The sequence below is a fragment of the Taudactylus pleione genome, unplaced genomic scaffold (assembly GCF_031769625.1).
Source record: "Taudactylus pleione unplaced genomic scaffold, aTauple2 ptg000381l, whole genome shotgun sequence".
Classification (NCBI taxonomy): Eukaryota; Metazoa; Chordata; class Amphibia; order Anura; family Myobatrachidae; genus Taudactylus; species Taudactylus pleione.
The window spans coordinates 9,429,228-9,573,406 of record NW_028284782.1 but is presented as its reverse complement, the minus strand read 5'-3'; the positions used below and the strand labels follow the sequence as shown (position 1 = coordinate 9,573,406).

The 144,179-nt window shown below is 44.6% G+C and overlaps 1 protein-coding gene across 1 annotated transcript; it reads right to left on the bottom strand.

The window, feature by feature from the left end:
- Positions 1-40,866: 40,866 nt before the first annotated feature.
- LOC148507861 (ras-like protein family member 11A-like) lies at positions 40,867-113,768 on the bottom strand. The gene is made up of 4 exons (XM_088445507.1): positions 113,527-113,768; positions 110,960-111,016; positions 105,395-105,477; positions 40,867-44,387 (listed from the first exon to the last, which is right to left on the bottom strand). The coding sequence occupies exons 1-4, from the start codon at positions 113,645-113,647 to the stop codon at positions 43,920-43,922; spliced, it is 729 nt and encodes a 242-aa protein (XP_088301633.1). The 5' UTR covers positions 113,648-113,768; the 3' UTR covers positions 40,867-43,919.
- Positions 113,769-144,179: the final 30,411 nt, after the last annotated feature.

Here is a 144,179-nt window from a genome sequence, read left to right as displayed (position 1 = left end):
TTGGCCAGTGCTTTGCTGCTCTGTAGCCATTTTTTACTTTCAGGTCTCACTTACAGCAGACCGATTGGGGTCTTCAGTGACGTTTTTATACATGCACCAGCATTATTCGGCCGCATCATTGATTGTGCGCTCCTATTGTCCGTCCGTAATTTGAGCAGGAAAATAAAGACTATATATGGCTTGGTGTGACTCGAGTCGAGGTGGCGGGTGATGAATGTTGGAGGTTTGACATAGGAGTTGTTTGTTGGCGGATTTTGGAGTTTGGAGTTTTGGAGTGTGCTCGTTTTTTTGCTTTTCTTACTTATTTTTTTTCCGTACGCTTTATTTTAATTGTTTTGCTGTTGTTTTTGGAGTTTTTGAGTAAGTCTTTTTAAAAACCACCATAAACAATAATAGGAAATAGTTAAAAAATGTTAGTACGTATGTTTTTTTTTTTACAGTCATTTTGGCCTTGCCCCTATTGACGTTTTGGACTTTGGGTTATTTGTCGGTTTTTGGTAAGTGTTTTTAGTTTCATAAACTTACAATTTCGATGTGTTGGTCTTCGCATATGTTTCGCTAAGTATTTTTTTTTTTTTATGACCAATCATGTAATTCCACTAAATATAGCGTACTCTTTTGCGAAATAATGTTTGAGTTGTTTTTCTTGTAAAATGAACGTACTATTTAGCGCACTAATGTCTCGTTATTGAACTGTAAAAGTAGCGTAATATATTGCGAACTCATGTGTCTTGTTTTAACTGTCAAAAATGTGTACTATTTTGCGCACTAATGTCTCATTATTGAACTGTAAAAGTAGCATAATACATTGCGAACTCATGTGTCTTGTTTTAACTGTCAAAAATGCATACTATTTTGCGCACTAATGTGTTTTTATTATTTCAGTGTAAAATAATGTATGCTCCCTTCTCTTTTTTTTAACCCTAAAAAATGTGTTTACAATCCAAGTTTGGGCAATAATAATTAAATATATTTTCTACTTTTGAAATGTAGATTGTTCTACTCATGACAAGACCCCGGCCTGTAAGCATCTTTGGATTTCTAACAAAAGATAAGTATATTTTTCTTTACACATTTGTCTAAAACAATAACTACCTGGCTTACCAGGTCGTATTATCTTGGCCATGGTTCCAGAACCCGACCAACCTCAACTTCGTCCCAGGCGTAGGCCTCATAGGCGTGTAAGGCCCCAGATATATAAAACATGTGTCACCATTTTTGGAATACCAGATGATGAGGTATTAAGATGATACCGTCTTCCTCCACAAATCATCCTAGACACTCTCTCATTAATAGAGAGTGATCTTGAACGGCAAATTAACAGTCGTACAGCAATACCACCACTTACGCAATTAATGTCGGTGTTACATTTCTGTGCCACAGGATCCTTTCAAACCACGGTGGGAATAGTTGCCGGAATCTCCCAATCCTCCTTTTCAAGGATCCTGAGGGCAGTGATGGAGGCCCTTTTTAAACACCTCCATCATTTTATTAAAATGCCAGTGGATATGGGTTCCCTTAGTGTGGCAAAGGCCAATTTTTACCAAAAAGCTGGCTTCCCACACATCGGGGTTGTGGATGGCACTCACATACCACTTCAGCCTCCAGCAAGGCTGGAGGCTATTTTTAGGAACCGCAAACACTTTAATTCACTGAATGTAATGGTGGTATGTGATGCCTCCCTCCAGATCCTGTCCCTGAATGCCAAATTCCCCGGGAGTGCACATGATTCCTTCGTCATCCGGCAATCAGGGATTTGGCACAAATTAGACAACCTACAAGCTGGTGATGCGTGGCTTCTGGGTAAGTTGACACCTTCCGTTGCAACCAGTGCAAAGCTTGTAACACAATGGTCCTGATGTTTGTTTTTGTTTTTTCACAGGAGACAGTGGTTACCCTTGCACGCCCTGGCAGCTCACTCCTTATTTGGCTCCCACACCAGGGCCACAAAGTGAGTATAATTCCGCACTTACAGCCACCAGGCAGGTGGTGGAGCGCTGTATCGGCCTTTTAAAAGGCCGATTCAGATGCCTCCACTGCTCTGGTGGCGAGCTCATGTATTTGCCAGCTATGGTTTCTAAAATTGTGGTCCTGTGTGGGATATTTCACAACATCGCCATAAGGAGTGGTATCCCAATGCAGCCAGAGGATGCCTTGCCTGAGGATGGCCCCCCCGAGGTTGGTCGGAGGCCAGTATGTGGGGGGCCATACGCGATGATGTGGTGGCCAGATTTTTTAGGTAATTATTGTTAAACATTTAGTTAATTGCCACAATGTAGACATGTAAGATTTTAATGGCCAATTTTTTTTTTTTTTTTTTTGTCTTTTATTCCCTCAAATTACCCGAAAAACGATGCCTACTACCTGATCCCAAAAATTGTCTTCATATGGCCACATTGGATATAACTTCTGGACCAATTATTTCTTTGCCACATTTGTGGATTCATGTTGGCCTGCTACTTCTTCAAACAGTTCTTGATTATTGTTGTTGTTTATTTTTTTTATGGGTGTTGGTTGTTTTTTGGAGTGTGCTTTCACTGTGTGAATTGTTTGTCACAATTCACTTTGTGTTTATTATTTGTGTGTATTAAATTTTTGCTTTACGTTAAAAAGACTTTTCCTTGGTAAATTACAAGCAAGTGTAACCTGGTCCAAAAAGGAAAATTTTCTTAATGGCTAATCCTGTAATGTGTTAAATTGTAAAGTATTTTACCATGCTTTGTGGCTAAAAACAAACCCCAAAGGGATCATGGTGAATCAGTATGTTTTATAATCTAGGCCTAAGCAGGTTTGCTTTAATATTTACATTACCCACCCCCAAAAAAAAAAAAAAAAAACCTGGTAATTCTACAAACCTATTGGTATTGTTGGGTGTTTAATGTGCCAGCTTACAAACTTACTTGAGCTTTCTACAATCTAATTTACATTACTTAAAAACTCATGCTCCAATAATCTACTTATGTAAGGTTAAACAATCTAATATTTACAGACAAGGAATGAGACTCTAATAAATCAAAATATTTTTTATTTTAAACAACTTTTTGAGGGGGGAACAAACACAAAAATTAGTGCCGCAGGACCGCCAACATGTGATCCAGGAAAACAAGCATCCCGACGACATGGCCCCTCAATGTGTGCAAGCCTTCCTGCATTGCTTGCAAACGCCTCTGGTCCTCTGTGATTTAAAAAAAAAGTGTGGATTACTAAACTGACACCTTAATTTATATGTTACCAAACAGCTTAAAATTCAGACTATACTTTAAAAAAAAAAAAAGTTTTGAAGAGAAAAAAGTAATGGAAAACACAAAGATTGTATAAATACAAACTAGAAAAATTACACATAAAAAGACAACCAAAAAAGGGCGAAGTACGCAAAAAAACTACATTTGTTGTTACCGTAAACTAGAAAGACACAAGTATGAGTGTTTGGACGTGTTTTTCAAAGATATATCTCCAAAACATTCGAAATACTTTACAAATTGGAAATGCACAGGCAAAAGGACAACATCACCCAAAAACAAAACAAAAAAAAAGTAAGCATAGTTTAAAAGGGAAACATACCGGTCAGATTGATGCCTGGTCCAGGAGCCCCGACATCGTCCTCCTCTGAGGTGGGCCAGTGCTGGTCCAATGGAGGAGGGGATATTTCACTAGGGGTGGAGGGGGAGGAAAAGGGAGGGGTGGGTGGAGGGGAGGGTGATGAAAAGAGAAGGGGGTGGAGGGGAGGGTGAATTTGGAGGGATGGGAATATTCGGAGAGGGAGGGACCTCAGGGACTGGCCGGTCTGGGCTGGAGGGGGAATTTGGGGAAGGTTGGGGAGAGGAGGTTTGGGTGGGAGTGGGGGATAGGGGACGAGGCCGGCGTCTTGCTCGCATTAGACGTCGGAGCCTGCGCTCAGCCCCGAAATGATGGATAAAAAATTTTAACTTTTTTGGGGGGGGTTTAGATAAAAATTTACACCACCAAAAATTTGCCAAAAAAAAAAGGAAAACATGCACACACAGGTATGTCCGAAATAAACAAACAGGGCTAGATGGAAAACATGCACACGCAGGTATGTCCAAAATAAACAAACAGGGCTAGATGGAAAACATGCACACGCAGGTATGTCCAAAATAAAAAACAGGGCTAGGTGGAAAAAATGCACACGCAGGTATGTCCAAAATATACAGACAGGGCTAGATGGAAAACATGCACACGCAGGTATGTCCAAAATAAAAAACAGGGCTAGATGGAAAACATGCACACGCAGGTATGTCCTAAATAAACAAACAGGGCTAGATGGAAAACTTGCACACGCAGGTATGTTTGCATTTTTTTTGATAAAAAAATACACTTACTTTCAGCTATTTGCTGACGCAAATTCGCCAAAAGGCGGGGGGACCTGCGGTGGAGATCCGACCACCGCCTTTCAAGCTGCCCGATATTGCGGCGGAAGCCCATATTACGCAGCCTCCGCACCTCCACATAGGCGAGCCGCTTGCGGAGGTTTGTGATGGGGGCCGGATGATTAGTCATTCTCCGGTCCATCACATCTGTGAGGACCAGGAGTTCGCTTCGTGTAAATGCTGCGGCTCTCATGATGGCAATGATTTTTTCCACAAAAACTGTTTTAATAAAGGACCCTGAAAAAATTTGATTGGCTAATGTACTTAGAAAAATAACAGAACGCATTGTATTGGTTATTGTATGAGTCATGTGACCTACACCCTCACAAATATAATGTGAATTATGATAGGCTTGATGCAGTGACATGCGTAAGCTAATTTAAATAAACAAATTAAAGTACTAAAATATGCCTATAAAAAACAAAGGAAAACAATAGTATCATTCCTAAAAACATTTAAGTTAGAAAAAAAAACCATTGGTGAAACCGTACGTATTCTGCGGTACAAATGACACACACTGACAAGAATAAAGTTTATTGACAATGAAAAAAAAAAAAGATTTAAAACATGTGAATAGCAATTAAGGTAATTAATATATTGATTGCCATGAAATGATGAAAGTATGTTTGAAGAATGAAATAGCAGGCAATCGAAAACTGACAGGGCCACTTCCGGAATTGAATTGTGCGAGCGTTCCCTGCAACGAAAGAGGAGACGGACGGTCGCTATTTAGAACGTTCGCTAGCTAGAGGAGGGGTTAGGAGACTATGGGCCGGTAAATTAGCAACGAGCGAACTTACGAGCGAGCGCTTAAATTTAAATATTTCCGCTCGTACGGCGGATGAGCGAACGGCCACTTGCGTCCGGCTCTGAATCAGGCCCTCTGTCTGTTAGGCCTGGAGTAACTCAGTAGGTGTCTGAGGAGGCAGGGAAAACTACTGGGACAGTGTACAGAGCAGGTACATTGTGGCAGACAGGAGAAACCCGTAGGTTCCCGTGCGTCGGGAATAAGAAAGTTGGCTTTCGTTCGGCCCCTCAGAGTGATCGCAAAATCCATTGATCAGTTAGGTTCTTTGGGCATTCCGAATAGACCACACGGTTGAGTAGACCGTGGTTGTGAAGGGGGGCATGGGGAGTGAAATCACTGGAAAGGGTAAGAGTTATTGGAACAATTACATGCTACCAGTGGAGAGTAACTCAAAAAGGGTGAGCTAGAGTAGTGCTAGGCAGTATTCTGCTCCACGTTGTGCACGCTGTCCATAATAACTAACGGGCCGGTTGTACACAACAGGCTGGACTGCGTACATGTTAGCTCTGAATCGTGTACAAGCGAGCGGTGAAGCTTGGTTGAATTTGCCGCAAGCAGGGTAGATTGCAATAGGCAGGTATTTTGCTCCTCATGGTGCAAGCTGACTGAAACGGCTAGCGAGTCGGCAGGCATAATGGGAGGGAGTGCGTACACGTTGGCTCATAAATTTGTGTACCGGTTGACATTTTCTAAGCGGAGTTTAGCGTTTTCCCAGGTGGGTGCTAGGCAATCGCTTGTCATGGTCGACGATGCTCATGGAAGGACCGACAGGATCGGCAAGGCATATAATGTATACTAAGTATGGTACGCATGCAACTGCATACTGTAATGTATGGGTTAAGATGACCGAGGAATGTTTGAAACCTTTCCTTAAAATCGGCAGTTTCGGTCTTGAGGTGCTAAATAATTTAAAAGATAGAATATGTGTAGTCAAATCCCTGAAAACATGTATAAAGTACAATGACTGTTTAAAATTGTGGCAGCACGAGGGAAACATGTGGCTGAGTGGCGCAAACGTGACGCAAAACAGCGTTGCGCATGCTATGCAAGGGAGCACATACGCGACGCAGAACAGTGTCATGTGCACACCTCATGGGAGCGCACATGCACCGCAAGGTAGCGCTTCCAATAGCAAAGTGAATAGCGCATGCACACCACCACCACCTTATGCGGTGGGTGGTGATGGTGTTGAATCGTGCAACTGAACCTTTAGTACATTCCTGCCTATAAACCTCTAAGATTCACCTGCCTAGAACCTCTAAGACAAAACCTGCCTATACCTCCTAAAACCATAAGGTGTCGCTAATTAGCGCTGTGTTTTAAATATACCATTAATAAGACTCTAAGACAGTGGAATAGTGGTCCAACGCGCTAAAGATTATTATTCAGGTAAAAGTACAGATGTTACCATGCTATGATCTAACAATGAGCGCAAACTAAATTGTACAAACATTAGATCATAAGGTACAGTCAATACATACGCATGCGCTCTGGGACCAGATACCGGCATCAGTAATGAAACCTTCGTCGAAACAGCATAACAGGACCACCGCAGACTGGCATCTCATTTCAGAGCACTCGCATATATACCCGTACTGGGATAAGCAATACAATAGAATACGTTGGCAGGTTCTCATTGGTTCCTCTTCTTGCTTCTTCCATTACGGTACAATTCATAGGTCAGTGCAAAGACTCAAACCAGCCTCTAACAGCCTGATTGTGTTCACCTTCCCGCTGCATAATAAATCTAATCTAACTATGGCATACAACATTTCAAGGAGTTATTCTCTCTATCATTCATATTTCATAGCCGCATGTTCTGATCTCCTCACCGATGCCACCGGAACGCTGTGGGAAAAGAGTAGATCAGTACAGCACCAATCACGGTCCATTTGCCATTTACTAAACCATAGTTACAGAAAACATTCATTTCTTCATATGCTGACATTGCGATTAAACCAAATAATAATCATTCCTTTCATGCTGCGGGACCATTGCTTTTAATTGTGTATGCGGGGAGAAATGACATTAAATTGTGTTGTGCGTTTGAGGGTCTGTGGGGCACTTAGCGACCAGCACTAAGTTGGAAAGGCTTCTGTGTATGTGTGTGAGCATGCCAGTATGGGTTTGGGAAAGGTCACTAAAAAGCTGGCTGTGCGTCTAAATAGCTATTTTGCGTTGTCCTATGTTTAACATGAAGTGCAGGGAAAACACCACTAATTTGCTACTTTTTGCTCAAATATAAGTCTGTGATGATTTTAATGTGTTGGAAAGTTATTTTATGTCTGCTAAATACCATCGGTAGGTGTTTGGGGAAGATTGTGAAAAAGCTGTTCGTGCTACTTTTTAGCAACTTTGCGTTGTGAGTAGCAAAATTGCTACTTTTAGCAATTTTGCACTGTGGATTGTGTACTATGGATTTTTGACAAAATGGCGCTTGTGTAAGCTTTCTTTTCTAAAATGGAGTCTTACTGCCATTCACAAGATGGTGTCTTGAGGCCAGTCGCAAAATGGCGTCGTCGCGATTAAATTTTAAACTGAACTTGTCTCTGCCAATTATTCAGCTTCGACAATGGTACAGTCGATAATGAAAATAATAATAAAAATGTAACAAGTAATATTTTTTTCCCCCTGTGTTAAGGCACTTTAAGGTAAGATTACTGAAGAAGAAAAATGAACCCACTGTAAAATTGGGATGCAATCGGGAAACCGGCTGACGTGATCCCGACAGCCGCCTTCCCGACTGCTTTATCCCGGTGTGGGTTAAATGACAGACGTCTATATCAAGACGCCTGTCATTTTCCAGATGCCGGGAGACAGGCGCCCGGCATCCCGATCATAGGGATGCCGGGCGCCACGAGCGGACAGCCACGGGGGGAGTGTTAGGTTTAGAGCACCTGGGGGGGACTTAGGGTTAGGCACCCCCCCGGGGGACTTGGGTTTAGGCAGCGGGGAAGGGGGTGATTAGGATTAGGCACTTGGGGGGGAGGTTAGGGTTAGGCACCCCTAAAAAGAGTTAGGATTAGGGGGGTTTGGTAAGTTTTTACTTACATCACGACATTCGGGATTTCCAGCGCTGTCAGGCTGCAGCTGTCGGGATCTGTTCAGTTGTCAGGCTGCCGCTGCCGGGAATCGAACCGCCGGCCATGTGGCCGGTGGTATTTCATACTAATTCCAGAAAATCCAGAATAGTTACTATATGCTAATAAGAACAGGTTTTTTCCCTTTAAACTTCTTAGAAGTCTAGACATTAGATTCTATTGTTGTGTTTAAGAGATTTACTTTGATCTAGTATTAACAAAAATTAGGATTCTAAATTACAATAGATAGAATGTTAACTTAAGTTATAAGGTGGCCGTCTCAATAATTATAAACTTATGTTAATTTTTCTCTGTTTTTGAAGAAATGGTAATCAAAGGTATCTTGTATTAACCCTGTCTGTGCTGCCTATATCATATAGGCCACCCAGCAGCATATCTGATGTGAAAATTGGGCATTAAAGTCACACATGTACAATGCTTGTTTTAAAGTACTAGGGGAATTCATAAGTAATGGCAGCCAACGCAGATATGACTAATTTTTATATATTTGAAGCAAATGAATGTAGCTGGAAGTTCATATTTTTAGTGATTATAAAATTATTTTACATACTAGAATGCAATATATTGAAGGATTGTTCCAATATGGGGTGTTCTGAGAATGTCACAAACATTATAATTGGCAAATTTTTAAGATGTTTGTTAGGATTTAGGGGGGTGGTTGATACACAATCTGGGAAAATAGGGATCTGTGTAATACAGGGCATTACTGAAAACACACATGCAACACAGAAGTATTGTGGTTTATTTGTGGTCACAGGATCTTGGTTTTCCGTGAGGGGATTTGTACGTGCAGCGTATGAAAGTTTTTTCTGTGTATAAGTTTACATGTGCTCGTCTGTGTGCAGTTTATATGTACTTCTGAAAATTTCCTTGTAGGTACAGCAGTTTATAGATTTATTGCAGGTTAAGAAATTCGGTTCTGAGTGAGTTATGACATGTGGTGTGTTATATTGTATTATCTATTAGATTGCATGATAACCACATATAATCTTACAGTTATGATTTGAAGGTTTGTGTATATGCATAGAAGTACATTGTTTAAGATGATCAGGTTCCTGGATGTGTCTTGTCAAGGAAATAAGGGCAGGTATGGACCCTGTGGAAGATGATAGGGTTAACTCATAGGAAGCTTTGATTGCTATTAGGGGTGAGCGGGTTCGGATTTCTGAAATCCGAACCCCCCCGAGCCCCCCCGATCCGAGTCCGATCCGAGTCAGGCTCGACTTTTCCCGCCTGACTCGGATCTGAAATCGAGGCAAAACGTCATCATCCCGCCTTCCGAGTCTCGCGGGTTTTGGATCCTATATAAGGTACCCGCGTCGGCGCCATTTTCTCACTCGGCTGTGGACAGTGAAGAGGGAGGGTGGGAGTTAGGGCTGTGTAGTGTAGTGTAGTGTAGTGCTGCTGTTGTCCACTACTTCAAAGTCCATAGGGGCTGGCTGTGTTGTGCTGCTGTTGTTAATAGGGGCTGTGTCCACTACTTCAAAGTCCATAGGGGCTGGCTGGACTGTGTTGTGCAGTCAGTTCTCCATAGGGGCTGTGTCCACTCCAAAGTCCTGTGCAGTGTCCCAGTCCTAAAGGAGTGCTGTAGTGTTGTCCAGGGGGTGCTCTGTCCATCAGGGGTGCTCCCCCCAAGTGCTAAAAAAATAATATATTTTCTGTGTTTGTGAATTGTGTGCGCAGTAGCCGCACGTGCATCAACAAAGTAGTGCCAAGCGTGCGCCTGTGTCATAAGTAAAGGGCCGGCTGGCTTGACCGTTAAAGGGTGCTGTAACCCCCGAAAGTACACTCCAGTCCAAACCAAAAAAAAATTATTTTCTGTGTTTGTGAATTGTGTGCGCAGTAGCCGCACGTGCATCAACAAAGTAGTGCCAAGCGTGCGCCTGTGTCATAAGTAAAGGGCCGGCTGGCTTGACTGTTAAGGGTGCTGTAACCCCCGAAAGTACACTCCAGTCCAAACCAAAAAAAAAATTATTTTCTGTGTTTGTGAATTGTGTGCGCAGTAGCCGCACGTGCATCAACAAAGTAGTGCCAAGCGTGCGCCTGTGTCATAAGTAAAGGGCCGGCTGGCTTGACCGTTAAGGGTGCTGTAACCCCCGAAAGTACACTCCAGTCCAAACCAAAAAAAAAATTATTTTCTGTGTTTGTGAATTGTGTGCGCAGTAGCCGCACGTGCATCAACAAAGTAGTGCCAAGCGTGCACCTGTGTCATAAGTAAAGGGCCGGCTGGCTTGACCGTTAAGGGTGCTGTAACCCCCGAAAGTACACTCCAGTCCAAACCAAAAAAAAAATTATTTTCTGTGTTTGTGAATTGTGTGCGCAGTAGCCGCACGTGCATCAACAAAGTAGTGCCAAGCGTGCGCCTGTGTCATAAATAAAGGGCCGGCTGGCTGGACCGTTAAAGGGTGCTGTAACCCCCGAAAGTACACTCCAGTCCAAACCAAAAAAAAATTATTTTCTGTGTTTGTGAATTGTGTGCGCAGTAGCCGCACGTGCATCAACAAAGTAGTGCCAAGCGTGCGCCTGTGTCATAAGTAAAGGGCCGGCTGGCTTGACCGTTAAGGGTGCTGTAACCCCCGAAAGTACACTCCAGTCCAAACCAAAAAAAAAATTATTTTCTGTGTTTGTGAATTGTGTGCGCAGTAGCCGCACGTGCATCAACAAAGTAGTGCCAAGCGTGCGCCTGTGTCATAAGTAAAGGGCCGGCTGGCTTGACCATTAAAGGGTGCTGTAACCCCCAAAGTACACTCCAGTCCAAACCAAAAAAAAAATAATTTTCTGTGTTTGTGAATTGTGTGCGCAGTAGCCGCACGAGCATCAACAAAGTAGTGCCAAGCGTGCGCCTGTGTCATAAGTAAAGGGCCGGCTGGCTTGACCGTTAAAGGGTGCTGTAACCCCCGAAAGTACACTCCAGTCCAAACCAAAAAAAAATTATTTTCTGTGTTTGTGAATTGTGTGCGCAGTAGCCGCACGTGCATCAACAAAGTAGTGCCAAGCGTGCGCCTGTGTCATAAGTAAAGGGCCGGCTGGCTTGACCGTTAAGGGTGCTGTAACCCCCGAAAGTACACTCCAGTCCAAACCAAAAAAAAAATTATTTTCTGTTTGTGAATTGTGTGCGCAGTAGCCGCACGTGCATCAACAAAGTAGTGCCAAGCGTGCGCCTGTGTCATAAGTAAAGGGCCGGCTGGCTTGACCGTTAAAGGGTGCTGTAACCCCCAAAGTACACTCCAGTCCAAACCAAAAAAAAAAATATTTTCTGTGTTTGTGAATTGTGTGCGCAGTAGCCGCACGTGCATCAACAAAGTAGTGCCAAGCGTGCGCCTGTGTCATAAGTAAAGGGCCGGCTGGCTTGACCGTTAAAGGGTGCTGTAACCCCCGAAAGTACACTCCAGTCCAAACCAAAAAAAAATTATTTTCTGTGTTTGTGAATTGTGTGCGCAGTAGCCGCACGTGCATCAACAAAGTAGTGCCAAGCGTGCGCCTGTGTCATAAGTAAAGGGCCGGCTGGCTTGACCGTTAAAGGGTGCTGTAACCCCCGAAAGTACACTCCAGTCCAAACCAAAAAAAAATTATTTTCTGTGTTTGTGAATTGTGTGCGCAGTAGCCGCACGTGCATCAACAAAGTAGTGCCAAGCGTGCGCCTGTGTCATAAGTAAAGGGCCGGCTGGCTTGACCGTTAAGGGTGCTGTAACCCCCGAAAGTACACTCCAGTCCAAACCAAAAAAAAATTATTTTCTGTGTTTGTGAAATTGTGTGCGCAGTAGCCGCACGTGCATCAACAAAGTAGTGCCAAGCGTGCGCCTGTGTCATAAGTAAAGGGCCGGCTGGCTTGACCGTTAAAGGGTGCTGTAACCCACAAAGTACACTCCAGTCCAAACCAAAAAAAAAATTATTTTCTGTGTTTAGCCGCACGTATATATCAAATCGATATAACATAAATGGAGGACCAAACTTTCTCCGATAAAAATAAAATAGAGAAAGATCAAGAACCACTTCCTCCTAGTGCTGAAGCTGCTGCCACTAGTCATGACATAGACGATAACATGCCATCAACGTCGTCTGCCAAGGCCGATGCCCAATGTCATAGTAGAGGGCACATACAATCCCAAATGGCAAAGTTCAGGAAAATGACCTTGAAAAAGACATTTAAATCAGCTGAAGAGAAACGTAAACTTGCCAATATGCCATTTACGACACGGAGTGGCAAGGAACGGCTAAGGTCGATCCCTAGTATGTTCATGACTAGTGGTTCAGCTTCACATGACGATGGAAGCCCTCCTCCCACTAAAAAAATCAAAAGAGTTAAGCTGGCAAAAGCACAGCGAAGAACTGTGCTTTCTAAGAAGATATCACAAATCCCCAAGGAGAGTCCAAGTGTGGTGGTGGTTGCGATGCCTGACCTTCCCAGCACTGGACGGGAAGAGGTGGCTCTTTCCACCATTTGCACGCCCCCTGCAAGTGCTGAAAGGAGCACCCACAGTCCACTTGCTGATATGCAAATTGAAGATGTCACTGTTGAAGTACAACAGGATGAGGATACTGGTGTAGCTGGCGCTGAGGAGGAAGTTGGCGAGGAGGATTCTGATGGTGATGTGGTTTGTTTAAATCAGGCTCCGGGGGAGACAGTTGTTGTCCGTGGGATGAAAAAGCCCATCACGGTCATGCCTGGGCAGAAGACCAAACATTCCACCTCTTTGGTCTGGCAATATTTCTATCCAAATCCGGACAACAACTGTCTTGCCATATGTACCATATGTAAAGGTGAAATAAGTAGGGGTAGGGACGTCAACCACCTAGGAACATCCTCCCTTATACGGCACCTGCAGCGCGTTCATAAAAAGTTACTGTCAAGTTCAGAAACTTTGGCTAAGACCGTAAGCAGTCCAGGGACACCTAAATCCCGTTGTCCTGTTGTATCCAAGCGCCTGCAAACCACACCGTCAACTCCCTCCTCGTCAATTTCCTCCTTAGTCAGGATCGGAAGTAGTCCTGCAGGCCATGTCACTGGCATGACTGACTCTCCTATCCGGGATTCCTCTGGAGGATCCTGCATTGCTACGCCTACTGCTGCCGCTGCTGCTGTTGCTGCTGCTGGGAGTCGTTCATCATCCCAGAGAGGAAGTAGGAACACCACTACTTTTACTAAACAATTGACCCTCCAACAGTCCTTAGCGAGGAGGATGAAGTACGACAGCAGTCATCTTGAAGCAAAACGTATAACTGAGGCCTTGACTGCTATGTTGGTGTTAGACGTGCGTCCGGTATCCACCATTAGTGCAGTGGGATTTAGACAATTGATGGAGGTAGTGTGTCCCCGGTTCCAAATCCCGTCTAGATTCCACTTCACTAGGCAGGCGATACCGAGACTGTACAGAAACGTCAGAAAAAGTGTCCTCAGTGTCCTGAAAAATGCCGTTGTACACAATGTCCACTTAACCACGGACATGTGGACAAGTGGAACAGGGCAGACTAAGGACTATATGACTGTGACAGCCCACTGGGTAGATGTATCACCTTACGCAGCAACAGCAGCAGCGTCACCAGTAGCAGCATCTCAGAAACGCCAGCTCGTTACAAGGCAGGCTACGCTGTGTATCACCAGTTTCAGTAAGAGGCACACCGCCGACAACCTCTTAGAGAAACTGAGGGAAGTCATCGCCCAGTGGCTTACCCCACTTAGACTCTCCTGGGGATTTGTGATATCTGACAACGCCACCAATATTGTGCGGGCATTACATCTGGGCAAATTCCAGCATGTCCCATGTTTTGCTCACACAATAAACTTGGTGGTGCAGAATTTTCTGAAAAGCGACAGGGGCGTGCAGGAGACGCTTTGGGTGGCCCGAAAAATTTCTGGCCACTTTCGCCATTCAGCGACTGCGTGCCGAAGACTGGAGCGCCAGCAAACACTCTTGAACCTGCCCCGCCATCACCTGAAGCAAGAGGTTGTGACGCGGTGGAACTCAACCCTCTATATGCTTCAGAGGATGGAGGAGCAGCAAAAGGCCATACAAGCCTATACATCCACCTATGACATAGGCAAAGGAGGGGGTATGCACCTGACTCAAGCGCAGTGGAGAATGATTTCCGTGTTGTGCAAGGTTCTCCAGCCCTTCGAACTTGCCACACGTGAAGTCAGTTCAGACACAGCCAGCTTGAGTCAGGTCATTCCCCTCATCAGGCTTTTGCAGAAGCAGCTGGAGAAAGTGAAGGAGGAGCTAAGACGGAGCGATTCCGCTCGGCATGTGGGACTTGTGGATGAAGCCCTTCATTCGCTTTGCCAGGATTCCAGGGTGGTCAATCTGTTGAAATCAGACCACTACATTTTGGCCACCGTGCTTGATCCTAGGTTTAAAGCCTATGTGGTGTCTCTCTTTCTGGCCGACACAAGCCTGCAGAGGTGCAAAGACCTGCTGGTGAACACACTGTCAGCTGAAGCGGAACGTGACACGTCAACGGCTCCTTCTTCATTTTCTCCCGCAACTGGGGCTGCCAGGAAAAAACTTAGGTATCCTAAGCAACCCGCTGGCGGTGATGCAGGGCAGGCAGGACCAAGTTTGGACATCTGGTCCGGACTGAAGGACCTGGCAACAATTTCTGACATGTCTACTGTCACTGCATATGATACTGTCACCATTGACAGAATGGTGGAGGATTACATCGGTGACAGCATCCAAGTAGGCATGTCAGACAGTCCATACCTGTACTGGCAGGAAAAAGAGGCAATTTGGAGGCCCCTGTACAAGCTGGCTCTATTTTACCTGAGTTGCCCCCCCTCCAGTGTGTACTCCGAAAGAGTGTTTAGTGCAGCCGGGAACCTTGTCAGCGAAAGGCGTAGGAGGTTGCTTCCACAGAATGTGGAGAAGATGATGTTCATCAAAATGAATTATCAGCTCTTCCAGGGAGACCAGCCTCCAGAAGGTACAGAGGGACCTGTGGTGGTGGATTCAAGTGGGGACGAGTTAATACTTTGTGAGGATGAGGATGTACACACTGAAGAGGGTGAGGAATTGCTGGATGAGGAGGATGAGGATGACATCTTGCCTCCGTAGAGCCAGTTTGTGCAGGGACACATTAATTGCCAGCTTGTTTTGTGGGGGCCCAAACGAACCAATCATTTCAGCCACAGTTGTGTGGCAGACCCTGGCGCTGAAATGATTGATTTGTTAAAGTGTGCATGTCCTGTTTATACAACATAAGGGTGGGTGGGAGGGCCCAAGGACAATTCCATCTTCCATTTCTTTTTTTTCTTTGCATTATGTACAGTTTGGGGCCTAGTTTTTCTAACTGCCATCCTGTCTGCCACTGCAGTGTCACTCCTAGATGGGTCACGTGTTTGTGCCGCCCACTCGTGTCGCTTAGCATAGTCATCCAGCTACCTCGGTGCAACCTTTTGGACATAAAAACACTATTGTGAGGTGTGAGGTGTTCAGAATAGACTGGAAATGAGTGGAAATTAAGGTTATTGAGGTTAATAATAGCATAGGAGCAGAAACACCTACAAATTCTGTGATTTTAGCTGTTTTTATGCTTTTTTTCAAAAAAATACAGATCCAAAACACAAAACCCAGAACCCAAAACACGGAAGGGTGGTTTTGGCAAAACCAATCCAGATCCAAAACACGAAGAAAGATCCAGATCCAAAACCAAAACACAAAACACGAAAAGTGGCCGGTGCACACCCCTAATTGCTATACACATATAGTGAAGCGAGGATGACCCGGTGTCGGGGGTCTGTAAGTGGTACAGGATAAAAGAAAGCTGTAGAGAAAACTTAGCAATGTTAAGAGATATAAGATGCTTACAAATATCTGAGATGTAGCGGGGAAGCGATTGTTGTTGTTATGTAAGATATTCTGTTGTTTTAACCCTAACCCTTATTTCCTACAGAGACATGCCTTTGATAGTTGACTGCACGGGTAATGCATTTAGCGACGTGGTAAGAATGGAGCATTGGGGGACCACTGGAGGTTTTTTGTAACCCTATGGCCCAGTCTGACCCTGTATACTGGTCATAACTCAGATAGGTACGGATTTTCGTATATTGGTTAAGTAACTCGCAAAGGGAGGTATGTGTTTAACCCATGTATTCAATTCTGTAACAGTTATATAGGTAACACTGGTGTGAAGCTTAGAATCAGGTGATGTATTGCTAAGCAGGGTGTGATTAATTGGATCATATGGCAGGTTTGCAATGAGTCCTGTAATAATCATTCTATATATACTAATAGGCAGAATAGAGTTGAAAAAGACTGAACCGCAGGTCAGCAAAGTCTGTAAATAAGGTAAAAATTGATAATTTAATTAAGATACCACAGAATAATTGCTTTTCTATAGGTAAACAGGTCATGTGGTTAGTATACATATATGACTGCAGGAAATATGATTTGTAAATTGCAATATACGTAATATTATAAGATAGTGGGAAACAATGTGATATGCGTAATGTTGTACATGAGATATTCCTTAGAAGTAGAGATATCATATGAAAAGCAGAGGTAAGAAAATCTAGGTTTGTAATTTCTGCGGTACATAAGGAGACGTCTTTATGTTTTCTGATTACAGGTGATAATGGATTTTACTTTTATGCTTATAACAATGTTTACGGTATATGCCATTGTTCTCAAGACTGTGTACAGGTAAAAGTATAATAATGTATATAGGAGAGAAGGGGATTCCAAAATTGCATAGTGGTGATAAGTAAGTATTGCAACCCCTGACCAAATTCATAGGAATTGGAAGATGGATGTACAAGGTTTGGTTTGTAGGATATTGGAAAGATTAATAACTAAACATAAGGTGTATATCTCATGAAGTACTGTATGTGTTAAATGACACCAAAGCTGTTATAAGTGGTATCAGTTCATACGGAATGGTTTTAGAGATCTCCAGTGATTGTTGGTAGCAGGTACAAACGTGATATCTTTGTGTATGTATATCCCTGTAAAAACTAGTTAAATTGTGATGTAAATATTATGGATAACCAAAGGGTGGAGGTTTCATCCACCAGAACAGGAGGATTGTCATAGATCATAAAAATATGCATATGATTGTGCTGTTTTGAAAGTGTTGTAGTGACAATAACTCACCGGAATGTACGTTTTTCTCAAAAACACCTGTTGTCATTTTGATGTTTTACCTCTTGTGACCAGTAGTGACACTCACATGTCCTAGGAGGAGTAGTAGTAGTGGAAGGGAAAATATACATCCACTTCCCAGCAGAGGTGGTAAGGCCTCCAATTACTAGGGGTTTTCAATGAGAAAAATACATTTAAGATTGTTCCAAAATTGGTCTTCTATTTAAACAGGTTTCACAGGATAATTTTCTGTTATTGCTAAATGAACTGGGTATATCTATTAACAGTTTGTACAGTATGTCTAGAATAGATAAGAATTAGTTACATATTGACATACCTGTATGATGTATACTAACATTTCTTTCTAGTTCCCCGGAACATCAGAATACAGGTCAAAGTGTATTTAGAATTTCCTAGATTAGGGATAATTGTTTGGAGATTTTCATAAAAAGTGAGAAAGGAAAATGCATTGTAAGGTCTTGACTGCCACCTAGTGGAGAAAACAAGGTAAAGTTGAGTCTGTAAACACTCGTCAATGTCAATAACTTGTGTTTTTTGGAAACTCCAATATGGAGCAGACAAAATTCTAAATTGTCACAGTGAGGGGGAGACTACTAACGCTCGAAGAACCTGTTTTTCGTCCGTGTAGGCAAATCAAGTCACCAGCAGGATATCTGAATACTGCAGATGGATCGGGTGGAAGACGTCAGATTCGGTAGGAAAGATGGAGACATTCTAGAGGACTGATATCTCAAATTTCCTATTCTAGATGCTGACAAGGCCCAGCTGCGGACAGATGATATTCCTGGTAGATGAAGATAACCGGACGAGACACAGATTGAAATAATCGGGATCCAGATTGTCCAGAAGCGTCCCCTCACCCCATTGGGCGAAGATAACATAATAAGAACAATCATAAGTTTTTTTTTATTATTAGAACTATGAAAATTATATTGTTATGATTAAATTGAATTCTCTCTCTTTCACCACCTGTATGATCAACCTACATTAACTCATACGCTAATATAGTGAAGGATTGCATTACTACCCGGACATTGAATGTGCCTACAGATAATAAAATGTGAACAGGAAAAGTCATGTATAATAATAATTATTGTAAATGTTCCTTTAAACACCCTAGATAATGTAGTCTCATTTCCCCAGACTTCCTTTATAGGTTCGATGAGATCCCACATCCTACCCATGGTCCCGTATAGATCTGCTGAGTGCGTATAAGGGTTGCTCTACCCTCTTGAAACGCATTATTAACAGTTCAATGACCAACTTGTGTCACACCGTTTAGAACATTGAATAATAAATACTTATGCATGACTGGAAAGGTTAAGATCAGAATATGATAGTTTTATGTTTACTATCAAAGGGTGGGCTGTCGAAGTCAGATAATTGGATATGATTACTTGCAATTATTATCTGACGATTTAGTCATCTATGGTCTGATGACGAATTGCTTGGACGCTACTCTGTGTCAGCGCAATTCTGATATGCACAAATATATATTTATATTACTACAAGGTTTAGTCAGAGTGTGGAAAACAGGTTTAATGTGTATGTCTGTGGGTGTTTGCATATGTTTTGAGAAACTCTGCATATTAATACAATATGCCTGTAACAAATAATTAAAATGTAACACAGATAGTGATATGATCAGAGAAGGGTTCTAAATGCAAAGTTGGGAATCATTGTCAGGAACCTGCAAATCATTAACAATTGTATACCTTTTTGTTTGGTGCTGTTTTGGTTCATAGGAACTGACACCTACACTCTAATTAAGTGGAGAGGGGCCTGTTGCAAGCTACCAGACAAGGTGACAGCAGCAAACAGCTGGGGGTCTCCCCCTGCTTAGAAATAAACTTTTATTTACAACTTAGAATTTGGTTCAGGCAATGTCTAAATATTAAAATATGCCAGAAATGGATAAAAGTTGGGGATATATATATATAATATAATATATATATCCATTATACATACTCTGATGCACATAACACACACACATAAAACATACATGCATACACATAGATGCTCACATGCGTACTCACATACATACATACGAATATTACACGGATGCACATATGCGAATGCATATGTATAAAAAGGTTCCTTCACATTAAACGTGATATTAGAGGTTTTAGTAGCATATAATTATGTTGTGAAATGTATGTATATGGTATTTAAAGTATATAGAACTAATAGACATGTCATGTTTGGTACCATTCTAAATCCCTGTTTATTTGCAGATCTTCGGTTCTATCGGCAAGGAGATTGCAGCATGCGTTCGCAAGATATGAATTATAGGTTAGAATGTATCTCTGTATGTAGTGTTTTTTATTAGTTCTTCGGAGGGAAACCTGCACAAAGAAGCAGTTGGAAAGGTATTCCATACCTCTGATGACACCAAATTAACTAACCAATGAACGGAGTGACCTGAAGCAAGAACCAATGAGCATCTGTTATTCTGTGCCTTTGTTGTCTCTGAAACCTGTACCGAATATAGGCTTGTGAGCTGGGGCAGTAGTCAGTCATTTCTCCATATCCTTGGGTGACGGTGACCGCAGATTCTGGATTGAAATACTGCGTACTGGGCCAGTGCGCACGCGAATGTATCAGTTTGTACCTTTGTATTTACTTGCTTTTTGCGCTAATTGTGTTAGATCTAAGCGTTTAACTTTCTTTTTATTGCAATATAACTTTTTGTGCTTTGGAACCACAAATGGATTGGAAAGCAATTATTTCGTATGCGACTTGTAGCGCTAAATAGCAACATTTTGGGTATATAGATTTAAGGGTATCAATAGGTGCCAGCCAATCAGCTCCCAACTGTCATTTTTCAAACACAGCCTGTGAGATGACAGTTGGGAGCTAATTGGCTGGCACCTTATCACTTTCTTATCACTTTTCACTGTGTCTCCTAACACTGCTTAGTAAATAGACCCCATAATGTTCTACATGCCATGCCCCTTGTTGATAGGCCACGTCCCCAATTTTCAAGCGCACACCTGCTTTCCAGCTTCAGATGTTGAGAGGTATAGTATTATGTTTTCTTTTAACTAAGGGGAATATTTTTGTTAGATAAATCTTTGGAGTTTCTGGAGAAAAATATAAACTGCATTCAGATTAAGATTCTCTAGTATATAAACCACCTAACATATTTAATAGTCCAGTTACCAAACCTTGAACACATGTTCCAGATTTCTGGGGACTGAATCACTGATCTGCGTGTCTGGAAAGTGAAAGAACATAGAGCTGTGTACACTACAAGCATACCTGACATGCAATTTTGCACAGGTGTCTTCTTTCTTCTTGTCAGAATACTCGTTTCATAAACATTATAGAACACCCTGGTTTGCTTCTGAGGAAACATAGAAGTTTCTCTCTATGTTGTAACAGTCAATAATTTGCCGTCAATTAATATATATTCTGTGTTCCAGAATTTAGAAAATATCCTATCTATCTATCCATCCATCCTTCCTGAAAAATATCATCATTGGTCAATACTTGAAAATGTTCACTCCTCTTGGTAAACACTTAGGGCCTTATTCAGACCTGCTCGCAAGCACACATCGCTCGCAAGCGGGTCGATGGTCCCCCAATGCGCATGCGCCGCCTCCGGCGTGCGCATGACCGACACCCGTCACTATGGGTCTCGCTACAAGATGGGGCGGCTGTCGATGTTGATTGACAGCTCGCTCCGTTTTGTAGGCGGGTAGGGGGGGTGGCTGCTCAAACGCAGGCGTTCCCTGTATATATCACTAGTGATGTCAGTAGTGGACTCCCTGCTCTATTAGAGCAGGGAGTCCACTCAGGCTTGCGAGAGCTGAGAACCTACCACAGGGTCTCCTCGCAAGCCGGATGGTCGTGATAATCGCGACAGGCTCCAAGGCGCTCGCAAATGCTGTGGGTGGTCACCCACAGCTTAGCGAGCGACCTGAAGAAAAAAAAAAAAAACACCCATCAGACCTGCGAGCTGTCACCGGCAGTGAGCGGGTCTGAATCAGGCCCTTAGGTATATAACCACCTATTGAAGCTATAACAGCCACTAGTCTAAGTTTCTATTAACTTGGAGACAGAGCAATATTTGCCCATTCCTGTTTTCAAAATTGTTCAAAGTTCGTTTTAGTCAGGGATCAGCAATGAAACCTTATCACCATAGGCGTGCGCAGAAACTAGGCACAGGGGGTGCCGCAGAAGGACTTCCCCCTCCGCTGGGTCATGGACTACCCCATCCCTCCAGAACACAGACTACTCACCTGTGATACTTAGTCATCTCTTTTGACTCAATCACTCTGGACAATCTGTCATCCAGTATAAGGGGGTGTATTTACTAAAGGTCGATTTTGGATTTTTGGTGTATTTATAAGTGATTTTCTGTGCGATTTGCAAATTGGGGTTTTTCTAAAAGCAAAATCAACTATAAAACTGAATCCCAACCAAAATCAACCTTCGACCAAACATCAATACTTTCACATAGACCACTACGGGATTCTCTCATTTACTAACAGTCAGATTGAAAATAGACTTAATTATGATGCCTATAAAAGGAGACACAAGCATGTGGTGCACTGCGGCATGCACATTAGCTCCTGACACCAGTTCCTGCAGCATAATTCCTTTGACCCGTTCCTCATACTCATTATAATTCACCTCCATAGGTGTCCCTCCTCCAGTTCTACGTATGGCGCGCCTTGCCAGGGCCATCTTGGATTTGACACGACATTGGATGTCGGAAAAATGCTTCACACACTGGCGATTTAAATGCACAATAAAATTCACCGCTCCAACTGCTGCCTGCTACAGTACATGACCCGCTTTCTTCTTGCAGATTTACCTTGGGCCCGACGACCAAATAACTCCTCAAAGGTAGACAACAAGGAGTGTACCATTGCATAATTCTCCTCCAAGTTAAACGACATTATGGCCAGATTTAGGGCCTGATTCAGACCCAATCGCTATCTGAGTACACTCGCTGGATGCGTATGCAAATTTGTCAAAGTGATGCCATGGGAAGCGACTGCTCGCCAAGGCATAAGCATGCCCGCCATGTCTTAGTGAGCGGCCACTTTGTATATGCGTACGCCCAATCGCACAGGCAGAGCCGTCCACCAGCACCACGTCATCTCCAGGAAGTGTATTAAAACATTGGTACATCGAGCACCATTGGATGTGAACGCAGTGCTTGAGGTAGCTTTACCCTACCGCAAGCATTGCAAGGAAATCAGTGTAAAAAAAGTGACGTACACTATGACGCTGCCTGTTAATTATGCACGCCTCTAAAACGGCATTGAAACACTCAGGCACGCCTGCGTTCGCATCTCCAACCACCCGTTATTAGTGTCCTGCCCCTGTAACCACCCTCAAACGGCCTCTCCTGTCACTCATTACACTGGGCTGTCTTTGCAGGGCGAGTGAGTGGTATGCGGTTGCAGTGAGTAGTTCATGCACGCGCAAAATGAAGCGCGCGCATACGCAGAACATCGGGCCGCTTGCGAGCGCATGCATATAGTGAACGGGTCTGAATCAGACCCTTAGTATTGCCAGGTTGAGGCTCCTCCCCTGACTTGGATTCCTGGCATCTGACTCCTCCATCACACTATCCTCACCCACTTGGTCCCTCTCCTCCATCTCCCTATCATCTCTTGCACTGCTCCTGGCAGCTTTCATAACAAATCGAAAAATAAATACACAAACTGTTCTTAAAAAACATTACACAACTTACACACACACACTACACAGGCACGCACACAGAAACACTGACAAAGTCTAAATAAAAATATTAGACAAGACAAAAAATAAGACAAACTTCAAGATTACAATAACAATACAGAAACTGACACAACAAAACTCTCAGAAATCACTTTTTAAGCACCTATATGAAATAACCACTGTCCTGCTAAAATACCCTTCCTCTCTCACCACAAAACTCCATTTTAATTTGCTTGGATATGTGCCAGCCTTTTTATAATGAGTTTCTGTGTCTTACAAATTACAATGTATGTGGTATGTTCTGAACAATAGGAGTAGATGATTTTGTAGATGATTTTGTAGATGATTTTGTAGATGATTTTGTAGGTGATTTTGTAGGTGATTTTGTAGGTGATTTTGAAGTGAATATTCCAAATTGACCATTATTACACTCTTGAAAACCGACCCACATTGCATTCGAATTCTAGTAAATGAAAGATTTGGCCAGTGATTTATACAGTCGATTTCATTCGATTAAAATCAACATAGAAATCAACATAGAAATCAACCTGTCAAACCCGAGAGTTTGTTGATTTCAACTACAGGAACTAAGGGTCTGATTCAGACCCGGTCGCAAGCGCTGAGCGCTTGCAACCGGGTCGATGGTGGCCCAGAGCGCATGCGCATGACGGAGACGGCTCCGTCGTGCACATGCCCGAACCCGGATAGCGACGGGCAATCCGTCGCTCCGGATCTCGTACCAAAGGGGGTGCTGTCGATGTTGAGTGACAGCACGCCCCCTTTGGTGGGTGGGCCGGGGGGGTGGCTGCCCAAACGGAGGCGTTCCCATGTGAACGCCTACCGTTTGGGTCCGGCCCCACTGACATCACGAGTGATGTCAGTGGGAGAGATTTCGCCTCTGTTAGAGCCGAAATCTCTCTTGGGATTGCGTCAACGAAACCCTACCACAAGGGTCTCGTCGCAAGCTCGATGGTCACGATGGTCTTAACCATCGCGACCATCTTCCTGGCCACTCGCTATAGCTGTGCGTGGTCCCGGCCCTGATTCAGAGCGAGCCCTAAGGCCCTAAGGGCCGGATTCTGTAAGGACCAGAATTGCAAAGCTGCATGCAGGCAGCTTTGCAATTGCAATCCTTGCATATATGGTAATATATAGAGGCATCACGCCCCCTGTGCATTACTTAACTGAGCTGCGTTGATCAACGCAGCATCAGTTAATCTGCGTACCATCAGCCAGCTGCGGTGACCCATAGGGTCCCGCAGCCGGCTACCGCAGTTTAGAGGAAGAAGCCAGGAAATCTTCGTCACCCGACGGAGATCCTGGCATCTTCCCTCCCCCTCAACGGAGGAGACGCGCTTCCGTTTCGGGTAATGGAGGCTGTCGCTACCCCCTCCCCGCCCCCAAATGGCAGCAGACTGTCAATCACTGACAGTCTGTTGCCAGTTTGCAATCGTGCTCGCAGACACCCAGAACGGGTCTGGCACCTGCGCAGATTCCCAAACATCGGGAATCTCATGTCAGCAGTGCAGTAGCGTGCACTGCTCAATCAGGTCCTAAGACCAGAGGGCTAATGGCAGTGGGAAATATATACGTCCTCTTCATACGTCTCTCCCAGGTGTTGGCGAGACCTACCCCAAGGTGCGGAGTCTAGTCCACCTGATGGTATTCACCAGTGACCCCTCCAAGCGGGATATGGGTTTTGCTGCACCAAGTGAACAGGTCGTGGCCCCTGGAGAAAACACAGTGATATATATGGGAGGACTAAGGCCCTGATTCAGAGCCGGACGCTCTGAACGAGCGCTCGCTCTGAATCAGGGCGTTTTTTTTTTTTTTTGTGCGGCCTCCTGGCCGCTCGTATAGCTGTGGGTGACCACCCACAGCTATAGCGAGCTGCCATGATTATGGTCGCGATGGTCAAGACCATCGCGACCATCGGGCTTGCGACGAGACCCTACGGTAGGGTCTCGTGGCCGCAAGCCCTGGAGTGATTTTGGCTCTATCAGAGCCAAAATCACTCCCACTGACATCACGAGTGATGTCAGTGGCGCAAGCCCCAGAGAGATTTCGGCTCTAACAGAGCCGGAATCTCTCCACTGACATCACTCGTGATGTTAGTGGGGCTGCCCCCAAACGGGAGGCGTTCTCATGGGACTGTCACTCAACATCGACATCTTGCCCCCTTTGTTGCGAGACCCGGAGCGACGGAGTGCCTGTCGCTAGCCGGGTCTCGCGCATGCGCACGACGGAGCCGGCTCCGTCGTGCACATGCGCTCTGGGCCACCATCGACCCGGTTGCGAGCGCTCAGCGCTTGCGACCGGATATGAATCAGGCCCTATATAAGCACTTGATATGAGATCCTCCCTGTACCAGACCACCGCTGCAGCAGCAACCAAAATCACTCCAGGCTTGTGGCCACAAGACCCTACCGCAGGGTCTCATCGCAAGGCCGATGGTCGCGATGGTCTTGACCATCGCAACCATCATCATGGACGCTCGCATAAGCTGTGGGTGGTAACCCACAGCTATGCGAGCGTCCAAGAGGCCGCTCCATTTTTAGGTAGGAGGGCCCTGATTCAGAGCGAGCGCTCTGGTATATATTATATGTATATATTGGCGATTCTTTGCTTACAGATTGGATACGAACAAAAGCCAGACTAGTGGGACTAGCTCCACCAGCTGCAGCAGCAAAGACAGGTCGGAACATAGGCCCTGATTCAGAGCTGAACGCTCTGACCAGAGCTCTCGCTCTGAATCAGGGCCCACCTCCATTAATATGGAGCGTCCTCCTGGACGCTCGTATAGCTGTGGGTCACCACCCACAGCATATACGAGCGTGCAGGATGATGGTCGCGATGGTCTTGACCATCGCGACCATCGAAACTGCGAGCAACAGCCTGCGGTTGAGGCCAGGAGTGATTTTGGGTCTATCAGAGCCAAAATCACTCCCACTGACATCACTAGTGATGCCAGTGGGGCCGGCTTCAGATGGTAGGCGTTCCCTTGGGAACGCCTCCGTCTGGCAGGCACGCCCCCGACACGCCCACCAAAGGGGGCGTGCTGTCAGTCAACATCGACAGCACGCCCCCTTTGATGAGACACTCCGAGCGAAGGAAAGTCCTTCGCTCGGCGTGTCTCGCGCATGCGCACGACGGAGCTCCCTCCATCGTGCGCATGCGCAGTGCGGACCATCGACCCACTTGCGAGCGGACAGCCGCTCGCGAGTGGGTCTGAATGAGGGCCATAGTGTGACGTGCTTAAAGTCCTATGAACATTTGGGTTATTAGCAAGTTCAGTACAGTCATTATTGCAGAATTGATTTCTTGTAGTGTGTAGCTGTGTGAAATAGGGATATTTAATGAGTACTGCATTCAACTGTGAATAATAACTTGAAAGTTGCCTTATATTGTATATTTAACTGCCTAATGCTGGGCATACACTGCCAGATAAAATGTCTGCCATTTTGTGGGCGGCCGCACTGACATCAGCAGTGATGTCAGTGGGGAGCTTCCTGCTCGATTAGAGCAGGAAGCTCCCTGGGGCTTGCGGTTGCCGAGACCCAACCTTAGGGTCTTGTCGCAAGCCCCGATGGTCGCGATGGTCTTGACCATCGCGACCATCACCCTGGTCGGTCGCTGAAGCTGTGCGTGGTAACCCAAAGCTTAGCTAGCGACCAGGAGGCCGCACTAAAAAAAACAAGCGGCCTCAAGCGGGTCGATGTTCCCCACTGCGCATGCGCATGACGGAGGGAGCTCCGTCATGCGCATGCGCGAGACCCGGGGAGCGACGGGCTTTCCATCGCTCCGAGTCTCGCACCAAAGGGGGTGTGCTGTCAATGTAGATTGACAGCATGCCCCCTTTGGTGGGCGTGCCGGAGGCGTGCCTGCCAGACGGAGGCGTTCCCATGGGAACGCCTACCGTCTGAAGCCGGCCTCACTGACATCACTAGTGATGTCAGTGGGAGTGATTTTGGCTCTGATAGAGCCAAAATCACTCCAGGGCTTGTGGCAGGGAGACCCTACCGCAGGGTCTCCATCGCTAGTCCGATGGTCGCGATGGTCAAGACCATCGCGACCATCTTTTTGGCCGCTCGCATATGCTGTGGGTGGTCACCCACAGCTATACGAGCGGCCAGGAGGCCGCTCCATTTTCATGGAGGAGGGCCCTGATTCAGAGCGAGCGCTCTGGTCAGAGCGTTCAGCTCTGACTCAGGCCCTATGTTCTTTGTAATACATGGCAGTCCAGTCTAAATTTGTGTAACAAGACTAAAGAGTTTTTCTGTTACCTAGGCCTAAACCTCTAAACTCCTAGCATCACCAAAGGCTTACAGTATGTTGGTGTTTCTTTGCTTATTTTGCATCTGTTGCCGTATTCCTGAATTGTGTGCACCTGCTGCTGTGTGATTCCAGCACCTCTGATAATAAAAGAAACAAGCTTGGAAATTGCCTGTTTTAATGGCCTCGGGAAGTACAAAATAAATCATAGCATCCTTCAAAGATCTATTATCCTGTCACAAAACTGGGACTTAATCACTCTTACCCTGTCTGTCGGTGCTTCAGTAAGGTGGGCCACTCTGTCCCAGAGCACCGTCACGTCATTCCCGAGAGTAATGGGTGCAGCCATGTTGGCTCTGATCAGGTGAGCACCTGTATACAGTCTCTACCTATCTCCTCGTGCACATGACCATCTCATCCTATCCCTGACAAGAGCGCCCTATTTAAATCTGCACCTTGTTGTAACAATGTGATACTTCACTACCCAGTAATATCACTCACTAGTGAGTTCTACCTCTGATCCACTGCCTTAACGTGTGCTGTTGGATTCTTGCAAGCTGCTGCCTCTGAGTCTGCTTCATCCACTCTGCAGCATTGTGTTATATCCTGCTTCAATCCTGCACCTTCCAGTCTGTGTTTAAGCACTGGTCCTAGTCCGCCCCAGCTACTGTCACCTCCAGTCCCATTCTGGTTCAAGCCTGCGGTCCCACTCCAGTTGGCTGCTATCCTCTCCGGTCCCACTCCGGTTGGCTGCTATCCTAGCCTGGTACAAGCCTGTGGTTTCACTCTGGCTGGCTGCTGTCCTCTCCGGTTCCATTCCGGTTCAAGCTTGTTGTTCCATTCTGGCTCAGTTGCTGTTACCTATGATCCCAGTCTGGCTCAAGTCTACAAATCCAATCCGGTTCCATGTCTGCTACCTCTGGTCCAAATCCGGTTCAAGTAAGGTCCAAGTATGTGATTTATCCCTATTTCCAGGCTGCATAGTAGTCTGAAGTCTCCTGGGCATCCTAAAAACTTTCCTAATGCTTCCAAGTGCCAAGTCTACTGCCTACAGTGATCCTCAATACAAACAAGCCCTCTGAGTACAACTCTTCTGCTCATCACATGTTCAAGTGGACTATCCTTTCGCTCTACTTCAGATTATCTTTCTGCTCTGCAAATACATTGCTTACTTTCAGCATCGCTGCTCCTGATCTACTCTGAGTCCCTCTACTCACTGTACCATTGTTACCTCTATCGATGGTGGTTGCTGTCCTGAGGGTACTCTCTTAGGGCGGGATGTACTAAGGTTGCAGTGACCATTCCGCCAGTCACCGTAACCTTGCTAATCGCCGATGTACTAACATATGCGATCAGTATCGCAAAGGACAGCTCTTGCAATAAGAGCTGCCCTTTGCAAAGCAGCCAACGCCGGGTAAAGTGGTCTCTGTGGGACCCCGCCCCCTCCGAGCCCTGGGAGCTTCCTGCTGGTGACCTGTGCAGGAAGCCCCGGGCTCCTCCTTCTCCCTGCACCCGGAAGAAGATTAGGAGGAGGAGACGGAGGACCCAGCAGGAGCACGGGACGGCAACCATGGAGAGCAGGTGAGTGGGAGCCAGTGCTGGGTGACTGCGAGGCGGTGAAGCATCGGGTGCAGGGTGCGGTAAGAATCCCATAGGCTTCTATAGGGTAATGGCAGGTTTTTCTGGCGTTACCCTTCGCACCGATAATAGGGTGGCCGGGGCTTAGTACATATGTAAATGCGGTAAAAACGAAGAAAACGGGGTTATTACCGCACTTTTCCTTCGGTACATCCTGCCCTTAGAGTGTTAGGGTTCATGCTTAGTTTTTGCTCCAGCGTTCACTCTAGTTGTGGGGACTGGGTGCTGGAAATAGATTCTTATTTTGAGGGTCTAGTTCCAGTCACCCAGCTTTGGTAATCGGTTTAAAGCATCTGTTAGCAGATTCCAGGTGGGCTACTGATAACCTGTATTACATGCTGCTCTGTTCCTTGAGTTCTAGTCCCTTATGCCTATATTTAGGGTAAGGGTTGAGTTCTACTCAATTGGTTCCAGCAACAGACAGGAGCCTTTCAGATGAACACTCAAATATAACTAAGCGCTTAATCGTAATTGGCAATAAATGTTGACCTGGAAAAACTGAAGCTTCCAAAAATGAGGGACTGCTAGGACCCTCAGTAAAACAGTAATAAAAACAAAGATATATAAAGGAATCACTGTTTATACATTTACTACACAATGATTAAAAAAAATTAAAACACTAAAACAAAACCACTTACATGTATATTAAAGCAATGCAAATCCAGTAGCAGACTGATAAAGCCGCTGATGACATACAGAGAGCGCAGAAACACATTACACATGGTTACATATGGTTACTGGATCCGCTGCATTACCAAGACTATCGGGATTCACAGAGTCACATTTACTGCAGATTTTACCTATTTTTCATTGTCAATTGGACTTGTATTCCTCATTTAGAGCTGCATACTAGGGAGAACCGGCAGCAGGGAGGTCAGAGGACTTATTTCAATTTCGCAGCTGTGGAACTGGACTGGAATAGTTAACAAGCACTGAATGGAAGCAGGTGCATAGTTGTGATTATTATGTGGACATATCAACAATCTATTTGGATTTCTACATTCACCACTAACCAATCATTAATACCTCTTTTCCACCAAAAACCCAGGTCCGACCTGGGTTTTTGGACATGGCTCCAACCCTGGTCAGACCCAGGTCAGACCCATTTACACTGCACCTTTGATCTGGGTTACTCCCAGGTCAGCCCTGTTCACACTGAACTCAGGTCTGCCCTGCTAAACCTGTGAGGTCATAAAAAGTGGGAGGTGAATGCTCCACAACCACCAATCAGCTCATTTTAGGCATGACCAAGGTCGGATAACCCGGGTTGCACCGTTTACACTGCACCATTACCTGGGTCCATCCTGGGTCCAACCCTGGTAGCTACCTGGGTTGGATTGCAGGGTCACTTGACCCAGGTTATTTTTCAGGGACCCTTTTACACTGAGCTGCAACCCGGGTAGACCCAGCAAAAACCCAGGTTTTTGCTCTGGTGTAAAAGGGGTATTAGTGAAGTTTGGAGTTTACTTTAACTGTGAATATATGGTTTGTACAAACTAACTGCTTACCTAGTAACCAACTAACAGCTTACTAATAAATGACCCTTGGCTATTTAAGGATTATAGCCATTTTGTGGTACAAATGGACTTGATTACAACTTTGATATGTTATTACGTTAAGGGGTTGAGTTCCACTCAATTAGGTCCAGGGACTGAAAGGGAGACTTCCAGGTGTTACTGACCTCTTTGAAGACACCAGGCATTTACCATATGGGTCTCATCCCATGAGTAGACCTCTGATTCAACCACCGCTATTCCACTACGACCCATCAGCCCAGTCCACGGGTCCTGACTTGGATCTCAAAACCCCAAACATGACATATCCAAAGCTTTGACTCAAATTTTTTCAGTAGGCACAGAACAGTCTAGGGGCCAAATGTAATAGCCCATGATTTGCGGAAACCAGTGCGATTCCGGAGAGATAGTCACTAGATTATATAAATTTATCAGCAAGACCAAACCTGGTTACACCTTTAAACTAATTGCGGCATTAAATCTAGTGACTATCTCATCTGTAAAGTGTTGGCTACCACAAGTCGCAAGTTATTCACATATATATACGAATACATCCCATTCGCATATACAAATACAGTACATACAGGACACAGATTAGTTGCCTGTGGTAAAAACATATAAGGTACACAAGCAGAAACATATGTTTTTAGCATTAGGATAGCATTATTCCTAGCAATATAATGTTTAGTTCAGAGGAATTAAGCCCACATTCTTAAATGATAAATTATTAGTGTAGGTAGCTATCTGAATGAGGTCATCTTGAGTTAATTGTGTTATTGTGGTGGACTTTGCACCTGGTTCAAATTCATTTTAAATAAATTACATTTTGTTTATTTTATTTTATTTTTTGTTTAGCACAGAGGTTAACCTGATGTTCTGAATCTAGCAATAGAAAATGACCAACAGGTCCATTTAGTGTGACACAGAGATTTACTTTGTTACCTTTCTGCAAAGCAACATGAACCACCTGGCGTGATTACTACTTGTGAGGATAACAGTATCAGAAGTAAATTATTGTCAAAATAGGTCTAGAAACACATAACTTAGATATGAAGCAGCATAGAGCTAATATACGAGCATCAAAAATGCCCTCAACAGGCGGGAATGGGGAACAGCGTCCCTTGACTCTTTGAACGCCACATGGGATCTCCTTGATCGGATCTTTCCCTTTAATACACTTAACCCCTTGTATTTCAAGTTTCAACAATACCCTCCTTCCATAGATCTTGTGATATGGGCCCTTGTTTTATCCCTCCCCTTAGGCTCACTAATTCAGTTAATAGGTATACGCTATAACTATGCCTACACATGTAATTATGAGTGTGTGTTATTTTGTTTATTCTTTCTTGAAACTTTGCTATATACAGTGTTGCGAAAATGTATAGCACTGTATAGATAAATGCCAATAAAAATAATAATTATTGAGGCCCTTCAACAATTCAATCAGGAGCTAAAGAGGAGATGGTACAGACTATTTATGAAAGTAATTGTAATATTTCAGCTTTTTCAGTATTATGCATCTGGTGGAGGTTCTGTGCCTCCACCTGAATCAGGTTCTGTATTGATAGACATTGCTAAACGTTGCATTCCAAGAGGTTTGCTCAGGAAACCCCTGCTAAACAGAAAGGAAATACTGGTGATTACACTTGCAAACAGTAGTTAAAACAAGCCCTGTTCTGGAGACCTGATAGGCTAGTATGAGTAATAATCACAGGCCTTTAATGTTCCCGAAATGTTCATCTCATTATCCCAAGAAGTAGAATTGGTAGCAGAAGCAGACATCTGGAACAAGTCAGGACTTCCTGCAGTCAAGTGGAATGGTTCCAGATTACTGAACAGGATCTGGACACCTGGACAGGGTCTGGCCATGATCTGGACTCATAGCTGTACAGAATATTCTGTAGATTGAAAACTTGTGAGCAGGGCCCTATTACCGCTTTCTCTGTCTATTATTACCCAGTCATGTTTTATTACTGTTTTGATCCCAACTGTAAAGCACAAAGAAATATGCTTTACAGTCAGGCTGCGGCCATTCCTGATTAGCTGCCGGTCTGTGAGCTATTATTGTCTTGCAGCCTGTGCCAAATTCAAAATGCCGCAACTCTTCATGACTGGATGGCTGCCAGTCTGCGATTACTTCACGGCCCGGCACCAATCTCCCCACCAAGGTCCAGTCTTCCCTTCCCTGTGCCCCCTCTCTAGTTCAGCATTCCATGCCCTGTGCCCCCCCCCCAGGTCCAGTCTTCCCAGCTCTGTGCCGCCCCACCAAGGTCCAGTCAATCCTGCCCTGTGGCCAGGGGCGGATTGGGGATCGAAAGTTGTCCTGGAAAAAATTCCGAAAATGGCCCTATGCGCGCGGGCTGAAAAAGTGGGTGTGGACTTGCGGAAAGGGGTGTGGATGCATGTTAAATGCTATGCCTGCAAGCTACTCTCCTTATTTTCATCATGCTGATGGATATGCCCCCAGTCCCACTCCCCAGTGAATAATCACAGCATGTGAATAAATATTTTCTTACCTATATGATTTCTCTGCAACAGGGAACCTGGACAGGCAGTGTCTTGAGTCAGTATTCACTATTCATGCTACCTGTTAGCGTAGGAATAAAGCCAATGTCATCAACATGCAACAGAGGTTCTCACCAGTACCAGTGCCATCCTCCTGTCTCTCGACAGCACCATCCCCCTATTACTCTCCAATACCATCCACCTGGGTCTCGCCAATACATCCCACTGTCCAGCTCCTCTTTGACCCCAAGGCCATCTCCTTTTTGCCCCAGCACCATCTCCTCTGTGCCCCCAGAAAAACCCTCTGCCCTCACAGCACTCCTCACAGCGCCCTTCAGCACAGTCTCCCTCATATGACAGCCCCCTTAACATTACAGCTCCTCACAGCACAGCTTCCCACAACTCAGCCGCTCACAACACAGCCCTCCTCAGCACAATCTCCCTCATATGACAGCCCCCTTAACATCACAGCTCCTCACAGCACAGCTTCCCACAACACAGCCGCTCACAACACAGCCCTCCTCAGCACAATCTCCCTCATATGACAGCCCCCTTAACATCACAGCTCCTCACAGCACAGCTTCCCACAACACAGCCGTCCTCAGCTCAATCTCCCTCACATGACAGCCCCTTCACTGCTCAGCTCCTCACAGCACAGCTTCCCTGATACAGATGAGAATGAGAGATATTTAGAGCTCTCTCCAGACTCCATCTCCCTATGATCAGCCCAGCACGACCTATCATGTCACCTGACAGCATGCATGCAGCGCATGGACTCCCAGTCCTCCCAGCAGCCAGCCCAGCCCCATTGGCAATGGCTATTGCCATTGTCCTTCCCCAGCCAAATAAACCCCTGACCTCTGTTGGCTAGCCTAGCTTCCACTGCTACCACCAGTCACCACTGACTGCAGCCAGCCCGATTGCCCCCTCTCCATCCTACCCTCCACAGGCTGTTAACTTCAGACTCAGAGCCTAGCAGGCTGCAGCCTATGAAATTAAACTTAAACTTCACAGCCTGGGGAGGGGAGAGTGTAGAGGAGATGATCGTGCTGAGTGCTGACAGACTGCCTAGGCGGCCCCAGGCCCTGCAACTTACCCCACATCGCCACGCCAGTCGCCACTGTAATCCACAGTCCCACGCATTTTCAATCCCTGCAATAATGTCGATCATTGGCTGGGTGGGGCTTTAATAGGCTGGCCTCTCTTCTCGCGAGAGAGGCTCAGCCGCGGGGAAATGCTGACAGGCAGCCGGGGCCGGTCTGTCTGTGTCATTGCCTGTTAAGGAGCCGGCGGCCCCAGAAGCATTCGGCCCACCAGGATTTTCCCCGCAGTCATTAACGGCCAATCCGCCCCATCTGTGGCCTTCCCTAATCCAGCCTTCCTTGCCCTGTGCCCCCCCCATTAAGGTGCAGCCTTCCTTGCCCTGTGCCCCCCCATTAAGGTCCAGCCTGATTGACAATTAAAAAGAAAAAAAATTGGTTATGCACCAATTGATGCCCTGCCCTCACTGTAGCTCTGCCCACATTATCCACAGCTCTGCCCACCTCTGTCCCCCCCTCCACAGGCGTTTCTGCACCTATTTTTCTACAAAAATAGCACTGTATATGAATAAAACATTACAGCACAATGACATGTGCTATCACCAACCAATCCAACAAATGATAATCTTTACATTCTTAAATCCTTAAAAAGGAACAAAGGGCCTGATTCAGACCCACTCGCAAGCGGCTGTCCGCTCGCAAGTGGGTCGATGGTGTGCACTGCGCATGCGCACGACGGCTGGAGCTCCGTCGTGCGCATGCGCCAGACGCGATGAGCGAAGGACTTTCCTTCGCTCGTTGTGTCTGATCAAAGGGGGCGTGCTGTCGATGTTGATTGACAGCACGCCCCCTTTGGTGGGCGTGCCGGGGGCGTGCCTCCCAGACGGGGGTGTTCCCAGGGGAACGCCTACCGTCAGAAGCCGGCCCACTGACATCACTAGTGATGTCAGCGGGAGTGATTTTGGCTCTGATAGAGCCAAAATCACTCCTGGCCTTGCGGTTGAGAAACTGAACCGCAGGCCCCGGCTCGCAGTGGCGATGGTCGCGATGGTCAAGACCATCGCGGCCATCAACCTGCACGCTCGTATAGGCTGTGGGTGGTGACCCACAGCTATACGAGCGTCCAGGAGGACGCTCCATAATTATGGAGGACGGCCCTCATTCAGAGCGTGCGCTCTGCTCAGAGCGTCCGGCTCTGAATGAGGGCCAAATTTCCATGACTAGATCTAGATAGTTTTTAGGGTTTGGTATGAAATGTTGACATTCAGGATGTCCACATTCAGAATATCTTGTTCTGAATGTCGATATTCACAATATCAACATACTGTCAACATGTCAAATGTCAACAGTAACATAATGTTGGCATTGCCCGAATTGACTTTAGCTAAGTCGATAGTCAACATGTCAACCTTTCAGATTTGCATTGCAATGGTAAGTATGCCTAACACTACAACTAACATAGCCTAACCCTAAAAAAGTTAAAATATCACCTGTCGACAAAACTTAGATGTTTGAAGATGAACAGTCAACATAAACAATGGCTTTGCACTATCTGTATTAGGCAGGTGTTATACCTCTAGCACTTTTCCCTGATCATTTCAAAGCTCTCCATATAATTAATGATGCCTCCCTAGAATTTATCACAGTATATTCTTCATCTACTGGCACCTTATTCTTTCTTGGAACAGGCAGTGAGGGTTTTTGAGTTTCAATTAGGGTCTCTACTGTCTCATTAGATGTTACTTCATGCAGAACTGAACATAGAGAGTTCCTCTTAGGGTACCTTAACCTCCCCTATACAGTGCCCCCAGTAGCAGCCACCCCCCCCTATGCAGTGCCCCCAGTAGCAGCCACCCCCCTATGCAGTGCCCCCAGTAGTGGTCCCCATATATAGTGCCCCCAGTAGTGGTCCCCCTATATATTGCCCCTTTAATCAGTGCCCCCAGAAGTGGTCCCCCCTATACATTGCCCCCAGTAGAAGTCCCCCCTATACAGTGCCCCCAATAGTAGCCCCCCTTATGCAGTGACCTCAGTAGTAGCCCCCACTATGCATTGCCCCTAGAAGTGGCCCCACCCTGTACAGTGCCCCAGTAGTGGCCCCCCCCATACAGTGTCCCCAGTAGCGGGCACCCCTACCTATGCAGTACCCCCACAGTAGCGGCCACCCAAACTATGCAGTGTCCCCACAGTGTCCGCAGTAGCGGCCACTCCCCTATGCAGTGCCCCTTAAAAAAAAAGAAAACACAACTTACCTGACCCACGCTCCTGCCGACGACCACCACTGTCCACTCCTCCTGGCCGCTCTGCACTATGGGAGAGACTTCATGACGTCTCTCCCAACCTGCTGCGGGGTGAGCCAGAAGGTGGTGCTCATGAGTGAGCTCCAGCCATCTCACTCCGTGGACGACGCAGCAGCCACTGAGAGTCTGGCAGACTCTCATCTGCTGCTATAACAAACATACAGCCGGCGCTGGCGGCAGTGTGTTTGTTACTCTGTAGTGTGGACCGCGCTTGCGGTCTGCACTACAGGGCCTGGGGGCTGCTGAAAATCTGGTCACCAGGCAACAAAATCTGGTCGCCATGGCGACCTGGCCCCCGTGTTTTGTCGAGCCCTGACCTAACAGATATATCAGCAGATCGAGTGATACACACTGAACAACCATCATCTTCCATCTGGCCACGGGTCCCGCCGTGACCCCCTCCCCGTGGCTGCCCCCGCAAGTGTATGGGCAGTTGGCTGATTGCCCGTACACACAGCCCGATGGACAGATATATCGCGTCGGCTGTGCAGTACAGCCGACGCGATATGTCTGTGAACGACGTCGTTCACAGACATATCGCTGGTACACACTGGTCAACGGGCATACGATATATTGGCCGATCAACTGATCGGCCAATATATCTGCCAGTGTGTACCCAACATAAGTCTACCAGGTTGAATACAGACAGCAGCATATTCACTACCTTGTACACCACCAGGACTAGTCATATTGGCGGCTTCCATGCCTTTTTTCCCATTCACCAAATTGAACTCGACAAGCTCTTCATTTCCCAGGCTACAGAGGTTCTTTCTGGGAATCTTGTTAATGGCAGTATAATGAACAAACACTTCTTTCTTGGTGTTATCCTGATTTATGAAGCCATAACCATATTGCATGTTAAACCAAACAACTTTGCCCAAAACTTTTCTTGTGCTAATTTGAGGATCAGGGTCTGTAGCTGATGTGACAACCACTTTCATTTGATTCTGGAGTATTGGACTTGGATTTGCACCTTTGCGTTGCCCTTCTTCAGATGAATGATCTATTCTCTCTGGTCTTCCTGAGGATTTGTAATGCTTGTACCTGGCTGCATGCCTTTCCATATGGCCACTTTTTTGCAGTGTCTACAGATAGGTCTTCTTTGGACATCAAAACAATCTGAAGGACGTCTTCTTATACTCCGTGGACTATGCCACCAGAAAACATTTTGCTGTCTTAATTAAATTGAGCGATTGAATGATAACAATATTGTTATCGTTCGATCGTTTGATCATCATTTGAAAATCGTTTAAAAAATATCTAAAATGACCAGCGATCCTCGCTGCCGCTGGTCATTTAGACATCTATCATCATACAAATATGTTGTACAACCTGACGATATCGTCAGGTTCATCATGTTTGCAGATGATTGATGTGCCTTCACTGAACGACTGCTCGTTCAGTGTAGGCACAGCACAGACTGACAAACGACTGCACGATTACAATGTCGTAATCGTGCAGTCTTTTGACTGTTGTCTAGTGGATATGTGCCTTTAAAGTTCTGAAATTGCTGGCACATCTCCCAGCAATTTGCCCTTTTAAAGCACTGAGTCAATCAATTACAAGGGCCTGTACACATCTCCCCTCTTGGACTGACTTCTGGGAGGTGTCTGAATTCCTGATATCCCAACCTCTCAGTGCACATTACGCCTCGGGGCTGGCTGGTCCCTACTACTTTGATGGCATTGCAGTTTAGGCAGGCATAGGTGGGCCTTACCCATGGAAACTCCTCCAACTGATATATTTTCTTTTAAATTAACTTATATTAAAATGACAGTTGCTTAAAACCTTTTCTAAAATGGAAACTATGGGGTATCACATATAGGGCCGTATTCAATTTTAGGCGAAAAGTCTGAATCTCTGGAAAAGTATCGCGGATGACGTAATTTCACCAGGCGAAAACTTATCCCCGTATTCATTTACAAAAACTTTTTGCGTACGCGAAAAATCAATGCAATGTAATCGGCGGAAAAGTTTCGCCTATGAATAGCAGGCGGAAGAAAATGCAGAATTGGGGTTTTGGGGTGCAAACTTCGGAAAACCCCTCTGCACCTTTGGGACAGTACCCCAAAGATAAACTGTGTAAAAATAAAAAAAATAAAAAAGACTTTACAATACCCCAAATAAGTACTTTCATTTTGAGGGTGAAAAAGTGCAAAGTTGGGGGATAAACATAAAAACTAATGAAATAGACTTCTGGGGAGTCCCCTAGTATAGGGCAGGTGTGTTTTTATGATTTGCAGGTGCTTGCGGCAGGTGGATTTTTTACGTCATTTAAAACTCCACTTTAGCAACTTAAAAATATGTTAGCCCCCATTTTCAAGTACCCCAAATTTGCTGGGAGTACTTATTTTCTCAAATATTGCTTAATGCTATTCTTCACCACTTGTGTAAATGCGCTAATTGGCACCAATTGCCACAACTTTAGTACCCCAAATACCTTCATTAGGGTTAATCGGGGGCATCTACAGTGATCCCCAATGTTAGTGCATCTTTTGGGGGGTGTCAGGCTGGGTTCCCCATTTTTGACAGGACTTTTCGCCAGTTTCAGTTTCGCAGGGTGCCGTTTTCGCGTCCTTTCTAATTGAATATGGGGAATAGCGGAAGCGTGTCCTATACTTTTCAGCATGCAAAACACGCGATGTAGGCGAAAAGTCCGGAATGCGAAAAAGTATCGCGGGTGCGAAACTATTTGATTACAGTCCATAGTGTGATGGTGCGTTGTATCCTTTGCTCCAGCTTACTTTATAGCGGTGTCTGCAGGAGTGATTACTACCCAAGACATGTCAATAAGAGACTCTTGATACAAGACCTTTACAGCATCCCACCGGGAGAGACGGTGGAGAGCGCCTCATTGGTAATTACTCCAGCATTGTCTTTATGGGTATGTAATAGCACAAGGACACTAGATTCTTCCTATCCCTGTAGCTGCCTCATCAACACGTCCTATCAGGAATCAATTGACCACTTGGAATTCCCCATTTGCATGCATCTGTACTAGTAACTAAACTTTGGATGCATCCATTCATACTAATAATTGGTCTACAAAAGACAGATTTATAACTGTGCATTAGACCGGCAGCTACCGTATTTATATGATATATTGAGACGCTAGTGTTTCGAGGTTAAGCCGGTTTTTTTAATAATAATCGGTCTATAAAAGACACTTTTAAGACTGTGCATTACAGTGGTAACTATTTATATTATGTATTGAGCAACTACTGTAGTGTTTGAGGTTAAGCCAGTTATTTTTATAATAGGTGTATTGTTCATGTGTAACTACTGTACATGTATTTTTTATCATAAATGTTTTCTTTTTATCTTATGTTGACTGACTCCGATTGTTGAAAATATATATATTTTTTATTATGCATTTGTTTATTCAGTGGTTAAGGCAGCGCTATTTTGCTATTGTCTTTTTTGTGCCCCATATTTGTAAACATAGAGGGTTATATTTACTAAAGTGCTGGTTTTTAGAAGTGGAGATGTTGCCCATAGCAACCAATCAGATTCTAATTAACATTTATCTAGCACCTTCTAGAAGATAATAGCTACTGTAGATTGGTTGCTATGGGTAACATCTCCATTTCTGAAAACCCATACTTTAGTAAATATACCTCACAGAGTTTACAGTAAAAAGCAGCAGCCTAACCACATTTAATTAAATCATTAATTGGTATTAACTGTTTCAAACATATATTGGTTTTTATTAACATTAATTACTTGATCGTCCAAGTTTTTCTTCCTTTTTCCCCCCAAGAAATAGCTCTTAGCGACAATGGGCCTGATTCACTACGGATCGCAATTCTGCTTATATGTACGCAACGCAGTGGCTAATATCAGCGGTGATATGCAAATGTCAGCATTAACATTGCTATCGCAGCCTAACATAAGGACGCCCACTTCCCCTTACTCACATCTGTATACTTTGGCAACATAGCAAAATAATCTGTAACATCGAGTACCATCGGACCCATACGCACAGTTAGGGCAGGTCAGACCTCACTCAGGAATTGTGACTTCGGGTCACGCTATGAGGCCTCAGGCTGCGTATGGTATCACAGTGGATAATTTATGCACTCTCCTGTAAAGCCGTCCCAACACACTGGCACGCCTGTGTTCGCATGATCGCCCCCCTATCACCACCCATAAACGGCACTTCCTGTCAATCACTTTGCCATGAGTCTGCGTAGCCTCTGCAATTGCAGCCCCGATCGCAATAGCTTGTTCACACATGTGCACTGCAATGCATACGCATGCACAGAACACAACAATCGGCCAATTACGTGTGTATAAGCACCTGCGATCCTTGCTGAAGCAGGCCCAATATACACTCTAGCAACTGCCAGAATTGCCATTCCAGGGTCTGCTAGATGCATGAATGTAATAATACAATGTATTTTTGTGTTGAATAAAAAGACAATCAATTAGCGGTTTAAACTATATCTCTGTTTTATTATAAAGGAAGTGGTAATAACCATTTGTAAATAGAAAAATAGTGGCACTACATCATCTTTACTGTCAGCACAAGACAACCGCTGCAGTATGTTACATGTAATGTTTTTAATGTAAGAAATAAAAAGCCCCACCCCATCCCACATACTAACATATTGTCTGGTATTCATCTATGTTTCTAGGCTCCACTGACCTCTTCCAGGAGGTTCACATGTGGATATGTACATACCAGCATTCAAAAATGTAATGTAAAATCAGTGCTAGACCACTTAATGTGCGTCCACCACCTACACACCATGGAGGCAGCCATTTTGGGTGTTGATGGGACTGTAGCTTATAAAGTCATTTGGAACCAGGCAATTCAATCTCAAGTGAATTGACTCTATCTTTATGAATAGTGGTAAAGCCCATAAATTATGTGTTTCTAGATGTGGACACTTTAAAATGAATTCTATGGTTCAATGTGAAAAATAATTTCTATAGAGAAATGTGAATATCACAAAGATGTCAATGTGCCAGGTTCTATGTCGTGCTTGCAACAAAGATGGATTATTGGCTTTATGTACGTTTTATACATTAAACTGAAACTGAATCTTAGAGACTTGGAAGTAGCCATTTTGTAGGCTGAATCATTATCATTGAGAACAGCCTATTAATTCACTTGGAACCAGTGTCACAGGAATGTTTGGTTATAAAGTGCCTCAGTGATGTCATCGGTTCCTAAAGAATTAATAAGCTGCAATATTATGAATACTGTATAACCCACAATATGACTGTTACCACTGTAAGTAGGTGACAGGTGTACTTAAAATATGTAAATAGATATTCCAAGAAAAGTTCTGCAACAATTAACCGCTATACACCATTTTATATTGCATGATATGTATCTTCATGTTGTTGCAGATGCCACTGCTGCTATTGCTGTCTGTAGGAAGATTTTACTTAGCAACAACAACTCTTTAGAGGCAGCAAAGATAATGATGACACATGCATTATATCCAGTTTACTAGAAACAGACAGCTATTGCCTATCGGCCTGATTCATTGTTGTAACAAACCTGATGATTTGTGTACATCTCCGATGGTTACTGATCGGCGCATGCGCAGTATCTGTACTTCTCATGTACCGATCAGTGTCTGTGAGATCGCTCATAGTGCTGCCAAGCCGCATCATGACTGACATGCTGCAGTCCTTTGGGGGTGGTGGCGGCTACGCAGTCCATTTTACAAAATGGGGACGTGCTGCCCCCGTTCTGCAGACGTGCTGAGGCCAGGGTCTGCATCTTTCTAAGCAAATTTCTTGGCCCTGGTAGCGGTATTCCGGGGAAAGTCTGAGTAAGCTTAGGCATACTTAGATGGCCGATGATTGCGACTATCACATATAAATGGTGATCCAATGCTGCATTCTTGGACACAGCACTCAGATCTGCGATGCCGCCAGGAAGCGTGTTTTGTCCTTATAATATGAGCTGTATGGCATTGCCCAGCCTCTGCGTACAAGGACGCTTTTGGCAGTGCAATACTGTACAACTATGTATCATCCCCAATGATAGCTAATCCATACATGTAATGGTTGCTGTCTTCTGAAAACTGCAGCCTCATTAGGCTTTGCAAGTGGTGTAAAATGTCCTGATCTATACTGACCCCGAATGTATCTTGTGAATTAAGGGCCTGATTTAGACATGTACGCTAATCCCGTCGCCACTGCGTCTTTGCACTGACTGCAAAATATGCAAATGTCGCAGCCACCGGGACTTGTATTAAGACTCCTACATGTGGCATCGCAAATCCAAGTAGCTGCGTAGCAAGACTCAGCATCATCCGCAGATCCTTCATTAATCAACCTTCCGAGTAACACTGTGGTCGCGCAGAATGGCCACGTGTACTGTGATGCTGGAGCCATTTTTATTGCATACTGGTTCACAGGTGCATGCTGTAACACGCCTCTAAAAGGTAATGACACGCTTGCATTATTGCCGCCACTCCCCCCGTTATCTCCCACAAAGGTCTCTGACTGTCAATCGCACTGCGGGTAAAAAGTCGCTGCCAATGACAGCGGTAATGTACCTTGACATATATGCGCTGTGCGACTTAGACACATGCGCAGTTTACCAATAATCAGTCAACTGCGTAAATACCAGCTTAGTGTACATCTATGAATCAGGCCCTATAATGGCACAGATCTACTTTTACACCTCCCAGTGCAGCAATACACCTTTATATGGAAAAGTAGTGTTTTAGGTAACGGGGATGTGAAATCTGATACAAACACGACATATAATAAAACTTACTGAGCCTAATATATAGGAGCAAATCCAACTAAAGGGTTCAAATGTGCACCTGTATATCCCATGTTATGGTGCAAACACTAATTTTTGATTGGATTCATGCTGACCGGCGGTGTGACCACATCCCGTGTGCCACGGCCACCCCTCAGTATGGTAAACCATGTCCCCATTGTGCACCAGCCATGCCCCGGGTCTCAATTCCCAATTTACCAATGTTGGGAAGTATGTTTTTGCCAAGGGGTAAAATTGTACCTTCCAACTCTAAATCAGGTCCATTATTGTTGATGGCATTACCATTTATATCCTATACATTACATTCTATTCTGCAATTATTCCTAAATAACATCATGTCATATAGAAACTGTGCATTTGACTTCAGCCATATTGAAAAGCTAGTACACAAATATGGCACCAACCTGCAGTTCTCTTTGGTGTTTATTTCACACATAAGGTCATTTAAAGCAAGGAATATGTCACACAGTGCAGGTAGCCAGTTTGTGGGCTGTACCAATATTACTGATAATTGATGTCACTATTTCCTAACAAACTAAAAAGCTGAATATTTGTTCACAAAATGGCTACCTACACTATATGTAAGGGATAGGTATACCTGCATTATGACACAAAGTTACGTAACTTTTTGCTATTCCAATCTTTAGCAGAAATAATAAAAAGTTTGGCAAATAAACACAATGGCGCAAATTGTTTCCAGCGCAATTTGTGCCAATAAAATCTTTGACAAATAAATGTATATATTTTATGTATATGAGCACATTTGCAGTATGTCCCAAGTCACCCATGCAATCCCAGCAGAGGTCAAAGGGTGGTAGTAGACTTCACTTTGGAAGATAACACCTGCTTAAAGCGTCTTTTCAGGTCTTGCATGTTGGGAGACCTTGGGCGCACAAGATGAAGTCCTCTTCGCTTTTCCCCATTACAGCTGAAGATCATCTTGCCAACCTCCTGGCAAAGCTGGTAGAAAGCGCCATATACACCTTCATAATTTTCTCGGGCTGATACTTCTGCATATGTGCCGGTCAGTTCATTGGCAAGCTGAAGACCTTCATCAGATGACACCTGCCGGGCCCTTAAGAGATCAGCTTTATTTCCAACCAGAAGAAGAGGAATTTTAGTGTTTGGGTGGATTTTTCTTAAGTGCTGGTATAGGGGCCGGATCATGCGGTAACTATTGTAGTCTGTGATTGAGAAAACAAATACAAAACCATCTGCCCAATAAATGGATCGGTTGATTTGCTCCTGGCAGGAAATGCTGTCTGTGTCTTCCTGTGATGAAAAGAAAGAGAGTCAAATTTAGTAGCTCCTACTAAAACATTTTAGCCAACTATTAACATCATTAATGTCATTTATGTCATACAAAATACCATATGCCAAAATTCATCTATATTTACAGGCAAGTTATGCCCATATTTTAGTGCCATGTACATATTAAAATTAAATGTGCATGTTCCAGGCCAAATTATCCATATCATTCCATGCCCTTAACTTCTCCTTTGGATCTTTAAGGTTTGTTGTCCCTGTGACCATCGCCAGGGGTTACGGCGATTCATCAAAGCCCCATGTCATGACTTTACGTAGTCTGTGTGCTCTTTATAAAGTGTGTGTATTATCATAATTCCCTAAAGTATATATTTCAGGAATGGCTGCTTGCCATGAATGGATACAGTATGTCAAAATTGGATTGCATGAACTAATTAGAGCAAATGGCCAAGTGACACCTGGCCTTTGAAGCCAAAGCTTCCTGACTGTAATGTTTGCTCCCACCCTAGAGGGGGCAATGATGCAAGTCCAGTACGCAGTCACACTGGCTGCTAGAAGGGTCATTTGTAACACCTCATACTAGCAGTCTTCCTATCATAAAATACCTTCAAGGTCCAGGGAATTATGAGTGTCAGGTCTGGTAGTTGTGCTAATTTGCATCTACACAGACCCGGGGAGAACAAAGACCAGTATTTTTGAGCCTGAAAAGGGTGGGGGCTGTGGGGGATGAGCAGATCATGGAACTATAATGCTCAGCAGTCTACACTGCTAGTTCACTTCCAGGGAGTAGGCGAGAGCTAAGGAGTGCTCCCCATGTCGGTCTATGGTGGTGTCCCTTCACACAGATTCTCTAAGATCTCAGCATAAGATACCTTAGGATTCTGATACTCTATCCTTTTCTTTTATCTGTAATAATTTTGTGCATTTATTTATATATGTATGTCTTGTTTATTTACCTATTTTTCTTGTAATTTAACCCTGGAGATATTTCTCAATAAATCCTAAAGCTTTATCAGCATTATCTCTGTGCGCTAATGAATTCACGTGCCTGGAGAGGCCCATGCTATATTTGTGTGTAACTGTGAGTTTAAGTGAGATTCAAGTGTCTGGCGAACGTAAGAGCGATATTTCAATACTCTTCGTGGTGGCAGCTTAGGTAAAACCCACGTCACAACCACCTAGCTACGTCAGATTGGTGTATATGAGCGTAGGCTGAGCACGGTGTCACGACAGTCCCCGATTTTACATCACCCTTTTATGCATTTTATGTTATAAATTGTATCAGTCCCTGCTGTCTTTCTTCTTCCCAGTGGTGCACAGCGTGGAGTCTGATTGGTTTGGGTCAGCTGGTTTTCATATTGCGCAGTAAGCATAATTAAAGCCTGGGCTTTCTTGTCAGACATCTCATTCTTGTACTACCAGCAGGCCTGATATGAGCAAGTTATGCTTTTTTGTACATTTCTCAATGTCAGGATGTATAGTATCAGTATACTGTCATCCAGTCAATGCTTTAAGTGTTTGTGTAATGTCAATGCGGTAGGGTGAGGGTTTCAGTCATACTTCCCAATAACACTTCCAAAGTAGGATGCGGTCCTGGCCACGCCCTTTTCTTTTTTCAGAAAAAATTTAATTTGTTTAATGCCGCACTCCATGGAGGCAGGTCATGCGGCAGATGAACTCCTCCCAGCAGGGCCGCCATCAGGGGGGGACTGTGGGGACTCCAGTCCCGGGCCCAGAGAGAGAGGGGGCCCGGGTAGCGGAGATGTGAAATGCAGTGATGTGCGATACCGCACATCACTGCTGGAATGCACCGGGGGCAGCCAAAGAACTAAAGAGACTTGATGGCATTTAATAAATGGAGCCGGCCGCAAGCCAATCACAGCAGCTCGCGGAACGGCAGCCAGCCAATCAGCAGCGGCCGCTGCTGATTGGCTACAGTTCCGCGAGCCAATCACAGCTCGTGGAACAGCATCCAGCCAATCAGCAGCGGCCGCTGCTGATTGGCCGGCTGCCGTTCAGCGAGCTGTGATTGGCTTGCGACCTGCTCCATGTATTAAATGCCACCGAGACTCTTCTTCTCTTCTCTGGCAGCTGCCGGTGCATTCCACCAGTGACACGCGGTGCCTCACATCACTCTGCGCTGGCTGTCCAGGTAAGTGTCCAGGTAAGTTTGGGCTCTATTGCAGGGAGGGAGTGCCTAATGTATGTATTATATACAGTATATATATATATATATATATATATATATATACAGTATATATACAGAGTGTGTGTGTATATATATATATATATATATATATATATATATGTATGCATATATACAGTGTGTGTACATATACAGTATATATACAGTGTGTGTGTATGTATATATATATATATATATATATATATATAATCACACACATACATGTGGGTAAGTGCTGTTATATCACTTGCTGTGCAGACACTTGTATGCTTTTAATTTAATATAGCTAAGCACCAGAGGCTTTTGTTTGTGTATGTTATATATATGTATGTGTGTGTGTATATGTGTATATATATATATACACACACACACCATCTTGTGCTTAGATATATTAAATTAAGAACATGCAAATAAAAATGTCAGCACAGCAAGTAATGTAACAGAACTTACAAATGATTAATCTGCCCCCAATAGGCCCAGCCTTCCCTGTCTCTCACCCCCAAAGTAGCTCCATCCACAGCTCCGCCCACTTCTGCCCCATACCCCGGGGCGAGGGGGGCCCTGCCTAATTTGTCAGTACCGGGCCCCACCATTTCTGATGGCAGCCCTGCCTCCCAGTGTCCCACACATCCTAATAGTGAGAAATCATCCAATATCATGGCTCTACTGCCAAAACGAGACCGTTCGGTGGTATGCTTTTTGTCTTTGTGTTGTAAGTGGTATAGATCAGGGGTTCTTAAATCCTTAAGTATCTACTCTAATCCTTAAAGCGTAATGAAATATGCTGTGCTTCTAAAGTAACTGTTAAATAAATACCTCCAGCAGGTCATGTTTTGAGGATTTTTGTCTGTAGAAACAGCTGGGATTATTACTGATTAAACAAGATAGGTGAAATCATGCATGCATGCTTAAATACATCCCAAAAATATGACCTGTTGGAGGTAGTTGAGGACTGGAGTCCCCCCAGTATAGGGTGATTGAACTTAGGGCCTGATTCAGACCTGTCCACTATCTGCGTACGCTCACTGGATGCGTATGCAAAGTTGTCAAAGTGACGCCACGGGAAGCGAATGCTCGCCAAGGCATAAGCACGCCCACCATGTCTTAGCGAGCGGCCACTTTGTGTATGCGTATGCCCAATCGCACAGGCAGAGCCACCCACCAGCACCACGTCATCTCCAGGAAGTGTATTATAACATTGGCACATCGAGCACCATCGGATGTGAACGCAGTGCTTGAGGTAGCTTTACCCTACCGCAAGCATTGCGAGGAAATCAGTGTAAAAAAAGGGCATGTGACGTGTACTATGACGCTGCCTGTTAATTATGCACACCTCTAAAACGGCATTGAAACACTCAGGCACGCCTGCGTTCGCATCTCCAACCCCCCGTTATTAGTGTCCTGCCCTTGTTACCACCCACAAACGGCCTCTCCTGTCACTCATTACCCTGGGCTGCCTTTGCTAGGCGAGCGAGAGGGATGCGATCGCATTGTATAGTTCGCGCATGCGCAGAACGAAGCGAGCGCATCCGCGTAAGCAGAACATCGGTCCGCTTGCGAACGCACAGCGCGAGCGAGCGGCTCTGAATCAGGCCCTTAGTGTTCAATCACCCTATAGGCACGTCTGTTGTGGTTTTTACTTATTCTGAGTTTCGGGAGCTTTCTGACACTTCTCATGTTACATTTTCATGGAGATTACAATATTTTCCTATTCACTAATACAATGTAAATAAACTGTGACTGTAAATAAATTAGCTGTACCTCCTTGTGAAATTATACCACAAAATAGCTCCAGAAATAAATTGTCAAAATGCATTTTAATAATATACAGTACCTTCCCCTGTATCATTTGTCCAATGTGGCTAATGTATGTATGACTAAATTGGACATCCTGGCACCCAGTGGCAGAGCTGGGCTGTGTGTGGCTAGAGTAACGACACATGCTGACAGTACAACAGCAGTACACTGCACAGCTGTATGGCCAGCAGTTCCTTTTCTCTCCAGCTGTGTCCTCTCCTATTTAGATTATGTGATGTAATTAGCATACACAAGGCATGCTGTAATACATTGATGGATGAGTTTATCCTTTTCTTAAGTCAGCAGCAGCTATTTCTATATATCAGGAATAATCCATGGGAAGATGTTAAACTCTATGTTTGGATTTGGGATTAAATGTTAAACCTCAGATTCAGCAGGAAAGGCCACAAAATAATGTTTTAAAAGGCATAAATCAAACTGGGATACATGAGCATGGATGTTATGACTCACACTGTTTGTTAGCTAAATCAATTCCTGGAAACATCAACTCTTGTGGATTAAAATAGCTGTACAACAGTTATATAATGTGCAAATCCTGGGTACTAACTGTGTATACTCTTATACCCCTTTTACACCGGAGCTAAAACCCGGGTTTTTGAAGGGTTAACCCGGGCAGCTCCCTGGTGTAAAAGGGGAGAGAGTTGGATCGCCGGGTCGAGTGACCCGGCAATCCAACCCAGGTAACCAGCAGGGTTTAACACGGGCGTAGCCCGTGAAGCCCTGCTGTGAGAACAGCGCACTCCGGGTCACGATGACTTGGAGTGCGCTGTTAGCCGGCCGATTGGTCCGGCTTCAGTGGCGCTTGGAGATGAAGTCATCTCCAAGCGACCACTTTCACTCCGCAAAAGCCGGGTCTATGCAGACCCGACTGCGGTGTGAGCGGCGCTGACTCGGGAATATCCCGAGTCGGCGCCGGCAAAATTCCGGGTCTGATCCGGATAGGAACTTTGTTCCAACTCCGGGTCAGACCCGGAATTTAGGTGGAAAAGGGGTATTACTAAAGTGGCAAGACTCCAGAACAGAATGAGCAGTAACATAATAGGACACACAAACTTTTCTGTATGACAGCATGTATTTCCTACATTGCGACGAGACTCTTGTGGTAGGGTCTCGTTGCCGCAAGCCCAAGAGTGCTTTTGGCTCTAACAGAGCCGAAAGCACTCCCACTGACATCACTTGTGATGTCAGTGGGCCGGCCCCAGACGGTAGGCGTTCCCATGGGAACGCCTCCGTCTGGGCAGCCACGCCCTCGGCCCGCTCACCCCCTTTGGTATGAGACCTGGAGCGACGGTTTGCCCATCGCTAGCCGGGTCTCGCGCATGCATACAACGGAGCCTGCTCCGTCGTGCGCATGCGCACTGGACCACCATCGACCCGCTTGCGAGCACATAGCGCTCGCGAGCGGGTCTGAATCAGGCCCAGAGACAGGACAGGCACATGTAGGATATGAAACACAGACAGGACAGGACAGACAGGACAGGCAGACTTAGGATATATAATCTGCAGCTCTATATAATGGAATAACAGGGGAGGGTTGAAAAGGAGCGCTGAAAACAGTAATAATTAATACGTATTATTTATTATCCTATAAATACACACATAAAAAATATATATAAATATAATTATTTCCAATCAAATTTATCTTAATGCCGGCCGGCAATATTATCGCCACGGCATATAATATTGCCAGCCGGCATTAAGATAAATTTGATTGGAAATAATTATATTTATATATATATTTTTTATATGTGCATTTATAGGATAATAAATAATATGTATTAATTATTACTGTTTTCAGTGCTCCTTTTCAACCCTCCCCCGATATTCCATTATATATACACGTATGAGATTGTGAGTAGATCTCCTATATATAGAGAGCTGCAGATTCAGTATATATTTCCTGATTTAAATAGTGCTTTTAAATAAGATTGGCACCTGGTGCTTTTTTTTATTTTTGTGCATTTTCTAGACATAGGATATGAAACACAGACAGGACAGGCAGACATAGAATATGGAACACAGACAGGGCAGGCAGACATAGGATATGGAACACAGACAGGGCAGGCAGACATAGAATATGGAACACAGACAGGGCAGGCAGACATAGGATATGAAACACAGACAGGACAGGCAGACATAGAATATGGAACACAGACAGGGCAGGCAGACATAGGATATGGAACACAGACAGGGCAGGCAGACATAGGATATGAAACACAGACAGGATAGGCAGACGATGTCGATGGTAAAAAAACAGATGGCCATCCCTACCTCACACCTCTAGCACAAACCGCCCCCCCTCGAACGCGGCCTGCTAAGCCCCGCCACTTTCATAAAGGTGCGCGGCCTAAAGTCTGTGGGGCCCACTGGGGAATTACTAGGGATGGACATCGGAAGCTCAACATCGAATGGTTGCCGGGCTTCTGACACCAAATCATGTGATGCGATGGCAACTAGCTACCCCTCCCACAGCCAGCCATCGGATGGGCATCGGAAAGCTGCATTCGATCGCTGGAAACCATCGAATTCCCGGTATTCGATAGAAAAAGTATTTCCATTGAATTGGAAACATTGATAGTTAAGAACGATCAAGAAAAAATATGACAAAATAAAGAAAATAAATATAAACTTATATAAATTCTCACAAATGGTGATGGCAGCAGGCTCTCCACATCAGAATATACCAATCAGAAACAATATGCAGTAAATATGTAGATGAATATAACAGGTTGCACAAACCTACAGTGCTTACTGCACGTTTTCAGTCCTACCAGATCCTTACAAACAGGAGGACACTTCCACAGTGCAACCTGTTATATTCATCTACATATTCGCTGACTCTCATGATTACTTCCACTGCTGACTGATACTTAGTTGCTGCATATTGTTTCTGATTGGTATATTGAGATTTCTGATGTGGAGAGCCTGCTCCCATCACCATTTGTGAGAATTTATATAAGTTTATATTTATTTTCTTTATTTTCTTTGTTTTGTCATATTTTTCTTGATCGTTCTTAACTTGTCATAAAGATACAGTTAATTCCATTGAGATTATTTATCTTTAATACCATATCAATCATAATATAAGGTTAATTTCTTCAGTTAACCTACTCTGCACTTACAATTTACCAGTCTCCTTAATCCATGTTATTGTCAGTTTCCACTCTATATTAGAGTCACCACACCAAGGTGCATAAGAAGTGCATTAATATCATTGTCTATTGCTCATCATTTATGATAGGAGGTCAGATACCCCTCCTCATTAATGCTGCCCCCCCCCCCCCCTGCACAATAGGCCACTGTTTAGTGCGCAATTTACCCTATACCTTTGCATAGATATAGCTTATCTAGACTTTAGTAAGGCTTTTGACTCTGTTACACATCGCAGACTGTTACATAAACTGGAAAGCATGGCATTGGATACAAAGATAGTTGAAAGGATAAGATCATGGCTGCAGGATAGGAAACAGAGAGTTGTAGAAAATTGAGTGCAGTCTCAAGAGGGAAATGTTACCAGTGGAGTACCTCAGGCATCTGTACTTGGACCAGTGCTTTTTAATATCTTTATTTGTGACATTGCAAATGGTATTGAAGGGAAACTATGCCTTTTTGCAGATGACACAAAGGTATGCTACAGGGTAGACACACCAGGAGGGGTAAAACAAATAATTGATGATTGATGATCTAGGTAGGCTAGAGGAATGTTCAAGAATGTGGCAACTACAGTTTAATGCCAAAAAATGCAATATCCTGGACTTGGGTCTCATAAATGCAAAAGCTAAATATGGTATTAATGGCACTATACAGGAAACTACTGAAGAGGAAAGGGATCTAGGAGTCACTATTTCAGGTGCCTTAAAGTCAAGCAAACATTGTAACAAAGCAATGAGGAAGGCAAGTCAGATGCTTGGTTGCATAGGGAGAGGAATCAGTAGTAGAAAGACAGAAGTGATACTACCAATGTATAGGTCATTGGTACGTCGTCATCTCGAATACTGTGTTCAGTTCTGGAGGCCGTATCTCCAGAAGGATATTAATACATTAGGAACTGTACAAAGAAGGGCAACTAAAATGGTGCAAGGTCTACACCACAAAACGTGCCAGGAGAGACTAAAAGATCTTAATATGTATAGTTTGGAGCAGAGAAGGGAAAGGGGGGACATGACAGAAACGTTCAAATATATAAAGGGTTTTCTACTTCAGGGTCCACAGGATACCTTGGGGTATAAGCAGATGACGTCAGATATCGGGCACCACAGAGTTAAAGTTTTCAGCCTCCCAGGATGCACTGGGGTCTCCCTCCTATACCCCGCCCCCGAGCCAAGGCAAACCAGTTTCGTAGGTGCCCGGCTCGGAGTCGGATCACCATTTAACAGAGGGGGGCTGTAATGGCCCCTGAAGTTCTTTAAGGCATCTGTGGCTGCACAAGATGAGCTGCACAGCATAGACAGTAAGTACTGACGTCTATGCTATCGCTCCTCCACCCCGCCGGACCAGAACGCCGATACTGATCCGGGGATGCTGGTGGGTGTCTGGGATCACAGCTAGCGGTGACCCTGGATTACCTGGACTGTGGCTGGATTCAAGGGGGCAGGTAAGTGGCGGGGTCCTGCGGAGGGTACCCGACGATACACAGACCTAAGTCCCCAGGCAGGGGGTTCCCTGGGCACTGGCTGCACGTGGAGACAGGTATTAACCTGCGCTATCATTAGACCACCAGGGACAGCGGGCCGCAGTTGAGCGGCAAAGCTCCGGCATCCCAGGGGTTAATTGCATGCCAGGGGAGTGCGCCTTCCCTGTCTCACAGCCGGTGCCTCCCCTGCTGCACAGTGCCTCTCCATAGTGGTTTGTGTAAGCGCTCCTCCCCTGGGCCGGCTTCCTCTCTGCTCCTCGGCGGCCATTTTCTAAGAGTGTGCAAACGCTGCTGTACACTGATTAAGGTGGCATCGCTGTCCGGGTCCCCCCGCATACAGCACTACCAGGCTCTGTCTGTGTAGTTAATCATAGTACTGGTAGTGCAGGGATTTATTTCTGCATTGTATGTGACTTACTGCCTGCGCTGCTGCCTGTACTTTCACTTCTAACTGTCAGCCATTTTACTATCCCTGTTCTTCCCCTGCTAAAGCCCTTGCGGTGCGGTGTTACAGGGTGTTCATTGCCTCACTGTAAAAGCATTTATCTGTGAGGGGAGACACATACACTCCGTTACATTCATCATGTCTAAGGGTGAACGTGATTTTCCTCTTCAGCTAAAGTGTACCACATGTAATGTACCATTAGCGGAGGGTGATGGAAACACTGAGGGTTTATGTAGGGCGTGTTATCTTCTATCACACCCGATTTCTGTCACTGCGCCTATGCAGGAACTGCCCTGGGCTTGTTTTGCTAAGGCACTTACAACCCTTGTGGGCCAGCTAGCGATGCCCCCTGCGTTCCCCCAGATGTGGTTATCACAGCAGTTGGTTGTGTCGTCACCCATGCAGGGGTTCCCCAGACAGTTGATGGTACCCTAGTGTCACCCGCTTTCGCCCCCCCAGGTCTCGCAGGAGGGTGAATTCATTGACCAATACGGTGCAACACCTGTCTGACGTTTTAGACAGGGAGGGGAGTCATCATTGCGGCCTCCTAAGCAGCCTTTAATGTCTCAGACGGCTCAGTATGATGAGGATGATGTGTCGTCTGATGGCGGTGAGATTTTGGACCTTTCAGACCAGGAGCCTCTCCGTACTAAGGAGGCAGAGTCTAAGTCTAAAGTCTATATACCTGGCCTTATACGGGCAGTCCGTGCGGCCTTAGTTATTGAGGATGACGATCCCCCCGTGGCTAACTCCAAATAAGCCTTCTTTAAGGATATCAATGGAGATGCCACTGTATTTCCTCTATCTGGTCAGTTAGTGGATCATTTAGAGGAGGCGTGGAAAAATCCGGGTAAACGGTACCAGCCTCAAAAACGTTTGGCTTTTGCATACTCCTTTGCGGATAATTATATTTCCAAGTGGGAATCTCCTCCGCAAGTGGATTCTCATGTAACACGCCTAGTGAGGAGTGCTACATTGCCCATGCCCTCCATGTCCTCCTTAAAAGGATGCTACGGATCGCAAGGTTGAAATATTCCTTGAAATCCATTTATTCCCTTGCTGGGGGGGCGTCCAGACCGGATATGGCCGTGTGCTGGGTGGCCAGAGCCATGGAGCGTTGGGCTGATTGCTTGGATGTGTACATTAATGAGGCAGCCTTGGATATAGGTCTCCTCACTTCCAGAATCTCCTCAGAAGTGGTGGCGGCTCGCCGCACCCTATGCGCTTTTGGAAAGCGGATGTGGATTCCAAAAAGGGTTTGGAATGCTTCCTTTTTAATGGACAGTTCCTGTTTGGCCCTGATCTGGACAAAATTGTGGCCACTCTGGCAGCAGCTAAGTCTGCGTGTCTGTCATCGGCAGACTTAGCTGACCATCAGGGTCTGGTTCTTCATCCTTTCGGCCCTATAGGGCCCAGGGTAAGTCCAAAGTACAGTCCTTTCCGAGACAGTCAGGGGCCAAGAAATCTGCCAAACCTAAGAAGTACAAGACGTCCTGCTCCCAAGTCGGACGATAAGCCTTCCGCCTGGCGGGATGGGCCTCTCTTTGGGGGAGCCCAAAGTGGGAGGCCGTCTTCTTCAGTTCACCCAGTGCTGGTGTCTCACCACCATGGACACTTGGGTAAGAGAAGTGGTCTCTCTGGGGTACGCCCTCTCCTTCCGGTGGAGGCCTCCCAGCCAATTTTTTACCACGGGCCGTCATTTGGATCAAGACAAGGCCCTGGAATTTCGGGAAGGTGTTACACTCTCTGCTCCAGGCTGGAGTTATAGTGCCGGTTCCATTGTCCCAGAGGGGATCGGGGTATTACTCCAATCTTTTTCTGGTACAGAAACCCAATGGGTCTTACCGGCCCATCCTCAACCTCAAATCCCTCAACAAATTCTTGAGGGTTCCTCGGTTCCTGATGGAGACCCTGCGTTCCATCATTTTAGCGATGGAGCCTGGGGATTTTATGGTGTCGCTAGATATTCAGGACGCTTACCTGCATATCCCTATTGTTTCAGCACACCAATGTTTCCTCAGGTTTGCAGTGGTTGACCAACACTTCCAGTTTCAGGTGTTGCCCTTTGGTCTGGCCACGGCACCTCAAGTGTTTACCAAATTCATGGCAGTTATGGCAGCCCACTTGCGGATGCAAGGGGTCCGCTTGTTGCCCTATCTGGACAACCTCCTGTTGTTGGCAGGATCTCCAGAGATACTTCAGTGCCATCTGCAACTGACAGTCTCTGTGCTGCAGACTCATGGCTGGCTGGTAAACTGGAAGAAGTCCTTCCTGGGTCCTTCACAGAGGATGCTCCATCTCGGAGCCCTGTTGGACTCTCGTCAACAGAGGATCTTTGTGACGGAGGAAAAGATCTCTGCGTTACAGGGAAAAGTACGGAGTTGGCCTACAGAGTTGCAGGGTGTCTATTCACTCGGCGATGAGGTTACTGGGATCCGACATGGTGGAGTATGCCCAGTTTCACTCCAGACTTCTGCAGAAGTTGATCCTCTCCAGATGGAATGGGTTGCCCCATCAGATAAAGACACAGACAATGGTGCTTTCCAGGGAGGTACGTCTGTCTCTGCCCTGGTGGCTGCATACTGCTCACCTGAACAAGAGGTGCCCCTTTTGGATTGCGGACTGGGTCCTTCTGACAATGGCCGCCAGTCTCCGAGGCTGGGGAGCGGTGATGGGTCCGCACTTCTTCCAGGGAAGGTGGACGCCAGCAGAATCTGCACTTCCGATAAACATCTTGGCTCTTCGGGCAGTATTCAAAACTCTCCAGCAAGCAAGACATGTCCTGCATGGAAAAACTGTGCAGGTGCAGTCAGACAACGCCACCACAGTGGCTTATATAAACCGCCAAGGCGGGACCCGCAGTCAGGCAGCCCTGACGGTGGTGTCCCGCATTCTAGCTTTGGCGGAAGTCAATCTCCCTGCCATATCGGCAGTGTTCATACCAGGAGTCCTCAACTGGGAGACAGACTTTCTCAGCCGTCAAGACATGCATCCAGGAGAATGGTCTCTTCACCAGGAGGTGTTTCAACTCCTGGTGAACAAGTGAGGCCTTCCAGAGATAGACCTCATGGCCTCCCGACACAACAACAAGCTACCTGTGTACGGGTCAAGAACAAGAGACGCAGAGGCACTTCTGGTAGACGCTCTGTTGGTCCAGTGGACCTTCCAGTTTGCATACCTCTTCCCTCCGTTCTCCCTTCCTAGAGTGATTCGCAAATTCAAGCATGAAGATGGCACACTCCTCCTGATAGCTCCAGCGTGGCCCAGACGGCACTGGTACTCTAATCTTCGGAGTCTCTCTGTAGACACTCCGATGCTGTTGCCTCTATGTCTGGACCTGTTGTCTCAAGGACCTTGCCATTACCCGGACCTGGGTCGTCTGTCTTTGATGGCATGGCTGTTGAGACTGCCCTCTTAAGGTCCCGGGGTTTTTCCAGCTCTGTAGTTAACACCATGCTCAAAGCTCGGATGCCTGCATCTGCAAGAATTTACCATCGAGTATGGCATACTTTCTTTGAATGGTGTCGCCCTAGAGGCTATGATCCTCAGGTGTTCCGGATATCCAGGGTGTTGGCTTTCCTGCAGGTGGGCTTAGATCACGGTCTTCGCCTTGCTTCTCAGAAGGTGCAGGTTTCTGTCCTGTCAGTATGGTTTCAGTGTAGGATTGCTACTTTTCCGGATGTCCGCACCTTTCTGCACTTTATCCGCACCTTTCTGTACTTTGTATTCTGCCTCTCTTTTTTCCTCCAGTGGCTCCTTGGGATCTAGCTGTGGTCCTGAGGGCTCACAAAGGACCGCCATTTGAACCACTGGGCTCAGTGGATTTGAAATGGCTTACAGCTAAGACTGTCTTTCTTCTGGCCATTAGGGTTTCAGAATTAGGGGCTCTCATGTCGGCCCCCTTTCTAATTTTTCATAGGGACAGGACGGTGCTTCGCACTCGCCCTAGTTTTCTCCCGAAGGTGGTATCCAGTTTCCACATTAATGAGGTAATCATAGTGCTGGCCATTAATTCTCCAGACCTCTCGGTTGGTGAGGCCACCTTAGATGTGGTACGGGCGCTAAGGATTTATGTTGACCGTACCAATTCTTTTAAGAAGTCGGACTCATTTGTCCTCTATGGCTTCCGTAAGAAGGGTTGGCCTGCCACTAAGCAAAGTTTGATAGGATGGATTCGCATGGCTATTTCTGAGGCTTGTATTCATGAAGGCCTTCCTGTTTCATTGTCTGTTAGGGCTCATTCCACTAGGTCTGTGGGTCCTTCGTGGGCAGCTCGATGTGGTGCCTCTGTTGTTAAGCTTTGCAAGGCAGCCACGTGGTCTTCTGTCCATACCTTTGTAACGTATTATGCATTTGATACCTACGCCTCTCAGGATGCTTCCTTAGGGCGGCGGATTCTCCTTCCAGCACAGGAGCATCCTCACCCTTAAAGGATACTGCTTTGGGACATCCCCAAGGTATCCTATGGATACCCTATGGACCCTGAAGTAGAAAATATGAGATATGGTAAGAACTTACCCTTGTTATCTCTATTTATCTCTGTTGCACCTGTACTGCAGATGGGCTTTGATCTGGTCACCGTTTTTTCCGTCTCCTTCTGGTGAGAATGTGATTCTTGTGTGTTCCAGACTTTCTTCTCTCTCTTTCTTCTCCTCCTCCGGCCTATGGCTTGTTACATAACTGGTTTGCCTTGGCTCGGGGGTGGGGTATAGGAGGGGGACCCCAGTGCATCCTGGGAGGCTGAAAACTTTACTCTGTGATGACCGATGTCTGACGTCATCCGCCTATACCCCAAGGTATCCTGAGGAACCTTATGGACTTCGTAGAAATAGAGATAACAAGGGTAAGTTCTTACCATATCTCATATTTTAACAAGGTAAAGGAAGGGGACATTCTTCAAAGAAAGAGGAGTATTAGAACAAGAGGACATATCCTAAAACTGGAGGGAGGTACTGTTTGTTCAGGGGAAATTTGAGGAAAAATTACTTCACAGAAAGGGTAGTGGACAAGTGCAATAGCTTCCCATCAGAGGTGGTGCAGGCTAAGACAGTAGAGCAATTTAAACATGCATGGGATAGACATAAGGATATCCTTCAGAAGTAAGAATCAACAAGGGTTGAGGTAACAATATGTTTAAAAATGGGGCAGACTAGATGGGCCAAGTGGTTCTTATCTGCTGTCAAATTCTATGTTTCTATTGTCTCCCTCCATAAGACAACTATAATTAAAATGTTCTCTACATTGTACATTGGTCATTAAGTTGCTCTCTGCATTGCATATCATTCATTAAGATATTATTTGCATTGTACGAGTGTATATCGGTCACTAGACTAGTCTCTACATTAAATACTACTCAGATGAGAATGTGTTGTCTTTAGGCCAGGTACGAAATTCTAGGTCCTTTGCTTGTATTTGACCCCATTGGCAGTTGCCAGCCCTCCCCAGCCGGATGTAAGATATTTAAGTTACCAAGGGGTAGGTTTATCAAATCTTGGATAAGTGGAGAAGTTTCTCATAGTATCCAATCAGCTTCTGTCATTTTTCTAGCACAGCCATAAAAAAATGACAGAAGCTGATTGGTTGTTTGTCTGTAGATACTGTAGAGCAATGTCCAGGTTTATACACTTCCCTCAAAAGAATGGTGGGTGGCAGCTTGCCATCCAATAAAAGTATGCTGACAGATCGATAGTAAATCTGAAGGTAGTAAAGAAAAGACATGTGCCTCAAAGTGTAATATATTTAAGTACTATATACGTGATATGCATATAGTGGTAATATTAATATTAAGTTATATAAAGAAGTGCTTATCTGTGAACTTAATAGATCAAATTCTACTCCAGGGAAAGTAGTGTTTCAAGGTTCCTGTTCTCCAGGTTCAACAGTAGATGATATAATATGATTGGATAGTATTCAAGTGGGAAAAACGAAATGTAAACAACAGAGTGATTAGATACCTGAGAAAATGGGATACAGGAGTGGGTATCTGCAGATAAAGTGCAATGTGCTCCAGTCAGGGCCGTATTAAGGTCTGTGGGGGCCCCTGGGCAACAAACATGTGGGGGTCCCCATCAATAAGTTATATATATATATATATATATATATATATATATGTGTGTGAGAAAGGAGTAGTACACGGCGCTAAGTCCTATAAAGTCAATGTAATCCCAATGCAATCTAAGTATCTGTTCATCAAATGACGCACTCCCCAGGTATATAGGGTTGCTGCTCCTACTCCCATGCTCTGCTGCCCAAACAGCATATATTTCTGTAAAACAAAAAGGTGGAGAAAGGGCGCCTCCTAGTGCATTAAAATGGTATATAATGTAACCATCACGAAAGGTAATCACCCTCTGTGTAGATGGGGGTGTACCTTGTATAGTGGAATACACCACTTGTTAAACAGCAAGAACAATCACAGTGAATCCTTATTTATCCAATTTCTGGAGACCATCAGACTTCTCCTTGTATAATGGTCTCCTCTCTCCAACAGCACAGTTATTAATCACTGACATCCATGGGTTCAGTTATGTGGTGGAGGACAGGTTTGCAAATGACAAACTAGCTGAAGAACCCATCATTGCCTAGGTTTAAATCTTCAAGTTATTAAGTTATCAATGAGTTGGATGTAACTGTCAACATTTTAAAAATAATTAGCAGCTTTAGCAGCTCTTCCAAATCACCCATGAGGAAGGTTCGGCTTGGTGCACTCTACCGTAAGTTCCGACCGGGACCCCAACCACTCCAATAGGCATTCCAGACCAATTGCCACTTTCTGTGTAGTTTTCATCCAAATCCTTCCAGAGGAAGGCCCAGTACAGGCTCCACGGGTCAAATTTCTGACCAGTGTACACAAACGGGAGGTTCTGTCTGGGACCCTAACCCCCTAAAACCTGGCCGGGATCCAATTGGACCACCTCGCATTTGTTTCATCCCAATCGGTGCAGGGGTGTCCGAATGCATAACCAGAGAAACAAACAAACACACAGACCAATAAAATTTTATATATAAGATAACATTTATTTTATTCAAAATTGTGTATTGTGGTTTTTTTCCCCTATATTCTTTCCCATTATTTATTATATATTTTATTTTCACTGTAAAGGGACACATTGTGAAAGTGATAATAATAATAATAATAATAATAATAATAATAATAATAATAATAATAATAAAAAAAATTATTCTAAAATTAATAAAAACAATGTTATAATGTTAATACTGTAGGCTTATTGGCCCAGGTTATGATACCACCAAGGGTTAGAATCTCAAAATGGATGACACTGACTATCCGAGAGGGTCATCCTCCCACAAGGTGACCTGTAAGTCAATTCAAGTAATTACTGGGGACAAAGGGCAAAATTTACTAAGCGGCGGTTTGACGGCAGTTTCTATTCTATTCTTTACCCCGGGGGTTTGGCGGCGGTTTCTATTCTATTCTAAACCACGGGGGTTTGGTTTTGCAGCAGTTTCTAAATGACAGCCCTGTTCTATTCTATTCTAAAATGTGTTTTGATGGCGGTTTTGGCCTTAGTAAATCTGCAGATAGCAAAACCGCTGCCAAACCACAGTCAAAAACACATTTTTGAATAGAATAGAACAGGGCTGTCATTTAGAAACTGCTGCAAAACCAAACCCCCGGGGTTTAGAATAGAATAGAAACCGCCACCAAACCCCCGGGGCTTAGAATAGAATAGAAACCGCCACCAAACCCCCGGGGTTTAGAATAGAATAGAAACCGCCAACAAAACCCCCTGGCTTAGAATAGAATAGAAACCGCCACCAAACCGCCGGGGTTTAGAATAGAATAGAAACCCCCACCAAGCCGCCAGGGTTTAGAATAGAATAGAAACCGCCATCAAACCGCCGCTTAGTAAATTTTGCCCTTAGAATAGAATAGAAACCGCCACCAAACCGCCGGGGTTTAGAATAGAATAGAAACCGCCATCAAACCGCTGCTTAGTAAATTTTGCCCACAGTCCCTGATCATGACATTGCCCACAATCATTACTTAATCAATGCTATACCACACCACGGTGAACCCTGTTAATTCCACCTGCATTCATTGAGTGCATAAAACAATCCACTACCAAAATGTGGTCAGAACTCAAAACTCATCTGTAATGTAATGCCTGATTCCTAGCTTTCAGTACATACACATACGATTGTAGTCCTGACTGCAACCATATCTCTACATAGTGTGAACCAAATCAATATAATGTAACTGTTATGTTTAACAGTCAAAAAGTTACAATTTAAATTCTAGTTAACATTTACTAAATTATTTATATAGTGCATTCATATTACACAACACTTTACAGAGAATATTTGGTCACTCACATCAGTCCTGACTCCCTGCCCCAGTGGAGCTTACAATCTATGGGCCTGATTCAGACCCGGACGCTATTTGCGGACGTTCGTTCCAAAAAAGGGGCTGTCTATTTAAATTGAGCGCTCGCTCTTTGCGGTTTGTTGACGCCTCTATGTCTGAGCGAGTGAACGAAAAATGCGCTCGCTATTTTGTAAAGACGCCCCTTTGCCGTTCGCATCACACGTCATCTCCGGTATTTATTAGATTAAACGGGTACATCGAAAGGCATCTGAACTGCTCGCAGTGCTTGTGGTAGCTTTTTCTTACCGCTATCACCTTGAGCAGTTCAGGCTAAAAGACAATCAAGTGACGTGGTCGATGACGCTCCTTTACTAATTATGCACTCCCATTAAACGCCCTTTTGACCGTTTGGCACGCCTGCGTTCGGATCTCCACTCCCCCGTTTTCAATCACCTTCCCCTGTTACCACCCACAAACGGTACATTCTGTCAATCAAATTAGCAGCCCCTCGCTGTTTTGCGAGCGCACGATTTCCAACCGCAATGACCCATACACATGCGCAGTTGTGCGAACATCGCTCAGATCGAACGAGCAGCCGCTTACGAGCGGCTCTGAATCAGGCCCTATATTCCCTACCACATGTACACACACCAGAATACATTTTTGGCCGAATCCAATTAACCTACCAGTATGTTTTTGGATTGTGGGTGGTAACTGGAGCACCTAGAGCAAATACATTGCAAAGACAGGGAGAACATACACAAATAGGATGTTGGTGGAAATAGTACACAAGATCTCAGTGCTGTGAGTCAGTAATGCTAACCACTACGCCACCTATGCTGACTATTCTCTGAACAAAACCAAATCTATACTTATATTTGCTAGTCTAAATAATGGAAATATATGCATCTTTTAAATAAAGTAGGATATATTTATGTTCTATTGAGTGTTAATACTAAACACATATAGAGATTAAGTTTTTTACTTTTGTGTTCATATCATTTTTCACATCTGTGCAATGCACCAAATACACCAGAAGCTATTTCTTGTTGTACCTGTCATATAGTTATGAAAATCTAATAATAGTACAACCTGTATATGATGAGACCTACCCTGTAAGGTTAAGTGTTGAGAAAACTGAGATATAAAAATCTCTATATTTGTGTCTTTATTAACAGTATTATTTCAGTTACTGATTTTGTGAGCATAAGTTCCTGTGACACCAATGACATGTAAGCCAAAATGTTGAAAGTCGACAGATTGATGTCAGATAAGGTTCCTTGGAAGCACACTGAGCTTGCCCCTGCCGGAACATGGACTGTTCACATTCAAACTAAAACTCATGAATATTTATTGTAGCTGCCTGTACTATTAACACCAGGCATGTACAAATGTGACTATAACAAGGATATAGCTGTGACGGGTTGGGTATGGGAGGCCGGCAGCTGGGATGCAAAAGACCGACAGCGGCATCCCGTTGCTCAGAATCCAGACAGGAGTTAGGTAAGTATGTTAACCTTCCCCCCTTCACCCCCTAACCCTAATCCTCCTTTCCTGAATCCTAAACCGCACCCTAACCCCCCCAGTTAGTGCCTAAACCTAACCCTCCCACCTTAGTGCCTAACCTTTATTCCCCCCCACCCCCAGCGGTGCCTAACCCTAACCCACCCCAGGCGGTGCCTAACCCTAACCTACCCCTCCTGCAGCCTAACCCTAACCTCCCTGTGGTGCCTAAACCTAATCCTCACCCCCCACGCGGCCATCAGCTAACCCAGCCCCGCTATACTAACGATCGGGATGCTGGCTGTCAGGATTCTGGCGTCGGCATCTCCACTGATATCGGGATTCTGTCGACGGTCTTCTGGCCGCTCTTCGGGATTCCGGCACCAGGATTTCGACAGCCAGCATCCCGATGGTAGGTTTATTAACTACATCCCAGCTGTGACATACATGTTTAGTTATACACTGTCATACAGATACCTGTTTCATGGGCAGTTGTGTGTAGATGACATGTATGTAACCTACACATACTGTAACTTGCTATGTAGTCCTGGGGAAAATTAGAACAATGTCCATGTACTGCCAATATGAGGGGCCATGCCCAGTTCTTTTGATATCCTTTGATCTCCTCTAAAAAGACCCATAATTCCTGCACCCGTTATCCTCAGTGAGCGGAAAAGATCTTCTTAAATTCCCGACAGTCTGGAAACTGCTGACTGTTGGAACACACTCCTTAAATTGCCACTGACCCACTTAAATCAGGACATTTGGATGGAATGCCTTTGTAACTGTGGGCCTGACTCAGCAATGATAGCAGCTGCTAATACGGACGCAATCGGCCGATTGTTGCATACTGCGAATGCATCACAGTGCACATGCGCAAACCAGCCACTGCGATCAGGACTGTGATCGCAGTGACTATGCAGACCCATCGCAGAGTGATTGACAGAAAGCACCATTTGGGGGTGGTGTCGGGTGTGGTCGGAGAAACGCAGGCGTGTTAGTGCATTTGAACACCATTGCATGGGCGTCCATAAATTAGCCATCGCGATAGGATACAGCTTGAGCTCCCACTTCATGCAATGAAGTTAGCAATTTCTATGTAAGGTCAGGTCTGTGAAATGGCGCCGAGCGCCGCACCTTTTATAGAGGCCGAATGTCACCTGGGTCTCACGAGAATCCGACGACGGCCGGGTGACGTTCGGCCTCGAGGTGGAATCCGAGTCAGGCGGGAACACTCAAACTTGCGTTTGGGTGGACTCGGATTCCACCTGTTCTGAGCGGTTCGGATTACTCAGAATCCGAACCGCTCATCTCTAGTTTAAAATAAAATGGTCAGTCACCAGTGGTCCCTTCAGCAAGTGTATGGGCAGTTGCAGGGTCACCGGTACACAAAGTCGCACGTGCCAATATATCTGCAAGATAAATTGGTTGATTGAACGACATATAGCGTAGTGCGTAACCAGACTTATTTTAGTAACTTAGAAAATATTATTTTATTTAGATTACAACGGAAGGAAGCATAGGAAAAAAAATATTTGTTTGTTAGATCCCGCCTATTAGTTAATATAATACCAGAAATACAATCTAAAATCTGACCAGTAACTTCTCTGATTAGAGTAAAATATAAGGCACATATATATAGCAGTTATGTCAGTTATACTGAAATTTCTACTCAGCAATTATTCTCTACACAAAGGGCAAAATTTATTAAGCGGCAAGTTCTGAACCCCGGGGGTTTAGTGGTGGTTTGATGGCGGTTTCTAAATTACACCAAAACCGCTGACTAGTAATTTTAGCCCTAGCCCTGTCCTATTCTATTATAAAATGTTTTATGACGGCGGTTTTGCGGTAGTTTTGGCCTTAGTAAATCTGCGGACAGCAAACCGCCTAAGTTTAGAACCAGCCGTTTAGTAAATTTTGCCCAAAATCTCTATGCTTATATTATTTTCTATTGCCCATATAAATTAAATTATAGCCATCTTTTAAATAGGATATATTTATGTTCCAGTGTATTTATAGAGAATTGCATTTGTGTGAACTGCGCTCCCTTTTGAGGCTAGAGGAAAGGGTCCGTGCTGCCACCAGTGGTAGTGAATCTTTAATATTGACTTTGGATAATGGTGCAAGCTCAGCTATAAAATGTGTGTGGGGTATTATTACTGGACTTCGCAGTAGGATGAGTACCTGATTAATTAAAAATAACATCTAAGATAGAGGAACATGGCTAAAACTCATGGTAACAGATTAATATAAACAAGAAATGCAAATGATAAAAAATATAGGTATAGTAAAAATATGTATCACTGTACTATGCCTAAACTGACTGATTCCTTGATATAAGGATTTGATTCAGAATAGGGATGAGCAGGTTCGGGTTTTCCCGCCTCGGGTTTTTTGCCTCGTTTCCGGAACGAGGCAAAACGTCATCATCCTGGTGTCGGATTCTTACGAGACCCGGACTTTGCACATTTCGCGCCTCTCGCCCTGCCATGTTCACTCCAGTCCTGGAGAGTGTAGTGAGAGGACGTGTAGTGCCTGTGGGAAAGTGGCTCTGCTGTATCATATCAACCTGCTCTGCTGTATCAGTCCAGTCCAGTGGTGCTGTGCTGCTGTATCAGTCCAGTCCAGTGGTGCTGTGCTGCTGTATCAGTCCAGTCCAGTGGTGCTGTGCTGCTGTATTAGTCTGGGGGGTGCCTGCTCTGCTGTATCAGTCCAGTCCAGTGGTGCTGTCCTGTGCTGTATATTCATTCCAAATTATTTTTTACAGGGGCTGCCCTGTGTGGTGTAGGGGTATGCTGCCCTTCTTCCAAATAATTTTTACAGGGGTTGCCCTGTGTGGTGTAAACTGCCCTTCATCCAAATAATTTTTACAGGGGCTGTCCTGTGTGGTATATGCTGCCCTTCATCCAAATAATTTTTACAGGGGCTGTCCTGTGTGGTGTACGCAGCCCTTCATCCAAAAAATTATTTGTGGCTGTCCTGTGTGGTGTACGCTGCCCTTGATCCAAATAATTTTTACAGGGGCTGTCCTGTGTGGTTTACGCTGCCCTTCATCCAAATCATTTTTACAGGGGCTGTCCTGTGTGCCCTGTATATATTCACTCCAAATAAAAAGGGGTGATTTCATTCATCCAAATAATGTTTACAGGGGTTATTTAATTCATCCAAATAATTTTTACAGGGGCTGTCCTGTGTGGTGTACGCATCCCTTCATCCAAAAAATTATTTGGAAAGTGGCTGTCCTGTGTGGTGTACGCTGCCCTTGATCCAAATAATTTTTACATGGGCTGTCCTGTGTGGTTTACGCTGCCCTTCATCCAAAACAAATCATTTTTACAGGGGCTGTCCTGTGTGGTGTAGGCTGCCCTTCATCCAAATCAATTTTACAGGGGCTGTCCTGTGTGGTGTAGGCTGCCCTTCATCCAAATCACTTTTACAGGGGCTGTCCTGTGTGGTGTAGAACATACAAATCATTTTTACAGGCGCTCTCCTGTGTGGTGTACACTGCCCTTCATCCAAATCATTTTTACAGGGGCTGTCCTGTGTGGTGTAAGCTGCCCTTCATCATACATGCCTACCCTCCCAGTTTTCGCAGGAGGCTCACGATTTTTTGGGTAACTCACCGCACCCCCGGAAGGGTAGGCATTTCTCCCGCATTCTGCCCACTCCTAGTGAAGTGGGCAGAATTAGGAGAATTTCCGCCGCGATCGCGGGTGTCTGTGCAGGAGGCGGGGCTTAATGACGCGATTTGAGTCACTTGGCTCCACCCCTACTTAAAGTTAAGCCAATCGTGTGCATTTTACAGCAAGTGGGTGGGGCTTAATGACGCAAATCGTCAGGCTCAGCCTCTGTCACCACCCACCTGACTCTCTCCTCCCAGGGCTTGTCCCGGTTAAGAGACAGCAAAGGTAGGCAGCTATGCCCTTCATCCAAATAATTTTACAGGAGCCACCCTGTGTGGTGCAGGGGTACTCTGCCCTGTGCCCTGTATATATTCACTCCAAATAAAAAGGGGTGATTTCATTCATCCAAATAATGTTTACAGGGGTTATTTAATTCATCCAAATAATTTTTACAGGGGCTTCCCTGTGTGGTGTAGGGGTACGCTGCCCTGTGCCCCGCCCACTTGAGTCGCTTAGCATAGTCCTCCTGCTACCTCGGTGTAACCTTTTGGCCTAAAAACAATATTGTGAGGTGTTCAGAATAGACTGAAAATTAGTGGAAATTAATGTTATTGAGGTTAATGATAGCGCAGGAACAAAAAAAAACAAATTCTGTGATTTTAGCTGTTTTTAGCAGATGAAGGCCGTATAGGCGTGAGAATAAATAAGAATCCTGTTTTTTTTTGCTGATTTGGCTGTCTTGACAGCCTTGTTAATAGGAAGATTAGCTGAGTTATTGGTCAGGTGGCTGGTTATTTGACCAATGGAGTGAATTGTGGGAGTGTTTGAGGATTATGTATATAAGAGGTGGTTGTGCATGTGATCAGCCTCTTTGTCATTTCTGAAGGACTGATGAGTATCATGCTGTTTGCTGATTATTTACTTTCTCTTTCTCCTTCTTTCCTTTTTATCCCTCCCTCCTCCCCCCCTTGCTTTTTTCTTCTCCCACTTCTTTGCACTTTTTCCTCTTTCATCAACCCGTCCCCGCAGGACCCCCCATGGCAGGCTGGCTTACTCTGCCCACCTGCTCTTAGCCACAGCATGCGCATGTACGCGCTCCCCTCTCCCTGGCCGACCCCTTCAGTGCCCTGCTCCTCCGCAGGACTCGGCTGACGCGGAGTCCTGCACACCCGCCGGTCTTCCCTGTACCAGCGGGAGCGGCCGCGGCGCTTCTCCCGCTGGACACTCTGCCAGCATGACCGCGTGTTCCAGGCTCGGCGGACGCCGAGTCCTGCACGCCCGCCGCCCTTCCCTTCCCCAGCGGGAGCAGCCGTTGCGCTCCTCCCGCTGCAGACTCTGCCGGCACCACCACGTGTTCCCGGCGGGGGTATGCCCTTTCCCCACAGTGGCTGTTATTACCCCCTTGTCTCCCTGTTTGCCAGGCAGCATATGGCACCCCCAGTTTTAGCTCGCTCTACCTGGCCTCGTGGCGGTTCCAGCAGCCATTTTAGATCACGCCGGCCATTTGAATTCCATTCCTTCAGCGGGATCCGGCCTTTTATACCCCTTAGGGCCCCCCTTATACTGGTGCCCCCCCTTTAAGAGCCCCCCCATGTCCCCAGTCCCTTGGGTATTTCCCATTACCAACTTTTATTTTCACCCAGCCAGTTTCTTTTACTCCCCCTCTTTGTTCCAGTTTCCTGCATCCCTTGTTTGCCCTCCCCCTTTTTCGCTGTGTCCCTTCTTTCCCCTGTTTTCCCCTTCCATGCTATTTTGCATTCCCTCTTTTTCATGTTGCCTTTTGCCAGCCTGGCTATGGCAGTTAATCCCCCCCCCCCTCCCTTCACCTAGAGTTTTCTGTAGCGCCCCCCCTGCATTTGGTTCCTCCCTCCCCCCCTCCCGCCCTGCATTCCTGCTTCTGTCTCTGTTGCTCACCTTTCTCCTTTAGTTACAGGTTGGCCAGACTTAGCTGTGGTTCGTCAAACTGATACAGTGGTTGTGCGGCTGCCGTCAAGAAAGTCCTGAATTACGATCCGGTGGCTCCTCCGCGTGAAGTCGCAGACGGCGTGCTTCCTGTGCAGTCTGGTGGTGGTGAGTATGTATTGCTTGACTTCATGCCATGACTCTGTTACAGCTCTCTCTTGTCTAGTTCCCCCGAGTGTCTGCGCAAGCTTATTAGGGGTTTGCGTAATGATTGTCCGAAAGTCAGGTGCTAGGGTTGGGGGGGCAACTGCTTCACAGACTGAGTAACCTGGGATGGGGGCGGACTCTGTACATTGTGTCAATTCAGCGGTCCTTTAGGGGTTGCGCAAGAGCGTGCGCCAGACACTTGCATAGGTTTTTATGTGGTTTTTCTCGCTTCACGTTTAAATTTCATGGGTTTGGTGCTAGCTTGGACACCAGGTGATGTAGGAGAGGAAGCATTTAGTAGTTTATTTCATGGTGTCTTTGCTACTTGCTATTGTCAGGCACGTTCTTAGGAACATGCAAACTTGTTTACTACTAATATTTGGTTCCTGATATGTTCACCCGGTTTGATGGTCTTGCATGTGGGGAGCATATTCGTATTGATTGCTGATTATGCCCCTAGGAGTGCATTTCGTATTAGAGTGTCTTGTTGTTTCAGGCGGAATAGGTGTGTGAATAGTCACATGGCGCCATTAAGGCTAATCACGTATTGATTTAGTCGAGCTGTCCGAATGGTTGTAATGGTACCCCGATAATGTTTTTTCCCCCCTTTTTCTTGCAAGTTAGATCCATATAAACATAGAATTTTACGGCAGTTTGGAACCACTTGGCCCATCTAGTCTGCCATAATTTTACAGATATTGTAACCTCAACCCTTATTGATCCTTAATTCTTCTGAAGGATATCCTTATGTCTATCCCATGCATGTTGCATGTTAATTGCTCTACTGTCTCAGCCTCTATCACATGTGATGGGAGGCTATTCCACTTGTCCACTACCCTTGGGGGGGTATCTGGTTGGCTGCGGTTTTTCCATTCGGGGTCACTTAAATTTAGGACTCCCCGCAATTTACATCCTTGTCAGCGGGCCCTGGGGTTTTTTAGTGGGTTGCTGTGGGCTCGGCGTTTGTTGGGTAGGTTTTAGGGCCAGTTTTCTTTTGTCCCTCCCTGCAGGATCTGTTATTTCTTCTTTGTGGGTGGTCCCCTTTTTAAGGCCCCCGGGGTGGTATCTGATATTCTATATTTACCTTGGTCCTTTGGTTTTTCCTGTTAATTACGCCATACCAGAGCCGGCCTGCTGAGCATTTTTTCTTAGCTGTTGAGGTCTGGTGGCTTATTCTTAGTTTTGGTTCAGGACAGGTACAGTATTTTGTTTACAAGGATAGATATGTATTGGTATTCCGGTTGTTGCCTTTCCATCCGTATGCATGCGCCATATGTTTTTGTTGGGACGTGGTGTATTTGTTGATTCCTTTTCACTCCTGACCCTGTCTTGATAACTTCACTTACTTTTACATTTGTGCATTTCTGCTGGCATTGCCGATGTTGCACATTATTTATACCACATTTCTCTTTATAGGGCCAGGGGGAGCTACTGTATGTCTGTGCTTCCCTCCTCTTTTCAGATTTCAAGGTGTTTCTGTAATACTTTATAGGACAGAGATTTTCTATTCATGATTGTTGTGTCTGGGCACTTAGTTAGGCGTGGTTGCTAGTCGCTGTCATTTGCAGAAGGTGATATGGTTTAATTTTGTATTCTTTGCCGGTGGTTTTTAGGCGTATTAGGCTTTTACTGCGTACAGTGCAGTCGTTCCTAGGTTACATGTTTGTGCCTTGTCATTTCATTTCATCCCTCTGGGCAGGTTTTTGTGATGCAGTTGGTAGGGAATGCGTTTGGTGTGAGTAGGCCGTGTCACCACGTGCGGTTTGTCTTTGAGATTTGCGAAGACCTTCGCACTTGGTACTGGTCCCTGGTTCAATTTAGTAGCTACTGCGCTTTTCCTTCATATTCGGTCTCTTTTACTACGTTGCAGCTTTTGCCAAGGCGGCTGGCTTGTCGTATACAACGACTTTGTGTTGGTTTCTGTTATGTAGCACCCTGGTCGTTGGCTCCATATGCGGTTGGAATTATTGGCTCCTTTTTGTTGTTGGCATTGTTTCCATTCATCTGTGGTGTTTGACCTATGGAGCAGTCGTTTAAGCAATCGTGTTGGGGCATTTGGTATGCGTTGGCTGGGAGACGATATTCGATTCCGAGCCTGTCGTGTGCCCGGTGGATATGCTTCATTTTGCGCATGCTTTATCTTGCTTTCTTTTGCCCATTTTTCATTGCTGTGGGGTTACCTTGCTCTTGGATAGCGGATTGGCAGGCCATCACGGAGGGCGTTTCCAATGGCATCTCTGCAGAACTTATTTAGTGGCCTGGTGGGTCTGGCAGGCTTTGTGTGAGCAAGGCTTTCTGGGGATTGGGTATTCATGGGGCATATTTTTTGTCATGCAGTAGGTGAGTATTACCAGTGTGGTCACTTCATGGTTTCTGTGGTCACCGCGCTGACGGGAATCTCCTTCTTTTGTTTGTTGCAGGGTCTTTATGGCCCTGCATAATCTTTCCAGCTCTTCTGGGCTTTTCAAGTCGGTCGGAGAGGTTTTCCCTTCAGTGCTAGCTCCCACAGACCCTGTGACTTGCAGCTTTAGAGGAGGTTGCTTGAGTCATGATAGGTGGCTTCTGTCCATTTAGCAGTTGCCCTTTTTCAGTTTGGCCTTTCAGTTGCAATTTGGTTGTTCGGGTCTGGGCAATTGTAGTGCTCAGCAAGACTTCGTTTTCCTCGGGTTCATATGCATATATTTGGTGTTTCAGTGCACTTTGTTCAGGGCTTCTACATGTTGCGCAGGCTCAGGTTTTCCAGGCTGTCCGATTGTGAAGGGGCAGATGGCTTACCTAACAGAGGCTGGGGATTCCTTTATTTGCTCTGTGCGACCCGTTACTTGTACATGGGGTGTCGCCCTTTAGTTGGGCCCATTGGTAAGTTCATTGCCATTTTTATCTCTCTCTTCAATTTAGTTTAATAATGTTCTCCAGTGAAGTTAGCTGAGTGGGGTTTAGATGGTGCTTTATCTGGCCCACCTTGGTTCACGGGGAATGTTTTTTAGTTTTTTCTTCTTCACTCGGGTTACATGTGTTCCTCAATGGCATCCCTGCTAGTTAGTTGCTGTGTTTTTAAATTTTATTGTGTGAGGCTTGCTTTGGGTGCGGTGGCTCAATGTTAAGGTGTTCTTTCCTTACGACGGAAGATACTGGAGAGGAGTGGGTTTGGCTAGTTGGCCATTCCTATATTTTCTGGGCGGAGCGACAAACTTTTGGCTAGCCGTGCCATTTTGTTGCTGGGTAGCAGGCATGTCTGCGGGATTGGTGTGCGCCACTGCTGTGTGCATCCGTGAAGTCTCTGTTGGTTGAGTCAGCAGTGAATGGGGTAATGCCTGAATTGGTTGGTTCCTGATTGCTGGTGTTAATGATCTTGTCAGATTGGAGCATTGGAGCTGATGGTTAGGTTGAGGAGGCTGGTGGATGTTGTCAGTTGTTGGCCGAATGTGTGCTTTATGTGGTCTGAAATAGTGCCTTGTCTTGTGTGACATGGTGCACGGGATCATGAGACCTTGTACAGAGCGAGGTGTTTTATTAATAGGCCTGTGAATGAGCATGGTTTGTCTGTGGGTGGCTTGGTTGGATAGATTTTTCATTCAGACGGGTGCATTTTAAGGTTTTGGGTTTAGGTTTGTTTTTAGGGATTTGCTTTCTTTTAGATTTGTTAGTTTTTCAGTCGTTCCCCGTGTATGTCTCCAGTTTGAAAGCTAGAACTGAATATGCAGCGTCTCCTAGCCACCTCGGTTAGGTGAATTATTTAATTAATAAATAAAACTGTGACCTTTTAGCCAAGCTGTATTTGTGTCCGTCTCTTTATTTATTAGATAAGCTAAGTGTTAAGTTAGTAAGGATGTTTAAGATATTAATCGGCAATAAACCAATGGAGGTCGTCTTATATGCTTTTTTCCAAAAAAATACAGATCTAAAACCAAAACACGGAAGGGTAGTTTTGGCAAAACCAATCCAGATCCAAAACACGAAGAAATCCAGAATCAAAACCAAAACACGAAAAGTGACCGATGCACACCCCTAATTCAGAAATATATTTAGAAAAGTCCCAGACAAACTCCGGCCACAAGACCAAAGAAAACACAGAATAACACAGCCACTTTTTACTACAACCAGGAACAGGGTTGGACTGGCCCACAGGGGTAATCCCTGGTGGGCCCGAGGGCCCCACCTCCTCCTACGATGTCAAGTTCCAGACCATGCACTGAAATGATACATTGTTACGAGGGTCAGTTATCTGGTAGGGCGGGAACATGGATGAACATGGGTGCTTGGTTTGCTTTTATAGAAACTACACCAAGATTTGCCCTTCTGCCAATCAAAATTAGCGAATGGGTTAACAGATAGGGGGAGATGTACCAAGCTTTGGAGAGATATAAAGTGAAGAAGTTGTGCAAAGCAATTAGCTTCTACTTGTCATTTATCTAGCACAGTCCTTGAAATGACAGACACTGATTGGTTGCTTTGGGCAACTACTCCACATTGTCTCTCTCCAAGGCTTGATACATCTCCCCTATAAAGTTTTCTTGTGTGTACATTTAAAACATAGCATTTCGCAAAACTAAGAATGTAGTTATAAAAAGAACAAACAAAGAAACAACAACACTTTAGTCATAACAGTATAACAGTATTTAGCCAATTTTTTTTATTGTTTTTTTACAATGGCATATATTTGGCCTTTGCTAGACCTAATGCAGTTCTCATTTAGTTTTAGACACTCGCTGCTCTGTACAGGGATCCCCTATCATATATAGAGTGCATTAATGTGGTATATAGAGACAGAGGCGCATTAAGAGAGGAGGGGGCCCATGTTCACTCCCCGTCTGGGCCCCCTCCTCTCTACTCGGCTGCCGTCAGCGTACTGACAGCAGCAGTAGACTCCAGGCACTAGAGCGTGCCTGGAGTCTACTGCGCATGTGCAGTTCATCGGGAGAATGGCTCGGCAGCCATTTTCTGTGATTTGCTACTGTGCATTCGCAAAATGCTGGGAATATTGCATTTTCCAGGCGTTTTCAGCAGCGCTACTCTGTGTGACATCGGAGAAGTAAGTATGACAATAAAAAGTACGGATGCAGGGTGTGCGATGCATTCTGCTGCTTTGCGTCGCTATGTAACGCCACCTTCAGATGGCGTTACCCAATAGAAACGTATGGGCTTCTTAACGCGACGCTCCTGGCTGGGAGGGATCCGTGCAACCCGGAAGTCCCTCTGCCCGGCAGCATCGTAAAGGACAGCTCTTATCGAGAGAGCTGTCCTTTGCGAAATCCTTTGTATATACCTCGGCATGTACGCGAAGTCAGGGTGGATGTACCGCATCCTGATAGCGATGCTTAGTACATCTCCCCCAATGAGCCCTATGGCTAGATGCAAGTATCTGTGTGTTTTCATCAACAAGTAGATCGTACTAACTGGTTTGGGGATCATTTACATTTGAATGAAAATCAATTTTATGACACACCTCTCAGATGTCGCAGTACACGTCCACTTTACTTCCGTGCTCATAGGTGCTGCTTTCACAATCTCCCTGAAATGCTTTTTCAAAAGTAGGCAAGTATGATATAGACATGGTCACCATCATGTGCCTTATTATTATACATATGTTACATTCAGGGCCGTAACTAGGGTAGTGCGACCAGTGCCATGGCACAGGGTACTGCAGGGCAGGGGGCGCTGTTTGGGCCTGTCAATTTTCCTGTTTGTTATCATTCTCACTTGTAGCTTCCTCTTCTTTTATCCCCAGCATCTCCTGGCCTCCCCTATCTCTCCCCTGGCCCTTCCCCTTGAGGCCATGTCCCTTTTTCAGGTACACTATCTTATGTCCCTATTTAAAAAATGGGGGAGATGCCAATGCTCTCTTTGGCACAGGGCACCAAAAAGTCTAGTTACGGCTCTGGTTACATTATACTGCATTCCCAGGACTATGGTGCATACTTGCCTACTTTTGAAAAGGCATTTCAGGGAGATTGTGAGAGTAACACATATAAGCGCAGCGGTAAAGTGGGCGTGTACAGCTACATCTGTGGGGCATGTCATAATACTGACTTGTAGATGAGCCCAAAAGCAGTCGGTAAGATCTATTTGTTGATGAAAACACACTGATACTTTTCAGAAAATGCATGTATCCATATATATCATTGTGCCTTATACCAAATGCAGGGACATTATACTAATGATCCCATTGAAATGTATATATCTCTGATTTTTTAATATAACTGCTTCATAATGGGGGAGAAGGTGGAATCAGGGAGATTGGCAGACTCTTCAGGGAGACAGGGAGATTGCTACTATTTCAGGGAGTCTCCCTGACAATGAGGGAGAGTTGGCAAGTATGCTATGTGTATTCACTACAGTGCATAATCTGTTAGATCATTCAGCATGAACTATCAGCATTTACTATATATATTTTTGAAAGGGCCCCAGATCATGCACTGTAGTGTCCATGTTGTTTGCATGCACTCCGTTTTTTACATAAAATTATGCAGAAACTGCTGTACATGCATCTGTCAATCAGACCTGCTCATGCTAAAATCGAAAGCATGAAACAGGTCGATTATCTGGGGGATTTGAAGATCGTTTTTAAATTTGATTTGGTGTTGTTTTTCAAATCGAATCTTAGTAAATGTGGGATTTGTATGTTGGGCTATGTAAAAGTAACGATGTTTTTCCAATGTTCGATTTTGAGTGGGATTTTGTTTTATGTTTGATTTGACATTCGATTTTGCCTTTAGTAAATCTCCAAATGCATTCTATTCTGCATAGACATGTTTCACTCATAGAATATTTTAAATGTAATTATTCTTATTATTATGATGATGGGGAGGATGCACTAAGCCTTGAAGAGAGATAAAGTACCAACCAATCAGCTCCTGTCATTTTACAGGCTGTGTTTTAAAAATGACAGGTGCTGATTAGTCATAGTTGCCTACCCTCCCGATTTTAGCGGGAGGCTCCCGGTTTTTAATGAAGCCTCCCGCTCCCCCGCAAAGTGTACTTCAACTCCTGGTTTGGGGGCGGGGCCTGCGGGGGGACGTCATGATGGCACGACATTTTACTTAAAGGCCGGCCACCGCGGGGTTGTGGGTAGCGGTGGCCGGCGCTAGTGAGAAGTGCGCACACAGAGTGTGCTTGGGCGCGACAGCGGTGGCGGGCGGAGCCTGGTAGCAGCGCATGTGTCAGGCATCTGTGAGCACTGCAGCCGCATGGAGACTCAGACCACACACCAGTGTCTGGCTCCAGCGGCAGTGGCCGTAGCGGCGGATCCCTCCCCCTCTCCGAGTCCTACCTGCACATGGGAGCCGCCGCGACTGAGACATGGTGGAGACCTGTTGGAGCTGCAGAGAGAAGCTGTGGTCTGGCGCAGACAGTGCTGTTCGGTGGAGAGGCTGGAGAAGTGCCCGGTCCCAAGGTGAGTGCACTAACCTGTGTGTGAATGTATGTGTGAATGTGTGTGTGTGTGTGAATGTGTGAATGTGTGTATGTGTGAATGTATGTGTGAGTGTGTGTGAATGTGTGTGTGTGTGAATGCATGTGTAAATGTGTGTGTGTGAATGTATGTGTGTGAATGTGTGAATGTATATGTGTGTGAATGTCTGTGAATGCGTGAGTGTGTGTGTGTATTTATGTGTGTGAATGTGAGTGTGTGAATGTATGTGTGTATGTGTGAGTGTATGTATGTGTGAATGTGTGTGTGTGTGAATGCGTGAGTGTGTGAATGTATGTGTGAGTGTGTGAATGTATGTATGTATGTGTGAGTGCGTGTATGTATGTGTGAATGTGTGTGTGTAGGGCATCTAGTAATGTGAATGTGGTAGGGCAGGGATATATTAATGTCAGTGGGGGAGCTAGGGTGTCAGTTTAGGGTGTCCCATGGGTGGAGCTAGACAACGGCGCGTGGCGCATTCTGCTGCACTCTCCCTGAAAGTATTTTTTAAAAGTAGGCAAGTATGTGATTAGTTGGTACTTTATCTCTCTCCATGGCTTAGTACATTTGCCACAAAATCTTATGCAAATCTCAGTTGGGCTGAATCCTTTTGCCAGTGTCAATCACATAGGGGGTCATTTAGAGGTGAACGGAAGCCCCTTTTTAATCTTTCATACTGAAAATCAGCACAAAAATGTGCACCCATATTACAATTTATGCATATCCCTGAATAGTTGAATCAGAAGTTATAGACAGTCCCAGATTAATACCCAAACCTGTCAACCTGACCCCTGAGTAGGATACAATAAGATCAATAATCAAGATTTCCTGCAGTGCTGGAAGGGTAATTTAGTCTGGGAAATTGTGTCTGGTGGAACAGATCTCTTACTCAGCAATTTGATGAGCCATATAGATTATGGGTCTGATTCATTACGGATCGCTGTTGCAATTGCAGCTCCGCAACAGTCGGCCAACTGCGTACGCTGTTGCAGTTGCAATCTGCAAGCACGCAGATTTGCAATTCAGTCATTGCTATTATGCAAATGCAGCAGGAGGTGTATGACACCCCCTGCTGCATTTTCGATCCCAGCACTGCGACAGATGTTACAGGCTGGGATCACCATCGCGACCATCGGCTGCCTTGCTAGGCCAGGACACTACGTTGATCAACGCAGATCCTGGGCTTGCCACTCCCAGAAAATGGGGTGGACACGCCCCCGTTTCCGGGAACGGCGGCCGCCCCCGCACCGCCCCTTAAATGCCTCTGCCTGTCAATCAGGCAGAGGCATTGAAGGGTCTGCATGCGACTACACAGGACCCATTCTGCACACTCGCAGTCCCTGGCCTTGCCACTCCCGGAAAACGGGGACACGCCCATGTTTCCGGGAACGGCGGGCACCCCCGCCCTGCCACTCCCCTTATATGCCTCTGCCTGTCAATCAGGCAGAGGCACAGAAGGGGCTGAGTGCGACTATGCAGGAACCATTCTGCACACTCGTAGAAAAGGTCCTGCGCACGCACAGGTTCCCGATAATCGGAAATCTGCGTGCGCTGCTGAATCAGCCCCATGGAGTATAAGTGCAGATATGCAACATTGTGTTGTTGTTTTTTAAGAGACAAAATCTAAGTGACTTCAATTAAGAATGAATATTGGTGCCGTACACTGTCTGATATAAATAGTAACACATGGTCTATGTGCTCTACAAAGAGAACACATAAGGTCAGAAGAGGTTTTGATAAGATGCACACGCGTAAGTAGTACAAAGTGTGCCAGGAGAATTTGCTTTGTGCACAATTAGGAAATCCGGGTGGCACAATGTTCTGCTGATATAGAACACCCTTCTGCAGACAGCTACATTCTGACCTGCTTTGGTCTTATTAAGCTGTTGTTCTGGTCACTAGTGTGATCGGCCATAGAAGCATCCCCACTAGAACACTCGTAGTGATGCCAAGTCTGTCAGGTGATGCAGGTAAAGTTGTGCAGTAGGGATACAAACCTGTCATAAAATTGTAATATGTTTTATAGTGAATGTAAATACGATTTTTTTTCTGTTTAGTTCAGTTCTAGAGTCGACAACACTGAGAATGATTAAATAACAAAAAAAAACAAAATAAAGGTTTAAATATACTCATTAGCAGTAACTTAGATAACGTTCAGATATGTGAAAACACTGTAATAATTCAGGCCTCCCAGCTGTCCAGATTTTGGCAGGACATTCCTAATTCGCAGGCATCGCAAAGGGCGCAGTTTAACCAAAAGTGGATGTCTTGGTGACTAATGGCAGGCTTTAGATGGATCAGAAAGGAGTTTGGGTAGGTCAGAGGTGGTGTTTGGGTGGCTTTGGGAAGTCCTTACTTTGTCCTGAATTCACTTGTCTAAACATAGGGAATGTAGTTGAAATCCCGGCTGTCTAGATGCTGGAGCCAGAATCCCAACACCAGTCAGACACCCGGCACGGGCATCCCAACGTTAAGTAGTGGGTTTAGAGGGGAGGTTAGTGTTAGGCACTAGGGGGAGGGTTAGGCATTAGTGGGGGAGGATAGGTTTAGGCATGTGGGGAGGGAGGGTTTGGTTTAGGGATAGGGTTAGGATACTTACCATCAGATGTCGGTATCTTAACCCTGTCGTGATACCAGCGTCGGGAATCTGACGACCACCGAGATTCCGAGCGCCGGCATCCTGTACCCAACCTAAAAGTAGGAAGGTAATATGTGTAGGGAAAACCTATGCATTTTTCCCCTGTATTTTAAGAACCAGGACAGGTTCAAAAGAGCCTGGGTCTGGTTATGCTATTAGGGGGGAACCAAGTCTTTTTATTTTTACATTTTACTTCTTTTTTACACACAGAAGCATGCACAGATCTCACAGATCTGTGCATGTTTCTGTATAACTCGGACATGCTCAGGCTAGACTCGCTAGCCTGAAACAGGTCTGTTTTTTTAAAGTTTTCAGTCAGTAATAGTGTGTGAGTGAAACACTCGCACTCTTTTAAATTGCCGGAGTTGTATCCCCACAATGGCAAAACATCTGGATGCGTGTATTGCCATTGTGAGTTACGGGGGTGTGAGAAAGATGCAAGTTGTTCTTGCACCCTATTACATAGGGTGATTTCTAAAAATGTGCGAGTATAGCTTTATACTCGCACATTTTCAAACTCGGAACCTATTACATCTCGCCTATGAAGTATGTGAACATGATGTGACTTTTTCATGTTCTGTGATTGCAGAGGGTCTTCTGTGCGCATTCGTAAATGATCAATATGACAAAAGTAAAAAAAAAAATCAGATATTGACCTGATGATATTCACACTGAATAGTAACGATCCAAGATTGGTCCAAAATCTAAACCCTTTGCTCGTCTATCCCTAAAATAGACTTACGCAGGGGGTGGGGAGGGGATATGATGACACCAATTGTGTCACCACGCCTCCTGTACTTGTCTCTTAGACCTCTCCTACAGGATCTCCCTGCTCTTATGTGTAATCTTCTGAATTAGTATATAAGCAAAAAATAATTGTTAACAGCAACTATACGCAGCATGGTTAGATAAGGCTGCTTGCACAAAATGTTTGCTGTGATTATCTGTGTGGGACAGAAACATGGAAATGATTAGTATAAGAAAATAAATAATTTGGGAAATGAAGCAGTGTAAACTCTGAAATACCATCTAACAATCAGAGTGGCAACATCACCAGCATCACAGCTGTTTACATTTGGACAAATTTAAGTAGCTGATCTGGAGCTCTCTAGTGCTCCAATTTATGGTATTGCTAACTTCATAAGTGACATAAGTGCATTACTGTCCTATGAAGTGACCTTGAGCATAAGAATTACATTAGTAAGAGATCATTCTAATCTGAGTGGGTGAGGGGCTGACATAGTCCGGGTCTACTTGTCCTAATTTGTCCAATTCCTTCCCTACACTAGACTTGCACAGGAAACGCTCTAGATAGCTCCAGACTGTCAGCAGCTGTTCCTTTCAGCCTGGGACGGTTCTTGGAGTTACTCGTGAGAACATGGTGTTTTCATTCTCATAGCAATGACGTAAGGGAAAACTCACCAATTAAGGGTTATTGACTGCAGTGTCAGAGACACTTCTAATTTGCAGGACCTCTTCTCTGTCAGTGTATAAACTTTTCTTCCCTCTGTCTTGATGTCCCTTGGAATAACTACAGATAGCAACACATCTGCTTAATATATGTCAGTCACATATATAACCACCATATGTAAATATCATTGTAACTGTATCACAGATAGAATCCAGTATTATAGCTTAAATACCAGCAAATGAAAATTAAAATAATAATCAAAAATAAAATCTAAATACTTTTCTGCACTATTATTTGTCGCCATTTTTTACAAATGTTTACCCAGATTAATTTTTCATTAAATATTAGGTTCTTAGTGACTGGTGCAGGTGATAATACACCAATATAAATAAAAATAAATAAAGGAAATTAAAGACTGCAGCCAAGTCTCACAGAACCTCAGTGAGTTTCACATGGCAACATTTACTTTTCTTTACCAAATGGTCTATGTTGGAGAAGCCATATGTCCTGTGACTTATAACGTTCCTAAGGGGAGCCAAGAGGTGGGGGCAATGTGATATACATTGAAGTGCCAAAAGTCATGAGATAGATGCCTAGTATCGTGTAGGATCCCCTCTAGCCTGGCGAAGTGCAGCAACTCGACATGCCATCGATTCCACATGTAGATGGAAGACTTCTGAAGAGATGTTGACCAATGCTGTCTAAATAGCTTCCCACAGCTCCGTGATATTAGTAGGTACATGATCTTGGGTGCGAATGGACCTCTTCACCACGTCCCATAAATGCTCAATTGGGTCCATGTTGGGCGAACGTGGTTGCCACACCAGTCGTCGGAGCTGTCCAGATTGCTCCTCAAACCAATTCTGGACAATTAGGGACTGATGACACGGAGCATTTTCCTGCTTATGACGGGCTGCAAATGATCATCAAGCAAAGCTGTTACAGGTCAATGATGTTTTCAGTTCATTCCTCGATCTACGGTGGCATGTGTGTACTGGAAATGCTTCATAAAAGGCATTACTACCCACCGTGGAGAGAGCAGTTTCCGACCACAGGTACTTAATGATCATGACCAGCGGCATCTGGCCAGAAATGTCCGTGGTAACAGACAAGCGACACTGGTTCAAATGACATCCATTCAATGCAGGAGGCACCAGACGCATATCCAGCAGGTCAGTGCAGCTTTCTTTAGCTTCCATGGGATAGGAGAGCAGAAGATTCACCAGAGTGCCCCTGTTAACACTACAGCACAGCGAATTACCTTGGCTTGTGAAATCGCTAATTTGCTAATTGGACACTGGAGGACTGGCAGCATGTTTAGTAACTTGCACACAGATCACATTTCCCATTACAATTATGGGAAATGCGATCTGCTTTACTAAAAATAAGTGATACTGGGGGTTGGAGTAGAATTTTACTAATTCTACTCCAATTGCCCTGTAATAACTACAGGTGAAACTAAAATAATGTGAAAAGGGTGTGAAAACACCCTTTTTCACTTTATTTTAGTAAAAATAATGTTAATAAATAGAGCCCTATATGTGTTACAAATAAACTGATAGCACACTCTATAGGCCTGGTAGCCCAGCACATCTACATGAGTGAACAGAACAGGAAATATAATAAAGTGAGACCTTTACGTGTGAATCTCTTGTAGAGACGCACTAGAGCATGGATGGGGAAATTCAGGCGCGGGGGCCGTATAAGGCCAGTGGAATCATTTGGTCTGGCCCTCGGAACTTTTCTCTGCTAGCCTCATCTGACTAGCAGGGTGCCTATAATGGCATCCTGTGGCCAGAATCTATGCAGTAGTGCCACCTGGAGCGTCCTTAGTACACTTCAGACGGTCACACCACTGCCCTTACAGCTCCCCTGAGCATCCTCAGGATGCTCCGGGCATTGCAGTAATCACCGGTGTTTGTGACCCCGCCCCGTGTGATGTCACATGGAGGGAGCATGGCCTGCACCGGGCCAGCGAATATTGTTTTATATATCAAGATGGCCCTCGGAAGAAAAATGGTTCCCCACACCTACACTAGAGCTTCGCACATTGCAAATCACTAACAGAAAAATTTTGTTTATTTGTTTTTCTAACACTGACTAAAGGCAGGAACACACAATTAAAAACTAAAAAACATATTTTCATTATAGTGTTCCTTTAAAATAAACAGGCATTTTCTGCCCACAAGCGGCAACACTCATTAAAATCAAAACAGCTGCTCTTATGTGTTGACGTGAAGAACGTCATTCATTAGATGGGGATTTTGATGCCTGACTACTATTCATCAGAAACATTCCTCCTCTATGATATATGAAGCTAATAAACTACACAAAAAAATCCTGCAGTCCACATGCATTGCAGTTTTCACTCCTTCATCTCCTTTTATCCATGGCATCCATATGCCTTACAATCATACTTAGTCATATAGCTCACAGCAAGATTCTGGCCCGTGAGATTCAGGCGCTGGGCCACATCACATAATAATAAAAACTGACCAAAGCTACATTCCACCTCATAGCATTTGGGATCCACATTACAATGATCCTCAATCTAATTTACATAATGTCATAATACTGTAGTATCATCCCAGTGTAGAATTTGCACTGTGTTAAACCCTTTACCCTGTGTATATGAAATCTGTCATCAAGGCAGTTCTCCAAGTGGAATTGCTGAAATATTTTCTATATTTCACACTGTGCGTAATTGTAACTGAAAACAGACCATCAGAACAAAGTATTTCCATTATTACAATATTTATTTGATCTCAGTATATAAAGAAATGCATCAGCCACTTTGAGAGAGCTTATCATTGCAGCTCCCTGTCAGTTACGATTACCCAACTAATATAACAGATTTTATTTCATTTATTTATTCTTAATTCCACTTTAAGAACTGTACTGAAGATATGGTAATATGTGCCAAATAAATCACCATATTATCATCTCTGTGGGTTGAAAGCACTTTCACATGCCGATAATACTGAGCGATTGCACGATTACAACATCGTAATCGTGCAATCGCTCAGTAATAGTGCATTTTTATGTCGGAAAAGACCAGCGATGCGCGCTCCCGCTACTCGTTTCCATTTCAACATCAATCATCGGGTGAACACGCCGGTCAATCTGTCGATAACGGCAGATTGGGCATGTTCACAGATGATGGAGGGTGCCTACATTGAACGATCAATCGTTCAGTGTAGGCACTGCACAGACTGTGAAACGACTGCACGATTACAATGTCGTAATCGTGCAGTCGTATTTTGGTCTGCTAGTGGATGTGCGGCATTAGGGGTATATTTATTTACTAAAGGTTGGTTTTGATTTTTGGGTGTTTTTCTTTGGGTTTTGCAATCTGCTCATTTATTAAAAGCCAAACTAACAATAAACTGACAAAATAACTGAATTAGAACACAATAAAATATTGTCTCTATCGGTTATTTTAGTTACAAGAATAGAAACCCCGGGGTTACTATGTGTCAGGTTTAGAACTTGCTGCAAAGCCAATGGCAAACCCTCCCAAATAATAAAAGTACGTCTAGCACGTGAGTTTATGTGAAAAACTTCACATATCACTATGATCTGTGCAGGTTTTGTTTTATTAATATGGTTAAAAAAGGTGTAAAATAAGAAAAAAAATGGTGTGGGGTCCCCCCCCCCAAAATCATTAACCAGCCCAGTCCTCTAAGTCTAGGGTGGTACTGGAAAATAGGGGCTGCCCTGGCTGTTTCAGCATAGTGCTGGTTATTTGAAAATAGGGGGGACCCCACTCCCGTTACTTTACTCCTATTTTCGAATACCGATCAAGACTCAAAGTCTCTGGGCTGGTTAATGATTTTTTTGGGGGGGACCCTACACTGTTTCTTTGTGTTATTTTACACCTTTTTAACCATAGTAATAAAACAATGTCTGCACAGATATAGGGGAGGTGAAATCTGACAGGTATCGATGGCGGATATCAAATGACAGTCAAAATCGATGCACAGTAAATACTATTTTTTAGACTGCAATCCAACGTTGATGCCTCTCGGTTTCAATTAGTCAGCAAATCCGACACTTAGAAAATATACCCCTTAGCCTTTAATTTCCATTATACAGCAGACTGTAGAGTTATGAACTTTGAAGTCCTTATATATCCTTCTTATAATTAAATGGCCAAAATTAAATCCCATATTTAAGATATTAACTATCTAGTGACATGTGCATCAGTAATAAATAATCTGTTTATTTTATATGCAATTATCCCATTTTTATGCATTAAAGGATTTAATTCACCTTAGTACACTGAGTAATATTCATGTCCTTTTCCATCTCTGCTTTCCCTAATTGTATTCCATTTTAATGTGTAAGAAAGTAGCATCGTGCGTACCATGGTCAAGGCACATGATATTTATGAATTTCAGAATTTCATCTACCATTTCAAGGCCTAGTTTTTCATCTTGTCTAAAACCTTCAGAAAGATATTACGCTACATAGCTTAGGGCCTGATTCAGACCCACTCACTAAGCTGCGCTCGCTCGCTAGGGGCGATTATCGCACATCTGCACATACGTATTCGTCAAAGTACGCATGCACGAACCAGTCACTGCGGCTGGGAATCGTGCGCTCGTAGTACACAGACTGGACGCTACTTTGAGTGACAGTGCTGTTTGTGGGTGGTGACAGGGGAAGGTGCTTGTGAACGGGGGAGTGGATGTGCGAACGCAGGCGTGTCTAAGCATCAAAACGGAGTTTAATGGGTGTGCATAATTAGTTAAATTATTATTAAAAAGTAGCGTCATTGAAACGTCAAAATAAGTTGTATTTTAGCCTGAACTGATCGCAGTGCTTGCAGTGGGGTAGGGGCTACCTCAAGAGCTGCGTGCAGCTCCGATGGGTCTTGATGTTACCGATTAATCACACATTTCCTGGATATGACGTGTGCTCACTGCCGTCGCCCTCTAAGACATAGAAGCCGTCCTTAAGCCAGACAGTGCGATCGCGGGATTTGCATACCCGGACCCTTTTGGCAGTGAGCGAGCGCAGCTTAGCGACCGTGTCTGAATCAGGCCCTTAGTGCCATCAGCAAATATAGACATCTTACATATTAAGCCAGATGCAAGGTGGTTATTAAAAAAATATAGTGCCCAATCAGGGGCGGTTTAGTAAAGGAGGGGGCTATGTGCAGACTATGCCCTGCGGGCCCCCTCCTCTCTGTCCACGCGCAGGTCTCCAGTATCATGGCGCCCCAAGCTATTTTCCCAGTAATTTGTGCTGCAGTTGCAGCACCAATGCAGGACTCCGGAGAGGAAAGTTTTAACCATGGGTGCAGGGTGTGCCATGTGGGCCCCCTGGACCTCTGCACCCATGAATGTATGTGTCTATATGTGACTCTCCATGTATATGTGTATGTCTCTATATGTGACGTAATTCATCTGTGAGCCTCCATGTGCATGTCTCTATGGGATCTATTTACTAAGGGAAGATAAGGGGATATAAACAGTGATCGCGGTGAGTGGAAAAAATTGTGGGTCCCAGGGACCCCTCACTTTAAAAAATTGGGGTCCTACACCACTTTTTCTGGGTCCCATTACATATTCTGGGAGTTGAGGGCAGGCACCAGTTGGGACTGTGCTGGGGGAGTATATAGCAGTTGGGGTACATGGGGTTGGGGTAGAGCTGTGGGTAAAGGCAGGGAGAAGTTGGGGTAGAGCTGCAGCTATAGGTGAGTAAGGGCAGGCAGGGCTGGGGGTAGGGAGGGGTAAGTGCAGACAGTTGATGCGACAGTGCTGGGGGCATGGAGGGTACTAGGGGCAGTTTGTGTGAGGGGCAATGGTAGATAGCAGCTGGCGCAGTACTTGGGGGGGTATGGTGGGAGTTAGCGGCAAGCAGTATTTCTAGTAAGGAGGGGGCGAGGGTAGATAACAGCTGGGGCAGTACTGCGGGCAAGGAGGAGGTTAGGGACAGGAAGTGCTGGGTGTAGGGAGTGGCCAGGGTAAATAGCAGCTAGGGCAGTACTGGGGGGGTCAAGGAGGGGTTTAGGGGCAGAGTTGGGTCAGGATAGCAGCTGGGGCAGCACTGGGGGTAGAGAGGGGGCAAGTGTAGATAGCACCAGGGGCAGTATGGGAGGCATATAGGGGAAATGAGATGTTAGCAGCTAGGGCAGTACTGGGGGCAAGGAAGAGGTTAGGGGCAAGCAATACTGGGTGTATGGAGTGATAAGGGTAGATAACTAGGGCAGTACTGGGGGGCAAGGAGGGTGTTAGGGGCAGGCAATAGTTAGGATAGCAGCTGGGGCAGAACTGAGGGTAGGGAGGGGGTAAAGATAGACTGTACATGGGGTAGTGTTTACATCATTGCTTTTGCTTGGAGCCCTCGGCCGGGTCACTGTTACAGCTTCCTCCTGTCCCATGCAGTGTCCACCTACCCTGCCTCCTGTGTGCAGAGCGCTCAGCTGGCCGAAGGAGCGCAGGCTGCCGGAGGGTCCCGCACCACCGACAATTCTGCTGCCTGATGGTTGCCGCACACGCAAGCTGGGGGAGACGCTGCGCACACAAGCTGTGGGAGATGCTGTGCACACAAGCTGGGGGAGACGCCGCGCATACAACCTGGGGGAGATGCTGTGTGCCTAATGGCTGGGGGAGACGCCGTGCGCCCTTGGCTGGGAGAGACGCCATGCGCCCATTGGCTGGGGGAGACGCTGCAGCACAGCCATTGGCTGGGGGAGACGCTGCAGCGCAGCCATTGGCTACAGCAGCACAAACAGACCCAGCGGGTCCTACAGGACCCGATCAGTTTTAAAATCTGGGTCCCCAGTTTGCTGTAGCGTGTATTTTGGGAACCCTGATAAATGCTAAAGCACCCCATATACAGTGCGATATAGCAGCCGATCTGATGGATTGGAATGATATCGTTGCTATATTGTTCCTTGTGTGGCTATGATATCAGCCAGTGCGCGCTCCAGTGGGAACGTACATCGCTCCTCCAGATCTTACATGCGGCACAAGAGATCTGGTGATGCGATGTACGATCCCATGCAGCACTATGCGGGGGGGGGTGTCGGCATATCGGGCGGTACGGCAGCGGATCACTCCGTGTGTGGGGACCGCCCGATATGTCGGCCATCGGATCGCAAGGAGCATATCGCACCGTGTATGGGGCCCTTAACCACTTGCCTGGCACAGTCGTATCAGATACGACCATGCCAGACTGGGCTTTCCCTGACATGGTCGTATCTGATACGACCAGTCAGAAACACACAGCGGGCGGCTTGCTGGAAGTTAACTTCCAGCAGCCGCCCACCTCAGAGGGACCTGCTGGTCCCTCTACACTTGCGGTTCCCCCTCCTTTGTGTCCCGATCACTGCTGGCCACAGTGATCGGGCCCCGGCGGCACCCCCCTAGAAGCAGCAGCCACGGCTCATGTAGCCGCTGCTGCTGCGACCCGATCACTGTGGCCAGCAGTGATCGGGCAGCCATTTCAGTAACAGGCAGTAGCGGCGGCTCTGGTAGCCGCCGCTGCTGCTATGTAGCAGGGCCGCTAGCGGACACCCTCCCGCTGCGGCTCCGGATCACAATGATCAGTGTGATCACTGTGAGAGAAGCAGCAGCGGCGGCTCTGATAGCCGCCGCTGCTGCTATGTACCACGGCAGCCCCTCCCACTCCTGTCCGGCCTCAGCTCCACCTCCCCAAGTCCCCATGTGTCCCGATCACTGCTGGCCACAGTGATCGGGCAAAATATAATATTAGTAATAAAATATGTGTATATATTATATATATATGTATATATATATATACGGTATATATGCATATGTATAGTGTTCCCTCTAGCTCCGGCGGCAGGCAGGGCGCCGGAGCTAGAGAGGGCAATCTTAGGGGGCATGGTTATGAAAAGGGGGCGTGTCTATAAGACGCGTCCCCTTTTCGTCATACTTGGGGGCGTGCCCGGTGCTTACGGACATGCCGGGCAGCCCCCAAGCGCTGCAGAAAGGGAGAATAGATGCCGGGCGCATGCGCCCGGCGTCTATTCTCCGACGGTGACCGGGTCACCGCATGTTTGTCCACCCGCGGGACACTGCGTCCCGCGGGTGAGAACGGCTCCAGCAGGCTGTTAGGGCAGGGCGCTTTTTGCCCTCCTCCTGCAAAAAGACCATAGATGCATATATATATACATATATATGTATATATATATATACACATATAGTGTTCCCGCTAGGCTGTTTTAGCGGGGCGCGGCGCCCTGCCCTCCTTCTGGAGGGCAAAAAGCACCCTGCCCTCCAGAAGGAGGGCAGGGCGCCGCGCCCGCTAAAACAGCTTAGCGGGAACACTATATATATATATATATATATATATATGCATATGTGTGTGTATGTATATATATATATATATATATATATAGATAGAGATGGATATATATATATATATATATACATATATGTTCTATATATATATATATATATATATATATACACACATATATGTTCTATACATATATATGTTAGATATAGATAGATAGATATCGCAGAGCCTCTGTTTAGGGATGGCAACCCTGGCTGGTGGCCATCTATGTTGCACCATCGATGGTAGCCATCAATCGATGTTTAGGAAACATCGACAGTTGTGGTCTACACAGATCTTGCCCAATCGCTAAACAATTGATGGCTTCTAACGATGGTAGAACCATCAATGGTACAGCTGTCAATGGCCATCACTACAGTATAACATAAAAATTGCTATTTTTATGGTATACTGGGTTGTAAAAAAAAATTTTTTTTCAAATAAAATAGTGATGGATAAGTTTAAAATTATGTTCTTGACCTAATTCAATCATAAAAGAAACCGACAATTTTGGAGCGGTTTTTGGAAAAAGAATTCGTCAGTTAAGTGGTTAAAGGCAGAGAAAATCCCTGTACATACCGCTTCTCAGTATGTACTAAAGGGATTTGCTCTGCCTGCAGCTACAATATCGCACTGGACCTGGGGCACTTAGCACTGCCATAGACCATAGTGTCCCAGGTATTACTAAGGGGAGAGGGCACTTACCGTCGGGTGTCTTTTCCAGCACTGATACCGCCTCCTGCAGCCTGTGGTACCTGCTTCTCCTCACTGGAAAAGCAGGACTTGAGCTGTGTCAGTTTGGACATTTGTTAATAAAGTTTGTTGAAAAAAAAAAACCTCTCTCCTTCCTCTGCATGGGACTCCAGGGACTTGGTGAGTCCTGTGTCTCTACTATGCTGCTTACACCACATACCCTCCAGGAAATCGCGGGAGGCTGCAGATTTTTCGGGTAACCCCCCGCATCCCTGGAAGGGTAGGCACTTCTCCCGCATTCTGCTCACTTCCTAGCGAAGTGGGCAAAATAAGGAGAATTTTCTTGCGGACCGGCGGTTGCGTGATTAGGGGCCACGACCTAATGCCATTTGGATCTGCCCCTTATTTAAATATGCGCCATTCGCGGCAAATTGTCATGAGGGGGCAGGGCTTAATTACGTGCCCCGTCCGGCCCCTCCACCAACACCTCCCACCTGCTTCCCCTCCCCAGGCTACTCCCGGGGAGGAAAAATCAAATGTCGGCAAGTATGTTACACCGCAGATGGGATGACTTATCGTTCACCCTCGTAGGCGGGCCTATTATTGGTAACCAGCCAGCTTCTGCTTTGCAGCGGTAGCAGGCGAAGCAGGAGTGGCATTAACTCCACGGTATGTGGAGTCTTAGTAAATAGACCCCTAGAAGTGATTGAGGTTAAGGAAATGCCTATTAATTTTGATTCTTCCTTACAGTACATATGTAATTTTGTTCCACATATTCATTTTCTAATATAAAGCCTGAGCTTTTTATTATGATAAATTAAATATATTTTTTTATACCAACTCTGGTTTCTGTACTAGATTTAATTTTCATTGAATTTATATTTCATTTATGTTTTAAGTGTTTTTTAGAGTGTACTTTGTAACCACTGCCATGTCACTGAAAATGCTTTACTCAATTAAACAAAGCCTTTTTTTTATCAAATTACTATTAGGTTAATCTTTTTTTTACAATTTTTAAATCTTTTTTTTTCTGTTGAAAGTACATGATTACATTAACTATGGGGAGCTCCAGGCCTACACATATAAATAGGCCCGTCAATATGGCAGAATAATGACCAGCTATCTATGTTGGCACACAGTCGGCCATAATTGTATTTTTAGTTTTTTTTCCCCACAAAATTCTGAATTATTTCTATTTTTATTCATTTAGGGAGACAGTAAGAGTGTAAGGGGAGTACCAGGGGCCTATCTATAATGGGTGCAGGCGGTGCACACGGGCCACTGGGTCCAGGGAGAGCCCGCACCGCACACCCTGCACCCATATTATCTACAACTTCTCTGAGGTCCTGCATCGGGTGTCTCAGAGCTGCTCAAGCGCTGTAAAATGGCCGCTGCAGCCATTTTTCCAGCAGTTTGCGCATGCACAGTGAGGAAATCTCTGGGAAAAAGGAGGCCGCGCCATTTCCCTGGTGATTTCTGCATGCGCAGTAGACTCTGGTGCCCAGAGTTTACTGATGCTGCGATGACCGGCCAGCTGCCGGGGAGAGAGGAGGGGGCCACGGACGGGCAATGCACACGGGCCCCCTTCTCTCTTAAGACGCCCCTGGGGAGTAAACATCCACACAGCACAGGTCACATCTCCTCCCCTTCTCAGTATAGGCCCTTGATCATTTTCAGTTCCAGGCCCATGTCACCCTTAATCCAGCTCTGCGAAAGTGGCACTTAGGGGCGTATTTATAGTGGGTGCAGCATGTGTGGGTCCAGGGGGGGCCCGCACCACACACCTTGCACCCATATTATACTTACCTCTCCTGTGTCGACGCTGTAAAAATGCCTGGAAAATTGCACGTGCGCGAACCAGTGCGAACGCTCGGGAAGCAATCGCTCGCTGCGCACAGAGGGCCTGATTCAGACCCGCTCGCGAGCGCTGAGGGCTCGCAAGCGGGTCGATGTTGGGCCAGTGCGCATGCACAAGACGGACCCGGCTCCGTCGTGCACATGCGCGAGACCCAGATAGCGACAGGCAAGCCGTCACTGTGGGTCTCGCTACAAAGGGGGCGTGCTGTCGATGGTGAGTGAGCTGGCGTTTCTGAGATGCTGCTACTGGTGATGCTGCTGTTGTTGCTGCATAATGTGATACATCTACCCAGTGGGCTGTCACAGTCATATAGTCCTTAGTCTGCCCTGTTCCACTTGTCCACATGTCCGTGGTTAAGTGGACATTGGGTACAACCGCATTTTTCAGGACACTGAGGACACTTTTTCTGATGTTTCTGTACAGTCTCGGTATCGCCTGCCTAGTGAAGTGGAATCTAGACAGGATTTGGAACCGGGGACACACTACCTCCATCAATTGTCTAAATCCTACTTCCTCTCTGGGATGATGAACGACTCCCAGCAGCAGCAACAGCAGCAGCACCAGCAGTAGGCGTAGCAATGCAGGATCCTCCGGAGGAATCCCGGATAGGAGAGTCAGTCATGCCAGTGACATGGCCTGCAGGACTACTTCCGATCCTGACTAAGGAGGAAATTGACGAGGATGGAGTTGACGGTGTGGTTTGCAGGCGCTTGGATACAACAGGACAACGGGATTTAGGTGTCTCTGGACTGCTTACGGTCTTAGCCAAAGTTTCTGAACTTGGCAGTAACTTTTTATGAACGCGCTGCAAGTGCCGTATAAGGGAGGATGTTCCTAGATGGTTAACGTCCCTACCCCTACTTATTTTACCTTTACATATGTTACATATGGCAAGACAGTTGTTGTCCGGATTTGGATAGAAATATTGCCTGACCAAAGAGGTGGAATGTTTGGTCTTCTGCCCAGACATGACCGTGATGGGCTTTTTCATCCCACGGACAACAACTGTCTCAACCGGAGCCTGATTTAAACAAACCACATCACCATCAGAATCCTCCTCGCCAACTTCCTCCTCAGCGCCAGCTACACCAGTATCCTCATCCTGTTGTACTGCAACAATGACATCTTCAATTTGCATATCAGCAAGTGGACTGTGGGTGCTCCTTTCAGCACTTGCCGGGGGCGTGCAAATGGTGGAAAGTGCCACCTCTTCCGGTCCAGTGCTGCGAAGGTCAGGCATCGCAACCGCCACCACACTTGGACTCTACTTGGGGATTTGTGATATCTTCTTAGAACGCACAGTTCTTCGCTGTGCTTTTGCCAGCTTAACTCGTTTGATTTTTTTAGCAGGAGGAGGGCTTCCATCGTCATGTGAAGCTGAACCACTAGTCATGAACATAGGGAAAGACCTTAGCCGTTCCTTGCCACTCCGTGTCGTAAATGGCATATTGGCAAGTTTACGTTTCTCTTCAGATGATTTAAATGTTTTTTTTTAAGGTCATTTTCCTGAACTTTGTCATTTGGGATTGTATGTGCTCTCTACTATGACATTGGGCATCGGCCTTGGCAGACGACGTTGATGGCATGTTATCGTCTATGTCATGACTAGTGGCAGCAGTTTCAGCACTAGGAGGATGTGATTCTTGATCTTTGCCTATTTTATTTTTATCGGAGAAAGTTTGGTCCTCCATTTATGTTATATTGATATATACGTGCGGCTAAGGTGCACACAAACACAGAAAATATTTTTTTATTTTTGTTGGAGACTAGTGCACTTTGTGGGTTACACCACCCTTTAAGAAATGAGCCAGCCGGCTCTTTACTTATGGGACACAGGCGTACACTTGGCGCTGCTCCTTTGTTGATGCACGTGCAGCCACAGTGCACACAATTCACAAACACAGAAAATATTTTTTTATTTGGTTTGGAGTGCACTTTGGGGGTTACAGCACCCTTTAACGGTCAAGCCAGCCGGCCCTTTACCTATGACACAGGCGCACGCTTGGCGCTACTTTGTTGATGCACGTCCGGCTACTGCGCACACAATTCACGAACACAAAAAAATATATATATTTTTTTTTTGGAGTGCACTTTGGGGGTTACAGCACCCTTTAATGGACAAGCCAGCCGAACCCTTTACTTATGGGACACAGGCGCACGCTTGGCGCTGCTCCTTTGTTGATGCACGTGCAGCCACAGTGCACACAATTCACAAACACAGAAAATATTTTTTTATTTTGTTTGGAGTGCACTTTGGGGGTTACAGCACCCTTTAATGGTCAAGCCAGCTGGCCCTTTACTTATGACACAGGCGCACGCTTGGCGCTACTTTGTTGATGCACGTGCGGCTACTGCGCACACAATTCAAAAACACAAAAAAATATATATTTTTATTTTTTTTGGAGTGCACTTTGGGGGTTACAGCACCCTTTAATGGTCAAGCCAGCCGGCCCTTTACCTATGACACAGGCGCACACTTCGCGCTACTTTGTTGATGCACGTGCGGCTACTGCGCACACAATTCACAAACACAAAAAATATATATTTTTTTATTTTTTTTGGAGTGCACTTTGGGGGTTACAGCACCCTTTAACAGACAAGCCAGCCGGCTCTTTACTTATGGGACACAGGCGCACGCTTGGCGCTGCTCCTTTGTTGATGCATGTGCAGCCACAGTGCACACAATTCATAAACACAGAAAAAATATATATTTTTTTTGCACTTGGGGGGAGCACCCCTGATGGACAGAGCACCCCCTGGACAGCACTACAGCACCCCTTTAGGACTGGGACACTGCAAAGGACTTTGGAGTGGACACAGCCCCTATGGACAACTGACTGCACAACACAGTCCAGCCAGCCCCTATGGACTTTGGTGGAGTGGACAAAGCCCCTATGTACAACAGCAGCACAGCAAAACACAGCCAGCCCCTATGGACTTTGGAGGAGTGGACACAGCCTCTATGGACAACAGCAGCACAACACTACACTGCACTACACTACACTACCCAGCTCAGCCAGCCCTAACTCCCATCCTCCCTCTTCACTGTCCACAGCCGAGTGAGAAAATGGCGCCGACGCGGGTACCTTATATAGCATCCAAAACACGCGAGACCCGGAAGGCGGGATGATGACATTTTTGCCTCGATATCAGATCCGAGTCAGGCGGGAAAAGTCGAGCCTGACTCGGATCGGCCTCGGATCGGGGGGGCTCGGGGGGGTTCGGATTTCAGAAATCCGAACCCGCTCACCCCTAATCACAAGTGATGTCAGTGGGAGTGCTTTTGGCTCTGATAGAGCCAAAAGCACTCCAGGGCTTGCGGCAGACGAGACCCTACCACAAGGGTCTCGTCGCAAGCCTGATGGTCACGATGGTATTGACCATCGCGACCATCTCTTTGGCCACTCGCTATAGCTGTGGGTGGTCACCCACAGCTATGCAAGCGGCCAGGAGGCCACTCTAAAAAAGAGAAGGAGGGCACTGATTCAGAGCGAGCGCTCTGAAAAAGCGTCCGGCTCTGAATCAGGCCCAGACAGCCCAGCAGAGTGAGTGACAGGAGAAGCCGTTTGTGGGTGGTGACCGGGGCAGTCTACTAGAAACGGGGGAGTGGAGGTGCGAACGCAGGCGTGCCTGAGTGTTCCAACGCAGTTTCAGAGGCATGCATAATTAGAAGGCAGTGTCATAGTTAGAGATGAGCGGTTTGGATTCTGTGGAATCTGAACATAGGGGATCCGAGTCCGGGTTCGGGTGTTCCCCGCCTGACTCTGATCCCCGTTTCGAGAGAATCCGATGTCAGGGCTCCTCTAGTGTAGGGCAGACCCTACACTAGAGCAGCAGCTGTGTGTTTGTAATAGCAGCCAATGAGAGTCAGGCAGACTCTCATTGGCTGCTGCACAGAGGGAGCCGGTTGGAGCTCACTCATGAGCTCCATCTTCAGGTAAGTTTTTTTTCTTCTTTTGTTATTTGTGTGTTTGTAAGGGGGCGCTACTGGGGGCATGCTAATGGTGGTACTGCTACTGGGGAGCATACTACTACTGGGGCCTGCGAATGGGGTCACTACTACTGGGGGCCTGCTAATGGAGGCACTGCTACTGGGGGCCTGCTACTGGGGGCACTGCTACTGGGGGGCATACTACTATTGGGGGCATGCTACTGGGGGCACTACTACTGGGGGCCTGCTACTGGGGGCATACTACTGGGGGGCATACTACTACTGGGGGCACTACTACCGGGGGCCTGCTACTGGGGACACTGCTATTGGGGGGCATACTACTGGGGCATGCTAATGGGGGCACTGCTACTGGGGGTATACTACTACTGGAGGGCATACTACTACTGGGGGCCTGCTAATGGGGGCACTACTACTGGGGGCCTGCTAATGGGGGCACTACTACTGGGGGGCATACTACTTCTGGGGTCATGCTACTGGGGGCACTGCTACTGAGGGCCTGCTAATGGGGGCACTACTACTGGGGGCCTGCTAGTGGGCGCACTACTACTGGGGGGCATACTACTACTGGGGGCATGCTACTGGGGGAACTGCTACTGGGGGCATGCTAATGGAGGCACTACTACTGGGGACCTGCTAATGGGGGTACTGCTACTGGGGGGCATACTACTACTGGGGGCACTGCATAGGCGGCCCTACTACTAAGGGGACTGCATAGGGGGCACCACTACTGGGGGCATTGTGTAAGGGACACCACTGCTGGGGGCACTGTATAAGTGGCACTACTACTGTGGGCATTTTATAAGGGGCATTAATACTGTGGGCTTTGTGTATAAGGGTCACTACTGTAGGCATTATGTAAAAGGGTCACTACTGTAGGCAATGTGTAAAAAGGGCACTACTGTGTGTCGTAACATAAATAAGAGACACTACTTTATGGTGTAATGTGAATCAGGGGCACTATGTGATGGAATGTGAATAAGATGCACTGTGACTCCTTGGGCCGTAGCCCACTATGTAAACAAGTACTGTGATACTGTGGGCCTGCTACTGGGGGCACCGCTACTGGGGGCACTACTACTGGGGGCCTGCTACTGGCGGCATACTACTGGGGGGCATATTACTACTGGGGGCACTACTACCGGGGGCCTGCTACTGGGGACACTGCTACTGGGGGGCATACTACTGGGGCATGCTAATGGGGGCACTGCTACTGGGGGGCATACTACTACTGGGGGCCTGCTAATGGGGGCACTACTACTGGGGGCCTGCTAATGGGGGCACTACTACTGGGGGGCATACTACTGGGGGCACTGCTACTGGGGGCCTGCTAATGGGGGCACTACTACTGGGGGCCTGCTAGTGGGTGCACTACTACTGGGGGGCATACTACTACTGGGGGCATGCTACTGGGGGCATGCTAATGGAGGCACTACTACTGGGGGCCTGCTAATGGGGGTACTGCTACTGGGGGGCATACTACTACTGGGGGCACTGCATAGGCGGCCCTACTACTAAGGGGACTGCATAGGGGGCACCACTACTGGGGGCATTGTGTAAGGGACACCACTGCTGGGGGCACTGTATAAGTGGCACTACTACTGTGGGCATTTTATAAGGGGCATTAATACTGTGGGCTTTGTGTGTAAAGGTTAATTCTGTGGGCATTATGTAAAAGGGTCACTGCTGTGGGCATTGTGTAAAAGGGTCACTACTGTAGGCAATGTGTAAAAGGGGCACTACTGTGTGTCGTAACATAAATAAGAGACACTACTTTATGGTGTAATGTGAATCAGGGGCACTATGTGATGGAATGTGAATAAGATGCACTGTGACTCCTTGGGCCGTAGCCCACTATGTAAACAAGTACTGTGATTCTGCTGGCCGTACCCCATTGGGTGGGTGCACTACTTTTCATTTCTGCCACTGCTGTGTGGCAATGTGTCATAGATGTGCTTTAAACTGTGGTGTCTGTGCTGCTGCTTTGTCGCTCGGTAACCAGTCAGCTCACTGCAACTTTTGGCCAATAATGGTGAAAACTATAATTTAAACTGTGAGGTGGTCTAAATTGACTATAAATGACTGGAAATTAAGGTTATAGAGGTTAATAATACTCTAGGAAGAAAAAAAAAGCCCAATTTATGTGATTTTAGCTTTTTTTTGTCAATTTTTGTAAAACAAATCCAAATCCAAATCTAGTCACCACAGGTTGGCAAATCCTTTAATGTGTCGATGTTCTGACCCCGTCGACCTTCAGTACCTTTTGACCTATTGCCTGTTGACCTATTGCCTGTCGACCTTCAGTACCTGTCGACCTTGTCACCGGTCGACCTTTATTGTGTCGACCTTCAGTCCCTGTCTATCTGTTGCCTGTCTATCTTCCATTGTCTACCCAAACATTGTCTATCTAGACAATGTAGACCTAATGATCCACACCCGAAGCAGTGCTGCCCGAAGCATCCTTCGGAAGCTTCAAACGGCAGACTGCAGCTATAACAGCCCCCCTTTAGCATCCAGAGGATGCTCCGGCAGCGCTGTTGTTACAGTCACTTGTGGCCCCGCCTCCTGCTGCAGGACATCATGCGCTGAGGGTGGTGTGACTGGCACCGGGCGCTGTAGCTCGAAGTTATGGTGCTGCAAACAAACAATAGGCCATCCAACCACCAATATTATAGGGCCGATACTAGGATTTTTGTCACCCGGGGCAAGGCCATAATTTTGCTTCCCCTAAAAAAATACAACATAGAGGACGAAAAGGGTGTGTGGTTTTGTGACACAGTAATTCCCCTTATAACACATTATGCCACACAGTAATGTCATTTATACATTACGCCACAGTAATACCTCTTATTCATTAAGCCAAAGTAATGCCCCTTATTCATTATGCCACAGTAATGCCCTTATTCATTAAGCCACAGTAATGCCCCTTATACATTATGCCACAGTAAGGCCCCATACACATTATGCCACAGTAAGGCTCCTTATACATTATGCCACAGTAAGACCTCTTTTACATTAAGTCACAGTAAAGCCCCATCTCCCTTCTCTTACCTACCAGGACCCTGCGGTGGCTGAGCTCGGGGTGGCGCGGGACGGGGCTGCCACATGCTGTGGAATTGCCAGTACTGCCGTAACTGAAATGTGGCGCCGCTCGCGAACCAATTGGAACTCACAGACCGCAGCCTCAGCTAATTGGCTGCCAGTCCGCGAGTACTGATTGACCTGTGACCAGCACCACATTAGACTGACCGCAAGAGCAGCAACCTAGCCTCCCGACAGCCTCTCTCCAGCACACCCTCAAGTCCGGCACCCGGGTCACGTGCCCCCTTAGCCCCCCTTCCCTAGTTGAGGCCCTGCGTATGTTTTGAGTGGAGACATGCAGGGGAAGAAGTGCGTATATCCCATTGGGCCCAGGCCATATTTACCATAAAATACCCTGACATGGCATCTCCCTGCAGGGCCAAGACCTCAGTTTTTAGAAGATTAACCTGAAAGTCCAAGATCAAATGAAAGGTATGCAATACGGTAATAAAACCAACAAGAGGGGAACTGAGCTTAGGGGGTTTGGTAAAGTACAGTAAAACATATATATTTTTTTCCTTTATACTGTTCCCACTTTCATCTCTCGTCCTATCCCAGCTAGAAGTTTTGTCTGTTATATTTATCCATATACAGTAAATATCTGACAGAGCTGAGTATACTAGTAAATCCTGTATGGGCCTCCATCTGCACTCACAATCTCTACAAGCTTTCCCAGTCTTAACACTACAAAAGTTAATCCACTCTTATTTGTTAATTGACGTTTGTATTTGTGCCCAAGGGCACATGTCCAGTACATCAGCTTCAGCTGCTGAAGTGTGCCACACATTTCCTGCATTCCTCCACAGACCTCTGTGTATTATTGTTCAAGTGGCAAATGTTGGATTCCAGCCTAAATCCATTTTGTCATGCACTAACAATTGCACTATTCTAAACTCTACACCAGGAGTTCTTAACTATTAATATATAGATTATATCTGTGAATCAGCTTGGATAAGTTCTGAGTTAATAAAGTATTTAATATTACTCACTTTAATCACTTTACTGTTATTAATGAGCATGGAATTTGAAAATTATATTAAATAATATGAAAAAAAATCATTCAAACTTTTTTGAACAATGATTTTGAGAAAAGAGAATCAAGCAACCAGTAGCGTAAGAGCTCGTGGCTCTAGACACTGGCACCCAGTAAGCAGATAACAGCTTGGCTGGTATCATTGGCCAGGGCCGTAACTAGGGTAGTGTGACCAGTGCCATGGCACTGGGCATTGCAGGGCAGGGGGTGCTGTTTGGGCCTGTCAATTTTCTGTTTATTATCATTCTCACTTGTAGCTTCTCTTCCTTTATCCCCAGCATCTCCAGGCCTCCCCTATCTCTTCCCTGGCCCTTCCCCATGAGGCCATGCCCCTTTTTTAGGGTGCTTTATGTCCCTATTTGAAAAATAGGGGGGCGCCAATGCTCTTTCTGACACAGGGCACCAAAATGACTAGTTACGGCTCTGTCATTGGCACAGCACTTATGTGTGCACTGAGCCACTAATCTTGTACAAATGGGAACGTTGGTCGCGGTACATTTTTTCCCTCTGCTAACACTGACTATTGGACATACATAAATAAAAATGTATGAACTATATCCAGACAATTTAAGTTTTAATGAAAAACATAATAAACGTACACATATACCAGGAACGTCAGTCCATCACCCATTTTAAACAAGACTCATTGTAAACAAAACAGTGACTCATGTCTGGTTAATTACAATTAAGATATGATAATCTCCTTTTTCTGGGAATTTCTATGGTTATTCAAGTTGGATATTCTCCCAAGAACAGATTAATATGTCATTAACCTCAATGCTGACAGAGAGATTTAAAGTGCCCTGCTATCTGATGGGACCGTACAATTATTTCCATGTGCTGGTTATGGGACTGATATAACAGCACTTTCCACTTTCTGTAGTCTGCTTCCTAAAATGTACATGAAGAGCACAATGTTCCAGGTCTTTGGAACTATAGTAACTGCTACATTTTGTGACAGTGCAGACACATAGGTATTAGGACTTGTACGGTTATATGACTGAAATAGTTGACGTTTTAAAGTAAAGTAAACACAAATAAAAAGTTATTATATATGGTTTCTAGACAAAGACACACTTGGCATTTGCTATCAATACCTGGCTCAGGGCTGCACTCATCTATACCACACTGTGGCTCTAATATACAGATGTGTCCACATACATCTTACCTCCGTGCGCTACAAGTCGCACTAAACATAACGGGTGAGCGCCATGGAACTCAGTAGTGCCGAGCTTTTGTTTGTAACATTTTACCTGCAAATGTGTCTTATCTGCAAAACGAGTAAGCAAAAAACACAATCCCCAGCGCCTAGGGAACACGTAGGATCTGGATATACAACTGCAGCAGAGCAAAGAAGGTTATTGCCCACCTCACAAATGATCTATTACTATATAAAAAAAAGGTATGTGCTGTTGTATACCAATACAAATAGAATTAAAACAATTTCTATTTAATAAGTCTGGATAACAAATCACAATGGGGTAGATGTATTATAACGGCATTTAACGTGCCGCTATAATGCTTGCCGCTTCAAGGCGAAGCAGGAAGCACTACTGATGAGATGTATGAACATCTCATCGGCCGGAGAGGGGGAGCGCTAACTCCCCCCTCCGGCGCTATCCGCTAGAGACCACAGCACATCAGCCTAGTGCTGATGCACTGTGTGTCAGTCCCGGCCAGCTCCACTGAACATGCGCGGGATCTCGCAAGTATCACGAGATCCCCGCGCGCAGCCTGGAACCGGCAGCCACCGCAGCAGGGACAGCGCTGTCCCTGCTATGGGGATAGGACAGCGCCAGGCTGTAGCTGTCAATAGCGACAGCTGCAGCGGTCGGAAAGGTCAGGCGAACTGACCGTTCATACATGGCCCAGGCTAACGGCGCTGCTATCTTGTAGATAGCAGCGCCGGTAATGACAGAGGCGTACCGCCCAAACCCGATCATACATCGGGGAGAAGCGGTATCAGCGGTATCAACACACATAACGCTGGTACCGCTTCTGAGCTTCATACATCTCCCCCAATGTCATACACATACTTTCCACAATAAAATCAATTATTCATTAAAATACAGAAATAGAATTTATACAGAAACAACGATATTACTGCAATTCTAAGGCATGTAATAAATCTGTATAAAAGTTCATAGGCATATGTGGATAATTGTATACTTTTGTAACAGTCTGAGGAACGGTGTCCACTTCAAGAGTTTTGATACTTACAGTCAGGTGCATAAATATTGGGACATTGACAGAATTTTCATATTTTGGCCTCTATTCACCACCACAATGGCTTTGAAATGAAACAAACCAGATGTGCTTTAACTGCAGACTTTCAGATTTAATTTGAGGGTAATTACATCCAAATCAGGTGAACGGTGTAGGAATTACAAGGGTTTCTTTATGTGCCTCCCACTTTTTAAGGGGCCAAAAGTAATGGGACAAACTAAATAATCTTAAATCTAACTTTAACTTTTTAATACTTTGTTGCAAATCCTTTGCAGGCAATTACAGCCTGAAGTCTGGAACGCATAGACATCACCAGACGATGGGTTTCATCCCTGGTGATGCTCTGCCAGGCCTCTACTGTAAAATGTCTTCAGTTCCTGCTTGTTCTTGGGGCATTTTCCCTTCAGTTTTGTCTTCATCAAGTGAAATGCATGCTCAATCGGATTCAGGTCAGGGGATTGACTTGGCCATTGCAAGGTATATATAAAGGTATATATTTAGTCCCCTTTTACCTGCTTATCTTGTTATTGACCTGACTCCAAGAATAGAAGATCAGCACTTTAGAAAGGTGTAAATAGTGCTACTTGTAGTCTGCACTGAGGGCCTGATTTAGACCCGCTCGCTGGTCTGATGGGCTTTTTTTTTTTTTTTTCCCAGCCTGCTCTCAAAGCTGTGGGTGACCTCCCACAGCTTGTGCGAGTGGCCTGGAGTCCGTCGCGATTAACGCAATTATCATGACCATTGGGCTTGCGACGAGACCCTGTAGTAGAGTCTCGGCTCCCGCAAGCCCGAGTGGACTTCCTGCTCTAATAGAGCAGGAAGTCCATTAATGACATCACTAGTGATGTCAGTAGGGCCGCCCAAAAAACGCCAGGTGTTCCTAAGGGAATGCCTGCGTTTGTGCAGCCGAACAAAACGGGGCGAGCTGTCATTCACCATCGACAGTCGTCCCGTCTTGTAGCGAGACCCGTAGCGATGAAGCTGCCGTTGCTGGAGGGGTCTCACGCATGCGCACGCCGGAGATGGCGCATGCGCAGTGGGGGACCATCGACCTGCTTGCGATCAGTTGATAGACCAATATATCGGCCAGTGTGTACCCAGCATTAGAAGCTGATTGGCTGGTTATATATATGTCTCACAATTTTATCTCACATCACGTTTTGATACATATGCCCCTAAAACTGTTATTTGCTTGGCTAGCACGGTGGTGGGAAAGTTAAAAAGGTAATTGAATATAGTGGCTAACTCTCCTGAAATGTTCATGAGCTACCAAATTAAAATTGTTACCTGAAGCCTGGTGGGTGGGGATATAACGTAGAGTGCGTAGAGTGTGTAAACAAGGGCTAATGCAGAGTTTGAATGCATTTGAGTAAATTCGCAGATGCATAGAACGTTCACAAAGAAAAGCAATTGAGCGTATATACCTGCAAATTTGTACCAGTAGCTTATTCAGCATGTTTATGTTAGGCATACATCACATATATTTACATCTATTTTTTACATTTTTGTTTTGATTCAACATTATTATTGAATAACATTTAAAAAAATATGAATACACCAAGTACAATTTTCCTATGCGAATATGAATAAACAGAAAATCATGCTAAAATACCTTCATAAACTCATATGATATATGCATGATCAAAGAAGGCGAATATACATCTCTGTGCTGGTCTGTATCTCTTTGAAAGTACATGAAAATGCTGTTACTGTACTTTTTGGAGCTTGATAAATTGGGCCAGACCAGTCACCTCACCATTGGTCTGCAACATTAGTTTGCCTAATGCACAGAAAACTGCAATACCGTAAGTCCTCCCCACTGCTACTTTTCCTCTCTTACATCTGCATCTCATTAAAGTAGGAAGGAAAGGTACAAATTACAATGTTTTACAATTCTATTTTTTATTGTATTAGTGACCAATCCTATTTGGTACATTTTTGGCCATTTGATTACACCTAAACCTATGTTTTGTAAACTGGAAATAAATACAGTGATCTGATGCAAGAAAACTTCAGTAGAGTTTTCACAAATGATAAAAAAAACACTTTCAAGATGTAATTATGATACTGCCAGATTTGAAGAGGTCATGGTGTACACAGCTGTGGTTATGTCAGACGCTGACAGTGACTGAGGATTTAAGACTGCGGTTCCATTTAAGCATTTATTATTTTATGAAAGTCCTGTCTGCACCCATTGTGTGATGAACGGATAAAGGGGGCTAATTTATCCAGACCATATTTAAAAGCACAATAAAACAATTTTCACTGACACTCTGCTGCTGAGCAATTGGCTGGTATGAGTTCCATTGTCTGGAAGGGCATCTGTGAACTCCAATTCCTGTCAGCATGTTTGTATTTGCTTATTTTTACTGTTCGCAATGAAATATAGCTTATTTTACAATTGAAATAGAAAACAATAGACAATGTTCAAAATACATAATACAATTGTACAGTAGAGGTGTCTGCCAGCTCACATGATTCAGATCTAACAGCTCGCAGTATGGGACCATGCACTCAGTCACCATGTAAGGAAACTCTTCAGACATCACATTAGACATCGCAACTTCTATCCCAACTAAAGTGCACATTTTAAATCACAATCTTAATTCTGAGTGGGAGAGAATGCTGGGTTCTACCAATAATAAAAATTGATTTTCAACTGTAATAATAATTTCGCTATTAAAACTAACACTTGAAAAGTCCTCTATCACTTAATACGTTTATTTTTCCATTTAGAGTATTCAAAGGCTAAAAATATAATTTTTTTTATTCTAGACAATAATTACTCTATTATTAATTATCATACATGAAAAATATCCTGACAAATGCAAAACACACAGAGTTCCTGTTGTACTGTAATGTGAAAATAACACCATGTTATACAAAGAATAAAAATACTGCAATTGAGCTGAATATTTCTAAATTATTGGTTATTCCACCAAGCCCTGATGGGATGTAGTTAGTTTTCTGCCTGATGCGATGCCGGCTGTTGAAATCCCGACATTGGAACCCCGACCCGGGACTAAACATAGTTGTCTAAATACCGACGCTAGTTTAGATACCGACGTCGGAATCCCCACAGCCGCCATCCCGAACGTAAGTATAGCGGGGCACCTTAGGTCTTAGCCGTGGGGAAGGGGAGGGTTAAGTTTAGGCACCACGGGGGGGGGTTAGGGTTAGGATCCGGGGGATGACCAGGTTATGGTTAGGCTACGGACGGGGTTTTAGGGTTAGGCACTACTGGGGGAGCTACAGTTAGGCTCTAAGGGGGGAGGGTTAGGCTTAGGCACCAAGGGGGGAGATTTTGGTTTAGGCACTAACAGGGGGGGTTAGGGTAAGAATGCAGGGTGGGGAGGGTTAGGGTGCAAGAAAGGAGGCTTAGGGTTAGAGGCAATAGGGGGGAAGGGTTAGGATTCTTACGTACCCTTACGTTAATATCTTGCGGAAACACGTAAGTGAAATACACAGAATGCATGTTGTACTGCAGTTATCTTATATTAGGCTGTACATTCTCATGGCATAGTTGTTGAACAAAGCCTTCAATTATCAAGCTCTTTAAGATGATATTCTAAGGTTGTAAGCTTATTTTTATGGCTTTGCAAAGATTAAACTAATCAACAATTTATATTTTTCAGTTTTAGCAAAATACCCTTTAAATTGTACGATGAGTATCCACTGGGTATTACCTAAATATAACATTATCCTAATATATGCTGTAAACCTTTGTTGTAGGCTATCAATACAGTAGAACAGCTTACCTCCATTAATACATAAGGGGTGTCCTGTACTTGGAGGGAAATTTGCTCCCCATCGATTGTGACCTTTCTTGAATATAATGCACCTGCAGAGTAACACATTTTTTTTATTTTATTATTTTCTATTATATATTTAACATTTTCAGAATCATCTATGCCAGTCATAGGAAAGTGCATATAGACTACCAACCATAATAGGAAATAACTTATGTTTAATCCATTTGGCAAAGCACACTGAATATCTTCATTCATGAAGCATGGAGGTCAAATACATTGCCAGATTTGACCCTTGCTTTCTGCTACGGCTTTGTTAAATAAATACAGTATTTTCAATTAAGGGGCGTATTCAATTAGTTTTGCACCTGTGGAAAAGTTTTGCCTGCCCAACTTTATGTCGACATTGTGTGTTTTGGACGTGGAAACTTATTGTGTGCGTCCCCGCAATTCGCCGTATTCAATTACAAACCACGCGAAAAAAGCAAGCGGCGAATTCAGAACAGGCGGAAAGTGCTGTCAGAATTGGGGAAATCAGCGTGAACCCCCAAAAAGATGTACTAATGTAGATGTGTCCGAATAGCCCTAATAAAACTGTTTGGGGTACTTGAAAATGGTTGCAAGCATATTTTAAAGTCTCTAAAGTGAAGTTTTAAAAAACATGAAAAACACATCTGTTGCATGCATCTGCAATCATAAAAACACCTGACCCATCCTTGCAGACCCCCAAGAAGTCTATTTCGCTAGTTTTTATGCTTGTCCCCAACTTTGTGCTTTTTCGCCCCAAAATGAAAGTACTTTTTTGGGGTGTTAAGTTTTTCCCTGAGATTTTTTAACACAGTTGTCCTTTAGGGGGCTGTCCCAAGGGTTATGAGAGGTTTCCCCACCTTTGCACCCCAAAATAATAATGTTGCACTTCTTTTCTCCTGATATTGTATTGACTTTCCGTGTAGGCGAAAACCGGCTGGAATTGAATATGGAGATAAGTTTTGACCTCACGAAAATGTGTGATCGGCGATACTTTTTCGCAGAAATAGGCTTTTCGCTTCTAATTGAATATGGCCCTAAGTATTTTATCTCCCTCATTGACAAACAGGTCTTAGCATACAAAGAGGTTCAATGCTATATATATATATATATATATATATATATATATATATAGTCCATGGTTGCAAGAGGCGGCACTCAGAGGCTCCAAAGTAAGGTGAACAAAGACCCACTCAAGACATGTTGTTGCCGCCTCTTGCAACCATGGACTATTTGTGGGGGAACAATACCCCTTAGGAGGACACCGGAGCACAGACATATTATAGGACTGGTGAGTGTCAGGCTTTTTTTGGTAATATATATATATATATATATAAAGCTCATAGGAGTCCTATGCTCTATGAGTTATGGCTTCTATCCTGCCCCTAGAATTGTAAGATAGAGAAGCACCATCTATCCAAGCAATGACTGCTTGCACTAACGTAAGGTATATGGCTATGTAAGCGTACAACTGTCTTGTCACTGTCCTCAACCCTAGGAGAGGTCCTTCTTAGTACAAAGTAAAATCTGGACCTTCTACCTATTAGCTATTTATTTAATTTATCCCAGAAACAATTACTTTCCAGAGTATAACTATTTTATCATGAAAACATAATATGTTGATGAAGAGACCCTCTAATATGATGGCTGTGTAATATATATACAGTTTATATATACTCGGTCATGGTACTGTCTCTCAGCATTACAACACTAATATTTTTTGCTCCCATCATAGAAGAAACATATAGGAAAATCATGGTTGACAACAAGATGGCAGTCTCCCACATATTGAAGTCGCAGCCCTTATTCATTGAGGGAGGTCAGTTCTATTATGACAGGGGCAGAGAGATATCTCCTGTGTCTGTCTGCAACATACTGTACATTCCAGGTTTTGAAAATAATCAGGGACCCCTTGTGAACCATCATTTTATAAATACCAGCTGATGGTCAGGTAATAAATATATGGGGGTTCTGGGAGTGCCCCCCCTCCACCCAACAAATGGAGACTTCAATGCTTTCTTCCCAGGTTCAGATGCCAGGTTTCTTCCCACGTTCAGTAGAGGAGAGAGCTGATGCTTTAATGTCTGACCTAGAATTTGTGTCATGTTTAAATTCTTGTCTACTTTATTCAAAAGCTCATCCAGGAGCTTGAGTTGGAAAAAGAAGTTGTAATAGCAATACTACATGTTTAACTTAACAGGCCATTATTTCTGCAATGAAATTAGACCCTCCTTGTCCCTTGACTCAGTTCTAGACCTTTTCCTACAAGGTGCCTTTCGATACCAGAATCTGAAATCTCTCAATTTGATGGCTCGGAAGTTGAATCAAGGAAATTGTTAACCCTAGGAATAGCTTTTAATATTGATAGTATAAACCTTTTTTTTACTAATTACAGATACATTAGTGAATGCTGGAAAGAACCACAGTTTTAACATATTTCAGGATTTGGGGAACAGTTTTCCTTTTTTACCAGAAGTCCAGGTTTGACCCTTTCGCTACCAGCTTAGACATATATTTCACATTCTGCCATATGGAGTAGTCATAAGCTTAAACTATAAAAAGGTCTCAGCCTTATAAGTCTGTACCAATGTTTAAATCTTTGGTTACACAGTTTATTAGGGTTGTAGACAAAATAGAGTTTATCAAGTTGAAATCTTTATCCCAAAGTGGGATTAGCCAATGATCCTTGAGGTTCTAATGTCATCACCTATTGGGACTATCCACGAATACCTAGGACCTGAAGAGGACTTTATTTGTCAAAATACTCTGTTGTCTAAAGGAAACAACCATTTACAAAAGCATAATAGCTTACTCTACAAGAGTTTATTTCTGCTTTTGGGTGGCATTTTCCAAGGCTTCTTGAGAAGAAATTTTAAGGCACCTATTTGGTTTCAGTTAATACTATAGCTACATCTGACCCTACAAAGTAGATATGATGGTTTCAAACTTTTTCTTGGTACAATGCAAACTGTTGAATTTTATATATTGTGTTGTTAGTTGATATCCCTTTACTTAGGTATTGCATGTTATTAACTACTTGAATGGTAACATTTTGTTGTCACCAGGGGGTACATTTACTAAAGTGCAGGTTTTTAGAAATGGAGCTGTTCCCCATAGCAAACAATCAGATTCTAGCTATTATCTTCTATAAGGTGCTAGTAAAATGTTAAGTAGAATCTGATTGGCTGCTACGGGCAACATCTCAACTTCTAAAACCAGCACGTTAGTAAATATACCCCCAGGAATGGAAAATTATAGTATTTGACAATCATTTTTCCCTTTTCACACTGCAGTCCTCAGATATCAGCAACAGGTCATGTATTGAGAGTTTCCTTCTGTGAGAACTGGTGGTGATAATCGCTCACCCAGAGAAATTCTCAAATCAAGAACTGTTGGAGGCAGAAAGCTGGAGATAAATGGCAAAGCATAAATACTGTATTTTGGATACAGTTATGTTTAACAACCCTGAGTTATTTTAGCTCTATTATTAAGCCCTGTTCTTCTACACACTGATGCTGCCAGTGTCTGTGTAAAGGTGCCCACATACTGAACGATTTTAGGCACGATTTGCACGAAAACGATGTATCAAAACTATACATCATTTAAAAACGTGCAAATTGTGCAGCTCCAGGAATGATTACGATCCGATGTGTGGTCCCACGGGTCGTTTGGCGTATGTTCAGATCTTACCTACTGCAGGTAAGATCTGGCAATCTCTTTAACGATGCACTGGAAATCAAGGACGCACAATAGGTCGTTAGTCACATTGGACAGTTTAGCAAGATATCGTCTGTCCAGGAGTGCCAGTGACTGGGACGTATCTATAATGGGTGCAGGGTATGCTGTGCACATGGGCCCCGGGGTCCTGGGGGGCCTGCACCGCACACCCTGCACCCATACTTTGTATTACTTACCTTTTCAAAGTGCCGCATCGGGTCTACCAGCGCTGTTCAAACGTGCATGCGCTATAAGGAGATCGCCAGGAAAATGGCAGCCGCGCAATTTCCCCAGCGATCTGTGCATGCACAATAGACCCTGGGCACACTAGTGCCCAGAGTCTATTGATTCTGCGGTGGTTGGCCAGCCGCGTTAGTCTGCTGCCGGCCACCGGAGTGAGAGGAGGGGGCCCGTGTCGGGGGAAGCACATGGGCCTCCTCCTCTATAAAGACACCCCTGGCCGGTGAACTCTCCTTTCAAGGGAAATTGTTGGTGACATTGCATGTTTTGTGAGTCGTCCAGTGTGTGGGCACCTTAACCCTTATGTTTTATTTATCTCTGTTTGTAGGTAAACATACATTTATTGTGCATATTGAAGATGGTGATAATGGCATCTGACACACATTTGGTCCAGCTAATAAATACATTTTGTTTCACACAAGTTAATTGTCAAGACGCTAAAAAATAACTGTAGTGATTATAATTCAAAAGTTTGGACTATGAAACAAGCAGTGTAAGTATGAGGAAGTACTAAGTTATATGCAGGGCAGTGGACAATTTCTTAAACAAGTGACTTCAAAGTGGAACATATACAGTAATGAGGGTTAACACTGATTGTTCTGGAGAAAAGAAAAACAAAAGATAAAAAAAAAAGATTTGGTTGTATAGTTTACAGAAAATTAAAGTTTGTACCAAGAACAACAATTCACACATTCCAGATCAATTGGCATACAGCATTTTAAACAAGCAAGGTACAAAATATTTCTCTATCGAGAAAGCAATGGCAAAGCTAGGCGGGCCATAACTAAGGCTGTGTGAGAGGGACACCTGTCTAAAGGCCCCCACACACGGAGTGATATAGCGGCCGATCCGATGGTTTAAAATTATATCGCCACTATATAGTTCCGTGTGTGGGCATGATAATTGATCTGGGGTATCGAATGATCCCATGCAACACTATATGGGTGGGGGAGGGGGGTGCCGGTATATTGGGCGGGCGGCCACCGGATCACTCCATGTGTGGGGGCCGCCCGATATGTTGGCTGACGGAACGGCCGTCGCATCGCAAGGTGCGTATCGCACCATGGCCCCCATTTACTAACGAGTTTTATCACCAAAACGAGTGATAAATTTCACTGTGTATGATAAATGGTGCTCCAGCCAATCAGCTCCCAACTGTCATATTTCTAACAGTTGACAGTTGGGAGCTGATTGGCTGGAGAACCATTTATCATACACAGTGACATTTATCACTCGTTTTAGTGATAAAACTCATTAGTAAATGAGGCCCCATGTATGGGGCCCTTAAGACACAAGGCTGAGGGTAGTGCAGGGAAGGGAACATTTTATGTTAATTTGGGTACAGTTAAGAGCTCAGGGTTCCACTTTCCTTCTTGCTCCAGGGGTTAATATTTCTAGTTACGGCTCTGATGCTAGGTAAGGGATGGGTTAGATTTCAAATTCTACCGATTGTTCATGAGTTTATCCAACAATTGGTAACACAGGGAAGAGGCAGACTGGAATCTCCAGGCTCCCCTGCTAGCTGTGTTTTTTTACCAAGCAGATGCTGGACAATTGACCTTTCTCTCCACCCTCTTTGTTCAAACTTACCAGTGTTTGCTTCGTAGTCTCCAATAAACCTCTTTGTGAGGAATCTTACAACCAACGCTGGGACAAAGAGAAAGAAAGCGCTCTGTTAGTGCCCGTCTTGTAAGGTTGTATGATACAAATTTATTCACTCTTAAATTAATGCCTCACTACATTTCTTCACTGAGTCATTTGGAAGCTGCATGCTAACATGGACAAATGATCTCCAGAATGGGTTAACAGACTCCTCTCTTTGACAGGACTATGACAGGTCAGCTTTTCAGGGAACAGTAAACTTTAATGCAACTGTTAACTGATTAATTATTGTCTGTTTGTCAATTAATAGAATCCAAAAACAGTGACAGGTTTATGGTTTGTGGGAATTGGATTGAAAAATCATTTTGTTTAGTGCACTGGTCGAAGTATAGAACGTTGGTATTTATTTAATATAAGTCATTTATGAACCTGCAAATCATGCATTCTCTTTCCACAAGGCGCTTGACTGTCTATAAGCACAATTATGTGTCACATGTCCTTTTGTATCATGAGATGCATGTAATAATACAAGAGCCGTTGTGCACATATAATATTATTATTATTATACCAAGGCTATGATACAGAGAAACTATAGATATATTTATTGCACTATGAAATCGTATATTAAATAAAGATCATTAAACTATCTGCTGTCATGTGACAGATGATATCACTTTACATGAAGTATACATACAATATATATTTAGAGGAGTTTCCAGATATATACGTCTCTAATATTACTTTACGTTTACTATATTACTATTTAATGTTTTAACTGTTTTCATATATGGATAATTTAATCAGTTCCAGCAGTAAAAATCCCGGCATTGCTTATAATCATACATGGGGCTAAATGTAATATAGTGTGCGAGCCGGCGCTGCTGTGGGAATTCATGCAAGTATTCCGTAATTTATAACAGCAAGTATGTTAAAGGCAAAAACTAGCTGGTTTTACCTTTAACATGCTTGCTACTTTAAAAATAAAGGAATACTCACATGTATTCCTGCAGCGGCACTGGCTCGCACACTATATTACATTTAGCCTATAGTCTATGATAAAACATTTGTTCAAAAGTCTGCAATAGGTGTACTGCCCAATTTGTCATATTTGTTATTAGGTGCTGTGAACTTGCTATGGATGCTACATATACAAATATATACTGGCATATATAGACAATATATTATCACTGGAAAAGTATAATACTAATAATGGTTATAAAGTATTAAATATAATACTGTATTAAATATAATACTGTGCAACTGTGATGTGCTTGGATAAGTTGATCTTTAGGTTTATATCAATTTGTTTAAACTATTTAAACAAAGTTGACAAATGTACTCAATATAACCTTAACCTACCGTTTTTGTAAAAATGTCCTTTAACATGTAAAATTGACTGCATACCACCAACTTTTCAAATGATCAGAGTGGCATAGATTCCCTATTGGTTTCTTTTGCTGGCTTTCTATATGCATATAAAAACTACCTCACATTAACAAAAAACATGTTTTGCTAAAAAATTTACATCAAAATGTACTATACACAATCCAAACAAAATTATGTTAAATGTATGGTTCCTAAAGTTGTGTTACTAGCTAAAGGGTTTATCTATAAAGATCTATGGGGGTGATTCAGCTTGGGGCGAAATTGCAAAGCCGCACGCAAGCAATTTTGCGACTCCATCCTTGTAAATATGCAAATGCCGCAGGAGGTATATGACACCCTTGGTGCATTTGCAGTCCCAGCACTGCGACGGAGGTCACAGGCTGGGATAACCATTACGATCATCGGTCACAATGGTGGACGGCGCCGGGCCGCCAGCCAGCTGAGGATGAAACCCCTGGCTTTGCCACTCCCAGAAAATGGACACTCCCCCGTTTTTGGGAACGCTGGCCGCCCCGCACCGCCCCTCAAATGCATCTGCCTGTTAAGGGGCAGCATGCGATAATGCAGGACCCGTTATGCACATTCGCAGAACGGGTCATGTGCACACGCAGATAATGGGGAATCTGCGATCAGCATTGCACTTGCGTGCAATGCAGAATTAGCCCCTATATGTTTATATGAGGCATAACACACAGAGATTGCAAGTTTCCAGGATCAGTGCCCTCTAATCTTTGGTTATTAATGCATGCTTCCGTACTAATATCTTCCATTTCCTTCCCTGTTTGTACAGTGCAGTGGGATATGTTGTAGCTATATAATATGCAAATAAATATTTATAATTTATTTACAAATAATTATTTATATTTATAAATAACTTTCTAATGTTATAGCAATTAAAAAATAGTAATTCAAATATGTAAGCAGAAGACATGCCACGCTGTGCTTTGTGCTGTATTATAGGCAGAAAGCCCTAAACATATATGAGGAACAATTGTGACAGATTTTCACAGTTGTCTAATTGTCAATGTTGAATTAACGTTTTATGCTGCAATTCCCTTTTCCCAAGAAAATCTCAACTAAAACAATACTGTACACTACCAACTGGAACAAAACAACATTAAATCAGATAACAGTATTTTAGTTCAGCCAGATGCATTTTGCAGTCTTACCTGTTTTTCCAACACCACTGCTCCCCAGAACCACGATCTTGATGTTCCTGTTAGGATCACAGTCCACCAGAGGATATTCAGGGATAGGAACTAGCAGATAGTTGTGGGAATACTGGGACATAGTCTACAGGGACAATTACAGACAACTATCCAGTAGGATATTGAAGTATTATTATTAAGTTCCCCAGCTTCTGGAAACTAATAACATTGTTTGAAAGTAGGTCAAGCTGCAGAGACCTCCCAAAGCAGGACCCAACTGTCCTCAAACTGAGGGACTTGTTCAAAGGCAGAAGAGAACTATTCTCTCCCAGCCTGAGTGAAAACTGATTCCTACACCCTCTGGCCAATCAGAACGTTCGCTTTGACATTCCACGGGGAGGGGATCTGTGAATCAGTGATTTTTAACTGTATCTCCTCAGATAGCTTATTATTTAGATAACTTTCTATACATCCCTACTATCCACATACATTGTACAGTAGTGCAGCAACTTAAGGAACATTTAAACCTTAATATATGCTGTATGTGCATAAATTCACTATGTTCTAATTTGTTTGCATTTTACCAGCATTGCATACCAGCATCTGACTGCACTGTCATACCTCTTTCACACGGCCAGCAATAACCCGGGTTATTTCACGTAAACGCGCAGGTTATTGTGCAGTGTGAAAGGACCCAGTTGAAATAACCTGGGTTGAGCGACCCAGCATTTCAACCCGGGTAACGAGCAGGGTTGAACATGGGTTCTACCCAGCTCATGGTGCAGTGTGAACGAGTAACCCGGGTCGATGTGACCCAGGACCTGTTCACAGCATAGGAAGAGATGGCACTTGGAGATGATCTCCTCTCCAAGCACCAGCTCAGCACATGATGGCAGATGGTTTATTGCCGGGTCGGGCAGCCAGAAAGGGATCTCACCCATGTTGCACCCGGGATAGACCTGTGTACAAAATTCCGGGTGCGACCTGCATTTGCAGTGTGAAAGGGGTACCAGAGATAGCAGATAGATAGATAGATAGATAGATAGATAGATAGATAGATAGATAGATAGATAGATAGATAGATAGATAGATTATAAAACTTGGCAATGTATTATGCCTCTGTCTAAGTTTTAAATAAAAATGATAATACATATAGAATCAACTATCAAATGTCAAAACTATCATAAAGCCACAAACCAGCATTGCTTACACATGGAATTTACATCCAAGTATTTTTAAAAGCAATGAAATATTACTATGGTCTTGACTCCCAAATTCTAAGACACAGCATTTGATATTGTGTGAAGAAATGGTTAAATGGAAACTGTCTTTCAGTTTGAGAAAGAGTTCAAGCTTCAATGATTTAATCCTTATACTTCTAAGACGCCCTGCTAGAGGGAGACAGAGAACAATAAAGACCCAAGTCTGTGAGTCAGTTGTAAAACATTCCGCCTTTCACACACTACAAAACTCAGCATCGCAGACTTGTCCTCTGCCCAGTGATAACAAGTTTGTGCTCAGAGGCTGGCATATTGGTTTGTCCTAAAACTATACACATTTATATTTAAAAAAAAAAAAAAAATATGAACATTCTATTTTTTTTTTTTCATCAATACATTTTTATTGAATATTTTACAAAATATATATGGGGGTACAGAAGAAAGAAAGGGGCAAACAACATATAAAAAGATAAAAAAAGAGGTAACAGTACATCCATAGACATTAGACAAAAATTAAAACCGTAAATACAGAGATAAACAAAGAGCTGACGGGGAGATTTAATAAAGCTTGGAGAGAGATCAAATTGGAGATAAATAGCACCAACCAATCAGCTCCTAACTGTCATTTTTCAAACACAGCCTGTAAAGTGACAGTTAGGAGCTGATTGGTTGGTGCTATTTATCTCCAATTTGATCTCTCTCGAAGCTTTATTAAATCTCCCCCTTAATATCTGGGTCCACCTGTGGGAGCTCATTCAAACCAAAAGGAGGAGAGGGACTCCGTGGGTTAGGGGGAGGATGGGGTGCACCTTTTCCTTCAGTAACATATAGGTGACAGGGGTGCCATTTCACAATGGGAGATAAAGTGGCCATAGAATACTCGGCTTGTCTTGTTTCCATTTCAAAATGGAATTGGGTTTTCGTTATAACTTTGGCAAATAGGAGGGAGAGGGGGATTTCCAATGTTGGGCTATAGTAGCTTTAGCAGATATCAGAATATGGCCGAGAACATAACTGTCAGATATAGGGACAGAAATAGGATACCAGTGGAGAAGGACGAGAAGGGGTCTAGAGTTAAGGTGAGACCCAAGACATCATGTATAAGAGTAAAAACTTCATCCCAGAAGGGGCGTAAAAAAGGATAATCCCAGAAAACATGGAAAATAAACTTTGAAACTGTGGGCCAAATTTTGTGTAAACTGGATGGGGTCAAATATAACCTATTTAAACGTTTTACATACATTTCAATATGGTTAGTACATTTAGATAAAGAAAAAGAAGAAAGGTGAATAGTCTCCCGTTGTTTAAAAGTAAAGGTACGTTGGAGGTCTGTTTCCCACCGGATTTGGGCAAGAGATTTAATTATCAAAGCTGTAGGAGACAATAGGGAATACCAATAGGATATAGCACCGTGGGAGGAGGGTTTAATTTGGGTAATGGAAACAGACAAATCTCAGGTGCACAACTCCAAATTATTAATAATATATATAAATGCAATAACATTTTGCAATCAATAGAGGATTTTAGCATAATCATGGCCAAGGTTATGGGCCTACCCACCATATCCAGGTAACCTCTTTCGGGTAGGTCCCTAACATACTAGGGTTCAAATCAAGAGCGCAGGACCCCCCCAAAACAGATTTGTCTGTTTCTGTGGCTGCAATTAGTCTCATCAGGTAGCACCTCCCATCATATATATAGTCAGGTTGTGCAGTCCAGAAATCTTTCCCATATGCTCCATTTAGTGTGCTTTATTGCACTTCTGAGGGAAAAGAGACGCCTTCACTCTGGATTAGCACCCTTCCTTATTGGTTTAAAAGCATGGAGTATGGTAATGTATATGCACATTGTATTAGGCACAATTCTAGGTAAGTCCTACAAGTTATATACTGTGCAACTTTGGTTCATTTTTGGGGTGTGGGTCCCCCTGGATTGCGTTGGTTAATCTGTCTCAGGGCACCGCATTATAACACATTCTCCTTTATAACACATTTTAACCCTTCACTGTGTGTGTTTAATATATATGTACTTCACTTTTTTATTTTCATTCTTTATATGCAGCTGCTCCTAACTATCTCTTTACACTGCACTTTTCTTACTATGGTGGTGCCCTGGGGCGGCTTGGCTGGGCCAGTTTTGGGGGGTCCTGCGCACTGGATTTGAACCCTAGTATGTTAGGGACCTACCCGAAAGAGGTTACCTGGATATGGTGGGTAGGCCCATAACCTTGGCCATGATTATGCTAAAAACCTCTATTGATTGTAAAATGTTATTGCATTTATATATATTATTAATAATTTGGAGTTGTGCACCTGAGATTTGTCTGTTTCTGTGCCTGCAATTAGTCTCATCAGGTAGCACCTCCCATCATTTATATAGTCAGGTTGTGCAGTCCAGAAATCTTTCCCATATGTTTAATTTGGGTAATAACATCATCTTAAATGCCGCTATATGGCCCAACCAGGAGATCTCGTGGTTCATCCAAGAAGTAACTAAAGAAGACAATGGGGTCGAAAGGGGAGCATAATTTTCATTAAAGACAGCGTTAATAGAGGAGGAGATAGAGATCCCCAAATAGGATAGAGAGGAGTCCTTCATAATAAAAGGGAAGTGTCCCTTTAAAGATCGGAGAAACAAAGAGGGGATATTAATGGGCAAAGCTTCAGTTTTTGTAACATTTAAGTTATAATAGGAAGCCGTACTATAGATGTCTAAAATAGTATGGAGAGGTAACAACGAGATCTCCGGGTTGGTTACAAACAACAAAACATCATCTGCAAACAGACATAATTTAAGAGAGGTGTCATAAACAGAAAGCCCTGGGAATTCAGAAGATTGACGGATTTTTTGGGCGAGGGGTTCTATGGCTAATACAAATATTAGTGGGGAGAGGGGACACCCCTGTCTGGTGCCATTAGAAATAGAAAAGGGTGAGGAGAGAAACCCGTTACTAAAAACATGAGCTGAGGCGCTGGAATAAAGGGCATTAATGGTTTGGAAAATATCACCCCGGAATCCATATTTATATAATAACTGGCGCATGTAATCCCAGTGGAGTCGATCGAACGCTTTTTCAGCGTCAAGAGAAAGAAGGAGAAATTGTGATTTATGGTGCGACACCCATTCAACCAAATCCAGAACTCTATGGGTATTATCGGGAGCCTGGCGTCCGAGAACAAAACCCACCTGGTCTGGGTGAATCAGTTGTGGGAGTAAGGGATTCAAGCGGTTAGCTATCAATTTAGCGTAGATTTTCACATTCGTGTTAAGAAGCATAATGGGTCTATAGTTTTTACATTCAGAGGAGTCCTTACCAGGTTTCAGAATAGTAACAATTTGTGCCTCTACCAATTCGGGTGGGAAAAAAACAATGTCAGAAACTTCTGTAAATAATTTTAGTAGAATTGGGGAAAGGACCTTAGTAAATACTAGGGGTGAGCGGGTTCGGATTTCTGAAATCCGAACCCCCCCGAGCCCCCCCGATCCGAGGCAGATCCGAGTCAGGCTCGACTTTTCCCGCCTGACTCGGATTCTGAAATCGAGGCAAAATGTCATCATCCCGCCTTCCGAGTCTCGCGGGTTTTGGATCCTATATAAGGTACCCGCGTCGGCGCCATTTTCTCACTCGGCTGTGGACAGTGAAGAGGGAGGGTGGGAGTTAGGGCTGGCTGGGCTGTGTAGTGTAGTGTAGTGCAGAGTAGTGCTGTGCTGCGCTGTGCTGCTGTTGTCCATAGGGGCTGTGTCCACTACTTCAAAGTCCATAGGGGCTGGCTGTGTTGTGCTGTGCTGCTGTTGTTAATAGGGGCTGTGTCCACTACTTCAAAGTCCTGTGCAGTGTCCCAGTCCTAAAGGGGTGCTGTAGTGTTGTCCAGGGGGTGCTCTGTCCATCAGGGGTGCTCCCCCTAAGTGCTAAAAAAAAAAATATTTTTTCTGTGTTTGTGAATTGTGTGCGCAGTAGCCGCACGTGCATCAACAAAGTAGTGCCAAGCGTGTGCCTGTGTCATAAGTAAAGGGCAGGCTGGCTTGACCGTTAAAGGGTGCTGTAACCCCCAAAGTACACTCCAAACCAAATAACAAAATATTTTCTGTGTTTGTGAATTGTGTGCGCAGTAGCCGCACGTGCATCAACAAAGTAGTGCCAAGCGTGCGCCTGTGTCATAAGTAAAGGGCCGGCTGGCTTGACCGTTAAAGGGTGCTGTAACCCCCAAAGTACACTCCAAACCAAATAACAAAATATTTTCTGTGTTTGTGAATTGTGTGCGCAGTAGCCGCACGTGCATCAACAAAGTAGTGCCAAGCGTGCGCCTGTGTCATAAGTAAAGGGCCGGCTGGCTTGACCGTTAAAGGGTGCTGTAACCCCCAAAGTACACTCCAGTCCACACCAAATAAAAAAATATTTTCTGTGTTTGTGAATTGTGTGCGCAGTAGCCGGACATGCATCAACAAAGTAGTGCCAAGCGTGCGCCTGTGTCATAAGTAAAGGGCCGGCTGGCTTGACCATTAAAGGGTGCTGTAACCCCAAAGTACACTCCAGTCCAAACCAAATAAAAAAATATTTTCTGTGTTTGCGAATTGTGTGCGCAGTAGCCGCACATGCATCAACAAAGTAGTGCCAAGCGTGCGCCTGTGTCATAAGTCAAGGGCCGGTTTGGACATCTGGTCCGGACTGAAGGACGTGCCAACAATTTCTGACAAGTCTACTGTCACTGCATATGATACTGTCCTCAAAGCAGCAGCGACAAGCGTGCGTCTGTCTGTTAAAGGGTGGTGTAACCCTCAAAGTACGCTCCACAAACAATAAAAATATTCTTCTTTTTTTTTCTGTCTTTGTGAAATGTGTGGGCTGTAGCCGCATCTGCATCCTTAAAGCAGCAGTGACAAGCGTGCGTCTGTCTGTTAAAGGGTGGTGTAACCCTAAAAGTGCGCTCCACAAACAATAAAAAAATTCTTTTTTTTTCTGTCTTTGTGAAATGTGTGGGCTGTAGCCGCACCTGCATCCTTAAAGCAGCAGCGACAAGCATGCGTCTGTCTGTTAAAGGGTGGTGTAACCCTCAAAGTGAGCTCCACAAACAATAAAAAAATTCTTCTTTTTTTTTCTGTCTTTGTGAAATGTGTGGGCTGAAGCCGCACCTGCATCCTTAAAGCAGCAGCGACAAGCGTGCGTCTGTCTGTTAAAGGATTACATCGGTGACAGCATCCAAGTAGGCATGTCAGACAGTCCGTACCTGTACTGGCAGGAAAAAGAAGCAATTTGGAGGTCTCTGTACAAACTGGCTCTATTTTATCTGAGTTGCCCCCCCTCCAGTGTGTACTCCGAAAGAGTGTTTAGTGCAGCCGGGAACCTTGTCAGCGAAAGGCGTAGGAGGTTGCTTCCACAAAATGTGGTGAAGATGATGTTCATAAAATGAATTATCAACTCTTCCAGGAAGACCAGCCTCCAGAACGTACAGAGGGACCTGTGGTTGTGGATTCCAGCAGGGACGAATTAATACTCTGTGAGGATGAGGATGTACACAACACTGAAGGGGGTGAGGAATCGGTGGATGAGGAGGATGAGGACGACATCTTGCCTCCGTAGAGCCAGTTTGTGCAGGGACAGATTAATTGCCAGCTTGTTTTGTGGGGTCTCAAACGAACCAATAATTTCAGCCACAGTCGTGTGGCAGACCCTGGCGCTGAAATGATTGGTTTGTTAAAGTGTGCATGTCCTGTTTATACAACATAAGGGTGTGTGGGAGGGCCCAAGGACAGTTCCATCTTGCACCTCTTTTTTTTCTTTGAATTATGTACTGTTTGGGGCCTAGTTTTTCAAACTGCCATCCTGTATGCCACTGCAGTGTGTCGAAGCTGAATAATTGGCTGAGACAAGTTCAGTTTAAAATATTTGCGACGACGCCATTTTGCGACTGGCCTCAAGACGCCATCTTGTGAGTGGCAGCAAGACTCCATTTTAGAAAAGGAAGCTTACACAAGCGCCATTTTGTCAAAAATCCATAGTACACAATCCACAGTGCAAAATTGCTAAAAGTAGCAATTTTGCTACTCACAACGCAAAGTTGCTAAAAAGTAGCACGAACAGCTTTTTCACAATCTTCCCCAAACACCTACCGATGGTGTTTAGCAGACATAAAATAACTTTGCAACACATTAAAATCACCACAAACATATTTGAGCAGTAGCAAAGTAGTGGTGTTTTCCCCTGCATTCACATTAACACATACGCGATGTAGCAAAAAGTAGCAAATTAGTGGTGTTTTCCCTGCACTTCATGTTAAACATAGGACAACGCAAAATAGCTATTTAGACGCACAGCCAGCTTTTTAGTGATCTTTCCCAAACCCATACTGGCATGCTCACACACATATACAGAAGCCTTTCCAACTTAGTGCTGGTCGCTAAGTGCCCCACAGACCGTCAAACGCACAACACAATTTAATGTCATTTCTCCCCGCATACACATTTAAAAGCAATGGTCCCACAGCACGAAAGGAATGATTATTATTTGGTTTAATCGCAATGTCAGCATATGAAGAAATTAATGTTTTCTGTAACTATGGTTTAGTAAATGGCAAATGGACCGTGATTGGTGCCGTACTGATCTACTCTTTTCCCACAGCGTTCCGGTGGCATCGGTGAGGAGATCAGAACATGCGGCTATGAAATATGAATGATAGAGAGAATAACTCCTTGAAATGTTGTATGCCATAGTTTAGACTAGATTTATTATGCAGCGGGAAAGTGGACACAATCGGGCTGTTAGAGGCTGGTTTGAGTGTTTGCACTGACCTATGAATTGTACCGTAACGGAAGAAGCAAGAAGAGGAACCAATGAGAACCTGCCAACGTGTTCTATTGTATTGCTTATCCCAGTACGGGTATATATGTGAGTGCTCTGAAATGAGATGCCAGTCTGCGGTGGTCCTGTTATGCTGTTTCGACGAAGGTTTCATTACTGATGCCGGTATCTGGTCCCAGAGCGCATGCGTATGTATTGACTGTACCTTATGACCTAATGTTTGTACAATTTAGTTTGCGCTCATTGTTAGATCATAGCGTGGTAACATCTGTACTTTTACCTGAATAATAATCTTTAGCGCGTTGGACCGCTATTCCACTGTCTTAGAGTCTTATTAATGGTATATTTAAAACACAGCGCTAATTAGCGACACCTTATGGTTTTAGGAGGTATAGGCAGGTTTTGTCTTAGAGGTTCTAGGCAGGTGAATCTTAGAGGTTTATAGGCAGGAATGTACTAAAGGTTCAGTTGCACGATTCAACAGTTGGGGGCTCGTAGGTTTATCACGTTATCTGATACACGGTAACACTCGGTCAGTTCCCTCTCAGCAAAAGGGTGGAGGCGCCTTTTGAGAGACGCATTAGTCTTTCATTACCACAGTGTTGCTGAGAGCATACTGCAAGTTATTGTGTAGAGGAAGCGCTGATCAGAATCCAGGGACAAGGAGAGAAAAGTTATTTTCTCTCATTGATAAAAGTTTAGAGGGAGTAGCATAATAGCGTTAAGGTAATAACACGTGGGTCTGGTCGCATCACTGTGTATGCGACTAGTCACACAATTGTGTACACGTACTTCCGGTTGTGCTGCCACGTGTTTGAACAAAGCCATTGAGGTTTACATTTTTTTTCTATTACCAATATCTGGGTTAAATGTGTATTTTTCTGCGCAGGAAAAAGTGTGTAACAGTGTGTGTATTGTTGATAGGGGTAATTTATTCCCTAAAGTTAAGGGTACCGTATGATCCTTAAGGGCTAGGTGCAAGGGTTAGCCTAGTCGCTCGGTAAGCAGCTTTACCGTTCTAAACACAGTAGCAGGTGTACATGTTGTCTTTGTTGTATAGAGGTGCGTGAGAGTGGCCGACATACAAACTCTCATAGGTTTGGAAGTTACCTTACTAAAGCTTATCCGGGTGTGGAAGTTGCCTGTTTCAAATCTTATCCAGGTGTGGAAGTTGCCTTACTAAATCTTATCCAGGTGTATGGGTGCCGCCGACTTAAATCGTCCACAGGTAAGTGAAAGTATCTTGATTGTCTTTCACCGGTTTCAATTTTTATTGGAAAGCGTAGGAGTTGTCCCAGAATGGGAGCCATGCAAACAGTAGAAATGTTAGGCAATGATGTGCTGCTAATGGAGGCGCCGATCGGATCGGCCCGTCGTATCATGCATACCAAATACGGTACTTATGCAATAAGGTATTGTGATTTATGGTTTAATATGACGAGGAAGAGTGTCAGACCGTTTCCCAGAATTGGTAGTTTTGATAAAAATGTGTTAGATAATGTCCGGGATCACATCAGTTTGATGCGATCCCGAGAGAAAAAGATTAAATATTTTGAATGTTTAAAACTGTGGCAGCACGAGGGGGAAATGTGGCTGAAGGAGGTACCCGCGACGCAAACAGGCGTCGCGGGCACAGTCTCAGACAATGCGCCGGTGACGCTAAATAGCGCCGCGGACGCATCGCTTAATAGCGCGCACGCACTGCAAGGTAGCGTCGCAAAAGGTAGTACAGATGGTTCACGCGCACCACCACCACCCTATGCGGATGGGGGTGTAGGTACAGTCAATGAAAAAAAACCCATAAAAATGTAACAAACAAATTGTACCCTCTCTTAAGCAACCTTAAAGAAAATGTTTATGATGTGGATGATGAGCCTATTGTAATGTCTGCCATTTCCCATGCTGTGCAAATGATAGATGCTGCATCACCACAATCACGAGTGGTGCCGCCATCTCCATCGGTAACAGCAAGGGAAGTGTTAACACACTCTGCACCCATAGAGGAAGTTGTTAATACCATACGTAGCAGCAGCAGATTAAACCCCCAGCCAGGTAACCAGGTCAAAGGTAGCAGCACTACCGGTCTGCATCCCATTCGGACAATAACTGTTCCAAATGGAAATGCAGACGCAAACGGTATAGTGCCCACGAGGGAAGTAGTAATGCATTGTCCTTGGACAAGAGCAGAACTAAATTCCATCATAAATGATTTCCCCGATCCCAAAAAGGAATTAGCCAAATGTCAAAGATTTTTGAGAAATTTGGGTAGTTCACATGAGCCCACTAATAAAGATTGGCGTGTGGTGTTAAGGGCCTGTCTGCCACGCAATACCGACGTGACAAAATTTATCACGGATTGTGTATTGGATGGTGACGTCCCCTTAACAGATCAAGTAAACCAAGGTAACATTTCCCGCATAGTAACTCAATTGGGTATATATTTTCTAGTAGTAGTTAACTGGAACAAAATTTTCACAATTAAACAGAAAGAGAGTGAGACTGCAGAAGATTACTGCGACCGGGCTCTGCAGGCTATCACCCAGTACACTGGGATAGAGGATATTAAAGATAGCACTCACCACCGGGGAATGATAGTCACAGTACTTGTGGACGGTCTGAAAGAGAGTTTGAAAACTCGGGTACAGACCTCACAGCCTGGCTGGCGGGGACTTACAATAGATACCCTCATAGAAACCGCCATTGAACATGATAAGAACATCTCCAAAAAGAGAGAAGCCCAGAGCGAGAAACTGATGGCTGTCAGTATACAAGCTCTGGAGGGAATGACGGTAACATCACAGCCAACAGACACGCTTGCACTTGCACACACACCCACTCTCACTAACCCCACTCAACAACAAACGCAACTCTATCCCACTAACCCGATGCAACCACAGGTCCCAGGCTATCCACCAACTTCTTATCCCCCACAATACCCTTACCCTCCCTATCCTTACCCATATCCACCACCTTTACCCTCTGCGCAAACCTCACAACACCACATGTCTTCACCCGAAACACGAACATGCTTTAACTGTAAACAAACAGGACACTTAAGTAGAAACTGCACAGTAAAAGGAGTAGGAATCCCACATCAGGGAAAATTTAGATATCCCCATAAAGGATATGCACAAAGGCCAGCAAATGTTCAACAGGCACCAGCTCCAATTGTAGCCGTAAATGCTTTATTGGAGAACGGTAGCCAATGCTAGGGGTCAGGTCATACCTGTAGTCTACAGATAGTCAGGTTAACGGGAAGTACTAGGGAAGAACCGGTCATGATGGTTGATGTAGCTGGTACTGAATATCCTTTTCTTGTAGACACAGGGGCGACCAGGTCAGTGATGAAATCTCCCGTTAATTTACAGGTGACCAATGAGACAGTACCAACAATGGGTGTAACAGGTAAAGTGGAACGTTTTCCTTTAACAAAGTCCACAGAGGTTACTATTGGGCCGTTGCATACCAGACATTCTTTCCTTCTGGCTGCTGCGGCTCCTACTAACCTACTGGGCAGAGACTTGTTATGTAAGATGGGATGTGTTATATATTGCACCCCTGATGGTGTATATTTAGATATCCCAGAGAGAATGGTATACGAGGTGCGGGATATGTTAGACACTCCTCAAAGGATAATGTATCACTCTACAGTTTTAAATGAAACCCCATCACAAGTAGACGAAATGTTGTCCCTAATTCCAGATTCCCTTTGGACTAAGGATGGACAGGACACTGGATTAATGGCAAATGTAAGCCCTGTAATGGTAAACTTAAAAAATGGTAGGCAAGCTCCAAAAATTCCCCAGTACCCACTAAAACAGGAGGTAGAATTAGGGTTGTTTCCAATAATTGAGCGATTGTTACAACAAGGAATTTTAGTCCGTACAGCTAGTGTAGCCAACAGTCCCATCTTTCCAGTGAAGAAGAGTGGTGGGAGGGGCTATAGGCTGGTACAAGACCTTAGAGGTGTTAATAAGGTAGTAGAGAGCCAATTCCCCGTAGTGCCAAATCCAGCTGTCATTTTGATGCAGATCCCACCAAATGCAACCCATTTCACTGTCATTGACCTCTGTTCTGCTTTCTTCTCTGTGCCTCTCCATCCTGACTGTCAGTATCTATTCACATTTACATACAGAGGTTTACAATACACATGGACACGATTACCCCAAGGTTTCATAGACAGCCCCAGTATCTTTTCCCAGGCATTGCACGACTGTTTACAATCTTTTCAACCTGCCAATGGATCTGTTCTAATTCAATATGTGGACGATTTATTGCTATGTTCTGACTCGTTTATGTCATGTTTGAATGATACTAAACTTTTGTTACTTCATCTCTCACAAACAGGACACAAGGTGGCTAAGGACAAACTACAGCCGTGCCAATCCAGAGTAAAATATTTGGGACACTGCCTAACCCAGGGGTTACGACACCTTACAACAGATAGAATACAAGCCATACAAAACATGACACTGCCGCAGAATCAACAGCAAATTCGTACCTTCTTAGGAATGTGTGGATATTGCCGAATGTGGATCCCAGGTTTTTCTATTTTGGCCTTACCTTTACAGGAATTAGTCTCTTCCTCAAAGCCCGATCGTGTCATACACACAGAGGAATCAGAACAGGCTTTCCTTAATCTTAAGGATAGTCTGACAAGAGCTCCTGCATTGGGAATACCTGATTATGAAAAACCTTTTGATTTGTATTGTACGGAAGCCGATGGTTGTGCTGCAGGTGTCCTTACACAAAAACATGGTGATGCCAGTAGGCCCGTAGCATACTACAGTGCCCAATTGGACACGGTAGCAAGATCACTCCCCACTTGTTTGAGAAGTGTAGCAGCTACCGCTCTATTGGTGAGTAAAAGTGAGGACGTAGTATTGGGCCATGATATGATTGTCTACACTCCCCATGCTGTATCTGCTCTGTTGAACTCAGCTCAAACCAGACACGTCTCCTCAGCTAGGTTCACCAAATGGGAACTAGCCCTAATCGCTCCTGCAAATGTTACTGTTAAACGTTGCAGTACGCTGAATCCAGCAACATACCTACCATATGTACAACATGATGTACAAAGGGTGGAAGGAGAAGAGTTGCTGGCGGGAGATGAGTTCGGCAGACATAATGATACACACGATTGTATGACATATCTGAATCAGACCTTTACTGCTAGACCTGACATACATGACACACCTTTAGAGAATGTGGATGTAACTTTTTATACGGATGGGAGTTGTCATAGACAAACAGACACAGGTGAGTTATGTACAGGTTATGCTGTTGTAAATGACACAGACATCATGGAAGCTAAACCTCTCGGTCCTCCTCACTCGGCCCAGGTGACAGAGTTAGTAGCACTGACTAGAGCATGTGAACTGGCAGCAGGCAAATCTGCTAACATTTACACTGATTCGAGGTACGCGTTCGGGGTAGTGCACGATTTTGGGGCTCTATGGCGTCTGAGAAATTTTATGACAGCAGCAGGCACACCAGTTGCACACTCCCAACACATAAAACATCTCTTAGAAGCAATCCAACTGCCCAAGGCAGTGGCAGTAATTAAATGTAAAGCCCACACATGTGAGGATGACCCGGTGTCACTGGGCAACAACAGAGCTGATGAAGCTGCAAAATGGGCAGCAGGATTAAAAATGTTTTCTCCAACTGAAACAATTATGTCATTCCAAACCGTTGACATGCTAAAATTAATTGAGATGCAAAATTTGTGTTCAATTCAGGAAAAATCCATTTGGAAGTCCAAGGGGTGTGGGCAAGAGTCCTCTGGGCTCTGGAGGGACGGACATGGTAAACCAGTAGCCCCCAAGGCATATTACCCCAGCATGGCTGAGGCAGCACACGGTCTGACCCACCTGGGTAAACAGGGTATGTGCAAGTTGGTGAGGGCATACTGGTGCACACCAGGTTTTTCTTCACAAGCAGAGAAGATAGCAATGTCCTGTCTGACCTGCTTGAGAAAGAACATAGGGAAAGCGATCCCTACCGAACCGTCCCACATTCCACCGACTGATGGACCTTTCCAGGTGATACAAATTGATTTCATCCAATTACCACCCTGCAGGAACCTTAAGTATGTATTAGTGTGCACAGACGTATTTTCTAACTGGGTTGAGGCCTACCCAGCGGCCACTAATACTGCTGCATTTACTGCCAAGAAAATAGTTCAGGAATTTGTATGCAGGTATGGTATCCCTAGAATCATCGAGAGTGATAGGGGTACCCATTTCACAGGTGATGTTTTCCAAAATATGTGTAAGCTGATGGGTATTAATAGCCGACTTCACACCCCCTACCGACCGCAAGCCAGTGCCAAGGTAGAGAGGATGAACGGGACTATTAAAAATAAGCTAAGTAAAATCATGGCAGAGACTGGACTAGGATGGCCAGAAGCATTACCCTTGGTCCTACATAGCATAAGGACCACTCCTAGACCTCCTCTGAATCAGTCCCCATTTGAAATATTGTTCGGTAGACAACCTCATTTGATTATAAGTCCACAGGAAGATCTATAGGGTAACAACGAGGTAACTGTAAAGTATCTTATATCAATGAGTAGGCAGTTAAAGCAACAGCAGCAGAAACTGAAATTGTTGTCTAATGATATGCCTGAAACTAACTGTCATGATGTTGAACCAGGAGAATATGTAATGATCAGAAATTTCTTGCGTTCAGGTTGTTTGACTGACCGGTGGGAAGGTCCATACCAGGTGCTGCTGACGAGTACTACATCTTTGAAGGTGGCCGAGAGAGATACCTGGGTCCATTCGACTCACTGCAAAAAGGTCAATCAACCGGTGGAGAAACAAGTCGGAGACAAGGCTGATAGTGTGGACCTGTCACTCGCGAGCTTGTTCCGGGAGGATTGAAAAGGTCGTAGTGAGATACCTGAACCGAGAGAAATTTTGCAGGACTTGTTGTTAAAATGGACAGGCCTGCTGTGTTCATTTTCATATTCTCTTTTAGAGTGTTCACCATTCTGGTCAGTCCAGGGATATCCAGTGTCTGTGATGGGGGACCGATTGAGGAAACGGGAGCTGATGGCAGTGCCGATGGAGTGGAGACAGGAGGAGTGCAATGCCAATCAGGGGAGTGTCTTTCCAATCTTAGTACTGTTATTGTTAAAAGAGCTATCATTCCGGATACTCGGGGAAGGTGTGGAGGGTTATCGTCTGAGGATTCCTGTATTTGTGAGCTTTGTGGGTCCCTAGTTGATGAGAACTGTATCCAACGGTGCCAACCAAAATATAATCCGTACTGGGGAGGGTATCCTTTAGAGGATTATCACAGCATGGTAGGCAAAGTGTTAAATCAAACCGATTGCTGGGTGTGTTCACATGTGCCACAGGGACAGCATAATGTAGGGTTGGTGCCATTTCCGCTGAATATCACGGAAATTTTAGAATTGCAAAAAGGGAAAACATTGGATGGAAAATTCCTCTCATCCAAACCACCTCATTTCAAACTCTATCAATTCCAAGTAGATAGATCACTCTTGTGTTTGAACATAACCAACCCCAATAAACCCGGAGGTTGGGAAGTGACGGGGAATAATCAGACGATGACCTTCTCACAAAGAGCTGATAATGAGTCCATAAACTATGATCTGCTACGCTCAATTAAATCCAGTGGGAAACATTTTAGGTACCGGTATACATTGAGTTCCACCAAAGAAATGATTGGTAAAGTACCAGATGGTTATTGTGCTAAAATAATACAACCAGAAACTTGCATATACCAGATGGAAGAGCCTGAGATAGGATTGTTTGCAAGAGAAATGTGTTTAATGATAATGATGCATACCATTCCTTATGTTCTCCCTGATAATGTATATTTTATATGTGGAAGAAAAGCGTATAAATGGCTCTCCCCGAGTTCCGATGGTTTGTGTTACCTGGGAAGAGTAGTCCCAGAAGTTATGACCCTCACACATGTTGAAATGCTGAGTATACATAAAAACACACCGTCACCATATCTTCACACTCAATATGAACACAGAGGCAAGAGAAATATGATACCTGGTGATATGCATAAAGCCGCTCAGTTAATCAGTGAGACAACTGGCTTCCAAGTTTTAGTCGCCCTGGATCCCACCAGAATTGCGAGGGGTACATAAAATTTTAGATATATCCAAGAACTTGCTAAATTGATAGATAATATCACCGAGATGTACGATGACACATTCAGGTACACAGGGAGAGAATTGCAAGCGTACAAGAAAGAACTGGTGCAACACAGGCTAGTGTTGAATTATTTAACAGCTGTTACTGGAGGGTATTGCATAACATTGGCCACTCAATTTGGAGTAAAATGTTGCACCTATGTCACCAATGATACCAGCGACCCTAAGGAGGTGATAGACCGGAAGATGGATGAAATTCTGCAGCTAAAGTGGGAATTTCGCAAGAACCATAACGCTTCAGTGGCTGAAGTAGGGGAAAAGATAGAAGGATGGGTGTCATGGCTGAACCCAGTGAAATGGTTCTCGGGTCTAGGGGAATGGGTCCAGGAAGTGATCGCCAGCATAGGCAAATTCTTGATCCTTATACTTATTGTCATCATAGTAATTGGCATATGCGTCCGGTGTGTTCCTATTGTGTTGAAGTGTGGAAAATGTAAAAACAGAGTGGAACGAAGGAATGAAACTATGATGGTGGTTAGAAATGATAATATGTATACCGAGGTAGATACAGAACTGCATTACAACCCTGAGCTAGGAAGTACCATCATTTAAATGTGTAATATTTAGACATGCATAGAGGATATTATTGAAATGTTATTTATAGAACACCCAGAAAATGTAAAGTCTCAAATTCCCCTTCAAAACTGCTGTTATAAGACTGGTGCATTCCCACACCTGTCACATGATCTCCCAAGATCCGCGGTGTGGGTATAATAGTAGTTTTATGTCCCCACCCAGAGACACATTATTGATGGATTAAGAACCACCTTGTGCCATCCCATAATAACACTAAATAATATATAAATGTAAGCCTAAATTAAATCCTAATAGCAGATTGTGATAGCATGTTGTTTGCTATCAAAGGGTGGACTGTCGAAGCTGAATAATTGGCTGAGCGCCATTTTGTCAAAAATCCATAGTACACAATCCACAGTGCAAAATTGCTAAAAGTAGCAATTTTGCTACTCACAACGCAAAGTTGCTAAAAAGTAGCACGAACAGCTTTTTCACAATCTTCCCCAAACACCTACCGACGGTGTTTAGCAGACATAAAATAACTTTGCAACACATTAAAATCACCACAAACATATTTGAGCAGTAGCAAAGTAGTGGTGTTTTCCCCTGCATTCACATTAACACATACGCGATGTAGCAAAAAGTAGCAAATTAGTGGTGTTTTCCCTGCACTTCATGTTAAACATAGGACAACGCAAAATAGCTATTTAGACGCACGCGTATGTATTGACTGTACCTTATGACCTAATGTTTGTACAATTTAGTTTGCGCTCATTGTTAGATCATAGCGTGGTAACATCTGTACTTTTACCTGAATAATAATAATCTTTAGCGCGTTGGACCGCTATTCCACTGTCTTAGAGTCTTATTAATGGTATATTTAAAACACAGCGCTAATTAGCGACACCTTATGGTTTTAGGAGGTATAGGCAGGTTTTGTCTTAGAGGTTCTAGGCAGGTGAATCTTAGAGGTTTATAGGCAGGAATGTACTAAAGGTTCAGTTGCACGATTCAACAGTTGGGGGCTCGTAGGTTTATCACGTTATCTGATACACGGTAACACTCGGTCAGTTCCCTCTCAGCAAAAGGGTGGAGGCGCCTTTTGAGAGACGCATTAGTCTTTCATTACCACAGTGTTGCTGAGAGCGTACTGCAGGTTATTGTGTAGAGGAAGCGCTGATCAGAATCCAGGGACAAGGAGAGAAAAGTTATTTTCTCTCATTGATAAAAGTTTAGAGGGAGTAGCATAATAGCGTTAAGGTAATAACACGTGGGTCTGGTCGCATCACTGTGTATACGACTAGTCGCACAATTGTGTACACGTACTTCCGGTTGTGCTGCCACGTGTTTGAACAAAGCCATTGAGGTTTACATTTTTTTTCTATTACCAATATCTGGGTTAAACGTGTATTTTTCTGCGCAGGAAAAAGTGTGTAACAGTGTGTGTATTGTTGATAGGGGTAATTTATTCCCTAAAGTTAAGGGTACCGTATGATCCTTAAGGGCTAGGTGCAAGGGTTAGCCTAGTCGCTCGGTAAGCAGCTTTACCGTTCTAAACACAGTAGCAGGTGTACATGTTGTCTTTGTTGTATAGAGGTGCGTGAGAGTGGCCGACATACAAACTCTCATAGGTTTGGAAGTTACCTTACTAAAGCTTATCCGGGTGTGGAAGTTGCCTGTTTCAAATCTTATCCAGGTGTGGAAGTTGCCTTACTAAATCTTATCCAGGTGTGTGGGCGCCGCCGACTTAAATCGTCCACAGGTAAGTGAAAGTATCTTGATTGTCTTTCACCGGTTTAAATTTTTATTGGAAAGCGTAGGAGTTGTCCCAGAATGGGAGCCATGCAAACAGTAGAAATGTTAGGCAATGATGTGCTGCTAATGGAGGCGCCGATCGGATCGGCCCGTCGTATCATGCATACCAAATATGGTACTTATGCAATAAGGTATTGTGATTTATGGTTTAATATGACGAGGAAGAGTGTCAGACCGTTTCCCAGAATTGGTAGTTTTGATAAAAATGTGTTAGATAATGTCCGGGATCACATCAGTTTGATGCGATCCCGAGAGAAAAAGATTAAATATTTTGAATGTTTAAAACTGTGGCAGCACGAGGGGGAAATGTGGCTGAAGGAGGTACCCGCGACGCAAACAGGCGTCGCGGGCACAGTCTCGGGCAATGCGCCGGTGACGCTAAATAGCGCCGCGGACGCATCGCTTAATAGCGCGCATGCACTGCAAGGTAGCGTCGCAAAAGGTAGTACAGATGGTTCACGCGCACCACCACCACCCTATGCGGATGGGGGTGTAGGTACAGTCAATGAAAAAAAAAAACATAAAAATGTAACAAACAAATTGTACTCTCTCTTAAGCAACCTTAAAGAAAATGTTTATGATGTGGATGATGAGCCTATTGTAATGTCTGCCATTTCCCATGCTGTGCAAATGATAGATGCTGCATCACCACAATCATGAGTGGTGCCGGCATCTCCATCGGTAACAGCAAGGGAAGTGCTAACACACTCTGCACCCATAGAGGAAGTTGTTAATACCATACGTAGCAGCAGCAGATTAAACCCCCAGCCACGTAACCAGGTCAAAGGTAGCAGCGCTACCGGTCTGCATCCCATTCGGACAATAACTGTTCCAAATGGAAATGCGGATGCAAATGGTATAGTGCCCACGAGGGAAGTAGTAATGCATTGTCCTTGGACAAGAGCAGAACTAAATTCCATCATAAATGATTTCCCCGATCCCAAAAAGGAATTAGCCAAATGTCAAAGATTTTTGAGAAATTTGGGTAGTTCACATGAGCCCACTAATAAAGATTGGCGTGTGGTGTTAAGGGCCTGTCTGCCACGCAATACCGACGTGACAAAATTTATCACGGATTGTGTATTGGATGGTGACGTCCCCTTAACAGATCAAGTAAACCAAGGTAACATTTCCCGCATAGTAACTCAATTGGGTATATATTTTCTAGTAGTAGTTAACTGGAACAAAATTTTCACAATTAAACAGAAAGAGTGAGACTGCAGAAGATTACTGCGATCGGGCTCTGCAGGCTATCACCCAGTACACTGGGATAGAGGATATTAAAGATAGCACTCACCACCGGGGAATGATAGTCACAGTACTTGTGGACGGTCTGAAAGAGAGTTTGAAAACTCGGGTACAGACCTCACATCCTGGCTGGCGGGGACTTACAATAGATACCCTCATAGAAACCGCCATTGAACATGATAAGAACATCTCCAAAAAGAGAGAAGCCCAGAGCGAGAAACTGATGGCTGTCAGTATACAAGCTCTGGAGGGAATGACGGTAACATCACAGCCAACAGACACGCTTGCACTTGCACACACACCCACTCTCACTAACCCCACTCAACAACAAACGCAACTCTATCCCACTAACCCGATGCAACCACAGGTCCCAGGCTATCCACCAACTTCTTATCCCCACAATACCCTTACCCTCCCTATCCTTACCCATATCCACCACCTTTACCCTCTGCGCAAACCTCACAACACCACATGTCTTCACCCGAAACACGAACATGCTTTAACTGTAAACAAACAGGACACTTAAGTAGAAACTGCACAGTAAAAGGAGTAGGAATCCCACATCAGGGAAAATTTAGATATCCCCATAAAGGATATGCACAAAGGCCAGCAAATGTTCAACAGGCACCAGCTCCAATTGTAGCCGTAAATGCTTTATTGGAGAACGGTAGCCAACGCTAGGGGTCAGGTCATACCTGTAGTCTACAGATAGTCAGGTTAACGGGAAGTACTAGGGAAGAACCGGTCATGATGGTTGATGTAGCTGGTACTGAATATCCTTTTCTTGTAGACACAGGGGCGACCAGGTCAGTGATGAAATCTCCCGTTAATTTACAGGTGACCAATGAGACAGTACCAACAATGGGTGTAACAGGTAAAGTGGAACGTTTTCCTTTAACAAAGTCCACAGAGGTTACTATTGGGCCGTTGCATACCAGACATTCTTTCCTTCTGGCTGCTGCGGCTCCTACTAACCTACTGGGCAGAGACTTGTTATGTAAGATGGGATGTGTTATATATTGCACCCCTGATGGTGTATATTTAGATATCCCAGAGAGAATGGTATACGAGGTGCGGGATATGTTAGACACTCCTCAAAGGATAATGTATCACTCTACAGTTTTAAATGAAACCCCATCACAAGTAGACGAAATGTTGTCCCTAATTCCAGATTCCCTTTGGACTAAGGATGGACAGGACACTGGATTAATGGCAAATGTAAGCCCTGTAATGGTAAACTTAAAAAACGGTAGGCAAGCTCCAAAAATTCCCCAGTACCCACTAAAACAGGAGGTAGAATTAGGGTTGTTTCCAATAATTGAGCGATTGTTACAACAAGGAATTTTAGTCCGTACAGCTAGTGTAGCCAACAGTCCCATCTTTCCAGTGAAGAAGAGTGGTGGGAGGGGCTATAGGCTGGTACAAGACCTTAGAGGTGTTAATAAGGTAGTAGAGAGCCAATTCCCCGTAGTGCCAAATCCAGCTGTCATTTTGATGCAGATCCCACCAAATGCAACCCATTTCACTGTCATTGACCTCTGTTCTGCTTTCTTCTCTGTGCCTCTCCATCCTGACTGTCAGTATCTATTCACATTTACATACAGAGGTTTACAATACACATGGACACGATTACCCCAAGGTTTCATAGACAGCCCCAGTATCTTTTCCCAGGCATTGCACGACTGTTTACAATCTATTCAACCTGCCAATGGATCTGTTCTAATTCAATATGTGGACGATTTATTGCTATGTTCTGACTCGTTTATGTCATGTTTGAATGATACTAAACTTTTGTTACTTCATCTCTCACAAACAGGACACAAGGTGGCTAAGGACAAACTACAGCCGTGCCAATCCAGAGTAAAATATTTGGGACACTGCCTAACCCAGGGGTTACGACACCTTACAACAGATAGAATACAAGCCATACAAAACATGACACTGCCGCAGAATCAACAGCAAATTCGTACCTTCTTAGGAATGTGTGGATATTGCCGAATGTGGATCCCAGGTTTTTCTATTTTGGCCTTACCTTTACAGGAATTAGTCTCTTCCTCAAAGCCCGATCGTGTCATACACACAGAGGAATCAGAACAGGCTTTCCTTAATCTTAAGGATAGTCTGACAAGAGCTCCTGCATTGGGAATACCTGATTATGAAAAACCTTTTGATTTGTATTGTACGGAAGCCGATGGTTGTGCTGCAGGTGTCCTTACACAAAAACATGGTGATGCCAGTAGGCCCGTAGCATACTACAGTGCCCAATTGGACACGGTAGCAAGATCACTCCCCACTTCTTTGAGAAGTGTAGCAGCTACCGCTCTATTGGTGAGTAAAAGTGAGGACGTAGTATTGGGCCATGATATGATTGTCTACACTCCCCATGCTGTATCTGCTCTGTTGAACTCAGCTCAAACCAGACACGTCTCCTCAGCTAGGTTCACCAAATGGGAACTAGCCCTAATCGCTCCTGCAAATGTTACTGTTAAACGTTGCAGTACGCTGAATCCAGCAACATACCTACCATATGTACAACATGATGTACAAAGGGTGGAAGGAGAAGAGTTGCTGGCGGGAGATGAGTTCGGCAGACATAATGATACACACGATTGTATGACATATCTGAATCAGACCTTTACTGCTAGACCTGACATACATGACACACCTTTAGAGAATGTGGATGTAACTTTTTATACGGATGGGAGTTGTCATAGACAAACAGACACAGGTGAGTTATGTACAGGTTATGCTGTTGTAAATGACACAGACATCATGGAAGCTAAACCTCTCGGTCCTCCTCACTCGGCCCAGGTGACAGAGTTAGTAGCACTGACTAGAGCATGTGAACTGGCAGCAGGCAAATCTGCTAACATTTACACTGATTCGAGGTACGCGTTCGGGGTAGTGCACGATTTTGGGGCTCTATGGCGTCTGAGAAATTTTATGACAGCAGCAGGCACACCAGTTGCACACTCCCAACACATAAAACATCTCTTAGAAGCAATCCAACTGCCCAAGGCAGTGGCAGTAATTAAATGTAAAGCCCACACATGTGAGGATGACCCGGTGTCACTGGGCAACAACAGAGCTGATGAAGCTGCAAAATGGGCAGCAGGATTAAAAATGTTTTCTCCAACTGAAACAATTATGTCATTCCAAACCGTTGACATGCTAAAATTAATTGAGATGCAAAATTTGTGTTCAATTCAGGAAAAATCCATTTGGAAGTCCAAGGGGTGTGGGCAAGAGTCCTCTGGGCTCTGGAGGGACAGACATGGTAAACCAGTAGCCCCCAAGGCATATTACCCCAGCATGGCTGAGGCAGCACACGGTCTGACCCACCTGGGTAAACAGGGTATGTGCAAGTTGGTGAGGGCATACTGGTGCGCACCAGGTTTTTCTTCACAAGCAGAGAAGATAGCAATGTCCTGTCTGACCTGCTTGAGAAAGAACATAGGGAAAGCGATCCCTACCGAACCGTCCCACATTCCACCGACTGATGGACCTTTCCAGGTGATACAAATTGATTTCATCCAATTACCACCCTGCAGGAACCTTAAGTATGTATTAGTGTGCACAGACGTATTTTCTAACTGGGTTGAGGCCTACCCAGCGGCCACTAATACTGCTGCATTTACTGCCAAGAAAATAGTTCAGGAATTTGTATGCAGGTATGGTATCCCTAGAATCATCGAGAGTGATAGGGGTACCCATTTCACAGGTGATGTTTTCCAAAATATGTGTAAGCTGATGGGTATTAATAGCCGACTTCACACCCCCTACCGACCGCAAGCCAGTGCCAAGGTAGAGAGGATGAACGGGACTATTAAAAATAAGCTAAGTAAAATCATGGCAGAGACTGGACTAGGATGGCCAGAAGCATTACCCTTGGTCCTACATAGCATAAGGACCACTCCTAGACCTCCTCTGAATCTGTCCCCATTTGAAATATTGTTCGGTAGACAACCTCATTTGATTATAAGTCCACAGGAAGATCTATAGGGTAACAACGAGGTAACTGTAAAGTATCTTATATCAATGAGTAGGCAGTTAAAGCAACAGCAGCAGAAACTGAAATTGTTGTCTAATGATATGCCTGAAACTAACTGTCATGATGTTGAACCAGGAGAATATGTAATGATCAGAAATTTCTTGCGTTCAGGTTGTTTGACTGACCGGTGGGAAGGTCCATACCAGGTGCTGCTGACGAGTACTACATCTTTGAAGGTGGCCGAGAGAGATACCTGGGTCCATTCGACTCACTGCAAAAAGGTCAATCAACCGGTGGAGAAACAAGTCGGAGACAAGGCTGATAGTGTGGACCTGTCACTCGCGAGCTTGTTCCGGAAGGATTGAAAAGGTCGTAGTGAGATACCTGAACCGAGAGAAATTTTGCAGGACTTGTTGTTAAAATGGACAGGCCTGCTGTGTTCATTTTTATATTCTCTTTTAGAGTGTTCACCATTCTGGTCAGTCCAGGGATATCCAGTGTCTGTGATGGGGGACCGATTGAGGAAACGGGAGCTGATGGCAGTGCCGATGGAGTGGAGACAGGAGGAGTGCAATGCCAATCAGGGGAGTGTCTTTCCAATCTTAGTACTGTTATTGTTAAAAGAGCTATCATTCCGGATACTCGGGGAAGGTGTGGAGGGTTATCGTTTGAGGATTCCTGTATTTGTGAGCTTTGTGGGTCCCTAGTTGATGAGAACTGTATCCAACGGTGCCAACCAAAATATAATCCGTACTGGGGAGGGTATCCTTTAGAGGATTATCACAGCATGGTAGGCAAAGTGTTAAATCAAACCGATTGCTGGGTGTGTTCACATGTGCCACAGGGACAGCATAATGTAGGGTTGGTGCCATTTCCGCTGAATATCACGGAAATTTTAGAATTGCAAAAAGGGAAAACATTGGATGGAAAATTCCTCTCATCCAAACCACCTCATTTCAAACTCTATCAATTCCAAGTAGATAGATCACTCTTGTGTTTGAACATAACCAACCCCAATAAACCCGGAGGTTGGGAAGTGACGGGGAATAATCAGACGATGACCTTCTCACAAAGAGCTGATAATGAGTCCATAAACTATGATCTGCTACGCTCAATTAAATCCAGTGGGAAACATTTTAGGTACCGGTATACATTGAGTTCCACCAAAGAAATGATTGGTAAAGTACCAGATGGTTATTGTGCTAAAATAATACAACCAGAAACTTGCATATACCAGATGGAAGAGCCTGAGATAGGATTGTTTGCAAGAGAAATGTGTTTAATGATAATGATGCATACCATTCCTTATGTTCTCCCTGATAATGTATATTTTATATGTGGAAGAAAAGCATATAAATGGCTCTCCCCGAGTTCCGATGGTTTGTGTTACCTGGGAAGAGTAGTCCCAGAAGTTATGACCCTCACACATGTTGAAATGCTGAGTATACATAAAAACACACCGTCACCATATCTTCACACTCAATATGAACACAGAGGCAAGAGAAATATGATACCTGGTGATAAAGCCGCTCAGTTAATCAGTGAGACAACTGGCTTCCAAGTTTTAGTCGCCCTGGATCCCACCAGAATTGCGAGGGGTACATAAAATTTTAGATATATCCAAGAACTTGCTAAATTAATAGATAATATCACCGAGATGTACGATGACACATTCAGGTACACAGGGAGAGAATTGCAAGCGTACAAGAAAGAACTGGTGCAACACAGGCTAGTGTTGAATTATTTAAAAGCTGTTACTGGAGGGTATTGCATAACATTGGCCACTCAATTTGGAGTAAAATGTTGCACCTATGTCACCAATGATACCAGCGACCCTAAGGAGGTGATAGACCGAAAGATGGATGAAATTCTGCAGCTAAAGTGGGAATTTCGCAAGAACCATAATGCTTCAGTGGCTGAAGTAGGGGAAAAGATAGAAGGATGGGTGTCATGGCTGAACCCAGTGAAATGGTTCTCGGGTCTAGGGGAATGGGTCCAGGAAGTAATCGCCAGCATAGGCAAATTCTTGATCCTTATACTGATTGTCATCATAGTAATTGGCATATGCGTCCGGTGTGTTCCTATTGTGTTGAAGTGTGGAAAATGTAAAAACAGAGTGGAACGAAGGAATGAAACTATGATGGTGGTTAGAAATGATAATATGTATACCGAGGTAGATACAGAACTGCATTACAACCCTGAGCTAGGAAGTACCATCATTTAAATGTGTAATATTTAGACATGCATAGAGGATATTATTGAAATGTTATTTATAGAACACCCAGAAAATGTAAAGTCTCAAATTCCCCTTCAAAACTGCTGTTATAAGACTGGTGCATTCCCACACCTGTCACATGATCTCCCAAGATCCACGGTGTGCGTATAATAGTAGTTTTTTGTCCCCACCCAGAGACACATTATTGATGGATTAAGAACCACCTTGTGCCATGCCATAATAACACTAAATAATATATAAATGTAAGCCTAAATTAAATCCTAATAGCAGATTGTGATAGCATGTTGTTTGCTATCAAAGGGTGGACTGTCGAAGCTGAATAATTGGCTGAGCGCCATTTTGTCAAAAATCCATAGTACACAATCCACAGTGCAAAATTGCTAAAAGTAGCAATTTTGCTACTCACAACGCAAAGTTGCTAAAAAGTAGCACGAACAGCTTTTTCACAATCTTCCCCAAACACCTACCGACGGTGTTTAGCAGACATAAAATAACTTTGCAACACATTAAAATCACCACAAACATATTTGAGCAGTAGCAAAGTAGTGGTGTTTTCCCCTGCATTCACATTAACACATACGCGATGTAGCAAAAAGTAGCAAATTAGTGGTGTTTTCCCTGCACTTCATGTTAAACATAGGACAACGCAAAATAGCTATTTAGACGCACAGCCAGCTTTTTAGTGATCTTTCCCAAACCCATACTGGCATGCTCACACACATATACAGAAGCCTTTCCAACTTAGTGCTGGTCGCTAAGTGCCCCACAGACCGTCAAACGCACAACACAATTTAATGTCATTTCTCCCCGCATACACATTTAAAAGCAATGGTCCCGCAGCACGAAAGGAATGATTATTATTTGGTTTAATCGCAATGTCAGCATATGAAGAAATTAATGTTTTCTGTAACTATGGTTTAGTAAATGGCAAATGGACCGTGATTGGTGCCGTACTGATCTACTCTTTTCCCACAGCGTGCCGGTGGCATCGGTGAGGAGATTAGAACATGCGGCTATGAAATATGAATGATAGAGAGAATAACTCCTTGAAATGTTGTATGCCATAGTTTAGACTAGATTTATTATGCAGCGGGAAAGTGGACACAATCGGGCTGTTAGAGGCTGGTTTGACTGTTTGCACTGACCTATGAATTGTACCGTAACGGAAGAAGCAAGAAGAGGAACCAATGAGAACCTGCCAACGTATTCTATTGTATTGCTTATCCCAGTACGGGTATATATGTGAGTGCTCTGAAACGAGATGCCAGACTGCGGTGGTCCTGTTATGCTGTTTCGATGAAGGTTTCATTACTGATGCCGGTATCTGGTCCCAGAGCGCACGCGTATGTATTGACTGTACCTTATGACCTAATGTTTGTACAATTTAGTTTGCGCTCATTGTTAGATCATAGCGTGGTAACATCTGTACTTTTACCTGAATAATAATAATCTTTAGCGCGTTGGACCGCTATTCCACTGTCTTAGAGTCTTATTAATGGTATATTTAAAACACAGCGCTAATTAGCGACACCTTATGGTTTTAGGAGGTATAGGCAGGTTTTGTCTTAGAGGTTCTAGGCAGGTGAATCTTAGAGGTTTATAGGCAGGAATGTACTAAAGGTTCAGTTGCACGATTCAACAGTTGGGGGCTCGTAGGTTTATCACGTTATCTGATACACGGTAACACTCGGTCAGTTCCCTCTCAGCAAAAGGGTGGAGGCGCCTTTTGAGAGACGCATTAGTCTTTCATTACCACAGTGTTGCTGAGAGCGTACTGCAGGTTATTGTGTAGAGGAAGCGCTGATCAGAATCCAGGGACAAGGAGAGAAAAGTTATTTTCTCTCATTGATAAAAGTTTAGAGGGAGTAGCATAATAGCGTTAAGGTAATAACATGTGGGTCTGGTCGCATCACTGTGTATGCGACTAGTCGCACAATTGTGTACACGTACTTCCGGTTGTGCTGCCACGTGTTTGAACAAAGCCATTGAGGTTTACATTTTTTTTCTATTACCAATATCTGGGTTAAACATGTATTTTTCTGCGCAGGAAAAAGTGTGTAACAGTGTGTGTATTGTTGATAGGGGTAATTTATTCCCTAAAGTTAAGGGTACCGTATGATCCTTAAGGGCTAGGTGCAAGGGTTAGCCTAGTCGCTCGGTAAGCAGCTTTACCGTTCTAAACACAGTAGCAGGTGTACATGTTGTCTTTGTTGTATAGAGGTGCGTGAGAGTGGCCGACATACAAACTCTCATAGGTTTGGAAGTTACCTTACTAAAGCTTATCCGGGTGTGGAAGTTGCCTGTTTCAAATCTTATCCAGGTGTGGAAGTTGCCTTACTAAATCTTATCCAGGTGTGTGGGCGCCGCCGACTTAAATCGTCCACAGGTAAGTGAAAGTATCTTGATTGTCTTTCACCGGTTTAAATTTTTATTGGAAAGCGTAGGAGTTGTCCCAGAATGGGAGCCATGCAAACAGTAGAAATGTTAGGCAATGATGTGCTGCTAATGGAGGATGCCGATCGGATCGGCCCGTCGTATCATGCATACCAAATACGGTACTTATGCAATAAGGTATTGTGATTTATGGTTTAATATGACGAGGAAGAGTGTCAGACCGTTTCCCAGAATTGGTAGTTTTGATAAAAATGTGTTAGATAATGTCCGGGATCACATCAGTTTGATGCGATCCCGAGAGAAAAAGATTAAATATTTTGAATGTTTAAAACTGTGGCAGCACGAGGGGGTAATGTGGCTGAAGGAGGTACCCGCGACGCAAACAGGCGTCGCAGGCACAGTCTCGGGCAATGCGCCGGTGACGCTAAATAGCGCCGCGGACGCATCGCTTAATAGCGCGCACGCACTGCAAGGTAGCGTCGCAAAAGGTAGTACAGATGGTTCACGCGCACCACCACCACCCTATGCGGATGGGGGTGTAGGTACAGTCAATGAAAAAAAAACCCATAAAAATGTAACAAACAAATTGTACCCTCTCTTAAGCAACCTTAAAGAAAATGTTTATGATGTGGATGATGAGCCTATTGTAATGTCTGCCATTTCCCATGCTGTGCAAATGATAGATGCTGCATCACCACAATCACGAGTGGTGCCGCCATCTCCATCGGTAACAGCAAGGGAAGTGTTAACACACTCTGCACCCATAGAGGAAGTTGTTAATACCATACGTAGCAGCAGCAGATTAAACCCCCAGCCAGGTAACCAGGTCAAAGGTAGCAGCGCTACCGGTCTGCATCCCATTCGGACAATAACTGTTCCAAATGGAAATGCAGACGCAAACGGTATAGTGCCCACGAGGGAAGTAGTAATGCATTGTCCTTGGACAAGAGCAGAACTAAATTCCATCATAAATGATTTCCCCGATCCCAAAAAGGAATTAGCCAAATGTCAAAGATTTTTGAGAAATTTGGGTAGTTCACATGAGCCCACTAATAAAGATTGGCGTGTGGTGTTAAGGGCCTGTCTGCCACGCAATACCGACGTGACAAAATTTATCACGGATTGTGTATTGGATGGTGACGTCCCCTTAACAGATCAAGTAAACCAAAGTAACATTTCCCGCATAGTAACTCAATTGGGTATATATTTTCTAGTAGTAGTTAACTGGAACAAAATTTTCACAATTAAACAGAAAGAGAGTGAGACTGCAGAAGATTACTGTGATCGGGCTCTGCAGGCTATCACCCAGTACACTGGGATAGAGGATATTAAAGATAGCACTCACCACCGGGGAATGATAGTCACAGTACTTGTGGACGGTCTGAAAGAGAGTTTGAAAACTCGGGTACAGACCTCACAGCCTGGCTGGCGGGGACTTACAATAGATACCCTCATAGAAACCGCCATTGAACATGATAAGAACATCTCCAAAAAGAGAGAAGCCCAGAGCGAGAAACTGATGGCTGTCAGTATACAAGCTCTGGAGGGAATGATGGTAACATCACAGCCAACAGACACGCTTGCACTTGCACACACACACACTCTCACTAACCCCACTCAACAACAAACGCAACTCTATCCCACTAACCCGATGCAACCACAGGTCCCAGGCTATCCACCAACTTCTTATCCCCCACAATACCCTTACCCTCCCTATCCTTACCCATATCCACCACCTTTACCCTCTGCGCAAACCTCACAACACCACATGTCTTCACCCGAAACACGAACATGCTTTAACTGTAAACAAACAGGACACTTAAGTAGAAACTGCACAGTAAAAGGAGTAGGAATCCCACATCAGGGAAAATTTAGATATCCCCATAAAGGATATGCACAAAGGCCAGCAAATGTTCAACAGGCACCAGCTCCAATTGTAGCCGTAAATGCTTTATTGGAGAACGGTAGCCAACGCTAGGGGTCAGGTCATACCTGTAGTCTACAGATAGTCAGGTTAACGGGAAGTACTAGGGAAGAACCGGTCATGATGGTTGATGTAGCTGGTACTGAATATCCTTTTCTTGTAGACACAGGGGCGACCAGGTCAGTGATGAAATCTCCCGTTAATTTACAGGTGACCAATGAGACAGTACCAACAATGGGTGTAACAGGTAAAGTGGAACGTTTTCCTTTAACAAAGTCCACAGAGGTTACTATTGGGCCGTTGCATACCAGACATTCTTTCCTTCTGGCTGCTG

Bases quoted from the DNA above. Each gene is read 5' to 3' on its own strand.
- LOC148507861 (XM_088445507.1), bottom strand. From the start codon at position 113,647: ATGTCCCAGTATTCCCACAACTATCTGCTAGTTCCTATCCCTGAATAT. The intron at 111,017-113,526 runs GTAAGACTGCAA...TCTTTGTCCCAG, and splicing joins CAGTGGTGTTGGAAAAACAG to CGTTGGTTGTAAGATTCCTC. The intron at 105,478-110,959 runs GTAAGTTTGAAC...GTTACTCTGCAG, and splicing joins AGACTACGAAGCAAACACTG to GTGCATTATATTCAAGAAAG.